Below are 139984 nucleotides of genomic sequence, written 5' to 3'. Positions count from 1 at the left end.
GAAAAATCATCAAACCGGGCCATCATATTGCGCATGATGTGTAACAGCTAGGCTCTCGGGACCTTTATGGTGTCTCGTCCTCGTTGACCAGGGCTTGAGTATTGGCTCGATGTTGCAATGAAGGCGTTCAAAAGACGGTTTTTTCACATGGTGCAGTAGAGTGGGGAATTACCACATTTGTTCAACCTATTTACGGATCTGTTGACAAGGGGACGATGTAGGGCGTATTTGTAAATGCTTCACATCCGGTGAACAAAAGAACCGTACGATTCCTTATGGCGAATGTGTTCCTTATGAAGCGCACGTATTTTTCCCGAAAGTGGCACGCCTTCTACGCCCAGTTTCCATCGCCATCCGGTGATGACGGGTCGTGCGTTTTGGAAAGTTTAAACAAAACAGATCAACCCTCGCTATTAACGTAACGTCGTGGCAAATACGCACACGAGCAGCGAAAACAGCGGTTGGTGAAGTAAGTACAAAAAAAAAACAAACAAAAAACTAACGCACGCTGAGCACGACGATGAAGGTATGTCCTGTTGCGAGGGAAACCGCCGTCCGAAGGATACCGAGAAGGGAAGCAAGTGTGGGTGGGACACGCCAAACAAACGTAAAATTTGTAGTACCGCGAGCGACAACACATGACGCCCGACGCGGTGGGCGTCCGGCACCAATACAAGCCCCCGAGAGAAGCTTCCAACTCTCAACTCAAACCGTCGTCACCAGTACGCAAGCAATCCGGCGCCAATTTCGATCCGGCCCCGGTACGGGTTTTTGTTGCCATCGGGATCAGTCGGTTAGTGGGAAAACTGAAAGCTTTTCCGCGAGACGCGTGCTCTCGCGGCCGTTTCTCTCTCTCGCTCTCTCTTGCGTGCGCGTGCTTTTCCTATGCAAGCGCTACGCCAGGCGCTCCCGTGCGAAGGATAGCTGATTGTGCAGTTCACGCACCAACACATTCGCGCAACACCATTTCGCGGTGGGAGTAGCGTGACGCGAAGAAGGATGCACGATTTCACGGCTCCTGTTTATCACACCTTCACGCGTGTGCGAGAGGGGTTGGCGACTGATGGAATTCGAGCAGCGTTTCCATTTTCCCGCTACAAAAGGGGTTCGACCTTTGGGCCGGTCGACGAGAGAAAGTGAGAGCGAGATGGATAGCAATGGAGACGCATGGTCGATGGTATCGGTGGACGGCCTGATCTAAGGAGGCCGTTTTTAGGCCCGTTTAGCGAGCGAAAAATGGGAGAGAAACCAAACGAACGTTTGCGTTTGATAGACGTTTGTGGGGTGAATGTTAAACTACGCCAGCTTCCACGCAAACCAAGCGCCATTTGTGGGTGTGCATGCATATGGTGTGTGTGTTTTTTTACAAGTGTGCGAATGTGGGTGTGTATTTTTGTGATAAAACGAAAATGAAAGAAAGAGAGGGCACAACAAATGGGGCTCGCATTCGCGGTCGTTTGCGAGAGTGAGCTGGAAATTTCCCGACCACCAAGGAAAGCGTACTCACGACGGAACAAAGCGACAGCGGCCAGAAAGCGCCTTCGCTGGCAGGAAAGTTTGCTGTTCCCAGTCCCAGCCCACGGTCGGTCAGCTGCGGTGGGCGGTTTGGGTGTAGTTTTGCGGTGAAAATTGCACTGAGTAGCGCGCCGTTTAGCAGCAACCAGCACCGAACAGGACGACGACGACGACGACGATAACGTCACAGCGTTGGTGTGCGTTTTGCAGCAATTTAGGGGCTTTCTCAGTTCAGTTCCGGCTGGCAGTTCCTCGCCACGCCGGTGTGTTCAGGAGCTTTTTCCCAGCGTCGCACTCTCGCATTCTAAGGCGCACACCTGGGACGGTACGGACTCGACCCGAACCCGTGTCCTGTTGCTTCTCCGTCGTTGGTGTGAGGTACCGCGCGTTGGTATGCGTGTCCCCGTGGTTGGCCCCGTGAGAACAGTTACGCGAGGAGTTTCGGGCGACGGCGGAACGATCTGGAATAGGTTGCGGACCGTGGCGGCTGGCCCACGGGGTTCCGATGGCAAGTTGCGAGCTGTGAGCCAGTAGTGTAGGCGCTGTCGTACGATGATAGCAACGCAGTGCAGTGTGTAGTGTACCTTTCTCCAGCGGGCCCGTCTCCAGTCTCTCTGTTGAGAGGACCTCCTGAACTTTTTGGTTTTATTATTTCCCTGGCCGCGCGGTTCGATTCACGTTCGCCATTCGCCGTGGCGTAGACTGCACCCCCGGGGATGCTTTTTCGCGGTGAGAAACGTCAAGCTTCCTGCGAGGGACTATTTTTGCAGCTTGTTAGTAGTGCCAGCGGTCAGCGGACGACGATGAGCTTCCTTGGTTAGCGTAGCGCAGGCGAAAGAAAAACGGGACCGAGTTTTCCGCGTAACCGAAACAATCTAACGCAATCCAACGAATGCTCCACACAAGCGGCCACGTACCGCGTTCCAGTAGGTGAAAATCGCAATCCAGTAGGTGACGCGAAGCAATCGTTTTCCACAGTTTTCCCGCAGTACATGGCCCATCGCTCCATTTTGCCCTTCACAAGCGGGTTTGCCGAACATTTGCCGCTGTAGCCGTTGGTTAGTGAGGTGTGCCAGATCGCGTGTAGTGTAGCTGTAAACCGAAATTGCTTTAAGAAAAAAGAAACGAAACTAACCGCATGTTCTTAGGCTGTGAAAGTGGACAACTGAACCCGCATCGAAGCGTCAGATATACGACTGTGGTACGGCGGTCCTCTGTATGATCGGTTCTCGGTAGGAATCGCTGGCCACACAACCACCCGGAGTAGCAACATATTTGACAGGGGAGCAAACTGTTCTCGTTATTGCTTGAAAAGAAAATCGGGCGCACGCTACCGTTCCAGGGAGGCAGGATATTCGTCTAGCGTGATGGGCAGCATGGAGCGAACGAAATTGGACTTCGTGCAGGCAATGGCGTGAATTTGTCAGAACTAGAGCCCTGTGAAGTTCCATCGAGGGTGTTCCTTTGACAACATTGGAACAGATCGGCACAGATCGCCTGCTAGCGAGCAAAGACTCGCAAAATCAAATCCTTGGAAGGCGTAGGAAACTCGCAACGCACGGATCGTGAACGCCGCAAAATCAAGCGCATCCTCTAGCGCCAATTATGAAGAACTCCGGTCGGTCGGTGCCATTGTCGGCGGAAAGCTGCAGATGTGGTGCGTCTTAGTGTGAGTGTACGAGAAAGAGTTGCGAGAGGCAGAGCCGATAAGGAAGAAATAGAGCGCGCTCGGGTTTCGATGGTGTGCGTTTTGCGAAGGCTGTGCGTGGCTACTAGGATGACGCGAAGAAAGCACCAGCAGTACTAAGAAACGAAGAGCCGAGAGCCCAAAACTAGGTCAAAACAGAGAGTAGAGCAAGCGTATGCGTACGTACGGCGAGCCAGGACATCGCACGGAGCGCGCGAATCCTTAGGACGTGTTTGCGTACCGTCCGAAGGAATCCTCGAGTCCGCCGGCAACGCGAACGGTTGGCAAATTTTACATTTACATTTCGTGTGCCGTACGTACCAGCATTTCATTTTCACCGATGGCAGAAGACAACCCGTGATCGCAGCAGGCGACAGGCACGGCCAAAATCGTTCGGCGTGTGTATATACCCTGCGGTTGGAGTGCGCAAAGCGTCGGCGTGTGTTATGGCTGCGTTTCGTCGGCTGCCGATGGGCTGCTTAAAGGATTGAGCGTGGCGGGGGCCCGAGCAAACAAAATTAACACGAACACACCCAACCGGCACCACAGACAACCCCGGAGCGGATCCAGGAACCGGAAACTGCCGGTATGGCTGCCGCCGTTCAGGGAAGCCCGCGCACGGGCGACGAGTCGTCGGAGAGCGAAAATGAAACCGAACCGGCCAAAATATTCCACCGGAAATTGTCTACCAAGAAGGACGTCAAATCGGCGGTACGTATGGGACACGGATGGGGTGCCGAGGCTAGGCAAGGGGAATAAATTCACGCCGATGACGCTCCGTGCCCGCTTCCGACAGCAACTCCGGCTGCTGTTGCTGGCATCCGAGCGATAAGAGAGTGAAATGTGCCACCGGCAGTGCAAGTTTAGCGGGAGATGATTAAATTTCCGTCATTTCCGGTGCAAGAATGCACCGCTCGTCGGTTCGTTAGGTTGCCTGCAAAAGAGGCCATAACGGGTTCTTTGTCGGTTGCATTGCGTTGCCACTTTAGCTGCACACTACCGTGTGGCCGCTTTGCAGATTGTGTTCCATAATTGGCTTGTTTTAAAATACCCATAGTCTTAAAATACGCCAGCATCACGTCGGAGTGCATCACAGTAACAGCTACGTAACCTATGATGCAAAAGCTGGTTGATTGCATTTGTTCTACTGGATTAGCATCTGGCAACTTTGTCCTTTCGTCCTTATACTCAACAATTTTTTTGTAAATATATTTTCCTGTTACTTGACTGGATGTTCGATTGTTTCAGCATTTCTTTTGGACGTTTTGGAATGTGTAATGAGCATTACATAAAGCATTTATTAATGTTTTATAAGGCTTGGAGGGCTGTTTACTTGAAACTGTTTGAGGCCACATACGGAGTGTTGAATTTGCATCTGAAAAGACTTGGCACGACCGAGGAATTGTGCAAGCAGTACGCCTCAAAAGCGGTGTAGCCATTCTTGTCACGTGTATCGAGTTGCACCGTTCGGTGCTGGAATGTGCGGTGGCAGTGTAGAACCTGGAAAATGCCATCCATTTCCCAGCTGGCGGGCGTACACTGTAACACAAGCACCCCGACCGTTTTCACCGTGTTACATTTATGCGAGGTCCCCCGGGAAGGGCTGTTGAATGCTTCGAGAATGACACCGTAATTACACTCCGTCATCCGATGGTCAAGGGATTGCGTTGTTTGAATGAACGTGACGCTGTTCGTCCTGTGGCCCTTGGGCATTTGCTCCTGCGAGCGAAGGGTTATGCAAGCGACAAACTTACGAACCTGGCCAAAACGAACTGCGCTGGAATACCTCTGCGGCAGGTATGGGCTTCATTCCTGGCTGAACAAATAATTAAACTGCAACCAGCCAGCGGCCGAAAGTCTGACAACGCTTTTGTAAAAGTTTCATGTTTTTTTAACGGACCGTCCGGTGGTAAACGAGACATTCCTCGCTTCCGGAAAAGCGTCGGCCGGAGCATTTTCCTGCCCGTGCACCAAACAAACAAGGCGTGTTATCGGACGCTAACGCGGTTGGGCAGGTTTTTTTTTGTGTGTGTATACGTATATTGCTCCAGCGCTACCATCGTGTTTGCGCTGAAAGATGGCCGGTGCCGCAAACAGCGAGTTCCGCTGTAACCGCCGTAGGATGCCTTCGCTTGCGATTGACCTGATTTCGTGCAGTTATGCGACGCCAGGCAACGCTGACCCCATTTACTGTGCTTCGTCGTTCGGTATTCGCCGGGCAGATTGGTCGCAGAGCAAAATCCTGTCGGATGGCTGGGCGGTCTGGTCTTTCTCTCTCCCATCCCGGTGCTTCGGCCGGAAGTGACGGTGATGATGACGTGCACAAGAAATGGTCCGCTGGTGCTGACAGCAGCGCTGCCTGGAGTGAAGGTGACTGACAGAGGGACCTTTCTCAAATTCAGCCACCGGACCGCCGTGGTTTTGCGGGAACCGCCGACCGGAGTGGAACATTCCGTTTAGTCATCGATTTCGATAACGCCGGTCACAATGGAGGGCGGATGCTGCCGTGAAACAAACCGCCGCTCGCTCGTCCTTTGTGATCGGTTTCAGCCTGCCAGCCCACCCAGTAAGAATAACGTTGCGGTTTTGTGTCGATTTTTGCCGACTCCGATGGGAGGATGCTTTAATGGATCTGCCCGAGAACAATCGACGTGGGGTGGCTTAAAAGGTATTTCAAGCGTCGGGCTATTTTCCGGCCAGGTTGTAGCGCGCAGGATATTCACAAATGGGCTCCATGTATTTGATGGTGAATCTTGATTTCGTGCCATCATGCTAGCTTCCGTTCGCGATTGGAATGGTTGATTCTGGCATGGGTAACATTTGCTCCGTGATAGGAGCTGTCACGAGCAGGAGAAATGTTCTCTCGAGAAGGCGTCTGCAGAGAACGTCCCCGCTGGAATGATGGGGTTTCGTTTTATGCTTTTGAAAAATGAATCGAAAGCTCCATTACTCCTTGGTTGGGTAGCGAGCGTGTGATGCGACCGAGTGACAGAACCAGATTTTTATCGTTGTTTTGTATGTTTTACAAAACTTACATCAATGCTTATTTATTCTCCAACAAGCTAGACCTGTACGCCAGTTACCGTACGTAAAAAGCACCTTTTTTAGTATAATACGATTCACTCGTGCATGTAGCGGAAAGAAATATATATTTCAGTAATATTTTAAATATAAAACTGTCGTGGGCATTTTTACATAGCCTTTTTATAAAACTATTTAACAACTACGAACAATTTGATCAAACAATAGCTAAATAACGTTTTGATTTACTGTTCCATAGACATTTAGTTTCGATAAAATGAGTTGCTCTTCACGCTACTGCACGAAGTATTTACACATTAGAAACAGGAAAACAATTCAGGATTTTAAAACATTAATGAATTTCAATACTTTTGTTGGGTCTTACGGTACAATTTGGTCTGTATCACACCAATAAGTGGTTTATATATTAATTTTATTTTCATCCAGCTAAAATCTCTAAATCTCGTTTTATCCATATTATCTTTAATGCCAAAATAATTGAATGACAGAAAAAAGTGTAAGATACTTTTTGTCATTAAGTAATATAAAAACTAGACATTAATTAAATAATACTAGATAAGACTGCATTACCTAAAAGTAGTATAATAAACCACAGCATAAAGATTCATGTGACGACTGATATTTTCGAACTTATCAATTCAAACAAATGTTTCGTTTAAAGGGGATAGACGTTGTTTTGTAAATCGATTCTAATCAGCTGTATTAAAAACAATTGCCTATTTTCAATGTAATTTAATAGCTGATGTTTGATCTTTACCTCGAACATCAACAATCAAATATGAAAGGAATAAAACAGACTACATGAATATGTAAATTAAAGTTAAGATAAGAAATGTGGATTGACTTTAAGCTACACACAAATTTTTGATGATCGCAAAAATTCGCCCATCATTAATGTTGGTTTGATGTGTCGCCAAATTTTCACTCTATCAAGCGCGCTAATGTGTACTGTTCTTGTATATTTCCCATCTCGCGTCACAGGTCGCCGTCAAGGAAGGTTATTTAATGAAGCAAACATGGTCGTTCCAGCGCTGGCGAAGAAGGTACTTTCGGTTGAAAGGACACCGGCTCTACTACGCCAAGGATAGCAAGGTACGTTTTGAATGCGAACGTCGTGCGGTTTGACGGGTTTTTCTTTTCGGTATTTCTTTTTTTTTGTCGTTGCTACTTTTGGGAGGTCAATCCCTGGGGCTGCGGTTCGACCCTGACCAATTTTCCGGCACCTTGATACCGACCTTGTCGAGGGCACCGAAGGTACGCTGTCCTGTCCGAATCTAATCAATCGAAGTGACGACGGTCGAGCTCGAGTTGCTGCACGGAGTTTCGTTGATTGACGGTGGCCAACATGTTGCATGTTGCCACTTTTCTCGTGTCGTTTGGTTTCGGATTCGGCGTTGTCCACCATTACCATGAGCCCTGTTTCACGCTCGGCGACCTTTGGATGACGGTGAGGTGGTAAAATTAATCTAAACCGCGCCAGCCACGCTACCAAGCTGCCAGGTGAAACAGAAACGGGAACTGCCGCTTCAAACCGCCTAAGATACGAGGTTATCGATAAAGGCTGGACCGGACATTAATAACAGCCCCATCGTCGTCGGTGCGGCAACAGTGCCCTGGAATGCGAGTGTGGAGCGTGTAGTGGTTTCTGTCGGCAATAAAATGAAATGTAATGCGAAACGACCCCGTGGTGAGGAGGAATGAGCTGGCAAAATGGCTCGATTGAAACAAGGTACACTTTGTACTCCAAGGACCCGTAAATCGGTTCCGTCTCTCCCGTTGACCGTTTTCTCTGTGCCGTTCGTCCTTCGATCGAGCGCAAGTTGCAGTTGAACACCAACCGAGCCACTGGAAATATGGGCGAAATGGCAAAATGGTCCCCACTCCTGCACGTCGTTGAAGCACGCCCGCTTCGTTGTACGAGTCTCGTTCGAATTGTGAAAATATAGCATGCAATGAATTATGCCCGGTATGGACGGGTATGAGCGCGAGGTCAGCGAGCCGTGCGGCACCTAAAGCACTTGATGAAGTCGTACCGGTGTGCCGAGATCCGTGCCATTTCAGGTCCAGAAATGGGCACGGGCCGGTTCCCGTCGTATCGTGCGAGCTTTCGCGCAGAAAGGAGCGAATATTTCGCGACAAGGAAAATCGTTCCATCCTTCCATGGGTGGTGATGTGAAAGCATTTTCTTATGCACTTTTCTCCCGCTGAGCGATCGGAAAAGTCCATTACCTCGGCAGGGGTGGGCCTGATTGCTTGAGAAGGGCGCCCTCGGACCATTCCATCCGACGGGTCGATTTATCGCAGCACACTTGGCGGGAACCATTTTGTGTCCAGAAAAGGAAAATTAGGTTTCCACCGTACAACCACGCGGGTTGTCTGGTTGACCGGACACGCCGGACCGGGTTGTGCCGTAAGGACTGCAAGGACTGTGAATGACGAACGAGTCGTGTTGTTATGAGGAGCCACTGCTATAAATAATAATTGTTTCGGAAATGCTAATGTTTCTTGTGGCTTCGGTATCGGTTAAATCGTCCGTTACGCCAATTACGGTGTGGCCTGTGCCGGTGCAATGGGGAAAGCCGAAACACGCATTTGCATGAAACATAAACCGCAACGTCTTCTGGTGCTTTCGCTTCGGAGAATGATTGCTTTGGGGGGGTTTTCGATAGCATTCTCTCACCTGGAATGGAAATGCCCTATTCATGAGCATGAATATGCTAGCACAAAAATGATTTATCGGTTGGAATAGCGCATAATTGGAATATGTTACGGCTTATTTGAGAAATGAAGAAAGTGTGTAATGAGCAATGAGATGCGGAATTAGGAAGTCATTGTAATGATAACGGAAGAGCTCGAAACGAAGAATCAATCTAACGATAATACAGTGGGCTGCTTCGTACTACTTCATGCTTCATCAAGCACAGATAAAAATTCCCATTCCCAAATTGTGCCAAATGAATAAAGCATTTTGTGCGCGAATAAATCCTTTCAATTGTTGCTAGAAAATTTATTCCTCCACCAAGCAAGTACTGCACCTAAGTTTGGAAAATTTATTCACATGATTTCGCAATTAATTCGATCATACTCAATAATCAAAACGAGGAAAAAATAATTACACTCAGCAAGCCGGAACTGTGCCTAACGAATGAGATGCTTGATGATGCGATCCATATGCAGTATGATGCAGCTCAACGCGATATTCATAACCACAACGGATTATGTAATTATTTCCAGCAAAGCAAGTGCATTCGAAGAACCATCGCTCCAGCAGCAGCAAATTAAATTACCGATCAATACCGGACCAGTTATGCGTCGAGTGAACGAAATCAGTGTCGGTTAGATGGTTGTTATTTTTTTCTTCTTTCGCCATCATCACGGTACGACGGTTGATGCAAGTGCAGCAAGTGCAGCAAGTGCGTCATATACCGTGCTGCAGTGCTCGGTTCACACGCCAACTGCGGTTATCCAGCGCCACGGTTTCGGGATAGTGTAGTTCGGCCGATGCCTTAAAATAGATCACAGGAGCGAAACGGTGGCAAAACACTAATGAGCAATCGTAATAGACGCACTGCCGTCTTTAAATGCCGTTCATACGCGTTCGTGTGCATACCAATGCCTGTGTGGTGGGTGCACCGAACGGATTTTCCACCGAACCGAGCACCGAACCAGTGTGCATAGTTAAAGCAGACGACATGGGCATGGTTTTAGAGGCATTTTGAGCATTGAAGGCGACACCACCGATGTGGTGCATTTTAGTTTGCCTGCAGTCTCACGGAGAAAGGCACATTTTCGCGAATGGAATGATTATTCAGCTGCCCTGGTTTCACCGCACACGAGAGCACGATTCCGTGGCGGTGTTAATTAACGAGCTAAATGCTTGTGACGTGCGACGATTGGAAACGAGGCGCTATTAACCGCGAGCAAAAGGAAAAATAATTTCCATAACTAATTATTTTAACTGGGCCTGGGCCACGTGTGATCGCACGCTGCACACTGCAAATAGGTCCCGTTGGGACTGGGTGGCCGATTGCTGGAATCGCACGACGCAGTGGGCAGTAATAATTATCAATGTAGTTTCAAAAATAGATGTGCTCGGGAAATTGTGCTGGAATTGTGTGTTGGTGTTTTTTTTCCTTCTTCCACTCTCACCCCAAAGGTCAGCCACAGAACGTCGGCGATGACGCGTTAATTGTGTTTGGGTAACTGAGCACAGCCCGATATGTGAGGCGTGTCATAATTGCGACGGTTTATGCGGATATATTCACCTCGCGTTGGGTGCGAAAAATAAACACACCACGAGCATGGCTTTTCTTTTCTGCCACAGCGCGTGTGTGTGTATCCCACACGTGCGATTAATGCCGTTTCGGTATGGCGTAGGGGTTTTTTTTTCGGTCGTCGGTAATACGATCGGTTTCAGACCGATGAAGATAAACATTTCTTTCGTTGACCGATGGTCAGCACATAAGCGTGCAGGTGTTCCACTTCCGCTTGCCTGTGTTGGCGACGGTAAGCGCTTCTTCGTGGCTGACCTAGTGACACAACAATTCGCACACGAGCAAAGCCCATTCGTCACAACGGCTTCATGGAATCTGATGACCCCCGAAATGGGGCTTTTCATCTAACAGTTTTTTTCCTGCTCCAACTCTTGGAGTAACTTGGCACCGTTAACGTGACACGGTCGTCGAGAAAAGCAGCGGTGGTTCTGGTTGAATTTCGGCGCGCAATGGTCGATGTCGAAACCGACGCGATAAATGGCCGGCGGTTGCACCGTGAAACGAGTGAACGACCAGGCGTCTCCATGGGCGGGTAAAGCGATCGGCTTGAAAGTCGCTCTCGCCAGTGGAGCGTGCTGTTTGGGACGTTTTTGTCGCATCCGTTCGCTTTTCCTGTGCGACGAGTAGCAGCAGCGAAGAGCAGTGGAAAAACTACTCCACGAGTAGCGTAAGATGGTCTCGACCGCCGGGCACGTGAGTAAACGCACCACGAACCGCGCAGAGACGATGGAAACGCAGGCCCCCCAAGGGTGAGTGAGAAAATCGACAGCAAGAGCTCGACAGCCTGCATCATTCCGGACGAACGGGCACGACCGGGATGGGTGAGTGTTGTTTTTGGCAAACGCGAGCCGCTGAGGCACTGGAAAATGGATGGTCGGGACGCCGGGAACGCAAGCGAAGCGAGAAAGTCTCGTGACCGCGTGGAACGAACCGTACAAGTGGCGATGGTTTGTGTGGTCGTGGTGGTGGTGGTGATGAAAAACGAAGAAGGAACAACCGAGAGTCATCGTAATCATGTGTTGCGCATCGTAATAAAAAAAGAACCGATGAGCGGAGATGAGTCGAGCGAGGAGGAGCAAGGAAAGCGCGGTATCGATTAGGTTAGTGGGGTGGTTTTGCTTCTTCTTTTTTTCATCACTCCCACTCCCACCCCCACTCGGGTGGGCTCCGTTCCCGACCTTTCTTGTGGTTTTTCCCGGCACCGGGTTCGACGCGTGGAACGAAAACAATGTTTAAGGGAAAGTGAGCCCTTCTGGGGAGGCGTGCGCGTGAGCGAGTGAGAGAGCGAAAGAGCGAGAAAGAGTAAGTTTCGACGGTTGGTTCTCGTGTTAGCCAGGATCGGGAAACGGGCGCTTCGCATGAGTAGCATCGTTTTTCCCTTCGTTGGACCGGGAAAGCGTGGAAAGCTGGCCCATTTCCATCGCTCGCCGGTGTCGAAAACGGTGCAAAGTGCCAAAAATGAAGGTGCGCTTCGTTGGTTATGAAAGGATGAAGGGGCTGATGCAAAAGAAAAAAAAATATGTGCTCCACAACGGATGATTGCATTCGCTCGAGTAAACGGGCGGGGCCGCGATTGAATCCGTGATCGAGCCATTCCTTCGAAGCACGCGTTGTTGGTTTCAATGCTTTCGAAAGCTTCCCCGCGCACGCACTTTTGAGTTATGCCGCGCGGTTTCACAAACCGCGTCCGGTACGTTTCACCCGTGGTTCGGTTTCGTTCGCAGATGCGAGGATTTATTGCGCTGTTCAAATATGGATGCTCCAAAACCGACCGGGCCGAAAAGGTAGCCGCGTGGAATGACCCAATAAATTATTCAAATTTACGTACACACGCGAGAGGCGTTCTACCTTTGCGATAGTGCTGGTGGCCTACCGAGCGCTTGGTCCGGGCCGCAGGAATCATTTTCCCGGCGAAAGACGAAGGTCATGATCTGGGTAAGGATGCGGTACGAGGATGCGATATTGTTCTCGGTGTTTTCTGCCCTTTTGCAATTCCACGTAACGTGGCAGGCTTCACGGTGGTTGAAGAACACATGGCTGGTGGATCTCCCCTAAGATGGTGTGTGTGTGTGTGTGTGTGCGCGTTGATAAATAAGGTAAATTTTACGTACAGCGCAGCACTCGTAAGCCCGTTTAAGCCGGTGGTTTGGAACCGAAACAGTCCCAGTCCCGGGGCCTGCCTCGTTCGGGGTCGCTTGAGTGGAAAACTTTTTGACATGAAAAACGAAAAGAACGTGCCGGCTAGCGTGAGCCTACCGCAGTCCACCCGAAGCTTAGCAGTTTCGGCGCCCGTTTGAGTTGGACTCTCGCGTGGCAAGCGTGAGCCTGCTCGGGTGAACCCCCAGCGATCCCCAGCACAGGTGTGTAAAGACATACCAGCCTTTTTGGGCGCGAACTCGATGTTCGGCGCTGCATGTGGCTAATAACCCCCCGAGATGCTCGAGCGCGCCATTGGAGAAGCTTCCGGAAAACTCATCTCCGGCGAGTGCTTTTTCCACGCTCCGAGAGATGAGAGAGACCGGTTTCGGTAGGGAAATTCACAGAAAAAAACGAGACCGAGCGAGACAGCTGCCCCTTGGTGCGACAAGCACAACCAGTGTCTTTGCAGGTGACGTTCGGGAAAAAGGAGCTCGTATCCGCTTTGCTTTCCTTTTTTTTAAGCATGCCCAACAGCATGCCGTAGGTATGCTCTCGAGCTCTAGCTAACTGTTTGCATTCTCTCCATCAGTACATCTCTCACTCTCCGGTTGGGTCAGGTCCGAATGAAGAGCGCACAACCCCCGAGGTTGCAGCTCGTTCGCTCGATACCTCGGCCGGATGCGGTTGGTGCCGCAGTGTACCGGAAAGAATCAAAACTAGAACGCCCGCCCCGGCGGAGAGTCAGTCAGTGTTGGATCTAGGTTCTAGCAAGCACGACCAGCTACTGCTAGTGTGAACGGAACCGTCACCACGCCATCGTCGTGACGACACACCGTGCAATCTCGCGGGGGCGGCTTTGGCGGCCACAAGTGCTCGGAAAAGAATCGGACAAAATTTGGCGCCACAGCCACCCAGCAGCAGGACAATCGAGACCCTACGGGTTGTTTTAAGGATGTAATGCGAGTGCACCCTCGCATCATCGATCATCGTCACTCGACCAACTCGGAGGGTGGTTTGTTGCACGTTCGAGTGCCGCAGTTTGTTACACTCCGTAGAGTCCGTGCTCCGTAGTTTGTTACACGCCGGGCACAAGTGAATCCTTGCGGTGGTGCGATGTATGAATGCTAACGAGACGCAAACGAACGCTCAACGTTGTGCGAGACGTCGAAAAGTGACGTAAAAGCATCGCGCGAACACGTGTCTGGTGGAGTAGTTATTGTAACTATTGTAAGTTGTTACAGTTATTGTGCAACTGTAGTGACCCTTGCAAAAGCAATAGCAGGAACTTTGGCGTAGCTGTAGTGGCAGTTTTTTTCTATTTCCACCACATCAACTGAGTATGCCTTCCTCCGAAAAAAGCCTCCGGGAGCGCCGCGCGATCCCAACCGAGACAAATCGTAGCTCTTAAGCCGTAGTCTGTATTTCTTACAACGTGATCCAACCTGCGCTGTTTTCGAAACCAACCACTCGTAGTGCCCTTCTGAAGCGTAAAATAAGCAATAAGCAACAAGATAACGATAGCTCCCCAAAATCAGTGTTTCTATCGCAAGTAGAGTTTAAACAGTTACACCACGCGCAAGTAGCGTTCTATATAGCAGTATATTTTGCACTGACTAGCTGTAGTAGCCCGGTGTAGTTGTTAAAGCAGTTTTGAGGACTGGCTTTAGTGTTAAGTGTGGGAACCAAATTCCGTTGAAACAAGTGTTGAGTAGTTGCCAAATTAAGACATAACCTTAAGGAAGAACGCTGACATTGCGGCACTTAATGCCACCCGCTGGTATGCGCTATTCTTGAACTTAAGTACAAGAAATCGTGTTGTGTAGTGTTGTTTGTGTCGGTTTGTGTGCTGAAAACGACATACTCCACTGAACTAGCGTCCTTTCAAACCCATCGAAACACCCACACACACACTCGAGGTGAGTTGCTGCTGAAACAGTAAATCTTGCTCTTCAATTACATTTACCTGCACCCGAGCCGACAAAAAGGATACCAAGTAACTCAGCTTCATGATAAAGATCGACTTAATCAATTACTTGCTGGATGTTGTGATGCGGAACGGTTCATCTGAACGGCTCTTGAGAAATTAGCTTGAAGGTGGTCGTTAGCCGTCGTTAGCATCACCAAAACGGTAAAGCGTTTGGAAACAGTGATAGCTTTTGCGCTGAAAGATCGGTTTCGAATTTCCCCTTCGCAAGTGTGTACCTTTCCTTTTCCGTCTGAAGCGATTGCTTCAGCTTCGGTGCTTTATCAAGGGCATGTTTTTTTTTGTGCGCGACTTTCGCCTAGCAGTCACTGAAGGGTGATGGATTGTGGAACGTTTTTCGATTTCCGACTAATGTCGCGATCGGCTCGAGCTCCGTCGTTGTACGCGCCATTCCGGGCTCGTGACGGAGGCATCCTTCGCCCGGTTCGATTGCGTTGAAGTGGAAATCATTAGGGCGCGACATGCACAGGGTACATTTAAATTATTGGATATTACTGCAGATTTCCATAAGCGTTTTTACTCCTGCCGCACGCGAGTACAGCAGCCGTACGTCTTAAGTGAATGGCTACTGAACCGTGTGAAAGATAATAACAGAAGCGACGGTGAAACCGACGCCGAACACAAAACAACAAAACAAAACTAATGCCAACATCTTATTGACCCTTTTCATCGAGCATTTCGAATGGGAAGGATGGCCAGCAGGGGGTACCAATTCGATCCCTCATCAAACGGATAACACTTGTACGAGAGACATCGAGGGGTCCGGTGCGTCGGTTGACCCAAGAGAATAAAAAAGGTGAAAGGCTTGAGATGGTTTAACGTTGCAAATCGATTGAATATTGGAAACGCAAGCCGACACGAACGTGACGCTCTCGCAGTCGCACCGCTTTTCCACTGAAACGTAAAACCACACGGCCAGTGACGAACTTTATATGCTTTCGGTTGTAATCGAATCTAGACGGTTCCGGTAAAATCGAGCCGCATACATTATTAATCGTCCAAACCGCGCCGCGTGCGCGTCAATTTGCCTTTGCGTTATCATTAGCGTACATGTACAATGCCGGAAATTAGGTCTAGCATTTAAAAAAAAACCAATCACCTTCAGAATTCATGCTGCAACGCCTGGGCCATAAACAAAACCGGCTGCATACCCTCTGGCGGTCGAAATGATGTTCGACGTGTAATTGTGCGATCAATATTTGAAGCCAAACATGGGCTCTAATCGCGCGCCTGCCAACTGCTGAGCCAGCACGCCAGGATGGGTTCCACCACTCTCTCTCTCTAGGTTTGATGAAGGCCACGAAAAAGTGATGATCGAGTGCCGACAAAAAAGGGGGCTTTCGTTCGAGAGTGTTCATGAATTTATGAACGTGTTTGTTCCGGGGAGGGCATCCAGCATTCCAGCCCAGCACCAGGGCCGGGCCGGTTCAACTCATCTCCATAGTGCCGTTTTGGCTACGCCGATGCTTGGCAACGTGAGAAACGTAAGAAAATGCACGCAAGCATAAACAAAACATCCATGTGTATACATGTGGAATGAATATTGATCGGTTTCGCGCTCTCGGGATGAACGATCGGCGGCACTCTTTTTTTTTTTAGCTAACTGAGTCCGATTTCTGAGTTGCGTGCTGCATCGGGATGAGCCGAGTGGGATTGCCTTTTTTCACGTTCTCCGGTGTCCAGTGTTGGAAAGGTGTGCATGAAACCGCAGCAAGACATGAAGAGAAATCATCCGCTGCTGGGTGTTGGGTGGGATGCATAAATTGGGCTAAAAACTCTCAAGCAACTGCTGGAGCGAGCGTCTCGGGCGCTCGGGTCGCCGACACGTGTGATCAAACGCTCAGTGAAAAACAGATCCACCGTTGCTATTATCGTTTTGTCGGGACACATTCAGCACAATGGCGGCTAATAGCGTTGCGCATAGGAGTAATGGAAATTGATGGCGAAACCTTCCCCAGGCGCGCATCTTCCGCTAGTGCGCGATCCGTCAGGCCTTGCAGTGCCGGCCGCCGGTTTTCTCCTCGGTCGCCGTTTATGGTGGCCATTGTCTGCCGTGCAACTAAATTGCGGTTATTGTTCGGGCACGATATTACCCACCAGGCGTACCCCAATAAAGCGGAAAAAGAAAATTAGAGAAAGCGATGGTGGAGATACATAATAAAAGAAAAAAAACAAAAAAAAGTGCAGCTATCTTCATTAGCTTGTTGTTTTTGGTCCGGTGGATATATTATACATGTGCCATAAAAACGTTCGCTATCAATTTCATCCTGCAGGGCATGACGCAGCTCTCGGGTGACATCCTGGAGTAAATACGTCACACATTGCCAACAATGTGCTGCTTCGAAGCGCAACATCTGCTCTCGAGCGGCCGCAGGTGGCCAAATAAATGACCCAAATAGCGACCAGCTGACCTCAATTGTGTGTCGCCTTCGGTGGCTCGGAAAAAGGGCACGAAAATGTTCGCCCGCATCATATCATCCACCCACTCGGTCGCATCCTTCAATGGATGGCTGATGGGGGGGCCATTGGGCGCCTGCTTCACGAGAGGATGATCTAATTGTTTGACGACGCGGGACAACGCCGGGATCCTTGGGGTCCTCCAATGCGTCACCGGGTGCGCTTTCAATCAATCAATTTTTCATGCTTTTATGGGGGCGAGTGCTGCGAAGCGCCATTGTGTGCTACGAAGATACGAAACTGTACCCAGGGCCGGGCAGCTATCAGTGGTCCTCTTCTCATAGCGTGTGAAGGTGCAGTAAGGCCAGTCCAGTGTGTCATCGCTCGGGAAGTATGCTTATCTGCACTAACTTTAATTGAAAAGTTTGTCGAGCGATAAACCAGCGCGATATAACTTCAGCCAAGTCGGCAGGAAGATGGGCGAACAATATCTTGGATCTCTTCTCGAGCTGAAGATCGATGGTCGCTTTCGTGCAATCGATTGTGTCGGTTTATTTTCCGTTGGAAGCAATTATTGTATCCCCTTATGGCTGGTGATGGATTACCACCCGAGCGGAAGCTTCTTCCTTTCGGTCACATCCATTCCGGCGGCGAAGTTCGCTCGGACACACACTGCGCTATTGTTGCTGGCGTCCTTTCGCAGTAAAGAGCGCCGGGGAAGTTAAAGGATGTTATTAATAAGTAATTCCTCCCAAAGTGCCTATAAATAATATCTTCGTCCAGCGCGGAACGAGGATAAATTAATACGGAGGGTTATATTTTCTAATGGATTGTTTCTCACGATGGAACGAGAGTCGGCAGTCGGCAATGTCTTGCCTTTTTCGCGTATGGGTCTGTGATTGATTTTCGTCGAAAATGCTTAACTATCAAGCGAGAGTAATATCGAAATTGAATTGGTATGGAAGGTATGAACCGGCCAAGCAGGCAATTCTGCTCAATCATTTTAATACGTTGCTTTGTGCGGTTTGAACAAAAAAAAGTTACTATCAGATTTATTAGCAGCTTTCAAGGAATTGTCCAGAAGTCGTTCTTCATGCAGAACGGAATGAAATGATGCTGATCAATTTCCTGAAATCGCTAATAAATGGATCGTATTCCCAATTAAGGCGATGGTGGCGCTGGATTTGAGTTAGCTCGTTTCCTTCGACAATTTGCGCAAACTAATTGGCCTGTTTTTTTCTTTTGTTTGAGAGGATGGTTTTTATGTTGTCTGCTTTTTTTTTAAACGAGCCCATGATCTATTTCTGAATGCGAATGACAAAATCCATTTCCGAAAAAAAACTAGCCAATTTGATACGAGCAGCGTTATAAAAAAAGTGATTGATGTCACACAATTCTGCCGATTCCTGTCTGGAGCGTTATTGAAAAACAAAACAAAACATATTCGGCAATTTTCCCGTTCGATCCTACCTGACATGCGTCACTATTTTCTCGAGTGGCAGAACCATAGAAAGGATGAAAACCGACGGTTTAGGAATCCCGGTTACGAGCTGCACAGCGCTTTGATCCGGTGTAATTGACTTTGCACGAAATTTCTAGCCGAAAGCATTAAACTTCAAACACCCGACGGAGCGTGTGCCTTTTCCCTTTTTCCTCGTGGGAGGCGAGAGCTTGCGTACGAAAAGCGCGCACGTTACGAGCAGGGAAACGACTGCCAACGGCTGATTCGTGGTACTGGTTGAACACTGATGTTGAAGTTGTGCCCGAGTAGCCATCGGAAAACTGAACGAGGGATCGAAATTTGAGGTATGCAACCACTTTTTACCAATATCGCTTGTCGAGGGATTTCCTATTTACTATTCAGTTCATATATGTCCTATGTACCTGTGAAATTGCGTTTAAAACACAGCAGTTCACCATCAACTGGCCTCTTTTTGCATTGGCTGCTCGTCGAAAGAGTGGAACTACTTTAGTATGTGCACCTGTGGAAAAACTTCAAACACATACACAATTTAAGCGATAGTTATACCGCCTGCAACGAAAAATTACCATCAAGGTTTAATAAAGCGAATGTATGTGTGTATAAATATAATTGTAAAACTTACGCATGGAACGAAAGTTTTTAATTTGATGTGTCCTTCGTACCTGTCAGCAATAGGTTAGCCGTAGATGCGAACACGAAAGTTTCATTGGTGTGAGAAGCACTTTTGCTTGACATCAATTAAAAGGCACAAGCTTTCGCAACCACCCATTGCTGTACGGGATGCGACAGTTTCGTTAGTTTTGGACATGTTTTCTGCCACAAGTTCACGATGTCAAGAGTCTCATTTCTGCTCCAGTGTTTTGTACCATTTCGATATCGTCCCAATTACGTCAAATTAATTGTTGATCCTGCTACTGTGACGTTTCAGGCATTCGAAAGTTCAATGGGGTAACTTTTGTGTAATAAATTACAATCATACCATCGCACACGGTACACTTGCTGATTACACTTGCGGTAAGCTTTTGGGAAAAACAGTATGACTATTCGTTCGGCTATGGACGTCACAGGTTGCGTCATCGTGATTCCTGGCGCCACGACATATGTACTTACAAGCTTATCCCAGTGGCATTGGCTCATCAGAGGCTGTAGTTTGGTATGTTTTTTTTTCGTAATGCCGTAATTGGGATGTGGTAGCATGATAAGGCGTGGTGATGAGCCACGTCAAGGGTGTTTCTAACACCCGGTTACGAAGTGTGTTCCCAAGGTTGCTCGTGGTACAGTGCGGCAGGTGATTAGACCTCCATACGAGAACCCTTCGCGGGTGTGACTGGTGCGTGCGAAATAAACGAGGTAGAAATTTGTTTCCCAAGCCGATAGCAACACATCATACTGATTTATGGTTATGGAGCAAAAGTTATCATTCGACCCGGCACGCAATGCGCCCGCGTGTGAGCTTAAATGATATGCAAGAGATCAATAAACACGGTGTTTTACTTATCACTGTGTGTGATTGAAGTAGAATGTGAGCAGCATTTCTTCTAGCTCGCCAGCTAGATAGCAAAATAGCTAAAGATTTGAGCATTCGTCCCTTCAGACATGCTAGCTGCGGAAACAACGTTCCTTGTTCCGATTGAACGATTAGCTCACTCTCGGCCAACAGCGTTTCGCAAATCCCGACAAAACGATACCACACGGGCTTATTTCCATAAACAAGTGCTACCATTATCGTTATTAGTTCTTGTGCCTATCTACTCGTTGGTAGTCATGGCCCGCGTGCTCGTCTGCGACGCCAAATGGGGCGAACATGATAGCGGCGAAACTATCGATCGGAAATTAGATTGTTTGTCGGATTGAAATCCCTCATTGCGAGATTGCTCGGGTTTGACGGTGCAATCGGGAGGCAGGATAACCGAGTGATAAAGTTTGATACTTCTTGTGAAAGTGCCACCCCAACGGCTGCGGGAAATGACTTTCCAACGTGTCAGCCACAGCAGCACCCGTAGAGCGAGTTGTTCGCTCGTGCTCGATGCAACGAGAACGAACGCGCTTGCCATCGTTACAAAAGATGCAAAATTCAATTTCTTCCGATCGGGACAGGCAACCAGCCAAAGGATAGCGCGTCCGGTAGGTTGTAGCATGACCTATCAAGCAGATTATGCGCCTCAAATTGAATGCAATTTGCGAGGAAGCGTGCAGCTTGCTGCGAGGAAAGTTTAAAGAGGTTACATGACTTATCGGCACTAGCTTGGGGGGTTGGGTGAATTAAGGCATTAGCTTTAGTCGGTGGCAGACGTAGCTTTTCCCGGAAACCGGTGGTCATAGTTTCGTCAGTCTCTAAGCAACAATGAAGTTTGTATGCCCTCATTCTGCCGAGCTGTTGGGTGGAAAACTTACAAGTTTTACTCTAACAAAGGGATTTCTGAAACAATAACTACTAATTGTATTTCCTTCCACGCAACTAGTCATTTGTTGTGAGCTGGTGAATTCTGCCGAACCTCGCGAAATGTTGCACGTGTGCAGACTTAAAAATGTTTGTATTTTGTGAGAATAAAATTGCTCATTCCCGCAACCGATACACATGGCATAACGTTGGATGCTGCACAAAACATGGAGCAGAGCATGCCCAGTTTCATCGCAAGCGAATTTTGATGTTGCCGAACGTGACCATCCCACAATCCTGCCCACCAGCAGGATCGAGCGGGATATGAACAACTGAAATATGTATACACCTCGCAGCGACAATAGCTCGGTCTCTGTAGGCTCCCAGCTCATGTTGCGAGCGAGTGAGCCTGAAGCATGGAAAATCGATCAATTTCGTCTCCAAACTCTCGCTCCACCACGATCGGTACCTGCCCAAGGGATGAATGAGCAACAAAAAAATTGTTTGTTAACAGGAAATTACATTTACACCGAAAGGAAGGCCGGGAGAGGCCGGTGATTGGAACAAGGAACAAAGGCAAGAAAACTGTCCCCAGCTAACGTCGACCACACAACAAGCGAGGGTTAGAAGCTACGAGACGTCGTGAAACAAAACTCCTGGAACATCGTAGCAGAACAACCATCCCCTACACATGGATGGCTCTCGCATTTTCACCTCACGTAAATCCATTATCCTCATTTAAAAATCACATCCGGCGGTAGAGTGTGACAAATGGCCTGAACGATGCTGGAAGCAGTGAGCACGTTTAGTGCAGCGTTAGTTTCAGTTTTCAGAGAAGCGACACCCGGACTGTAAAATCGATAGCACAAACGCACAAACAAAGATGAAGCTGTTATGCTTCGTGTAAGCTCGTTTCATAAGATCTTTTCAAACGCTCGCTTTACGACGCTTAGTAACCCATTACATTATACAGCCGCCTAAGCGAGAACGCAAAACAAAAAAAAAAGTTCATCCACAGCTCAGACGGCACCGAACACAATACCAGGGAATTTACGAAGTTTGCATTAATTATTCATGTTTTACCCTCGAGGCGGGGCACGGGGTTTCACAGCGCTGTTATGAACGTGAACGTGAGCGTTTCAGTTTCTGGGTCGACCTTACATAAGATTGTGCTCAAGATGCCGGGAAGTAGCCTGTGGAAGCTTTCCCTGTCGAGGCCGACGATCACCTGCCGCAAGGTCAGAGCAGCCGTTTGTAAAACTTTCCACCCACGCACACACACACACACACACATACTAGTTCAACTATGCCAACGACTGTCATGCTGGAGGTTGAAAACAACCTCAGCACCTTTAGCGCAGCCCGTCCCGAGCTCCGACGGGAAGGAAAATTAGTTTTTTAATATAAAATCATATTTTCGGTTGCGAACAGGTTACAGGTTCATTTCACGACTACTTTTTACGTGCCTCCTACTTGGGCGGAGAAAACGACACCCGAAAGAATATTTTCTTTGATGCTTCGAGCGGGGCAAAGCCCGTTTCGCTCGGTCGACCCTTTCAGTGGTGGGTGGGGATAAAAAAGGTGATAAAAAAGAAAGCGAATGAAAGAAAACCTCAACCGGCCCGCGGGCTCATCACGATGGTGCGCCTTACGGTACATTAGGTTTGTACGCAAAAAAAAACCCGACATTCGAGGGTACCTTTGCGATTACGATTAGCAAACGGTTTGCAGATAAATGGTACGCTTCTTGATATTGTTAATATGTTAAACTTGAACGCTCGAGATGTGTGCCTCTACCGTAACGTATAAGCTCACGTTGGAAAGCTTTAGTTTACCGCTTTATGTGAGTGTGTGTGCATGGGTAGGTCGACCGACTGTGTGTGTAGATTGCTTCTAATGCCGGTTCTTGGCGCAAGCAAGCTGATTACGAGGATCCGGTGGTTTGGTATCCCTTTTTTCCGAGCCCAAGGATCTTTTACCTCGGGGCTCGGCGTTGTGCTGATGAGACAGCCATTAGAGGATGGAAGATGCGTGCCGGCGGCTTTTCGGGAGCCTATTGGGTGATAATTCTAATGTGTTGAAAGTAATTTTCGTTTCCGAGTAAGTTATTCGCAATGGCGCCGTATCTCGATGGGATCTCCATTATGGTGCCAACCGAAAAACCTTTCACCTTTCCAAGGATCAAACGTGGTATGGTCGATTCTTATCCGACCGTGCCCCGGCGGCTGTAGCTGGAGGTCTTCCAGAAAATCTTCGCGTTGTTGCAAATTCGTGAGAACGTTTGTTCATTAGAACGCGTTGCGTTTCGGGGAGGCGGAGGAAGCTTTTAAAATTATTAATTCAATTTTGCTCAAGCTAATGCAACGGTTTTTCGGTGTAACCCAAGGCGTTCACATTGCCAAGGATCTTAAGGGGAAGTAGCACAAAGACACAGCAAGAGAGAGAGAGAGAGAGAGAAAGAGAGATATGAAGGGACTCAATAGCAGGAGACAGGCAACAGCACTACCATTGATTAGTAAGACGACGATATGAATGAGCTTTGATTTCAATCGGGATTATAAAGAAAACTGTCTTGAAAGGCTTTTTATGTTCAATTTGGGAACATGGCGGAGATATAATTCTGCTCCACTGAGACCTTTGCCGGAGGTTAATCATCTTTTTATGCTGTCTTGTGCTTTATCTAAGAGGATTAAAGGATACGGGAAGCAGAGTGATTAGACATATTTTTTGAAGACGAAGAAGATTGATAGGATACATTCGCCGTTGCTTGTTTACTAACAGATTGATAACAGTGCAGTAGTGAAAATATTGTTTACAGGTTAAGAGAAAAAAAACAGTTCGCTCAAGCACATCGCAGCTGCAAAGAGGGAAAACATATTTTACCATATTTTGTACCCCAAGCATTCCCACCAGCTGTGTCCTGTGCTTACGTTTTTATGGCGAGCATTTTGGCGCACAATAATTCAGCGAACCGGTAGTCCCCAAACGTTCTCCCCGATCGCTCGTACCTTGCCGTCGCTGAAGGACGCATAAAATAAACAATCAAGTGTTTGCTTTAAATTAGCTTCTATCGATGGAAAAGTTGGTTCGATTCTGCTCGGCAAATCCCTAACGAAGGTGGAGGCGTGACAAAACGCGCGCAAAAAGTGAACCTCGACCACTCTGCCGATTTGGTCCGAGAACGCCCGGCCCGGCGTCCTGGTCGGTGTGGTTTGCATTATGATTCGACAATTTAGCAGGATCCGTGCTCTTGATAAACGATCCAGACGATGAGGGATCGCTCGGTGGGAAAGTATGCGAACGGTAGTTTTTTTTACGCTCTCCTAAAACGCCTTAAAGCAGACCGCGCTTCACGTGCTTTCGTGCTCTTTAATGCGTATTTTAGTCGCGGTCCGTTTTCTGGTCAATTTCACCTGCCGCAACAACGTTTTATTTCAACGGGCTGCGTTTTTTTTTGTGGCCTGCCCGCCGTATGAGCTACAGAATTCTGACGAGCACAATGTGCGGGGTGTGATTTGTTTTTAAAACGTCGTTACACCTTTACAAACTTTTCAGCACAAATCGTTCGGACTCATTTACCGGAGGACGTTCAACTTCCACACGATCGTTTGGTTTGCGACTTCCGAATTCGTCCCCAGGGACGGCCAGTTCCGATTGATTACCCCTGGGGAGACGTTTTCGTTCAACGTATCAACGCACAAAAAAAAAGAACCAAAACAACCGGTGGTGATGAAAAGTGGCTGACTTGAATTGGCAAATATCGGGGAGGAAATTTTCTCCTTTCGTAGAAACACACCTCCCGCCGGGGGCCGAGACGTTGTTGTGGGTTCCAAGAAAGAAGAAAAAAACACTAAGGCATCAGAAGGAAAGCTTGTGCGGCTGCAGAAGCCGATGGAAAAAGAATCCTTTCCACATCGCCGGGCAGATGCGGGTTGTACGGATGCGGATTGTACGTTTGTAAACATTGTGATGCATAGTTGGGTTGGCATTCGTTTTTGGATTTGTAAAGGCATTTTTCAACGCGTATTAGCTTCATCGAAGCTTAAACGAACCATTCTGCAAAGGACCCTTGCATGCAACAAGTGCTTTCAGGATAGAGCGAGACAGAATTTCCATTCTCACTCATGAAAGCGTGGAAGACCGAGTAGGAAGCATGCAGATTACAATTGCTAGCTCAACGTTAGCTTTGAGTAAATTCACGAATTTTAATCTCCCGCATTCAGCAGAGGTATGACCGTGCTCAGAACGCGGTAATAAATATTTAATAACGCACGAATAGAATACCGGGCAAATGCTTCGAGGTGAGGATTTGTTTGATGATATGAATTACATTTTCGCTTTTGCCGCATACCTGCGCGTACGAGCAGCCGCATCGCTCCGGCCCTAGCTGTGCCAGTAAATGCGCCGTCTTTTACGGCAATATGCGTAAACCATCGAGTGGAATCACTCCCTCGAGCGAACTTTTATTTTCTCCGCCATTAGCAACCCAGTAGCAGGAACGCTTTAGAGTGGTGATTTTGTTACACTTTAGCCGGATTACCTTAATGCACCCGGACTGGAACGGTTTCGAGAAAAGCGTACAACAACGCGCGTGACGTCAAAGGAAGGTGGATTTGCGCTCTGCCAGATCCTTCTCCGTGACGGTGGTACGCATCCTTCCCACGATAAAGGCGCGTGCATGAGATATAGCTCCCGCTGGAGGAATCCTGGCACCGATGCCGTTTTAATTACACTGCCTTGAATCGCTGGGAATGCTACACCGCAGGAATGCCGAAAGTATGCGTTGTGCTGAAGCCGTCGGGCATTCGAGCCCTGCAGCGTGTGCCTATTTTCATAAAATGCTTTCACACAAGGCTTCAGAAAACTGTTGGACATCCTACGGCTCATACCGCACAGAGTGCGACATTCACTTCCACAGGCACAGGCATATATATATGGATAGGCACACATTTACTGCGCGTTTAAAACGTATCCTGTTCGAATGTTTAAACTTTTCTGCACTCAACCGAGACAACGTACGAGATATGATGCTCTCGGTGGGCATTCAGTATATCGGGTCGGTCCTATCGGTGTGATTTGAATGTAAAAATAGATGCCTGGTGTCCCTAAACAGAGACGACTTCGGTTGGATGACAGCTGAGAACTCGAGCGCCTGACAGCTGGGCCTGGGGTGTACAGAAAACTAGGTCGAATGTCCTTCACCTGACTTGGGGCAAGAATTCCCTGGCCACGTAGGCGCATTAGGCATCGTCTCTTTTCGAAGCTCCGGCTCAGCGGGAACTTTGTGTGAAAGTTTTGTGCCTTTGTTTCGCAGGCGGATATCGGGCATGTAACTGGTTTTACGTTCTATCAACGTTGGTGAATAATTGAGTACGCGCGGTAGTTGCGATTACGCCCGGTGTTGTCCCGCGTGACTGAGCACTTTCCAGTGACTGGTGAGCTGCATGAGCTTTGGGGCCGCCATTCCCATCCTAAAGTACAACAGAAAGCGCAACTGACGGAAAGGCTGTTCGAAAGGTCAGCCGAAAAGCAAACGCCGATGCGCTAATTTTAGCATCCGGTGTTCAGTTCCGGCCGCGTGGTGTGTACAATTTCTCGTCCTCGCGAAATTAGTGAGATGGTCCCGCGGCTGGAGTTGGGTTTCCCGGGTGGTGTTTTACTTTCTATTTTAAAATTTGTCATGAATTCGTCTGCTTGATAGGAGCCACGGGAAGAGTTCTACCCAGCAGCGAGAACGTTTACTCGATACACCACCACGTCAGTTCGACTGTTTTGGCCTTTCTTATGGTCATGGATTACAAAACCACGGAGTAATTGTTCCACGGTAATGAATGCGCTGGTCCTCCGACGAAAGGCGACCCGTTTCATGCTGAAATGCGATATCGGGAGTCGAAAATTGAATTACATCCGGCGATGGAGCACGGGTTCGCTTCAAGTCCCGCGAGACGTACCCGAGCTGGCCGAATAAGTCTTCACTTATGTTTTGTGATTTCATGCGGCCTGTACTCGTACTCGAGAAGACGAGTGTAGCCACCGGATAGATGGAGCCCTTTTTTGTGCCACCTTTTCACTGCCATGCCGCCAGCCAAAATTCTTAGAAGCACAAGCATCCAATCGGAGACATACACGCGTTGTGTTTTCTCTACAACTCGTCCCAAAACTGTCAGCAGCAGCAAAGAACGGCAGGTGGCAGCTCAATCCCGTCAGCCTGCCACGAAAGGCGTCGCAAATACCTTTTTTGCCTTGGGCCGGAGGATGATGTTGCACGAATGTGAACGAACTGTGGCCCCACGGAGCCGGGAACCAATCGTGCAAACGGCAAGCGGCAAGTGCGTCGTGATTGCGGTGCGATTTATTACTTTATTTATATCAATTGGTAATGAACCACGGACCGAGGGAACACGGTATTGCTTTCACGGCAATGGCAATGACGATCCCTGCTGGTAGGCTGGCTTTTTGTTGTTGTTGTTTTGCCACAACCGGAACGTTCCAAGGACGACCACCTGGGGGGGGACATGGAAATGGCACGATCAGCAGGATCGGGCAAAATTTTGTAAATTCCAAATAAAATTACCGGCGCGCGCTCTCGTTCGTCGGTCGGGGCGAGGATTTAAACTGCGCTGCGAATAATTTAATTACTTAGCCGTGTCGATTTGTGCTCGATGTTTAATTCAACGATTTGCGTCGCCTCGTGTTCACGCGCGCTCCGCCGGCTTGCTAGGGTGGAACTTTTCCAAGCGTGCTTTTTTGCGTGGTTTTGCGAGATGAAAACCAGCCTCACGGCGTTCCGGGCAGGTAAACCCGTGTCGCGTTCAATCCAGTGTAATCGGGGTGGCTTAGGAGCTGGCAATCGGTACCGGAGAGAGGATGTCAAAGTTTGTCATTATTTGAATAGCTAGCTCGCAGGACCTCGGGTGGTACAGTCTCTCTGCAATTGCGATGGGATTACGCTTTGCCAGTGAGTTGAGTTATTTCTGCACATACTTTCATTCAACGCGCTATGTGCGCGTTTCGTTTCTTTATTTTGCCACGATGCTGGATGCTGGAAGGATATAAGCCGCCCGGGGACAGTCGAATGCAAGCCATCCTGTAAAAGCAAGCTACAAAGGAAAACACACTTCGAAATAGACCCACGCGGCGCAAATAAGAGCCTTTGTCTCCATGGTGTTCCGTTTGCGCAAGGGACATGAATATGTCGACGAGACGACAGCCAAAAAAATAAAATAAAATATAAGCTTAACAGGTATTCATGTCTGGCAGGCATGCTTTCGTGAAAAGAAGTGATTCTTTTCTGCGTTGCTGGAAATCAGGTCGATTTTGCTGAAAACAGATCTTTGATACCTTTTTGCCGCCTGGTGGAGATTGTTGAAGCTGTATCAGGTGCGGAGTTCTCGATGCGATCCTGACAGCAATGAAGCCTGTGGACAAGATGTTTAAACACTACGCGGATGCAACCCCAAGAACAGTAGCAATGGGTGGTGTTGTGAAATAAGCAAACTCTTTAACATGCTCGTGAAGGTACGTACTTCGAAAGGTCCACAAACAGAGATAGGACCTTCTTATTGTTTTTGCTCGATGTCAACCCTTATTGCCGACATCAGCTGCTAATCGTATGCTCATGATTACGGCACAAAAAGGGTTTTGCGTACTAGCAAAGAATATCCCACGCGTGACTCTTTCTGCCGTTGACAAGCCGTCCATCGGACAGGACGGTCGTTGTTGGGGTGCCAGCTGTCCGAGCGAATTAATAACCCATAATAAAGCCATTCGGTGCGTGTGTGATGAGGTTTTTCGCGGAATGGTGACTTGGCATTTGCGTTCAAGGGTCCATAAAACGTCCGATCACATGGGACACGATTTGTTTGACACACGCGCCATCGCACGGTTGAAGTGATCATTAATATTACGATTTTGCAAGTTCTTGCCATTGGGATCGAGCCTACCGTGCTAATTTTCGTCCTGTTTTCGACCCAACACATCGACGGGTGGTTTCCTACACAAAGCCAATTTGGGCTACTCTTCGGCTTCTGATAATCCAAGCGAAATGTTTGTTTGTCGTTTGGGGCAAGAAAAAAAAAGGAACGAAGAGAGCCAAACAAGCGGCGGCTAATAAACGTGCTAATGCGCCGTTTTGGTCGTCGCAAAAATCGCTTAAAAACAGACTATTTACCCAAAGGGCCACCCGTCTTTGAGGCTTAGCGAATGCAAACCGCACCATGAGGGGGTACCGAAGGCCTTCGCAAGGAAGGGCCTTCCAACATACGGATAATCGAAATTGTACTTCCCTTCCAAAAGCAATGCCGTTTCAACTGGAAGCAGCATCTTCCACCCGACTAATGCTCGTTGATCTTTATTTACTGGCGGCCACGGGTATCACGGGAGTGACCCGCGCCCGGTAATGGGTCGACAGAGTAAATAAGCGACCGCGCGAGATTATGCATTCAAAGGGCAAACGGATAAGCATAGCTAATTAAAACTTATCGTGCGCTTCTCTCCCAGCGTTCGTCCTGTTTTCGTGACTTATTTATCACGGCGGCTTGCTCGAGTGCCGCAGGCTCGAGTAGCGCCCATCCTCGATGGTCCTTCGGTTTCCATCGACAGAGAAAGAGAGAGAGAGAGTGAATGAAAGAACGAGACAGTAACGTTTAGACCAGCGTCAGTAAAACCGCACTTTGGCCCGGGTGTTTTTGGCGCCGCAGGCCCTTGACATGGGGCTTAGGATTTAGAAGATCCGAAACCACGGCCGAACCCGGGACGGAATCGATCATTTGGGGCCGTCTTTTGCCTTTCCTTTCCCATCCATGTGGGGGTGGGCGGCATCGTAAGCGAGGCCCGCCCAGTGAACTTTATTCTTTACGAGCGCTCAGCAAATCTAATTAACAAACCGTAAATCGCCATTTTATGTGCTCTTTTCGCCGGCTGGGCGTTTTATTTATCGCAATTTACGACCGTTACTATCAAACACTTTCGAGCCGGCCATTTCCCCAAACTCGGAGCCGCGTGGTTTGGTGAATCAATGTTTGAAACGCAACCGTCGTTCGATTGTCTGGGAAACCGGCACCGGTACCTTTTACCGTATCCATTCTGCGACTAATTGACGACGCAAGCCGTCCTCTCGTGGCCTGCTTTGGTTTTGTGATGACTTTTCTTTAATCGTTTCATTCTTCTTCTTTTTCTGCTTCTTCTTTGGGTCATTTTTTCAGAGCGATCTGTTCGATGAAATCGACCTCTCCAACCTGTGCTTCGCCGAGTGCAGTACGAAGAATGCTAACCATAGCTTTCAGGTAAGCAAACCAAAACCTTTACCACCGTGGTGTTACAAACAAAATCCTTCTGTTGTCGTCCCCTATCGTAACATGTACTGTCCCTGCAGGAGATTGCGTCAGGTTTAAAATGCGACACGAATAGAAAAAACATCTTATCGTGGTCCGTCTTAAACATTACCTTTTTTTTGTTCTGCCACGAGTTGTGACCCCATCGCTGCGTTTGATGGTGTACTGTTTAACTACCTTTTGATTTTCATCGTCCTTTATTTCGATGCCTTTTCACGGTATAATCCCACGGGAATCACATTAAAAATACCATTAACCAGTTCATTACCTTACCGTGTTAAGGTCCACTGTTAATGGTGTAGATTCCCGCGAGTTTTTTTTTCTTTCTGTCGACGATAAACAAATTCATGATCGAGGCATAACAGCTAAAGCGAAGGGAGGAAAAAAAACGATACCTTCCTTTCAATTTCTGAATGTAAAATGTAGATCCCAAGTATCTTTGGCACACAATCCGTTCCACGCGCGAAGTGTCCTTGCCGGCGGAGAAGAGTTCCACGAACCAGTGGGGGTGAAGAAAAAAAAATCACCCAGTGACGTCCCATCCGGTGCGAGCTAAATTCCATCACGTAGCGCAACGAAGCACATCAAAAGGGCACCATTAAAAAGCACTGCACTTGTACACACCGATCTTGACTTTGTCTCTCGTCTAGCATCTTGGCTGGAGAGTTCATTACGTCTGCTTCAAATGCTCTTCTCGAGCGCGACGCCAACCGCCCTACTCCTGATGTTGGTGCTGATGAAAATAAAATAATAATAAAAAAACGATTCCCCGCTGGGCGCGTAATGGGTGGGGATTTGCGTCGGAAGCTACTAGGCGGCTGGATGTGTATGGATGGAACAAAACAAACGCTGCAAAATTCGAACATTGGAACACCGTGTCCATCTCCCGAAACACAGCCGTTGCTCTTGACTCGCACCCATACGTGCCCGGGTCGCGATGGCGCAATCTCGCACAGACTGTGAGGCCATTAACGGGGAGGTTAGCGAAAAAACTTTTCAGCACACACGACCACGCCATTATGACACTTTAGGGTCAGATTGGACATTGATTTCGGTGGTTCTATTGTCACACGGGCAAGATTTACTTCCGCCTCCGTAGGGAAACCTCCCGGGAGAGGCACCACACCATCGGGCCCGGGAAATCCTTTTCCAGCTCGGTAGGTTTTGTACGTTATGTTTGCATGGTGTTAACTACGGTTTTATCGCACTCTTAATGCGCCCGAGAGGAGATTTGATTGCGTTAGCGTCGTCGTGGATTACTGGCGGGATCGGTTGGGTGGGTTGAAAAAGAGTCCCCCGGAAAAACCCGCAACACACGTTTATGAGCCTCCGTTGGTGACTCAATTTATGCTCGTTATTGACCGTGTCATTTTCATCAACGTTCTACGGTGCGCCAGGGAAATGAACTACTTATTTTCGGTGGCGTACGTACACTTATTCAGAAAAAAATATTCAGTCCTCCACGGCGGGAGGGAGATTAGTTGTTTTAAGATAGTAATATAGATTAGAATTGTTTAATTAAAATTATTATTCAATAAAAGTTCATTCGATTTTTGTTGTAAATCCTTCAATGTTATCCATTTTATTTTCAGTATTTTTATACAGCCAATAAGTTTATGATTATTTTAAGTAAACGAACTAAATAAATAAATCAAAGTAAGTGAAAATGAACGTAAATTCGCAGGCATATCGTGTCAAAAGTCGGTTGAAACCCATTTCTCTAGACCCTTAAAAGTATTGCCTTCGAGCTCAACCTTCCCATTAGCCAGCAGAAAAGTTTTCCATTCGAATTTCGATGAGCATTTCAAACATTTCTAACTCAAATGAAATGCTTTTGATTCGATTGTACTTGTTGCACTGTTTTTTTTCCTATCATACCGCTCTTATGTGCTATAGGAGTAACTTTTGTCAGGGTTTGCATTAGTTGTTCAAGCTTGTTTAATTTGATACGCGTGCTCAACAAACTGAAACACCTGATAGCAGAGCAGTTGGCTGCGTATTGCATGAGCATCACTGGCGCGTTTCGTGTTACGGCAGTCAATTAGTACAGCAATAATTGGAAATGGAGCTTTGAACGTCTCCAAATGGAGTGTAATCTCTTAGATATCGTATCTGCGAACCGTCACCACAATCAGAAGAAAATAATTAAAGCAAATCAGAATGGAATGTGCTCTGACGCGAGCATGAAACAAATGCCACGGAAACACAAGGCTCTGAAAAAACGATCACGCTCTTGACACGCCACTTTGATGGACTAGCATGATGGAACCACACGTCGGGCACTGTGCGTTAGGAACCGTCAAGGACCTTTTTTCCCACCTTTTTTTTTGTTTTCTTCCGCTTCGCCATTGCGAGGATTCGCAATCTAGCCAGCGAATTTGCGCTTCGCGTGTTAAAGTCGAACGCAAATGTAAAAGCTCGCGGGAAAAGCGCAAACACAAGGCAACGGCGTCAGCATTCATTTGCGGGCACCGCGAATAGACAGTGGCAACAAACATGGCAAACATGCTATCGTGATGCCGCATCCCTCCCCGTGTCTGCTCGGGGCCAACCGTGAATCCTTGCCGAGATTAGGGACACTCAAGCGAAAAGCGACATCCCTCACCTCAGTGGTCTATATTGCGCTACGGTGCGCGGTTGTTTGTAATTTAGCGGCATTTGTGTGTCTTCTCTCTCTGCGCTTTTTTAGCTATTGTTGCTCCTTCCTTTTGCAGTAACCATGGCTGTTGAGACCTGTGTTTGTTCGAATGCCGCACCAAGCGATGGCTAGGCTGGTGTAGGCCGGTCCAGGCAGGTGCGAGCGGGTAGAAACTGAGCTTAATGAAGGCCACACCTGGACCGAAGCCGAGGGGATGCGAAAAACGAAAAACCAAATTTAAATTTGCGATACTACGCATCGGTGCGCTTCCTCGCACGTCTCCGCCGGGTTGGGGTGATTTTGTTTTTTCTCCATATCATGCTGGATGAGTTCCCTGGGCTGGCTCCACGACCGAGAGTTTTCTACCGTGCGAGGAAGCAAGCACGACGAGCCATCATCCCGCCTGTTGGGGCTGTTTGCTTAACAAAGCTTTCACTTGTGTTGTGAAGTGCGTTTCCCACGATTGGGAGAGAGAGAGAAAAGAGGACGGCAAAAAAGGAACAGAAAACATGAGCGAGGAAAAGCAAATGGATAGCACGACGAGCGGTTCGTTTAAGCGGCAAAAACCCCGCACTACGCTGTCACCGCGTGAAAGTTGGCAGATTCGTGTTCCGTGAAGCAGCCATTTACCTCAAGGTTGAAATGCGAACCTCCACGAGACAGGGTCAGGGTTGTGCGCCGTCATTACAAACCGCGATGAACCCACTCCAACCGCTATGATGCCATTTGTTCGCGCGGTTCTAACACGAGATAAAATAGCGTTCTTGCTTTTGATTCGGTTAGAGCGAATGGTGGATCCCCTTTTTTTTGTCTCTCAACACCCTTTGTCTCGGTACGCGCAATCTGCCCCCAGGCCTGAACGTGGCTTCCCTTTCACTAATTGGACCGCTGCTAAATCTCAGGTGTTCGGACGGGACAGGATCGCGCGAAATTGTAGCTTCGCACTCTCGGACGTCCTTTTGCAGGATATGCTGGGGGCCTGCTGGGAAATGCGCGCACACAAATTCGTTCTAATGACTGGCGATCCATTCATCTAATTGCCAGCTTCACGGATCTTCCAGCGTTAAGCGATGACGCACGATGGTAGCCGGAAGACGTAGACGTGGTCCCGGTTGGAGATTTTCACTAATTTCCCATTGCAGCGAGGAACCGGACGTGTGCCTCGCACGTGTCCGGTGACCCGCCATTTCAGCCGAACAGCGAATAATACGCATGCGGGTGCGTTCTCTTCCGTTTCAGCTAATCACACCGACCCGATCGCTAGTGCTGTGTGCCGAATCACGTCGCGAAATGGAGGACTGGCTGCAGGCCCTGAAGGCTGCTTCGGCGCGGGAATTCTTTGAACCGGGACCACCGGATCAGCACGACTTCCTGTCCGGGCATCATCACTGGTAGGGCACTCGGAGTTAATCCACCGGAAGGTCGGAAGACTGACTCGTCACGTTCGTTTCACCCACAGGTACGCGACATCACACGCCCGACCAACGTACTGCAACGTGTGCCGCGAAGCTCTGTCCGGTGTCACGTCCCACGGGTTATCCTGCGAGGTGTGCAAATGTAAGGTACACAAGCGATGCGCCGCCAAGGCGATTTCGAACTGCAAATGGACCACACTGGCCAGCGTCGGCAAGGACATCATCGAAGACATCGACGGGGTAAGCCACCGGGCGTCTCCATTGCGGGCTACAAGCCACCAGGCGTCTCCATTCGCTAACTCATCTTTTTGTTTGTATATTTTTTTTGCGCATCCTTTTACAGACCATCGTAATGCCGCACCAGTGGATGGAAGGCAACCTGCCGGTGTCCTCCAAGTGTCTGGTGTGCGATAAGACGTGTGGTTCGGTTTTGCGGCTTCAGGATTGGCGTTGTCTCTGGTGCCGTTCGACTGTGCATACGGCCTGCCGGCCACAGGCTCCCAACTCGTGTCCTCTGGGTCCGGCCCGTGTCTCCATGGTTCCACCGACCTCGCTGCATTCGATCGGCCTCGACGAGGCCTGGGATGTGTGCAAGCCGCACGGCAGCTTCTCACCGCTGCTCGTGTTCGTCAACTCGAAGTCCGGCGACAACCAGGGCGTTAAGTTTCTGCGCCGCTTCAAGCAACTCCTGAACCCGGCCCAAGTGTTTGATCTCATCTCGAGCGGGCCTGGCCTCGGGCTGCGTCTGTTTCGCCATTTTGATCCCTTCCGCATACTGATCTGCTCGGGCGATGGCTCGGTCGGTTGGGTTCTCAGCGAGATAGACCACCTCAACATGCAGGTAAGGCGCACACATGTGCTTTTTACTCCTTTTGCTAGTGACCAGTGGCTTCAGGCGATGCTTTCATCTGAGTGGAGCTGCACAAACGGAGAATTAGGCACGCCGAGTGGGTTTGTGTTTTTTTGTTGTTATTTCTTTGCGGGGAAAAACTACAAGTGAAACAAGAGCAGAAAAGTAAAAAGGTTCATCTCATTACGCGCCGTCCTGAAAATGGTACGCTAATCAGGTCTGGTCCCAGAGCCGTTCCATCTCTGTTGCTTTTTCTTCTGGTTTTTGCTCGTTCTTGATGGGGCAAAATTAATGACTCCCAGCTGACCGGAAGATCAGAAGAGCCGGAAAATTCTTTGACACTTCACGAATGCGACGAAGTTCTTTTGGCATCCATTGCGTTATGATTGCGTACGGCCGGTGAACAGGGTCTCGTATGAAACGCTTCGGAAGGAAGTCGAGAAGTGCGCCTTTAGGCCGTTGGATTCCAGAAGAAGCACTCGCAACAGCACGGCGACAAGATTCACAGTTTAATGCCCAGGGTACGAATTATGCCACAGGCTAAGGAATGTGGGAAAGCAATCGAATTTCCGACGGTGCGTTCGCTGGAACAAATGATTCCGCCGTTTGATCGTGACATGTTCCACACACGTGTGCTCTCGGACGCTTCTGGCGAGCTTGTTTCCAAAGGATGTATGATTCTTTTTTTTTTGCGTTCTCCAAAATTCTACACGATAAATATTTGACCAGTTTCGACAACGGCAAACCAGGCGCTTCATCCGCTCGTTACGTACACCATTGTTCCGGAAAAGCTTGCTCCGGGCTGGCTCTTGTCGGCGTTTTCAGTTCGAAATTTATCTACACAGCGGATGTTTGCCTACGGACGCGGGGAGGATCTTGAAAGGAGCCTAAAAAAACTCGAACGACAACAAAAATAACACCAAAGAAGCCGCCGCCCTCGAAGCCCGGGAGAATGGTACGCTTTGCAAAAGATAGGCGTACAACGGGTTCGGTGGCTTAGAATTTTGCACGATTCGATGAGAAAAACCCGGTACGGACGACCCGCAGGAGTTTTGCGAAATGTCCTGTTACTGGGAAGAGCAGCTAAATGCTCGAAAACGGTTCCACAAGGCTCCAGCAACTCGAAGCGCCCGGTAGGGTTTCTGAACGACCTGGGAGGAGGGTGGGATTAATATCTAATGAGCGTGAAGAACCAGACCAGAACCAGGACGACGAGATCCGTCCCACGTGATAGGCCGGCTAGCGATACCGGTCCCGAAAAACGGTGCTTGAAATGATGGGAATGCTTTCGGGGCAACAGTTTCCACCACGGGCGGTCTCGAGACTGAAAAAGCGAGCGCTTCCGGTGCTCGATGATGATTAAGGATACGGATTCGTGCGATATGGGGGTGGGTTTCGGAGCGAGCTGGTTTTCCCTGGGAGGCTTCTTGCGATAAGCTCACCACGGGCCGAAAGGAGGGCTACCCTTTTTGGAAGCGTTTGCACCCGCACATGAAAGAATACGGTGGTGTGGAAATGTGGTCTTTTTAAATGGAAATTAATCGCGTCCTACCTTCAATAACGGGAATAGGTGGAATGAAAATGAATGGGAGCATTTCACCATTCATGGGAACCTTCGCAGGCGCTGGCAACGCACCAAACAGGCCAGTCATCGTTTGACCTTTACCTGGACAAACCGAACTGCTAATTGAAAGCGCTGTCGATACCGAAATGTCGCTCCAAAAAGGCACCCCGAAAATTGGCGAATCCCGTCAACAGTGCCGTGGCACGGGAGTGGAGTGTCCTTTGGCGCCTTCTGGTTCGTTTTCTGGGCGCTGGGTGATAATTAAATTTATTGCCCATTTGCTCACCACCCCGTCCCCAAAAACGGCGACAAAAAGCTTCAGTTTGGCGTCACGTGGCCATCGCAAGCCGCTCGTTGACATTTACCATCGGCGGCTTGTTTCGCCAAATGTCAACACATTACAACGGCCGGGAAAACGGGAAGCCACTGCCGCTGGTGTCCGGAAGCACTCACGGGGACCGATTTACATTTAGCAGAAATTCGACAATCGACATTTGGCAAGCGGTTCCTGCGCGTTGCCGGCGCAACCATTAGAGAGCAACCCGGTGCCACCCTTTTTCTTTCGGGTGGCCAAATATTGACGCCTAGCCTTCGCGGGAAATGAGTTTCGAAAAGAAAAGTTATTTTTGCCCCACCCAGCGTCACCCGGTAAACGTGAATCCGGTGGTGGGATCGCGACTTCCCTGTGCCTTTTTTTTTGTTCTTCTTCCGCTCACCATGCGTGCGTGTTGTTTTGCCTGTCAAATGACAAAAGTTTAATGCACCTTTTCCGAAGATGCTGTTTTGCTTCCGAAAATTGATCATAAAAGTTACCCGCGGCCCTGCTTTGTCTCGCGTATGTTTGCGTGTGTGTCTGGAAAGGGGAGGGGGTTAGGGGGAGGAAAGCGTGGAAAGCTCGCGTCCTTGTGTAACTTTCATGTAATCAGTTTCGACTGAGGAAAGCTGTGTGTGTGTGTGTGTGTCGCGAAAGAGAGAAAGAGCTTTTCTTTTCAATGTTTTTTTTTGCTCCAATTTCGTTTGCTTGCAAAGCAGACGACAGACATTTTATCGACGCTGATGTTGGGTTTTCGGAAAGCAAAAAAAAACAACCAGCACCCTCACCCGAACCCCCCACACTACATGTTTGATGCCCTCCGTGCCCCCGAGAGGCCAGCAAGGATGTCACTCGAATTAAACTTCGCCCCGATGCTGCCAATTCGCTCGGGCAACTCCTCACGCCGTGTTTGAGTTTGTGTTGAGCCATTCGTTCACCTTCGCCGTCGTTGTTGCCCTTTTGCTGTTTGTTGCAGAAACAATGCCAGATAGCGGTGCTTCCGCTCGGGACAGGGAACGACCTGGCGCGGGTCCTTGGCTGGGGTAGCTCCTGTGACGATGACGCCCACCTTCCGCAGCTGCTGGAGCGCTACGAGAAGGCCAGCACCAAAATGCTCGACAGGTAAGTGTGTCTCGTGTATGTGTGTGTGTTGTTTTGAGTATTTGAGTACCGATCCTACGGCGGAGGTCCTTCGACACATCCGGTGTACCGATGTAAATAAAATCGCCCCAGCCAACCGTGGGGTGGTGTTTTGTTCGGGTTCATTAGAATGATGACGTCGACCCGGTGCGTGTGTGGCAGCTGCCTGGTAAACACGATCGTTTGCATCCGTTTGTTGGAATTTTAATTAATTGCGTGCCGCCCGAGTCCGTGCCGTTGAAATGGAGACGGGGCGGAAGTTTATCGCTTAATTTTCCCAACCGACAAGCAGGCTCTTTTACTCGCCCGTGAAAAGCCAAACGACATCGATCGACATCGATGTACCGAGAGGCGGAAGGTTTTCACTGTTTTCCTCTCGCTCTCTCTCTCTCTCTCTCTCTCTCTCTCTCTCTCTCGCTCTTTCCCGCACAGGTGGAGCGTGATGGTGTTCGAGCGGGACATTGGCATCGCGGCGTCGGCCCGCACCCCCAAGATGTCCATCTCGCACTATCCGGATCCGCTGCTGTCACAGTACGAGGACAGCGCGCTCTGGCATCTGCAGTCAATTGTCTACAACGAAGACACCCAGATGATGATACAGTCGACGAGAATCCTGTGCGAAACGGTCAATGACTTTATTGCTAGAGTAAGAGAAACCAGCTCCGACGAAGAGCAATTAAGCGTCAAATGTGATATTTTAAGGTAGGTCGTTTGGGTTTACTTCCCCCCAAAAACTAAGCTGAAGAATTGTTTTTTTGCCCCCTTTCCAGACAAAAGTTAGGAATGTTATTAGATACCCTGAAGGAGGAGGAAGCTGGTCTTCACGGTGACGACGAGCTATTTAGAACCCTGAAAGAAATTGCTCAAAAAAGTGCCTCAGAAAGACCAATAGATACGTGAGTATCACTCGCCCTACCATTGGGTCGTGCCAACCCGCTTCAATCCCTTCGCGTTTCGGTTCGCAGAAAAACGATAGAGAAAAACGAAAAGGACAAGCTGAACTCCAAGGAGCGCATCAGTAGAATAGACCGCCGTTCGGAGAAGGAAGCACTTTTATGCCGGGCCAACAGCCTCAAGCGAGCAATACACGAGGTCGTGGAGCTGAACGAGAAAGTCACACCGTACGCGCCCCAGAAGCGTCTGTCCGTGCCGATGAACACGCTGCGAGGTTGGTAACGGTGACCCTGCCGAAGAGGCATCATTTACAGGATCTTTCCCTTCGTGTGTCTCGCTTACAGCCACCGTTTCATCCACGGACACCTCGGCCAACACCTCACCGGCGACTGGTGGCATGATATCGCCCTCGGTGTCAACCTCCCGGTTGACTTGCATCTCACCGTTGCCGGATCTACGGCGTGACTCGATGGATGAGCACTTCTTCAGCACGCTTAACCTGCCCGTACCGAAGCAATTCGCCGATGGTGGCAGCCGTCGAAGCTCGGGCGTTCCAGAGACCTATCGCATCTCGAGCATCGAAGAGCTGGAGGAGAACAGCATCCACACGGACCCGAAGGTGGGCCCAGTGGGGCTCATTCTGGAGCCACCGCTCGAGGGTGAATCCGAGATGACGACCGACAATCAGGCGCGTGATGCGGACGACACGTTGAACCAGAAGTCCACCACGACCACGACGTCTGACTCGCAATCGACGACGGCACCGTACGACTTCTCGTTCGAGTCCGACACCAAGACGGTGAAGTTCGATCTCGATCCGAACAGCGCCTTCGAGCGGTTGGGTTTTAAGCCGTTCAAGAAGACGATCGAACAACACCAGCAGTTGGTTGGGGCTCATCACCGGCCCGATAGTGGCTATCTGCAGTTTCAACCGATCGAGGTGTACGAGCGCAATTACTACCGAACTCACGGGCAGCGATTGGGGGTGGTTAAGGGTGGGGGGTTGGGTGGCGAGGTGGCCACCTCGTCGAAGGTGGCCAACTCCTGCAACATGCTGCAGGTGCCGACGATCTGCATCCCGAGCCTCGAGAAACCGCCGGAAAATATGTACTTCAGCGAGAATATTACTCTCATCGATACGGACATGCCGGTAGGTGTGGGGGCGGGGGACCAGAGGGGTTTCTTCCATTGATACTAAAAAATGCACAATCATTCTCCAGGAACGGTCGTCCTCGGATGAAGTACCCGGCGATGGTAGTGATATCCTTTCAGCAATAAGCAACGAAGAGTGCAGCGTCACGTCGGAGATCCTGGACAGACAATCGGACAACAACTCGCAGGTGCACGTGGGCGACATCATACAGGTAGGTTCAACGATCCAAGGTTCATCCAACAACGTGAGGTTCATTCCCGATCGTTTGCCCATTCCCTTGCAGGATCTAGACAACGATCGGTTCAGCCATATTGATTCACCGGAAACGAGCGACACAACGGAAGCGCTGCATGGTGAGAGCCTGATGGATGACATCAGCTCGGTGTTGGGGCAGGATCTGCTCGGTGCACTGCAGGACAATACGATCACGGAGGACACGACCACGCTCTGCACGCTTGACCACACCAAGCGCAGAAGCTTCAAGGGTAAGCACCAGCAACAGCAGCACCAGCGCAAGGAGAGCGTCGAGCTGGACCAGTGTGGTTTTGAGAACCGCGTCTTCGACATCGACAACCGGTGTGACGATCAGAAGGTGAAGGAACCGCGCTTCTGCAGCCTGGCCAAGTTCGTCGAGGGTAATGACATCGCGCGAAAGAGCTTTAAGCGGCCGCATCGCAGAAGCATCCCGAGGACGATCGGCACAGGGTACGTCAGCAGGCTGTCGGTGGGTGAGAATGAGTACGAAAACATCAAGACGTTCGCGCGGAACCTGCTGCCGGTGCACGGATCACCGTCGGACGTGTCGGTGTCGGAAACGGAAACGGTGCGCTCGTCCGGGTTCGAGTACCGGAAGCTCGTGTCGACCGTGAACGCCGAGGACGAAGAGGACAGTCTGCCGGACGATGATCTTGGCGAGCGATCGTCCAGCGAGAATGCTGGTGGGCAGCACAGTGCGGGCGATGAGGAAAAGGACGAAGAAGAGGAGGATGAAGAGGAAGAGAAGGAAGAGGAAGAAGAGGAAGAAGAAGAAGAGGAGGAGGAGGAGGATGAAGACGGTGATGGTGACGAGGAGGATGAGGATGAGAACGAAGCCGAACCGGTGGATGACGCTGCACTCGTCAGCAAGGACTCGGGCGATGAGCTGGAGAAGGACGATCGTAGTGAGAAAAGCTTCCGAATGCCGTGCATTCCGACGATCAATGTGGTCGTGGAACCGCCATCACCGGCGATCAGCGATGAGTTGCGATCGCTGCGTGTGCCAGAGTATCGGCGACATTCCGAGCACACACCGAACCTGTTGGCACCGCGCGAAGTCGACATTAACCGGCGACACTCGAACAACAACCCGAACCTGCTTGGGTTCGATTCGGAGCACATCCGGTTCCTGAACTGCTCACCGGCCGCCTCCAGGCGGATCAGCAGCGGTAGCCTGCTGTTCAAGCCCGAAGGCTTGGGCAGCTCGAAGAGCAACATCTTCAGCTCGAACCTGCGGTTGTTCAACATGGACAAGGACGGTGACGCGCGTGAGGACAGGAAGAAGGACGAGAAGGAGGAGCGCGTCAAGAAGCTGCCCATCATCAACCCGCTGGTGCGGTTGCCTTCCTGGCCAAGTAAGTGTCCACACTTCTGGAAGCGGTGGATGTGTATCTGCGTATTGATTAACCGCCATCTTGGACTCTCTTTCTCTTTCTCTCACTCTCAACACAGATGTCAGCACTGGCACAGGATTCATCTCAAAGTGTCTGCTGGCAAACGCGGACACACTGTGTGCCGCCGTTAGTCCACTGATGGACCCGGACGAGACACTGCTGGAGGGTTACTTCGAGAAGGCGGTGATGAACAACTACTTCGGTATCGGTATCGATGCGAAGATCTCGCTCGACTTCCACAACAAGCGCGAGGAACATCCGGAGAAGTGTAGGTCGCGAGCGAAGAACTACATGTGGTACGGTGTGCTTGGTTCGAAGCAGTGGCTCCAGAAGACGTACAAAAACCTCGAGCAGAAGGTGCAGCTCGAGTGCGATGGCCAGCGCATCCCGTTGCCATCGTTGCAGGGCATCGTGGTGTTGAACATCCCCAGCTTCATGGGTGGTACTAACTTCTGGGGGAATAAGAAGGAGGACGACTGCTTCCTGGCGCAAAGCTTCGATGATCGCATCCTCGAGGTGGTGGCCGTGTTTGGTTCCGTGCAGATGGCGGCTTCGCGGCTCATCAACCTGCAGCACCATCGCATCGCGCAGTGCCAGAGCGTACAGATTAACATCCTTGGTAGGGTTGGCTTTCCACATCCGGCATTCGGAACCTCTACTCGGGCTCAAGATCCCTGTTCTAATGGCTCCCGTCTTTCGTTCTCCCATTGCAGGTGAGGAGTGCGTCCCCATACAGGTGGATGGGGAGGCTTGGTTACAGCCACCGGGCATGATACGCATCATACACAAGAACCGCGTCCAGATGCTGTGCCGTAACCGAGGTCTCGAGGTGTCACTGAAGAGCTGGCAGGAAAAGCAACGCCAACACAGCATCAGTATCGCGCGGGAGCAACCCTCAAACGCGTCCGAACATCATGTAGCACCCTCGGAGGACATGTTCTCGGAGCGCGAAACGTACCTGCTGCTGAACTTCATCGAGTGCGTCAGCACGCTGGTGAAGTGGGTGAAGTTCCTCATCATATCGCACCCATCGCTACAACCAAACCTGTACGTTGTCGCCTCGAAGACTGCGGACGCGCTCGAATCGATCCACCCCGGGGGTAAAATCATCGAAGGACCACATCTTCGCCGTCAGCTGACACAACTGGTGCGCTGTTCCCGCCAGCTGTACGAGGACACGTGCGAGTTGTTGCGTGAACGTGGCCACAGCCTCATCCTCCGGGAAGACCTGGAGACGAAGCTGAGCGTCTCGCTGGCGAACATGGAGATGGAGCTGGGCAAGTGTTCGCTTCAGCAAACCTCGGAGACGGGCGAAACGAAGGTCTTCCTGAACGTGCTGGCACCGAACGAGGAGATCGACCACCGCAAGAAGCAGAAACCGTTCTGGTTGCGGTTCCGACCGGGTCACAGTTCGCACCACGGTACCGCGGCGACTGGGGCCGTCTCGAAGGGTGCCACTGCAACGCGCGAGACGGTCAGCAACTGGGGTGTTGGTGAGGTCGTCACATGGCTGGAAGCCATGCAGCTGGCCGAGTACGTGGACAGCTTCATCAAGAATGACATCCGCGGGAAGGAACTGCTGACGTTGGCGCGTCGCGATCTCAAGGATCTGGGCGTGACGAAGGTCGGACACGTGAAGCGCATCCTGCAGGCGATCAAGGACCTCGGAACGGGCTAAATGCGGCGTCTCCGGTGTGAAGACAACATTTCCAACCGCAACGTTGACGACACTTGACCGCTAAGAAGGCCGCCACAATTTTTGAGCGTACTTTTTTATTTTTGAACTGGATCTCTCACTCTGAGCCAAGGCGTACGAGTACGGCAAACTTCGATAAAAAGTAACTGAAAGACTTTGTTATCTGTCGTACATAGTAGCAAAGGATGTGTGCGCGTGTATGTGTGTGTGTGTCGTGAACTACCCAATAGGGTTTGTAGCAAGCAGGAGCAAGCTAGAGACGGCGAGGCTCTGAACTATTTTAGCGTGCGAATCAGCACGCGTGTCCTTCTGTGGTGCTCCCAGATCCCTAACCCATGATCTTCGCAGCAATGATCTTCGAAACCATCGCAATAAGAGACAGTGCGCAGATCTGAGCATGTACTGTAAAATGGGAGGGAAAAGGCGCGAACGGAACTTCGAATACTTCGACTAGCGAACGTAAACAAACAGCCTATCGTATATCATATTCAATCGTTAAGATCTCGTAAGCGTAACATTATACAACGTATAGGGTAGCCCGTAAGCGAACGTGCTGTTGATTGTGTGTTTTAGTTTCGTCCCTTTGATCGTTGCTTGAACGAGTCGTTGCAGTACGTCTGTCAACCGGTGCTCATACATTCTATAACGCTGGAGCGCACAACAGAGAGAGAGAGAGAGAGAGAAAGGACCTTCGACCCTGCCTGGCCACCTAGAGAAAAGCCAGGCTGGTCTCGAGCTGGCTGGGTCTTACCGGAAACCGTAAGCAAACATATTGTGGTACTAAGGACTATCTTTACCTTTTTGTGTTCCTGTTTAGTACTGTTGAATGTTCACCGTGTATTTGTATTCGATGTGTGAGTGTTAGTTACGTAAGTTTTGCGTGTTAAGTGAAGCTGAAGGACAAAGCAAACACGCAACGTCAACGTTACAATGCTATCGCGAGTCCCTACGTACTGAACAGAATCAGAATGAATCGAGTAACAAAACTAAGGTAAACGCTGGAAAGAGTGAATGTTATCTCATCGAATATATACATATATATATATACTAAAAAAACCAACCGATCAAAGCAAGCTACTTATACACTTTACATAATGAAATATACATACCGTAAAAATATACTGCATCTTATACAAATATTAGTATATACTTATACAAATCGATGCAGACAGAAACAAGAAACAAAAAGAGGAAAAAAGAACCTCGAACGACGAGCCCAAGCATTTAAAATCCCAGTAATCTCGAAGCAACTAACTAACCACCAAGCGTTTGGCGTTTGGGTCAAAACCATATTTGAGTAAATCATATTATTAACCGTGCCTGGCACAGAAAAGCAAAGGAAAAAATATCCAATTAAACGGCACCGCAATGGGGCGGAGTTCTGATACATACATTCTAATACACAATTGATCATTTTTCCCTAGTTTACTCGACGTGCAACACTTGTAGAATAGAGATTTGAGACATATTTTGGTGGCGATTTCGCGGTGGCAAAACAAAAATGAAAATCAGAGACAATTCACCCACGCCCACGGAAAAGAAAAGAAAAAAATAAATAAAAAAGGGAGGAAAACCCGAGAGTGGAACGTCCTTCCTTGGGTGGTGGGCTTGCGACCGAGCGAGGATCGTACATTGTGTACCCTAAATAGGTTAGTAGCGTGTGTAACGGCAAGGTAAAGATCAAAATTATGATTACCAAATAAGATAAAATCCGGCACCAAGGTGTCCAGGTATGAAATCTCAATTGAAACAAAAATACGCTTTCCGCAATCGGGATGTTTTCCATTCGAAAAGACAATCGTTGTATGTGTAGTCGACAAATAAAACACTTAAATCCTAGAAGATGCGAATAAGACGAAACGCAGCCACACACATACACACATACATACACCACCTGTAAACTTTATGAGCAAATTAAAACCAAAATCATACGTTGCTACCAGTAGAGTGTTTAAGCGATCATTCGATAGAGCTAGTATAAACGTTATCATACGGTAAGGTGAGAAATAGCAGTTAAGGCAAAGCAAAGAAGTCTTAGGAACGTAAAGTAATGTAAGGAAAGAGGCACACCAGCCGCTCTTGTTAGGTTGGATTTCCATTCGAATTGAACCGCCCGTGAGGCTAAAAACGATCGCAAATGAGCGAATTCTAATTAACGCCTTGTTTTTTCTACACTTTTATCGCCGATCTCGAATGATCGAGACGTACAAGAAGACTTCCATTCGCGGAACCTATACTACTCTTTACGGGCAGCCGTGCTGAAGTGGCTGCATTCCAATTCGGGAGGAAATTCGTGCCGATGCAAGCCTACTCTCGTGGGGGCACGTGGTGTGGGACAAAATGCATTGTACTGAGGTCTGAAGAAGCAAAAGCAACATGCATGCCTGTTAAAGTGGAAAATCTCAATTATGGAAGCAAAACAATCCTTAAACGTAGAAACATACATCAAAAGACCATAAATCATCCAAAAATTAAAAAAAAATACTTTCAAACAAAACACACGCACACACATGAAAAACAAACGATCTTAACAAATGAATAATATATGATAAGCAAATATTTAAAGTAACAAATAAAAAAGCTCCGAAGCAAAACCATACAGATAATCGCAATTTAGTAGCAATGAAACAAGTATGTGTTGATCATGAACTGTTTCGGATAGGTGTTAGCATTTCCGGTCATAGTTTTAGGACCAGTAGCAGGAGCAGCACCAGATACACAGGTCCGTTTCATCGCGCGTTAGTAGTTGCAATAAAAAAAGAATCAAATCAAAGAGATTCCTACCGCCATTATCGTCGTTTCAGGAGGAGGTGTTTTGGAGTTTGATGCAAAAAAGAAAGTAGATGAAACGCAACGGTAGCACGATCATTTGGCCTAGGTGATCTTGCAAGAGAGTGCAGAAAAACAGCAAGAACAATCATGTTAAAGATAACGTTTTATGAATCAAAATTCCCCTTTCAGTGCCCTTGCTGCGCTGTGCATTAGTCGATTCTGTTGCTTTTCCAGGAGAATGAGATGGGTGCATAAAAAAACTACGAGTTCACATATGTTTAGATGTTTGCTAGTGTGGCCACGGCCGTGTACGTCTCTGTGTTTACTTCGGTAGCCGCAAGTGGCGAACGTCCTGTACCGATTAAGTTAAGTTAAACGAGGCCAAAAGTCTACCATGAGTTTAGCGAGGCAAAGTTTTTAAGGGTGACACGAAACGAACTGAACCAGTCAATCAAGAGCTCGTGCATCTTAGCAACGACCGTGCATTGTGTGAAAAGATGAACTTACGAGCAATATGAATTAGTTTCCCTTAGTGTGATCCTTCAATAAGCGATAATCCTTTTATGAGTCGCATATTTGTTTGTCCTTTCACAATTGCAGGATCCGTTTAACAAACATCATGATAACCGCAATCACTGTAGTTGGATAGGCAACTTCACCCACCTATCCACCCACCCCCATACACACTACTGTTTGCATGTTGCTTGAAATTATCCCATCGGATAGGCTGAAGATCGTATGGCGATGATTCCGCGACCGACGGATTATTAGCCGATGAAAGCGGCGTATCGACTTACATTTATTCAACAAAATCCAATACTCTAACTTCGCCCTGGAGGCATTAATTGTATCAATATAGCTGTAATGTGAACCGATTGTAAAAAAAACGAGAACTCTTCCATGTGTGTTAGGTGTACAGTCCCTTGTTTCACGCGGCTCTGCTCCTGCTGAAAGAGGACCGCCGCTGCTGCTGGTTGAAGCGTTTTTGATTGATTAAGCTCGTTCCTGTTAGCGTCGTTAGTTGATGTCTTGTGTTTAGCTGCCACTTATAAGATGCAATATATTGAATGTTAGACGGCAAGGTTAAGGGAATAATAGAAGAAGCAACCGCAACCGCTAAACGGAAAGCACAACTAGCAAACAAAATAGATACATTCCGTGAAGCAATCGATCACGATCAGCGCTAGAATGCGGCAAGCTTCGGGGCCACTCCTCTATTTACACGGGTTATCCGCCACATAAGCACGGACGATGGTTTCCATATGCAAGTCCTATTCTCGCTCGAGAACCGAACGGCAACCAGACAAGCCCGCAAGAATCAGGAATGGAATATACACACGTGTGCTACAGCTCCGACCAACACAAGAACCAAACAACCAAAAATACAAACGAACAAAAACAAAAATGTCTAAAATACCTCGTACGGCTAGGGTACGCAGGATAACGCAGTGTTAAACAAACAAACAAACAAACAAATGTAGAGTGCAACCTTTACGCGCCCAACTGATATCATGCGAAGCTAGAAATCTAGCCACGAACGATAATCTCCTTCCACCGCTTTCCCCGTCTTATGATTCGTCTGATTGTAAAACACAAAAATAAAACGCAGTCGAGTACTACGGGTAACATAAACCGGCAGGGAACGGTCCATCTGGCATGGTAACCTCGCGATTATCCCGCAGGGTCTTGACGTGCCGGAACGTGCATTTTGACGGGCGAAGAACTTCCGGGGGTTTGATTATGCCACGTGCTGGCTTCTAGTGTGACGGGGAAAAAGAACAGCTTATTGTCGAAGAACATCGAAGCATAGCTTAAGCCGAATGTTCGTGATTGACGGACTTTTGGTCCGGGTTTGTTTCACATAGCCGGTTCATTTTGCAAGGAAATGCAAGATATAATGCAGTTCGCAAAACAAAGAAGAAAAAAACGAACATATTGCCACAGTGCGCATGCGGCGGCTAGTTATTGAAAATAGACACAAATGGTTGGTTCCATTGGCGTTTCAGTTCTATCGCATATCAAAGCAAGTATAAGCCCTTATGGATCTTTGATTGTAGAATTCATGGTAACATAAGATAATAGCAGATAGTACATTGTGCGTCATACAGAACACAGAAGAAAAAAAAGGAAATAGCCGCATAGTGGGTGCGCTATCCCAATAATTCTCGACACTGTCCCATCGCATCGGCAACTTGCTTACACGTGGGTGGGTTATTCATTATAACGTTATCCGTCACATTTTTTAAACTACTTCATCTATCCTCAAGCCAACATCCTGATTGGTTGGCTGGACTATGCGTCCGGCAGGGAATCACGTTTCACGAATTTCATCTGTGATATTTTGCATGGTTTAAACTTCTGACTTCTAAAACGGATGCGCAACAAACTGGCAAAGCATTTCTACATTTCGTATAGATTCGTTAAAACATGTACTGTAATCTAAGGTATACAATTTAACGCTTTTATGTTTGGAGTGTCTTGTGAGTGCCGACTACGAATGCGAAATAACCAAATAATCCGCGCTGGAATAGGTTTTATTTTTCTCGGGCGCCCTTAACTCGATAAGATAAGCATAAGCTGAACAAAACTCTACCAAAAATTAAAAAATACACAGCACAAATACCATTACAGTTTTGCATGACAACATTTTATTGTAACAGATACGAGATGTCAATAAATTTATTTCCTCCGGTGATCGAACACAATCCTTACAATATATTCCGGTTAATTACTACCCAGGAAACAGGAAACTCAACGTAAATGGTACACTCTTCTTTTACCCCATCCGAAACAAAGCGATAAATCTAGAGAGATAAAGCCCTCGTTCGAATCCACTGGAAGACTTGGTGCGGCAGCGGCAAATCACTCGCATACCGGGGCTCATGGTGCCAGTCGTTCGTACACCCAGCCCTCTTCGCCCTGATGAAGCAGCACTCCATCGACGGTCTCGTCCGGTTTGGTGTCCTTGCGGAACCGAATGCGATCGTGCAGACGATTTGTTTGCCCTTGCCAAAACTCGATCGCCTTCGGTCGAACGAGATAGCCTCCCCAGTTGGGCAGCGGGACTTCGCGGTCCGGTGCCAGTTCCGCGATGATGCCCTTCTCTTTCTTATCCAAAAACTCCCGGCTGGGGATTGGTTTGCTTTGCGGGCTTGCCAGAGCGCCGATTTGGCTTGCCCGCGGACGCTGATGGAAATAGGTTTCCGAAGCATCTCGGGAAATGCGCTCCGCGACACCTTCGATTCGGACGGAGCGCCGCAGCGGGAGCCAATAGAATGCAAGCGCTACGTTAGGATTCTCAGCCAGCTCGTCCGCCTTGCGGCTTTCGTAGTTGGTGAAGAATGTAAATCCTTCCGCAGTGACGTCTTTCAGAAGAACGAACCGAGCGGACGGTACAGCATCCCTGCATTGGAGTACGTAACCGTTATCATGAACGAGTGACGGGGGATTTAAGATAATGACGATCGGTGCAATTGTTTGCTTACTTTGTTGCTGTTGCCAAGCACATCGCGTTGGGCTCAATGATTTCAGGAGTCTCGCACGCATCCTGCATCCAGCTGCGAAATAGGCTTATTGGTTCCTTTCGCTCGATGCTGGATTCAAGGAAGATCTCCTTCTCTGATTTGTACTTAATTCTCAGTGCTACAACATGGAACAATGGGAAACATTCTTACCCACAGGTTCTAGTCTTATCTTAACGGATTTACTCACACGCAAGATCGACGAAAGACATTCTCCTCAAGAACAATAATCTCATAGATGAAAAACAAACACAAACGATAATCTTACGGAACTGTGCCTGGCAAGTCTGTTTCTCTTATTAAATTATTACTTATTCTATCGTAAAATATGACTGAATTACAGCAAATCACTGATCTGCATAACAAATTTCTTTATGCAATCTAACGCAATATGTTTCAAAAAACAGATATCTCGCACGACAACATTACCGCCTAGAACAATCGCAATGATAAGCTATTTTGACAACACAAACGTCAAATGCTAAGAAAAAAATTTAAATTTTCACGGGTGTCAAATTCAAAAAGTAATTATCATATGAAAGCATTCCGAGGCTTTAAAGTGTTAATACTAAAATGCAGTTGAAAAAAATCAAAACTTAAGTCGAAGATTATATCGTAACAACATCATGATTTATTCCTGAACATAAACTGACAGCCAAATCATGTAGACCATAGTAACATTGGACACGAGTGCCAGCAATTCCAGCAGAATTATTTGCTTTTTCTGTCAATAGTTTTATTTTTCTATCCCACCTCAAGATATAGTATTGCTTTTCTTAAACAGCAGCTGAAGCAGTATACAGCAATTAAACAAAATGAACAAAATGTTTATAAACACCTTTGGATAAACTTTCACTATTAGATTGAGTTATTGTGCTGATTTGATTTCAACGACAAAAAGTATTGAATGATGTATGTTGTAATGCATTTATTGCACATGCATTGCACGCGAAAATTAAACAGAAAATAAATTAATCACTCGGAGAACCCCATGGAGCCCTGTTATAAAAAAAGTAGCACAGTTGAAAATTTGAAACGAATACATTGAATATACGTAAAAACCTCGTTTTGTGCGGTTTGTCAGAAAGTTTTGGAAATTAAAATTGAATCTTCGTTAAAATAATTTACAAAATATTCATGATTTATATACGAAATGCGACTTAATTGATGAAACATACGCAACCGAATCTGTTATACGTTGAACAGCTGTTGAAAATATAATCAGGGTTGTAAAACCTTTGGCAAGCGATGATGCGATGAATTATTATGTTTTTTCCGGTGGAATGTTTAAAAATACTTTTTAAGTGTAAGAATTAATAATGGTATTAAAGAGATCATAGATCAATGCTCAGTTAAGACTTGTTTTGGAAAATTCTTTGACCAAAACTATGCTACTTATAGTTGTCGGATTTTTTTTCAAACTCTGAACTACCTTGCCATCCATCATGGAAAAACGTTGAATTTAGCTATTTTAAAAAGTAAAAAAAAAATTAAACTGGCATCACATTAAGGGCATACTCGAAAATTCTTTATGATACGAAAACCTGCACTTGTGGATGCTCATGATCATAGTGGAGTTCCGCCTTACAGCTATAGTTTGCAAATTTTCAAGCCAAGACTTTCTGCCAAATGCTTCGGATGGAGCCTAACGAAGAGCCCACGATGCTTTTAACTTGCTTCTGATCCTTCGCTTCGCCTGATTCTGCAGTGCTTTGTACTACCGTTTTGCAGATGCTCCCATAGAAACATCTTTTCTGCCTTTTTTAATCAGCTCCTGTTGTCGTCCGCTTCTTTTTGATGTTTAAACTTTCGCGAGCGAGCCGCCGGTGGAATGAAAATAAATGATTTTTTCCCGCAACCCCTTGCTGTGGTCGGGCCGGCGTTGTCATTGGAAGAAAATCAAATTCATCGGCGGGTATGATTTTCAACTCCACCGGGGCCTTTTAATTATTGCACCTCGTAATCCCCACCCGCACGCATGCCCACGCGTTCGTTGCTCATGGAACGAAGGGCACAGCGCACATGCCCCATCATACCATACCACTTCCATTGCTGTTTTCTCATTTAGATTATTCCACCCGAACGCACCGCCACCCACCACCCCGGGTAAAAACCGGATCGTAGGTCCATTCCGAGAAACGCCCACCACCATGACCGGGGACACCCCCCGGTCCAACCACGAGTGTGTTCAAACGTTGAATCAGTTTGGATCGAGACTCGTCTACGGCAAGAGAACCGACGGAGCGACCTGTTGAACGTCGTGGCTATTCTTGCCTCATCGCAACGGTGTACGCATCAAAAGAGCCTTCCGTTGCCCATCTCCAGCCATGTCGAAGAAACTGACCAAGTTTCAAATCATCCTCGACCGGGGCGCCTTACTGTACCTGCCCGGCCAGGTCCTGTCCGGGCGTGTGCTGCTGGAAACGCAAGCGGACACGGCCGTGCTCGGGTTGCATTTTCACGTTCTGGGCGAATGCACGGTGCACGTGCCGCGAGGCCACCGCCGCGACCGGTCACACGATAAGGAGAACTACATCGACTTCCGCATGAAGCTGCTGGATGACTTCGACAACAAGCCGATCCTGCTGTCGCCCGGCATACACTGCTTCCCGTTCAAGCTCGGCCTGCCGGTCTCACTCCCGTCCACCTTTCTCGGTCGGCACGGTTGGGTGCAGTACTACTGCAAGACGAGCCTGCAGGAGACGTCCGGCATCACGCACAAAAACCAGCAGGTGTTCATCGTACTGAATCCCATCGATCTCAACCTGGAGGTGCCGATCATGAGTGTAAGCGGTGGCGAGGGCGATCTCTGGCAGCCAACCCGTTAATTTCAAACCACGCTCAAAGATTTTGTTTCTTTTTGCAGAGCCCACTCGAGGCAAACGTCGACCATCGCGTTGGCGTCGGTTACATCGGTGGCACGGTCCGTTGCAACGTGGGACTCGACAAGCGTGCTTATGTGCCGGGCGAGAGCGTTCTGCTCACCGGTGAGGTACACAACCGCACGAACGTGACCGTGAAGCTGCTCAAATATGCGCTCATCGAGGTAAGCTTCAACCCACGCACGAAAGCTTACCATACCCCTTGTGGCGGTTGTGTGAGAGAGTGAGAGCGAAGAAGGCGAACGAGTGATGTCGGTGACGATCTGAATATGGGCAAATTGCTAGCCGATCTTGACCACATGCAGCAGCTTCCACGGTGCCTCACCAAAATGATCGCAAAAACCCGGAAGTCGTGTGAGTGAGTGAGAGGAGAAGAGCTTTTGTACGAACCAAAGCAAACCCCATCCCGGGAGGTGAGGGATGCACGATGGCCAACAATGCATGACGTTTGCTGCAATTGGCGTCACAAAAGTTTGCCGTTTCTCAGAATTGGTGTTCTCCGAACAAAGTGCGGCACTATGCCGTTGCTGGAAAATTGGTGTAACTAAGTGAAACTTGTGCATCCTCGTCGGTTGTGCATGTATGCGCTCCGGCATATATCGCATGAGCACCATTCGCATCACAAGCAGCTAAACGCGAAATCACGGCTAATGCAGCCATTCCAGCCCCGAATGGTGGAGTATACGTATTAATGTATTTTCTCTTTCTCTCTCTCTCTCTCTCTCTCTCTTTCGGTTCTTTCTCGTCTCTCAATTTACACCTTCTTCCGTCGGGGACGGGGTTGGGACGTCCCGAGAAGACGGTGAAATACTTCGTCCACGGTAAGCTCGTGCATCAGGAGCGCCGCGAGCTTGATGCAATCGTGCGAGACAAAATCAAGTCCGGCGGGCGTGACGTACTGCAGAACGGCCATCTTACGGTGCCACCGTTACCACCCACCAACCTGCTCGGGTGTCATCTGATCAAAGTGCAGTACAGTGTTTGCGTAAGTATCCGTGGGGGGGTGAGAGTTTTGCTGCACATGCACAAAAATGCAACACAATTGGTTGCAATTGTGCATCGTCGAAGGGTTGGTTTTTTGTTGTTGTTGCGCGAAGCAAATGCCACGTAATGCTAACGTGGTAGTGTAATTACGCATACAAACCGGTTAGCCTATTTTTCGAGAGTCACCGTTTCGGCAGATGCCTCGAACATCATGCTCGTTTTCGGTGCAGTGTAATTGGACATGATTCAGAACGCACCAACCGTACGGGGTTTTAATCACGGCCCGGTGATTGGAATTTCCTCGCCGTTTGGAGCATGAAAAAAAACGGGTACAACCAAACTTGAGCGCTCTGCTCGGTCTTATTGGAGCGTTCAGTGTGAAATTTTAGCCTTCAGCGGAGTGTTTTTAGCGCCTACAACAGGTTCCATGCACCACCGTCCTCTAACGTTGGAATTGCACTAGGGGCACCATTAATTTGCACGATAATGTTTGTACCTCTGCGCGGCGAAATACCAGGGCGAATACGATACGAGTTCCATTAGCGCAAGCGTCTCACCCAAATCCATTCCATCATCAATAATCACAGGTGCTGATTGAACCGAACCTGATGGAGCGCCAGGAGGCCATCCGGATCCCGATCACGCTGGGGACCTACCCGTTCAGGCGCGATGACGAGAACCTGCAAGAGTGGGTGGATAACTACGTGCAGTACCCCACGGCGCTGCCCGTTTCGCGCGGAACACCGTTTGAAGTGCTGCACTAGGCGAGGATCCGGATACGTATAAGGGATACGTTAGCACCCGTGATGAACGTACGAACGGCACACATTGCCGCTTGTTGCTCACAGCCTTGCCCCGTGGGGGGCTGGGCTTGTGCAACGTTTTCCCGGCACGTAGAAAGAGTAGAGTGCCGTAATATAAACACGCAACACCGTAATGTTAACACCGTACCCACAAGTCGCTCGATTGTTGCGTTGTGCAGCAATGTGCATAATAAACCGATAGAAACTGTGTTTTTTTTTCTTTTTAACTCCGAGATTACGTGTTTTCTTTCGTGGCCATTGGATGCGTGCCTAAAGTAAGCATCCGCTTTCATTCATGCTAGTGCAGTTTGCGTAGCTAATATAGAGATAACAACGCGCGTATGATGCAACACGACATAATCAATCATTTAATCAATCACCGGTTGACAGGCGGTTTCCTTTTGTGACGGGTAGCGTGTAACAGGTTGAAGACTACACCACTTTCTACAGCAAGTGCGATGCAAGTGCGACTTCTGCTGCCAATCGAATGATACGCAACACCAGGAGGTAAATTATGCAAAGCAAAACCCATCCTAGCGTAGAAGGAAATGCGTCCTAGGGCGGTGTTGTAGCCGAGGTCCTTGCTGACTTCATTGATCGTAAAGCAGCAGCTTTTGTGTTCACGCCCGCATAGCATAGTGCTGGCATGCGGTAAAGTTCACCCTGACCAATTTAAGCTAATGCTTTAAAGGTTCGGCACAACAAACAATAAAACAAAAACGAAACGTAAAGCAAAAAAAAAAAAAAACGCGACACAAAACAAGCAACAAAAGGACGCGAAAATCCACCAAACGGTCCGTGGCTCGGTGGCAGCAACCTGTCAGGGACAGAGGCTTCACCGCCTGCTCGGATCGTTTTTCTTCACGTGGTTTCACCACCCCCCCCCCCCCCCTTCACCAACCCCCCCTGCTTGGCCAGCCACCTCCAGGTCACTGGGCCGTCCGAAGCGCAATCGGATTTCGCTCGTTTAAAGAAGTTGAAGCGGGCGGAAAACAAAAACGCAACATTTCCTTCTTTCATTTTAGCGGTTGGCTGGCCAGAGCGCTTCTTCCCCACTTTGCGGACACGGAAGAGTATTGCACTTTTACGCTAATTAAACTCTCCATGAAGCCCTTTCTCGCATCGTGGGTCTCTGCGTCTCTGGGACGGGATGGCGTTGGATGTGGGTAGGCGAAGACCAATCGGCCATCGCTGTCGCCCGAATGTACCACCGAACGAACGCGATCGTGTTTCGCGTGAAGCACCACGCGCCTCCATCGGGTACGGACCGGGTTCATCCGTTCGGGTCGCACTAGCTCTCCCGAAACGAGCGCTCGTCCTTCGGGCGGAAGGACTCAACGGTAGGACGAGCACCAGCGCACCATCGAGTGGCCAGTCGTGCACGAGGCGCTGGCCATGCCTTTGTGGAGCTCGCGCGTGTCACTTCCGTAAGGTTGCATTCGTTTATTCTTGGCTTTTTTTTTGCATTCAATATTCTTTGCTACCACATCTTACTGCCCCGTTTGTGAACACGGTGCCTGTTTACCCGGCGTACCAACGTACCAACGGCGCTCGTGCAGTGGTGTGTATGTGTGCGACAAGGAAGGCCTGTCCATCCCGGGATAAGCGTGTGATCGTCCTGAAATCGTGTCCGTATTGTTCCACATTGGCACCGGAAGTGTGTCCTGCGTACGATGGTGGGTGCGTATTGAAAATTGGCGCCAAAAGTGATGTGACCGTGTGATCGAGTCACCATCGTTAGGTGTTACCATGCATGAGGCGTAGTGCAGCCGTGTGCGCGCGCGTGTGTGTGTGTGGGTGTGTGCAGGACACGGGTAGGGCCTCTACGGGTTGAGATGAAAAGTGGCCCGAGCGGCACACAGTGAACCACCACGAATTTGCAGCACGCGTCCTGTCCCGGGTCGAGCCTGACAGAAGCGACCCCATTGCAAGGATACCACCCAATCCAGGCGTTAGTGCATCGCACCACTGTGATCGGCCACACACAAAGAATCCCGACGTCCCGACGTCGCGGCACAAAAGCAGCAAGCGTGGGAAGTTGGGAATCCACCGGGGGTTCACGAACACAGAGACGCGCGTGCGTTCGCTTCGCGGGCAGGATACGATCCCCTAGTTGCATCGTTGCATGGGTGTGCTGCATCGAATGGTTGCATTCGGACAAAAAAAAAGGAAACCCTTCTCTTAATGGAGGCCCCACGACTGACGAGAGGCTGCTTACCGTGGAACGTGGCTTAAGCAGTGTATGATTGAATTTTTAAGGTGCAAAAAATAAAATGAAAAGCGTCCCCGTGCTGCCATTGAGAGCACAGTACCACAGTACACGGACACGGTGCCGAGGACTGGTCTGACCCGGTGCTTAAGCTCCGTAGCTTCGCGTGTTGTTGTGAAGGCTCTCCTGCACCGAGGAAGCAGTGCTCGAGGCGAAAGTCTACCGTAGGAACTTCAACTGCTCAACTCCTCGATGAGCGGTAATACATTGCTTAGCCCATGCGGGCAACGGAAAGCGAACAAGTGGTGCTTACTTTCAGCATCCCTGCCGTGACCGAGACAGCGACCCTGCTACCTGATGCTGGCAAGGCGCATGGCGTCACCTTAAACATAAAAAAAAATTTCCGGTACGTTCATCCGCACAATGTTGGCACGCCACTTCAGCGAGCGAGAAGCGGCGGCGGAGTGATGGTTCGGGGTGCTGGGAAGTGGAAAACCCTCCCTCCTCCCTCGTCCTTCCACCTCCTTCCCCCTGCAAAACCTGCACGTGAACCGTTCCGACCGTCCGCTAATGGGTGCGTAAATAGCACCACTTACCCACGCGCTTCAGGATCGGAGATCGTAGGCGGATTTTGGTCCCAAATTTTGCTGACACCAGGCCCTAGCCGCGTGCTGACAATCGGGTCCGCACGGTCGGTTTGGGGCCGAGAAAACAAACTGCGGCTCGCCCGGAACTCCCCCAGCAGCTGAGCTGGGTGACCTTTTTGTTTCAACCTTTGGCGAATAATGATGCATTTCAGTCAGGACGAACGAGCGCCTTTTTGGGACGGTGCCACCGTCTCGCTGTTGACTAATGCGACGGTTTACCACCTTGATAAACCCCTGCGACCATCCGAGACCATCCCAAAGGGCCATAAACGGCGAGCCAATAATCTGTTGGCGACCCTTTTTCCGGTCCCTGCCGGTGGTGGTGCCATATTTCATGCGAGCCATTTCCCATCACGAGGGAGATGATGGGTAACGAAGCGGGCGCGAGTGGTGAATGAAACATCGAATTAATCGCTAATAGCTCTCGGGGCCCCACCCGGGGGTGGTGGGCGTAGGCCGCTGTCGTTGTGGCATTGATCATTTGGCGTTGGCATTAGGCGCGCTAGCTGGATTTACATGGGCTCGGCGCGACCGTGCGGCAATTAGCGGGCGACTGGAAATCGATGTGAGAGACGACCCACGACCACGGTTGCCTGCGAGGAAATGCATCTATTGCTTTTGTTTTGTTGTTTCCTCGCTTTTGGCTAGCCGCGCTCTGTCCACGGATGGTTCCACGAAATCGCAACACGATACACGCGCCGAGCGTGACGCGCGTACACGGATCATCGATTTCCCATCACGGTTTTTCCGGGCGCCTAGTGTTGTCCTGGGGGTTGGATGTCGGTCGCGCCAGAAATAGCCCAGCGACCAGCTGCCGCGTTGGTAGGATGGTACGGCCTCGTTCGAAAAGACGTGTGATGGTGATGTGGGAAGATTTTTAAAATTAGATCACATCGATGGAAGAAACGATGATGGCCAGAAAGTTGTTGCGGCTAGTTAGCTAGCCGAGCGAACCCTCCGGGCCCAAGGAGCATGCATCTTGCACGGTTGCACAAACAATTACATCAACCTAACTAGTTTCTCGAAATCTCTTCCGCTTGCTGATGTGCAGGGAAGCATGCTGACACCACAACGGTAAGCCCGAGCACGTTTGCCACCAGCAGAGCAAACCGAATGTGGGACCCACAACTAATTTAATAGCATTTAAATGTGTGGAGAATTTCGAAAAATTTAATTTGACCCGTTATCTTGTTACCGGGTGCTCGCTTGCGGCCGGCTTTTTGTGCGCTCACCTGCAGAAGCGCTTGTAATTGGGTTTTGAAATTTGATACCCAACAACGGTTTATATTTTACTCCACGTATCCTACATTCGGTTTCTGCATGCATGGCCTACTGTGGTCCTTATTCCACAACACCCAAAACAGGAATGCAGCGGCAATGAACGATAATATATATATATGCAATATTTAATGGATGGATGCAATGTCAATGTGTGTGTGTTTTTAAACATTTCCCTGTCCTTGAAAAGGCAATTCTGCGGCATCCAGTGGTGGTGGGGCGCAACAGTTTTCGAAACACTAGTTTTTGTATCAGCTTCAGTATCACCACCACTAGTATCAGCTTCACATCTCGATTAGCCGGAACCCCCTTAATAACTAATCAATAGTTATTTTCATGTGTGGTACACATGTCTCGCACTTTCGATGGCGTTTTGCCTAGCAGACCAAAATTGTACCAAGTCTAAATGATCGTATTTCAATTGTTCGATTGTTTTAGATTGAATTTTATTGCACAGCTGCAGCAATATCTGCGTGTATCTCTCTTTCATTGCTACATTTTTTTATCTGTTGGCAAAAGCTTTGACACGTTTCGAGATTGCACTGTACAATGTATTTGAATCTTGTAAAAATAGATTTTTCCCAATTTCTCAATTATCTATACCTGTTATTATTCCTATCCACCCTATCCTAACACCACTATGATCCTTATTCATTCTCATCACATGAATCCCTTTTACTGTCCCAAATTTACTTTACCCAAAGATTACGTACAAACGTTATATATCCAACATTCGACATATATTTAATTATTTGACGATAACGTTTTGTAATTACTCAGATATATAAATGTATTTACTCAAATAGATTAAGCATTAAAATGTATGATAGTTGAACTATTGCATTGATGCAAGTGATTGTGCGTTGTTAGGAAAAGTCACATCTCACACACAGTCACAGGACACATCTTATTACGAGCATAATCGCGATTCCAACCACACCGTGCATGAAATTATAATTAAAGCCTGGTTTGCTGAAAGAATGTGCACGCTGCAGGTAACAAAGCGCAAGGGACAAGTCGTAGAAAAACTCAAATTACTCATCCCCCCGAGGTACGAAACATTGATTTCTGCGGCATAACATAGCAACGACTACCACAAGCATTACGCTGCTTGTATATTAAGAAGTCAACGCACCCACTTTTACATCACTATCTGAAGAGCGTAAGCATCAACGTGACCATTTATCTACTTGTCATTTATCTATTTATCAAGATGGCAAAGGTTTGCGCGGCTTACAAAACAAATGATGATTGTGATGCTGATCGCAAACTACTCCCTCTTCATAATACATCAGCATGTTTCGGATTGGTACTACTTAAAATGTGCAGAGCCGAGGAAATCGAACAAAGCTATTCAATTTTTCATGCGTCATGGAAGTCTATACGTTTCTAACCATTTATCAATTTTGTTTCTTTCTCAAAAACACCGCTCTACAAAATATTCAGAGAGCTTCGCAAACTATGCTGAACAGTGATAGTGTTATTTAATTACTTCCATGTCCCGCTATTTTGTGTTTCTCTTAGTTATCTTCTTACTTGCAATCTGAAAAACAAAATGTTTCAGCTTTAAGGGTCCCACGATAAGGAAGGAAATTAAGCCTTTATGCGTTCGATTACTTCTCGAACAGAGTAACAACGTATCTACAAAAATGCGATATCTGTTCTACTATCATCGACAGCAACATAGCAGAACTTTTCGTTGAACAAATCATCTGACCGGAAACCATTTGATAAAATATAGGGAGATTGAAATTAAAAATTAAAGAGTTGGTCGAAAATCGGTCAAAACATACGGTGAAATAGTGGGTGTTTTTGGAAATATTAAGGACATTCGAAACATACTTCGCTGTTATTCACCAAACTTGGGCACATGGGCTGCTTATTATTCGTATTTTGCATAAAAGCTTTTGATTTTGTTACCACGGCACAGATACAAGCCCCTTGCTCAGATAAATTAACAAAATTCGTATAAAAGCAGAAACGATGATCATGTTGGCAGAATTTTCACGTATTTAAATGCTTTTAAAATTGTTGGAAAAGAAGATAAAGTTGTAGCTTCCATGATGGAACGAAGCTCGAAGAACGAAGATTGGGAGCTCCTAAGCAACTTCCTTATAAAAAATAGAAAATAATGCAAAGATAAAATTGATAGCCGTTTCCAACTGCAGTACAAGGAGGATTCCATCTTTCATATTTTTTTTACATTTTACTTTGAGTACGCAGAGTTTCAAAAGCTTTCAAGGATAGCAACAGACTGGATCTGAATCGAAACAAAATATAGGTAGCACATTCGGGAGAGCAATAAAATAACGGAGTTTGTACAGTATGCGAGGCAGAAAAAAGAATTGTAGTAAAATAAGTGATATTTGTGTGTGTTGGGTAAGCGGAATGATAAAAAATAGGGCTTAGAATAAATAAATAATGAAATGCCGAGAGACGTAATGGAAATTAGACAAAAGGTTAGATGAGTCACAAACAGTAAAGGTTAGATGAGTGACAGAAGGACTGCAAAACACATATTTGGAAGAAAATTTTATGAAATGCCGGCTAATGCGGAATATTGATAGGAATAATAGCAAATATAACAGTGGAAGAAGATATAGCTACTAGGTTATGCGTTTTAGTTGGCTCAACATCTGGATCACAAAATAAATAGAAAGATGATGAAAAGAGCATGAAAGACTGAAAGTGCACAAATATTGGGTGGGAGTCGGCAAAGGAAGATTAGATTGGATAACAAAAACTAATGTCATAGTAATCAGATAGTAGATGCCACATGGTAGTCAGGAAATAGAGGCGAAGCTGGAAAGGAGCATAGATGTTGTGTAAATCGTTTAGCCTGTTTCTAGCACGAAAAAGATGAGTCTGATAAAAATAGGCAAATTGAATAGTGGTTTAGTGTTGTGATGGTTAACAGAAAGATCATATAGTGGTAGCTATCAAAATCGTAAGTGATCAAAAAGATTATCCGTGTTTCCAAACATATCACTTGGGTAAAACGTTTTTAAACGTTTATACGTTACGTTTTAGTAAAACGTTAAAAAGAATTTATTTGTTTGACATCGAGTTAAGCAGTTAGTAGTTGAAAAAATTTGAATAGGTGAAGGAAAGAATTTGAAAAATGAGATGCTACGGTATTTTCTTTGTAATATAAATATTGCGATACATACTAACTTTCATTACTATACCAAACAAATGCAAGAAAAAAGGGCGAAAAAGTATAAATTTTCATTGTGCTGTAAAAAAAACAACATAGACCAAGATGGGTTTGGTTATTTAATTGCTTTTATTAAAACCGTGATTGTTCTTCATGTAGACCGACCCATAAAACAGCGTACACCTATGCCTGGTAGCTGTTATCTTGACTGTGTAGTTTCGCCAGAGGAGTACCGTTTAATACACAAATCTAAAAATTGTCAAACCATGTCCTATTATCAAGCGAAACTGTGCAAGGATCTGTTGATCAATTTTATAACGATACGATATTTTTCGGGCTCGATTCGGTGTATGGAAATGTGAAATTTTATATCATGTGTTCTAGCTCTTATCAAAGCGCTTGCGATATGTTTGCATACTAATTTTAATAAGACAACTCGAGAGATATATTGCATGAAACGAGTTGGTCGTAAATAAATGATAAACGATTCAATTCATGCGATAAATGGCCTTAAAGTCTGAAACGTGCATGTTGCAAGATATGGAGCATTGAAAAGTTTATAATTTGATTTTAACCATCAATTCAAATTGGTGACATCAAATTATCTCTGTAACTTCCATCTTGTTTGAGACTTTGCAAACAAGGTTAGTTGTATTTGTTCATCGGCATTTTTAAGCTGCACTTGGCTTTGGTACGATTTCATAAATATCTTACGTCATACAAGAAAAAGTTTTATCATTTAGCTTAAACAAGGTTCCATATATCGTGTTCGAATATACAAGTGTACGGTCATACGCCGCTATACGACATACAATATTTAATTAAATAGGAATAGGTCGAGGTAACATATATAGAATACGTTATACTATTTATTTTAACATAATCTATTGAGCAAATAGCTCGAATTAGTCAATTGGTTATAAATGATAACCTGTAATTTTCTGAACCTGTGAAGCTCCTATGTGCTCGAAATTCTATTCGGCGAGGTGAAAATTTGAGGTCATTGAAATTTTTAACTTAGAAAAAATCGTCATAGCAAATCATCGAAAAAAAATAAAGAAGAAAACTAAAAAACATGCAATTTGGAATTCTATGGCCTAACAAACATAGATTTATGTTATTTTGAAGAAAGTAGCACATATACGAGAACAAGTTTAACAATCATTCTCTCCGTATGTATGTTATACTACACATTTCAAATATTCGCTTCAAAATATAAATTATACTAAGAATTATAATAGATTTTAGATTATTTATAAAAGCAAAAGAGTGTCATGACAAAGATCTTATTGGAAGAGAATAACAATAAAAATGTAAAATAATGGAAACTGACAAAATTATTCTGAGGTAGTACTGGTGATTTATCAAGGCAAAAAGGTTTAAAGAGAAAAAGAGAAAAATAACTAAAAAATGTTTATATTTGCAGACTTTGATTACGTTTCAGAACAAGGAATAGAACTATTAAACGTTATGATAAAATACAGAATTTTCTACGCGTTTTTCTAAGAATCCTACCAAGTTTGATTCATCCAAGCATATGACCATCCGCAGTACCTGTTTCAAGCACGCGCCTCGATTCAGCTACACCTGGAGATCACCACAGTAGACAGATTCTCAGATTGATCACATTTTTATCTATAGCAGGCATTTAGACCGGATGTTATAGAAACAAATTGCAGGAAAAAAAGTTACAGTTTGAATAGTCGAACGAACAACTTATCCAGCAAATTATAAGTTCGTTGAGTCGGGGAAAACTCGTACGTTTTATAGAATGTTAAATGTGGCACGGAGCGGTTTCACTTCCAAGATTGCAATGTGTCGCAATGCAGATGGGAACATCTTGACGAACGAGCAAGAGATGATCGACGGCTGAAAATGCCACTTTGATAAATACCCCAACGGATCATCAGTGCTATCCAACAGCTGCAATGCAGTAAGTCAGCTGGCAGTGCTGGACTAATGGAGGGACTGTACAAGACGGACAAGCTCGGAAGAAGAAGAAGAGTTTTGCTACCTTGATACGATCGTAACCACAAGATCGTACAAACGCAAATCCTAAAACGCATTGTAAAGGGAAATACGTTTAGGACCAACATGGACTCCACAAGCTCCTATCTTTGGCGGTATTTGTGAGCAGGGCGTGTGGAAAAGGAGATTGAGCCATCAGCTAGCTGAGCTGTTTGGTGGAGCAGATATCCTGACGGTGGCAAAGGCCGGAAATATATGATGGCTGAGGCACGTGATGAGGAAGAAAGTGCTTGTCAGCGATCTGTTCGGCACGAGCTGCACGAGAAACGGATTGGTGACCAGGCCATGCTATCACGACGTGCTCAACTGTGAGCGGACCAAAAAGAAGAATAATCGACAGGAAGTTGTGGTTGACTGGATGGAGGTTGAGACAAGATGTGGTATAGTTAGTAGATTTTACGTTTTGCATGGCGAGAATGAACGGGCTGATCGAACAATGATAAGCGTATGTGGAGGAATGCTGGGTAGGAAACGGCGAGAGATGAAGTGATTTGATACAGCCGTATGAAATTGGATAAATCAGCTACTTCTTCAACATTGCCTTTATTCTGAGGTGGGATTGGAAAAGAAAGAATAAAAAGGATGATCTCTAGTTATTAGGAAAGTTATACAATGTTTGTGCAACACCATTTTCCGTTCAAGGTTAAAGGTTAACGCTGAAGGTTAAGCATTATATCAAGTATTTCGATGTTTTGTATTTTGTTGAAGTAAACACTAAATTTTAAAAATAACTTTGGCGCCTGCTAAAGATATGAAGCACGTGATGTTATTATTTTGCTTTGGTTTTTTTACTTGGTTACATCATAAAAATTCCTTTCAATTGATTACGGACAAAACGTTATACTTTGGCGTTTGAGTGGATTACAACACTGTTTTATCCACGAGTTTTGTGTCGGAAAGTATTTGATTTACAAAGAAGATTTGATTTTACAAACGAGACTGACTGATATTGAATGTGCTGTCTCGATCAGTAGCGATAAAAATAGAGAGTAGTTTAAAATGATTTATATCGGATTTATATATGTCGCCATCGCCAATAAACAAATAGAAAAGGACAGGACAAAATCTCTCACATGATTTGTGCCAATAATTTCCGGGTATTGTTATACAAGAATGGTGCAATACACGCGAAAATAAGATATATACGAACGGTGGTGCATTTTAAAAATAGATTTTTTTGGCTTTCCAAACGGTAACAGGTGTCAGAGTGGCTAGCGTGCATTTTAAAAATACACCCATCACACCACGTCGCTGTCAACAGCGTGGATAACAATTTTCTTTCTCTATTTTTCCAGCGGATGCCATCGACGGATGGGCAAACGCTGGTCAACTCTTCCACTCCAGGTTGCAACGTAAAGTGGGAGATATCAGGCCGGTTATCGACGCCACACAACAACGAGTCGTCAAATAGTACACGCTACGGCTGCATGCTTCATCACGCGCACTACCGAAGGAAATGGGTCACCCCTACTACGATGATCCGACCGAGATGTGGCTCTGGTCGGCTGCAAAGCCTATTCAATTTGTCCGGGTGTCGCCTGGTCCATTTCCAGAGCGGTTTAGCACAATAACACTTACTGGCCCGGCCGTTGGAGTGGGCCGCATGGCTGTAACGGGACGCGCCTCCGGTCACACCGGCTATGTTGGATACATGAAACGGTTTAACTTCACAGCAAATCTCGACGCGATCGACGATAGTACGGCTGACATCGGCATCACCGACGATGAGGACGATAATGGCCGACTAGCGTTGCACAACTATTGGGCGCTGCTTGCAATTATACTAGTGTTTGGCACGGCCGCCGGCAACATACTCGTCTGCTTGGCCATCGTCTGGGAGCGGCGGTTGCAGAACGTCACCAACTACTTTCTGATGTCCCTAGCGATTACGGATCTGATGGTCGCCCTATCTGTGATGCCGCTCGGCATTCTGACGCTGGTGAAAGGTAAGCCCGATCAAATACCACCAATTGATGATGTTGAATTACGGATCAAAGCGAACCTTTCTCGGTCTTCGCCACGAACCATCAGCAAACCATCAGACGTTTGCTCCCGAGTGCCACCATTCCGTTGTATCATGTTCTACCGGTCTAGAAACAGGTTCAGCTCCTGTTGCAATGTGTCGTGCGGATCTTCATTATACACATGATAAACATGATATGGGATACACTTGGGCAATACTTCTTGCAAACATTCGCTGGAGCGTATAATGCTGCAATTACATACTGAATGTTTTCCCATCGATTTCCTGCCGCAAGAAGCTAGCAGCACAAATCACGAGAGAAGTTATCGGTTTTGTACATAAAAAAATATTTTAGTTTTCCTCCTCCTCCTGTGCTCCTTTTGAACATAATTTTTCCACAAAATGCTCCTTTTGAACATAATTTTTCCACAATATAGATTTACGAAGAAATTGATTGCATTTAGTTAAAAAATCCCAAGTTTATTTATTACCTAAACTCTACTCACAATGATATGTTAAAGTAACGCAACGTTAGATAATCGTGACCATGCATGTAAACTGGACTGGAACACTAATGGAACGGTTCTACTATCATATTCAAACAATCACGACATATTTCTTATGAAGTATTGTAAATAGTTTTCTAAAACTTCAAGTGGTCTCCTATGTTATACAGTTCAAAGTTCCATTATATATTACAGATACACATTCCATTCCAGGTGTGGCTTTGGAATGGGCGATGGCTTCAAGGCTTGGTTGGGTTTCTCTTAGTTTCTCGTGATGAAATTTGCAAACAATGTTAGAGCCAGTTTGAACTGTACCTATCCCCACCCTTCTTCTTACCAATTCGTTACAAATAACAGCAACTCTTCGTCTAAAATTACGGTGACCGTTGCATTCTGCCAATGCGGATATGCGTTCCAATTTAGTCATAGGAACGACCACATGACTTATATGAAACAAACCCGCATGTTAACCACTTAGACTTTCATTACGTTTTAACGTCGACACGGTATTCCAGCTTCAAACGGAGACTATGCATTGGAGATGAGTCCAGATCTATGGAAACCACTCGGCAGAGTTACGTGTTCAGCAACAAACGAATCTCGAACGATCAATTTAAACAAATTATTAAATAACATCTATCATTAAGAAGATAGTTAGAAGTAAAAACTATGATTTATCATGTCTTGCAATACGAGAATGTTTTTGAGGTATTCAAGACCTTAAATGCAAATACCTATTAATCTGGTTTAGTTGAAGTAAAGCAGTAAAAAGTAGCATGGAATTAAAGTAATAAATAACAAACGTATTTAACACAATCAACCCAAATCAAATATATATATATATATATATATATATATATATATATATATATATATATATATATATATATATACATATATCTATATATAAAGCGTAGCCACGATTACTTTTTATAGCGTACGCTCCTATTGACGTACGCTTTATATATAGATATATGTATATATATATATATATATATATATATATATATATATATATATATATATATATATATATATATATATATATATATATATATATATATATATACATATATCTATATATAAAGCGTACGTCAATAGGAGCGTACGCTATAAAAAGTAATCGTGGCTTGGAATACACACAAGTTTCACAACAAGCTAGCCCGAAGTCCAATGCTTGGAATAGCTCATAACATCATTTTGTTCATTCAGTGACGAACGCAGCAACGCGTTCAATACGTAAGCCGGTAAATAAAAGTCCAATAAAAATGTTTTGATGAGCGACCGAAATGGTTTGATTGGATCGTTTGGGATATTAACGGAATTAAAATGATGCACTTGAATGGAACGATACCAAAAAAAGGGTCCATATTGGATTCCAGACGATACGGCAATGGAAATAGAAGGTTTTCTCTTATCTGTACGCATTCATCAGTTGTTGATGGTGCTGGATAGGAATTCTCGATACTGCCGCAATCTGGCCCATGTGGAATAACTAACTCTATTAGGCTAATGAAAAACATTCCCGAAAACAAACGCTCCTATAATAAACGTTTTTTTACCAGGAAAAGCAAGTTGCCCATGAGCATTTGTTTTCGTTTTAAGACCGTGAAGTTTGTCCGGAAAGCGTATTGTAGCGAAAAAGGCAATAAAAAACGGTTACGCGATGAATTGTTAAAAACTTTCTGAAATACGCATTCGAATAATTTGATGCAAGGAACATTATCTTATCCTCATCATGTAATAGTACACGGAATAAAGAACCGTAGCTAGAGCATTTCTTTCGTTTTCTAACTAGCACGTATACGGTTTGCAACACTAGAACCGTATGTGGCTACATTCGCAAACAAGATCGGATCATCGACCGATCAACAAACCTATCCAGGCTACAACTTTGTTGCAGGCAGATCTTTTAGTTACCAATAAACGACAACAGGTCCCCGTAGTATCCCTTCGCCGAAGTTAAACAATTGTCAGTGTGCTGTTTAAAATCCGCCCACACTTTGTACGGCAACGCAACAAGAATGCGAAGGCTGCGATGATCTCGCTAGGCCGCGCTTGTTGTTCATGCACACAAATCCGCCATGTACGAGGGAAAGCATTACGAATAATATTATGTAAATTCGCATCATGAAATATTTATACACCGGTTCCACACGGTCGCCCCGCAGCCGCCTGATGTCGTTAAACCCAGCGAAACGAGGTCCTTTTCTTTGTCCACATGCGGCAGAAGCACCAGCGCCCCGAGTCAATAGGCGAAGGCACTGTTAAATATGCGCTCTCTGCCCGCGGGGGTGTCCTGACGTCCGCGGAACCGACAAACAGTGGTGACAAACAGTCACCCGGTATCGGGCGCACCCACTCCCTGGCTCGGTGTGGGATTGTCAGGATGCGCCAAATAAGCCGCAGAAAGCGAGGCAAAACAACCGTAACGCACATTGGCCAGGAGGTGCTAGCAAAAACAATTCTCCGACAAGCCTCGGCTAAGGATCCCGTCAAACGCTGACTGACGGCAGCAGGCAAATCTCGTCCTCTCGCTGCTGCCTGTGTGTGGCGTTGTTTATCCGTCGCAGCTGCTAACGATTGCGCTGGATGATCCCTTCGATGAAGGTGTCCGGGGCACGACGAGATTTCTGCCCTTCTGTATGCTGTTGTACTCTTCGGCCTATTGCTTCGGCCGCCACCTGCCAGGCCCAGGACAGCCCATCAGGCGGAAAGAAAAACGGATGAAAAATGGGCTTTGCTTTGCACGTTTTCCGTCGGCCCGGTTTCGTACGTCTTTGGTGCTGAGGAACCGCACCGCAACCGGAAGCCCGTGGCCGGAAGCTAACCGATAAAAAAAAACACACGCACACTATCTCACACTCGCGCACAAACGGTTTCGCGCCTGAGGCTACCAACACTTTCACTCGGCACCAGCCATTCCTCGACGGAAAATGGATGGTCTCGGGTAAGCTTTCGGTGCGGCTTATCCTGGCGATAGTTTATTCGGTGGGCGTTGAAACTGTTGGTATCATTTACACACGGCTATTGTTTTCGGTTCGCCCCGAGCTAATTAATGATGTTACTCCACGTGTTTATGCACGAGCCGTCTGGGATACTCGCGTACAGAGAAGCGAACTATAGACAGCCTGTTGGGCAGGGCGGCTTTGGCTGGAGCATTGATTTTTTTTCTGGTGAACGTTTTTCGTTTCGAGAAATAACTTCATTAACGGCACGCTACACCCGCTGGTAGCAAGCTGGATGTGTTCGATCTTTTGATCAAAAACAAAAAAAAGCGACACAAATTTAAAGAGCTCCCTTCGTAGCACATGGCGTTAAAGATTCGTTCCATGATGAAAGCATCTTGCGAAAGTGGGTCATACTCTTTTACAATGCAATTTGTGCTCATGATTGCGTTTCAAAGTTATACCCTAGAATGGCGGTAAATCGAAACAGCAGAAAACGATCGGAAATTGAAATGAAATCAAGAGCTTTGCTCTTTTCAGAAATATAATTAGAATCAATCGAACATTTGCCTACGATTGTGACAGGTTTGATTGACATACAAACTAAGACAGGTTTCTCCTCATCAGAAAACGGATTGGTGAATGATGAGTGCAAGCTTTTAATCATCGTCATTTTCCGCTACTCACCCAGCGCTATCTCAGAAGCTTTGAATACGATTCAACCAAAGTGTTCAACGGTTTATCAGAAGTTTTAAAATCTTTTGACGTGGATTTCATTTGCTGTGTACTTCATTTAAACTACATCATCGACCAAGATAAGGACACCAACAAAAATCAATATAAAACAAACACCAAGCACTCTTCCGTCTAGGATCAAGCATCTCCGTAATAATTTTTAAACTGAATATATGAGTTTTACCCCCATTATGGCGTGGCATCGACTTTCTAGGTCTTCCATGGGTTATTTTCGAAATCAAATATATGCCTTATATGGAATCCATCTGCCAGATGGAATTTGATTTTGTTTTTGAAGCAAGAGTAAGTGAGATGTATTTTTGCTACAACAATATACACCGTATGACGTGCTGTACAAGGCAACATAGCGTGAAATAAATAATTGCACTTTGAGTGCTGCTTCACAATAAGGAATGAAATAGGCAATACGCCTCAAATTTGAGCGAGTTCAACAAAAGACCTTTAACAGTGTCAGGTGATTGACGTGTACTTGCTGATATGTTTGGTTTGCTAGCGGGGTGCTTTTAAGAAACTGTGCCGTATCAACATTTTGCGTTTGGTAGTTCCCAAAAGAGCTTTGCTAAAAAAAAAACTTCGATTGATTTCAGAAAATTAGCTTCGATTGACAATTGCAAGCTAACACAGCTGCTTTGCTTAGTAACTTTGCTCTAGCATTCACAACTAATTAGTCATTCCAGTAAGCAAGTTTCACCGTTCCTGATTCTATTTTCACCGAAATGGACACGATAACATTTCACAGATTGCTACCCTCATAATTCTACCCATCTGGTTTTCCACTCCAATATCGATTTCTTTCAACGGCATCCCTCAGTTCGGTTGAAAAATTCCAACATCTTCTTTGATCGTCCATCGTTTGATTCCACTTTAACACAATTAATAAACTTGACTAGCGCCGGCAAGCATAGTTTCAGTGTTCGACCTTGCTAGTGTGTGTAAACAATTCTTGCCACTTTGATCTTAAGGAGCAGGCAAGAATACGACTCTGTGACTTGATAACATCTACTTGTTTACTCCCTGTTTTGTGCGTTTATATGATGCGTCCCTGTGCTTAATACTTTCCTTTGCAGGTCACTTCCCACTAGATTCCAAATACTGCCTGGTGTGGATCTGCCTGGACGTCCTGTTTTGCACCGCCAGCATTATGCACCTTTGCACCATCTCCGTCGATCGGTATCTTTCGCTGCGTTATCCCATGAAGTTCGGTCGAAACAAAACGCGGCGGCGTGTTGTACTGAAAATCAGCTTTGTTTGGATATTATCGATAGCGATGAGTCTACCTCTAAGTCTGATGTACTCGAAGGTAAGGAGGACCGTAGCATTCACCTTTCCAGGAGCACCTGACGGAGCACCTATTTGGAAATCTTTCCCCTACAGAACCACGCCTCGGTGTTGGTGAACGGAACGTGCCAAATACCGGACCCGGTGTACAAGCTAGTTGGGTCGATCGTGTGTTTCTACATTCCACTTTGCGTGATGCTGATAACCTACACGCTGACTGTGCGGCTGTTAGCGCAGCAGAGCGAAAACCTTGGAGGAGTTGGGAATGGTGGCGGATGGTCTAGCGGATGGCTTGGGCAGGCACCGGGCTTCGATCGGCGAAACACCTGGAAGCGCATCATTAAGCTGAGTTTGCCTTCAGCCCAGAGTCAGCATGCGCATTCGGCGGCGTCCACCGATACGGAGCTTTCCACGTTGGATAACCATGACCTTTGGTTGTTAGAGTCAAGGTAAGGCACGAGGGCGAACACTCCATGAGCGTTTCGGACGCTCAGACGCAGCTCTTTTTAATGACCTTTCTAGTAGATGAATTTGCAGCCAGTTTCAAACACAAGATATCTTGATTAACATTCAATTTGGTGTCTGAAAGAATGGGTATCACCGACATTTTTAAATTAATTATAGTACTGTACATTGCTGTGGCAGTTTGATAGTAACAGGAGTTACGCTGCAAGCGTTATGCTGCAATGTATTGTAGAAAATCCTGTTAATTTATCATGGCATTCATTCACTTGCAGCATTCCAGAGCCGAGCTCGATTACAATGACAGCTATGCAGAGGTTTGGAGAAGAGATGCTTAAACTATCTCAAGGGCTGGAATCTGTGGCTCAACATGGCGAAAAATGTGTACCAACTAGCGAAACCACACAATCACCGAAAGTGAAACACGAAAAAGAACTGATTCGGTAAGTACAAATTTATTGCTCTGTTTGCCTTTCAATAGAATTGAGTACGGTAAGTTCCGCTTTTGCCATTCATTCCACCATACATGTACTGGTAAGAGCGAGCCACAACGCCAGAACAAGTACGAAATTTTTATTCAAAATATACTATGTAGATCAAGTTAGATAATTTTAACATATTAACGACATATACCATATATATACATGCATTTATATATATATATATATATATATATATATATATATATATATATATATATATATATATATAAACAAATATATATATATATATATATATATATATATATATATATATATATATATATATATATATATATATATATACATATATATATATATATATATATATATATATATATATATATATATATATATATATATATATAAACGAATGAAAAAAGTGCACATGCGTTGTATACTATGAACATGGTGTTTTTGAAGCAGACACAAACGCAATTTTTGCAAATGGTCTACGCAAAACCCCTACATATCCTTGACCGACGTGTGAGAAACTTCGCTGATCTATTACGTTGTTATACATACTAATAATCGCATTGCTTATCGTCATTGTTGCTTTTGTTTTACAAAAGATTTCACGAGCTAGGAATTCACATTATCTTAAGTAATGCTGTGTTTTAAGTTATGCCACCACAATGAACAGTTACCGTACAATGCGGTAGCGGCACCCAACTTCATAGATGATTTGTATTTGCTCTTAGCCGACGAAAAACACGTGCAATTACGGGCTATTAAGCTGAAATGCTTCATAGCGTGTGAAAACGAAATCATTCAGCCCTATCAATAGCGCTGATGATGCATGAGTTACGATGTAGGACTTTTTCGCCGTTCAACATTTGGTGCAAATGGAGGGTTATTGTTTCAAATCTATTTCCCATTAGCCGGCTGATATGATCCCGCATCCATGTACGACGCTGATGTGTTTTATAGCGCAAGCTAAATAGAAGAATGCGATTGGACGTAGTTGATTGAAACAAGTCCCCAGCAAGGTAAAAAAAGGAAACCAGGGTTTAAGTTGTTCTAACGCCATGTGTCGTAAAGGTCTCGAGCTAGGTTCAGACAGACTAAGGATTAGGTACACAATCATTGTAACGGCATGACTGACATTGATCGCTCGGTTTCACATCAGGATATCGGTATTTGGCGAAGAACGGAAACAATGTCTAGCGACGAAACGAGGCACCGTCGTATCGATTTTGCTTCTTTATTGTTTTTTTTTTCGTTGCTGTTTATATCCAGCCTCTCTTTTCCGAGTTCTCTTCGACCAATGGTGATCTCGATACGACAAGAGTTTCGTGTTGGGTGTCTTCCTTCGACTAGCTCGCATGCTTATCGCCCACCGGCCGGTGACTGATGACATAGGATTAATGTTTTGAGCTGAGGAATTTTCAGTCATCTTTTACGTATATCATCGCTCCTGACTGTGTGCCCTCATGGTGATGTCGGGGTTTCGCTGCGTGCAATGACGTGCGAGTGAATTGACCAGTCGAATGGAAAGGACATAAATATAAGTCAACCCCTCGTCCTCGCGGGGTGCCATGTTCCACTGGCACCCCGATATGGTATTTATGTCAAATTATGTCACATATATCGACCGCGGGTGGTTTGGCATGCTTGCGGGATCTTTTTGTTCCACGAACAAGGTGCTTGATGTAACCACACAGAAGGGGGTTGTGAGGGCTGATTCGATTCTATTCAGGAACATCAAGAGATAATGTCTGCTTGAATTGATGCTCGAGTGTGACAAAACACCACCAACCAATATTACCCTTATCAACGCTTTTCCATGAAAAGATACTATTTCTGATCCAATAGCTCAATTATACGATGGGCTGAAGCTGTCGATGCGACAGGTCTAGGCTTGTCATTTGAGGATGTTAGCTATAATTAAGATTTTTCAACAACGCTGTGCAAGTTATAATACAACAAAAAACCTTTAACTTTGAACATTGTGCAATAATTTCCCAAGAAAAGTTCACGAGTGTATTTGTTTTTTGGCCGAAGAAAACAAACTGTTTTCAGACAGATTACAATCTAAACAGCATGTTTTTCTATGTTCAAACCTCTGCCAAGAGTTTCAAACCATGGGCTGTTCCTACGTCCCGCTGTGTTGTGCTTCCGACTGCACATCAATATGCTGAGTTTAGATGTATCGCATTACTTGCGGTGGCTCGAGAAACAGGATATACAGACATTTGATATGCGAAGGAGTTTCATTCATCTTCCACGTATCCACCCACAAAACCGTTCGCTGTATCGAGCCCGGTGCTGTATCGGCTACACTCACCGTACAGCCGTTCCAGCGGGATGATAAATTCACTCCATCATCCTTGAAGTGATAAATTTGCCTTTCCGCATTTGAGCGGGCGGCTTACCGATTCGTCATCGTCCAGTGATAATCATGGTGTCGACAGCTCGAGTTTGCTTGCTCGAAATGCTCTATGGCGGTTACGCGTTGCTATTGAAGTTGCTTCGCTTCGTTATGCCGCAAATACGTCTTCGAACTCTGCGAATGCACCGAGTTTGGGGACGTGTTTTCAACGAGACGAAGCTTCAGCTCCCATTCTCACCGGATTTGGAGAATTCTCATAAGTTTAGATTTTTTCTTTTTATGTTTGAGTGAGTATGAGAACACTATACGAACGGTTTTACGAAAGCTCCGTAACCATGGTCCATGTTGCATCAACCACAACCCACATGCTGCTTTTTGACAGAGTTATCCGTTATGCGTTGATCGCAAAACGTGTTATGAATGACAGCCTGGTTGATACGCCATGACGCACCAGTAGTTCCGATTTGATGAGTCGCCATTTTTGTTTGTTCTTTTGCTATGCTTTTGTACTCTACAGAAAGAAAGCTGTTTCGAAAAGCACGCTCGGGGGCGTTGCTACGACAGCGGTAATGCGGTCACCGGTACCGGTGAAGAAGCGACGCAGTTCCACCTCGACGTGGATCAACCGACGAAACTCCGGAACGCCACCACCCGTACGGTTGGTTCGGAAGCGATTCAAGAGCCTGCCCCATGCAATTCCACCACCAGACGCAGACGACATCGAGGTAGACGAGCAGTTCATGCAGCACGTACTTTCGGAGCTGCGCGATAGGGACGAAAAACCGGCCATCGAACAGATGCCGTCCAGACATCCTTCGGCGCCTAATGGTGCTAGCGATCACGAGGACGCTTGCCGCCGGATCGACGAGATCTGCGCCAAAGGCGGGCTGGAGGTTGCTGCTCATTCACCGGGCCAGAGCTTGGCAGGACAACCGCTCAAATTGCCGCCACCGTGCAAGTGTCCGTTTTTCGGCGAAGGAGCCTCCAGCAAGCAGCAGTATTTGCGACCCGCCGAGATTAAGATTGTGAAGACGAGTCCCGATTTCAGCGCGATGGCACCCGCCGGAGATAGTCTCGTGTACAGCACGATCTCCATAACGTCCAGCTCGAACGTGACCTCGCAACCGACGCGGTCCATCTCGAGCAGTCTGTCGACGCTGCCGGCGTCGGCGTTGGCATCACCAAGCCGGAAGTGCAGCGCCCCAAAGGGCATCTCGGTTGTGACCTGGGACCAACGTCGCCACCAGCGACGGGGTTCGAGCTTCGGCGGTGCACGCACCTCCCTGCTGTTGACTCCAACCAAAGCGAGCCCTTCGAGTGTGTCCCTGCGCCGATCGATCAATCTGCGCCATTCGACCCTCGAAGGAGGCTCCTGCGCGGCGACCGGCAGTGGCGAGACCGTGTTCCGAGGTGTGCCAAAAAAGAACAGCTCCTCTCCGTGCCTGATGCAACACCAGACGGGTGGGACGGCGGCCATGCTGGCGGTGGCCGCGGCTTCCACGACGGCTCCCGCGGCCGTCAGCTCGACACTAACCGTGCGTTCGCACCACTCGCGCAACTCCAGCATGATTTCGCGCAACTCATCGCGCCACGGACGCATCATTCGACTCGAGCAAAAGGCCACCAAAGTGCTCGGTGTGGTGTTTTTCACCTTCGTTATCCTGTGGGCGCCATTTTTCGTGCTCAATCTGCTGCCGAGCGTGTGTGCGCACTGCGAGGACAACATCGATCAGTGGGTGTTCGAGTTTGTCACCTGGCTCGGCTACGCCAGCAGCCTGGTCAATCCGATTTTCTACACCATCTTCAACAAAGCCTTCCGGGACGCGTTCCGGAAGGTGTTGCTCTGCCGTTACGGACTCGGTGCACGCCATTGGCAACCGAACAGCTAATACGCAGCCTCCATCGGTCGGCTGGACCGCAGCGAGCCTCTCTAGACACACACGGCAGGTGAAGGTGGAGACCCCGGATATTCCATGCCCTCAAATTCCTTCCATCAACACTTGCAACACTCAATCAAGCATGCAGATGTGCTTCACAATCCTGTACACACACACACACGGTTTCGCAAGGATAACAGCAGGAGAACACTTTTTGTAGGTGCTAGTTTTGATACTTATAGCACGACGAGATTGGTGTATAGTTACTGGTGTTTGTAGTGTTACATAGCAATAAATGTTTTATATCCTCTTCGCAGCCAACGGTTTGTGACAGTGTTTATGAGTTTTATCTTGCCAAACAGTTGCGAAAGGAACGCCTTTGGTTGGCCAACCAAAGCATGATGATGCAGGTGTTTATTAACAATAATGATCCAATGTTACCCACGACGCACCAGCAGCTAGCGACGTAGCTTTGACCTAGCATTCCCAGTAGAGCAATTTCAAGAAACGGCCTCTTTAGCGTCAATGAGCAGCATCATTGACTGTGTGGCAGTCCTCGTCGGTTGGATGGTATTATTATTTTCATATCTGGATAAATCTTTTCAGCCTCATCCTCCTCAACGCTCCGTGTTTAAAGCCATGCTCAAGTTCGTTGTCATTGCACAAAAATGCTTGCGAACTTTAAGAAAACACTACTTTTTGTGACATGCACGCTCTCACGCTCATGACACGACAAAAGATACTCCAGTATTTGCAAACAATCTTTAGAAAGTATTCACAAATATTTGAGCACTCACATGCCGCACCCTCAAGATTGAATATTTTAGTTACAGTATAAGATATATCACAAAAAATATTAAGAATAAATCCCATTTTTAGAGCCTTCTCTAGCCGATATCTCCCTGATAATGTGTAAAACACAAACCACAACCTTTTATGGATCTATTACACTTTATGGACATAAATTTCACTTGATTAAATTACACACATACAACATTTACACGGCATTTACGCTGTATTGTAGGTACAACGCGCAATAGCTTCGAATTTCAATGGAATTCGAACAATCTACCCAAGATTATTTTTTATTTCGCTTCGTTAGGGTTATGATTCTTTATTTTCCAGAAATTGTATGCAAAGCAACAAAGTGGAAACTCGGCTGGTAGGTAACAGAATGATATATAGTTTTTTTTATTTGCTGTGGTGTTCTCTGCCGCAACAGATTACAATACATTGCACAGTTCTTTTTTGTTTGGTAATCGTTTGTGGGGTTTTGCTCTATCCTTTTTACCATCGGATCAATCACACAGTCCTGGTTGATAAAAACGCTGATCAAAGCATAACCATCTGACGAAAATGGTGTCTCATATACATATATAAATAAATCGACTACATGTATAACCATATATCTATATATCAGAGATCAGTGATTAGTGGTTCACATAACGTTTTTACACTTTGGTAATAGTAAAGCTACATCAAACATTTAATAAAATCAATAAGGTACCTGGAGACATAAATTTCAATTATTATATTAAGAATAATGACAAACGCCGTACAAAGCCATAACAATAGTGAACAATTTACGGATGGTGTCGTTGTAAAAAAACAATATCTTCAGTTACTTTTTGATCACCAAATAGTACTAAAATCTTAAGTTTTGCTGTCAGTATGGTAATTGATATACACAACACATTTAAACGGATGTGGCATCTAAACTGCGACGGACTTCGATATGGATTTTTTAAGGATATTGCCTGTAATAGATTTCCGGTTACGCACTGTGCATCTAAGCAACCAGAGTGGAGAGAGTGAGAGCATATTTTCCTCGCTACGCTTTTTGAAGGAAGGGACATCATAACCTATGGTAACGATAGCACAAATACAGCACCCTATCGAGGAAAATGCCTCAAACGGAAGACTATTTGGTTTGATGTGCTATTTACCTCCCGTAACAAAATTTATATTTTCCTCGCTCGTTTCGTTTCGGTGGGTACAGGTTTTACAGGAATATCGATTTCCACTTGTTATGCTCCGTTCTTGGATGGTCGTTTCAACACGTCACCGTTTTTTTTTTGTGATCATAGTTTGATGATGTTTATTTTGATAACACTTCAGCGATAGCGATAGAAGGGACAAATTTATCGCTACACTTTGAGAGTAAAAAAACAACACTCAAAGCATTTGCGATTCATTCGACCATCCTAACTCAAAATCTACTACGAATATGATACTTGTGAGGATGTACCGGTCCTTTACATACATACCGGATGGCTTTGGCAGAAGGATAGTTATCCCCTTTTACAGTGCAAATACAATTACCGTTGCATGGTGCAAATCCAATCAAATTACGAAGGAGCGACGACGGTATGGAGTGTCTGTCGGGGAATGTCGGGAAACGCAACAGAACCACAAAACGTTGCCTGTTACCAGCAGAGACAAGAAACAAACGCCCCTGCATAGAGTTTTCCAACAGGTAAAAAAAGCAATAATGAAAACACACCCGACAAACCTTGCAGTGCCTCATAACAACTTTAAGGTAGGTATTAGATGAAGTTGTATTATCATCAACACGGAAAGGTGATAACGTCGATTCACTTAGGTGTCACAGCAAATTTAGTTAAGCGATTTAATCTTCTCCCATCATATGCGCCTCAGGACGGAATTAGATCAACAACACCGGGCGCAGTAATCATTTCCATCAGCAGAAACCATAAATCGTGCCGGTGAACATTTTCTACTACACTGTACACATTTACCGTACCAGTACAGCGGATGGTTGATGTTGAGTGCAAATTTAATAACAGAACACAGATAGTTACCGATGCCATCATAAGGAATGCTTTTAGTTGACTGCTCCTAGCAACACAATCTTTTTCAATAACATTAGATGATTAATAAACGTTTTAGGTGACTATTCAGAGAAATATTGACCTTATCAGAGAACACAACTTGTATTAAAATACAAGTGCAAATAGACAAAAATAATGGATGTAGCACAAGCACTATCTCAAGCACCATATTCAAGTTATAAGTTAAAAAGTTATATAAGCCAAGCTATTTTTGCTGATACTCAATACGGCCGACATCATTAATACACAATCAGCTTTGGGGATCGATTATTCGGGATTTAATTGCCGCTTTTGTCGGGTCGTGGAACGGTGGTAACAAGATCTGAAGTACATGAAGCTCGGTTCCAACAAGTCTTTAATGGGACCGTGTTGGATACGGAGTAGTTTTCCACCCAAGCGTGGTTTGGTTACAAAAGTAGTGCATTTAAAGCATTTCAATATTTGAAAACATCGTTGCCTAGCAGCTTTTACCGAAACGCGCCCACGTTTTTTTTTAATGGGCAAAACGCGATCGTGGGCAAATGTTTGCACATTGTTCGAGCTCTACCAAGGACTAACTTTGTGAGAAGGTAATAGCAAAAGGTCCGTAACCAAAGTCGTGCTCAGTTTCTGCTTCATTGGTACACCAAGCGCCAACGGTGCGTTGAGGATAGCTTAAACATAAGTTTTGCGCCATACCGCTGTTTGACTTTGCACATTAAAGCTTTTGCTGAAGCGAGGTCAGCCGTTTCCATGACAGATATACTAAAGACAGAGAAGTATTCTATATATTGGTAAACAAAAACTTGTTGTAAAACAGTACTTTAAGAGTGATGTTAATTCGTCGACAGTTTATTTACGAACCTTAAATTTGGAGAGATTTTGTCCATCCAATGAGGAAAGAACAAAGTTATACAAAGAAAGCAGAATGACGGAGAAATGTTCAGAAAAGGCTATGTAAAACGATACTTACAGCTGAACATTTCCAAGAAAAAAAGTCTGCGAACTATTGAGAAAACCAGCGTTTGAGCTGTTGTGTTTTGTTGGCGGGGATTATTGTGGTTTGTCATTTTTCACCCATTTCAGTGCATCTTTCCTGCTGTCCCACGTCATGCTGGATAGTAAATCGAGCGTATCCCAGAACGAATGGCGATATTGTTGAACCGACAAACAGCAAGTAAGCCTCCAACACAAACATGGCTGCCTATTTTGTTCCGTACTGCTTTGTGTATACAATTCCGAATGAACAGAAACGTGACAAGCGGCAGAGTAATTATTTTCTCATCCAATATTCAAATCCGTTCCGATTGAACGGTTTTTTTGATGGCCCAGCACAAATTTGCCAACGATTGTCCCAATTCTGTTCTATATTGGATAACAGACATTTCTCCCTGGCGGTTGGACTAGGTTTTGCTTCCGTCAAGGATTTTTGATGGGTTCCGGTTTTTAACCAGAAATACCCGATTGGTTTACATCGTATTATTATGTTGTTTTAGAGCTTATTTACGTGATTGATGTAGGAATCTCAAATTCTAAACATAAAAACAGCAATATGAAAATGTAATTCTTATTCTAGTGGTTATAATACACCGTCAACCCATAATGTTGAAAACGATGCTTGAGAAGCAATAAAAGAATAAACCAGAATCCAATATGATGTTTTTCACGATTTTGATTTTCAATTGCAATTATATTATTATCATCAAAGCTTACCTTACAGTGCGGGAAACGTTATTCATGCCGCTTCTAAATCAGATGAACGAAAAAACAACAACAAACATTTCAATTCGGTTCCTTATTATTTGAGATGGATATAATTACCTTAACGCAACATTTAGCCATTGTCTTTTTTTGCTCCTGCATGGCACTGTTTTTAGGGTGACCTTTAGCATTATGAATTTCTGCTTATCCTTATGTCGCTTTGAACTTTAAACCACACGAATTAACCATGGAAAGTACGCTTCAATTTTCGAGTCTGTTGGTTTTCCACTTCTATGCCGCTCCCTTGGCGTTAGACTTAACCTCTTTCGACCATCTTCTTCTTCTAGCGCGAATGTGAAATATGGTTATCCGCTTTTCTACTTACAGCACTTAGCGTTGGTTCTCCAACGACAAAAACAAACGATAGTTAAACCGACATGGTTTAATTGAACACAGGTAGACTAGAGTAAATATTTTACTCTGGATGAGTAAGGATCAGTTCCATTCGTACTTAATGTTTGAAGCAGATTGTTTTTGATTTTTATTTAACTTTACCCCTTTAAAACAACTGATCATTTATACTCGCCGTACAGTACAATATTACACGCGATTTGTTTCACAGTTCCTATTATTCTAACCTAAACTAAATAGTTCATGGTGAACCACATTGTTACAGATTGTAGCTAAAAGTGAAACAAAAGCTGATTTGTGAGTCAAAATGTCAAAATACTAGAACTGTCAAATACATTGGAACAAACTTATTTAGTAGTAAATAATCATAATAATTGTCAGCTACGCTATCTGTTGTGTACTCTAAATGATAAGCAGTTAGACAATTTCGCTGTAATTTAGCCACACCATTGTGCGGTTCAATTATTTTTATCTATACGTTAAGGATTGGCATTTAACGGTCGTGCTCACGTGCGAGACGAGTGGTACTTTGATATTTTATCCCTACGAGACTTGAAGTGTTTATAAGCATAATAAGCTCACATCTGCTACGTACAGTGATTTTTACTTCTGAGGTACATAGAGGATCGTCATTTGGGATGTCGTACGGTAAACGTTTACCTATGAAAATGTTTACCTCTAATTTCGGCGTGTAGATTGGAGCTATATACCTAAGCTAGCTAACGAACTGGTGTGGTACATTAAGTATGGCGGAAAAGTAGCCCATACTGTTGATCAGTTGGATTTCACCAATAGAGCGCATCTGTTGAAGTTCTCACAATGTGTGAAACGATAACCCAAGTAAGTGACGAAATGTGGTGCGAGTGGATACTAAATGGTATACAATCCATTCTGGCTAAAAAACAGAGTCCTTCATTCCAACGCATATGTCAGGTGATACGCAAAAGGCATGTGTTTAACGAAGAAACTATTGCCGCACGGCTCATGGAAGCAGAAAGCAGTGGTCTTATAGAGATTTTGGTACGACGAGGAGAAACGATCTACCGTGTGGTGAAGAAGGCGGCTAGGCAGATTGGCATAAAATATTCAGCTCGACAATATCAACGGTCCCCTTTCTCAAACGTGTTGTGCATCGAGTGTTTGAAAACTAGCCACAGCGGTCCTAACCATCGTAAACCGGAACCAATGAGCTCTTGCGAGCGTTGCGGAATATCGCTTCATGACAGTTGTTCGAACAAATCCACGGGTAACGAGACAGCGGTTCCGCTATCACAGCTAGTATCTGTTGGCAATCGATGGTTCTGCGAAGAATGTAAACCTTGCGACGGCTGCACATCCTTAAACGAAAGCATCAGCCGTGCCCAGTTATGCGTCGTCGAATGTGCCGGATGCTCGCGAAAATTCCACTTCCAGTGTATGGACCCGCCGGTCAAAATCACGGATAAAAAGCTGTGTGAGCCCTGGCGTTGTGCGCATTGCCTACAGCACCATCAGTACCGTCCACCTACTAAATGCCAAACGCCAGAGGCAAACATCGAAAAAAGTTTGAAACAGGAAATTGCAGCACATAGTTCCAAGGTCTTCAACTCACATCCGATCGAAGCCGATCTGATCGATGGCAGGGTGGAGGCCATAAGGATTAAACTCGGCGACAGGGTAACGGACGATGATCTGGCCATTTTTCGACACGTGCTTATAAAACGGTGTGCACTGGAGCAGGAGGACCTTCCCCGAACACCGTCAGCAATTCGGTTCGGCCAGTACGAAATCGAGTCGTGGTATTCTAGCCCGTTTCCGCAAGAGTACGCCAAGCTGAAAATGTTATACATGTGCGAATTTTGCTTGAAATACCTGCAGACGCATGACGAACTGATGCGTCACCAGCATAAGTGCACCCTGCGGCACCCACCAGGTTGCGAGATCTATCGTGACGGGGATGTTGCCGTGTTCGAGGTAGACGGCAACGATCAGAAACACTACTGCCAAAGTTTGTGCTTGCTCGCGAAGCTGTTCCTGGACCACAAGACGCTATACTTCGATGTTGAGCCGTTCCTGTTCTACATTCTAACCAGGCGCGACCATCTCGGCCACCACATGGTGGGTTACTTTTCGAAAGAAAAGCTCAACCACCTGCGCTACAATGTGTCGTGTATTCTTACGCTGCCGCAGTACCAACGCCAAGGTTACGGTCGATTTTTGATCGATTTCAGCTATCTGTTGAGCCGAGTTGAACTAAAGCCGGGAACCCCCGAGAGACCACTGTCGGATCTGGGCCGTCTGTCGTATCAACAGTACTGGTGTTCCGTGTTGCTGTCATACCTGCATCTCAACCGATACGGAGTGCTAACGCTAGAGGGCATCTCGCACGAAACGGGCCTAATCGTAACCGACATAGTGGCCGCATTCCGGTCGCTCGGTTTCATTCGATATCGAGTCAAGCGGACAGGATGTGTTCGTTCCAATCATCCCTTCATATGCATCGATTGGCGGCTTGTAGATTGCCACTACAAGCGAACGCTGCAGCCGAGGAAAGGAATTGAGCTCCGTGACACTTGTCTTCGATGGATACCGAGGACACGCACGGATGCCATCTTGAAGCAGATGGAGCTCACGTTCGATCGCGATAGTTCCGCACGGGTCATCTCAGCATATCCAGGGATGGTGCTACCGAAGTTGCGAGACGTTGTCCTTGGCAACGTGATGGCGACGAAATGTTTAGTCAAAGCTCTGAACAATTCGGATAAAGAGGAACCGGAAACGCATAGGTCGGCAGGAAAAAGCACCGAAGGGAGGAAGGATCACATCGAGCGGCTGTTTGCCGACACCGAATATAGCCTGAATAATGATTCGCTTCTGCAGCAAGGTGTTACTGTGACGACTTCCGGTAGAAGAAGAATACCTTCCCGCAAGTACAGTAACGCCGTGTTTGATTTGTCGCTTTCGTTGACAACTGGCACCCCGAAATCGAAGAGATCGTCGAAATCAACAACACGTTCCGATGCGGATGGTACTAGCTCATCGGAAGGCTCACCGGCCGCTATCTGCAAATTGTCACCAGACGCGCTGGTTTCGAAAAGGGAAAGGATTGCAGCAAACGCTAGGTGCGGACCATTTGCCGAATGTGCCTCCGAGGAGGATATTTCGCTAGACAGCGTGGAAGCGTTCATGGGCACGCCTAAAAGCGAGATTCAAAAGTTATCCCCCGACAAGAGCAGACATGGATTTACACCCGTTGCTCCATTCCGGCAGCAGGACACGGTCAACGACGGTACGACTGGCGACGGGTGGCCAGGATACGATGATCAAGGCTTTTCTTGCACTCCGAAGACAACGCGCCAAAGGTTACAGGGGACGGTTGCCTCTGCAAGTAACGTCAGAGGAATGGGACGGGTAAAACGGGCCCGGATCGGGCGGGAGATTTCGTCGCCCGAAATGAAACGCCTGCGGTTGGATTTTGCGGTTGAGCCTAAAACTATCGCTCGATGTGATACAGAAAAGGCTCATGTTAGCACCCCAGTCGACCAGCGAGCACGGGTAAGCGTTTCAGGACGATGTACTTTTCTAAACAGATGCAGGACGAGCTTAGGCAATGGGAACAGCGATACGATGAATGTAACGCATTTTAATGGCGGGGCGTTACCACGAACCATATAATGTTGCGTATATTTAACGAAATATATTCTATCGTTTCGCTTAAACCATGCCCTCCAGCAAGGCGTTAGTTCGTTTGTAATAACATCAGTAAAATGGCAGGTAAACGGTGCGCTGGCTCATTGTTCAAACTACCCGTAGCGACGAGCTCATTATGCGCAGCTAATTTACGGCTTCGAACGAACAGCGAAAACGGGTTGGCTTAAATGTACGGAGTGAATTTATGCCGCCACAGTTCGCTTGCCTGGCAAATCCGTTGCCCAACCGTGCAGAAGGTGTAGGTGCTGTGCTTGGTCGCCGTTTCCGGATACGATTTTTCATTCGCACGAACACGTACACGCTATTTTTTCGCGTACAAGAACTCGAACGCATCTTGAGCTGTGTGGTTGCGATTGCCACGACGCGATTGGTGCAGTTGGCAACGAAAGACATCTTGGCGACCTGCAACCTGGCGTCCCTGCATTTTCCCGTCGCCTGCAGACGTAGCAGCCGGCACGTTGGCGCCCGGTATCACGCGTAGACAAATGGACGGACGTGTTTTTCACGGTGCGCTCGCTCGCTCTTTGCTCTGGTTTGTCAGCGTGCCAGCACCAGCACCAGCAGCAGCGAGTGGCGTTGTGGACTGCAGCCATGAAAAATGATAAACCTTCCGAAGCGGGGTTTAAAATTTACGGCCACATCCGAAGGTCGACGAGCGGTAGCATAGAGCCTTCAACGTTTGCTTACGATGCGTTTCCTCCATGCCACACTTAAGAGCCACCCAGGACGTACCCCAGGTCGTACCCAGTTTCAACGCTCTCCAACGCTGGGTGGTTGCCATCAGCGGTAAAGTTGTTGAAGAATTATTAATTCCTGAACGCGCCACGGACGCGTGAGACTGATTGCATTTGCTATTTGTTATTCGGTGATGGGGCGCTTGTAAGGCGATAGCGAATACTCGCCTCCCACCCTGTACACGCCGCGTTTTCCCCCGGCTCGCCTGTGCTGAGTGGTTTCCAATCTTCCAAAGCGCCGGAACAAAAATGACCGCCTAATTGCATTAAGATGCCATCCCGCCATACTTTTTTTTTCTCTCCTTCTGCCGCTTACTCACGGCGCAGCTCGTGGTGAGGGAAATTGGATCGGAACAAGCCGAAGATAAGGACGCGCTCGGACGAGGTCGACGGGGTGTAATGGGCCAAACATTCATAACCGATCGAGGAGCACTGCGAAACGATATTCACCTCACCCGGTCGGTGCCGGGGAACGGTGGGAAACGAAACAGGCCGACAACGGCGACGGTAAAAAGCGGATATCGATTTTCCCGGTTTGCATTTTTGTCTTTTTCTTCGTCTCCGGATCGTTTGGTTCCGGCTCGTGGCGCGTAATTTCGGCGACCCCCTTTTTTCGCAGCTGCGAAGGCATTGACAGAGCCCGTGCAGCCTCGCCGAAAAAGGGCTTCCGATGTGCGGGAAAAGCAGCATTCAATTAATCATGCAGTGACGGGAGGGTTTTCCCTACCGCGGTGAAGCAATCAAAGCAAAGGTCCTGGTGACGTGGCGAAGTGTTGCGCTGCTCAGGTGTAATTAGTGCGCGGTGTTGGCGAATTGCCGCCGGTAGAAACACACCAACGTCGGTTAACGTTAACATTTAACGACAATGGAATGACCTGGTACATTTCGGGGCAGGCGGCAATAGAGCATGCGGCTTGGTTTGAAACTGCACAGAGCTGCCAGACATTTGGCTTTCTGCTATCGTTATGGTGGGATGCAAAAAAAAAAAGAGTATGAAAGGTGATTTTTTTATTTGTCATTTCATTTGATGCTCGCCCGCTTCAAGTCATCGTTTCGCTGAGGATTTGCTCCGATGTTTTGTGAGGAAATCACTTCTGCCATTATAGCTGCTCTACGCTGCAATGTTTGTAGTTGCGAGCTGAAAGGACAGGACAATTCAGGAAGATCCAGTGCGATGGTGTTGAAAGAACCATATTTGAATACTTACCTGGTGTGAAGCACACATCTCGGTGTAATTGAGTGAAGCGTTGAATTAAACGATCCTTTGCTGCACTCCAAACTAACACACACCCACCCACACTTGACGGAACCGAAATTACACGCCAAACAAACGAAGGGTTCACGCCATGAATCAACAGCCTGTGAAACATTTAAGTGGTCCCTCCCCGAAACTTTGCCTTCCCCGAGGAGCCATCGGCAGGCGTGGTGTCCCGGCGGCCAAGAACCGGGTGGGTTTTCCCGTGGCCGCGTGCGGGGTACGCAGGAAATGACTTAAAATTTTCCATGAAACCCTACGACCACCGACCACCCGAAGTGATAACGCTCCGGCCCATTCGCCTTCGGCCGGCAGTGAAGCGCACCGTTTTTTGGAACTCATGAAATCACCATTTCCCACCGGCGGCGTTTACGCTTTTGCGACTAATTGCATAACGATGTCAAGGGCAAAGGGCCCAGGGCCGGGGTCGGTGGAAAGGAGGAAAACCGGCTGAAGGTTTTCCCGCGCGCGCTGTCGGGGCTCCGCTTCGCCCTTTGCTAATTGTTTTGGAAAAGTCAGAACAAAGGTAATCAAAAACGGTTTAATTGATTTATCATTCGCTTGGAGCGGACTTGCTTTTGTGTGTGTGTGTGCGTGTTCTTACACACCGGTAGACGCCGCGTGGGCCTTTTCCAAAAGGCGAAAGAAAAATGATGACGAACTTTCGGGGGTGGCCAGCGATACGCTTTCCTCGCATTTTGGCTCCGATTAGGAACACCTTTTTGGTGCGGCGAACGTCGGTGTTGAGCGAATGAGCTATGTTATATCATGGTACCATTATGTTGGCCCTTGAGCACGGCATTAGAGTGCGCGTAAATTTTGTGTTGTGTTGCAGGCGTGGGATGTAATCTATGGAATTAGCGAATTGGAATTGTGCCATTGGAAGAATCCATCATGCAGAGGGAGAAAAGACTTATCAGCTTGTTTGAACCATGCAGCATATCTTGCTGTGAAGTAACTTACGAACAACAAAATAAGTTTAAAAAAACAGCTGTTTAAACCTGAACAAATATTTTTACCAACGGTGTGCCGTAACTCGGCAGCACAATACATTAAAGGACAATAATTCGAGGACAGAAACATGTTTTGATGGGCAATTGATTCTAGATGTTGCTGACCATAGAGCTAAACAGTAAATACCTAGCTGGCATATTTCAGAAAAATGGTAAAGAATTCTCGTACTACATTACCAGAGCCACGTGAAGGAAAAATTGCAAGATGAACAGCAACCAAACACAGTACGTCAGTTCGCTCGATCTCCGACGACGCTGGAGCGAAACGATTTCAGCAGCGCACCGTGGACCATACTTGAAACAACTCAAACACGGAAAAGTGAGGCGCCCGAGTGTGCTCTCTTACCCTGAAGATAGCAGAAATTTCCAGCTGATGAAACTCTACACTAACTGCTTCCGTGGGTGTTGTTTTTACATCTGCGCACTACCGTGCAACAAGCCGGTGGAATGCTGCGCTTCCAGCGTGTTCTCAGAAAGTCGCAGCGAAAGCATGCAATCGAGCGCCTACGGACCGTGCCATCCAGCGTAGTGTGTGTGTGTGTGTGTGTGCTTTTATTTGTTTGGATGTAGGATGATGCGGCACATTCCTGATACGGACGAGGAACGAGGGTTTTCCATCTTTATTATATTCTGCTAATTCCACACCGGCTGCTGGATGCTGGATTGGTCGTGCCAATTTTGCACCCATTTCGTGCCGCGTTAGAAGCACGCTCTTGAGTGCGCCTGGATATTGCTTAACTGGAGGGGGAAAAAAAAGGAGGAAGAAGAAAAAACGCTGAGATTGGCAATGCACAGGCACAGAAACATGATCACCCGACCGGAGACGCAGCTAACTTGAGTGATGCTACTCATTATAGCGAAAGTTTAGCTAGTAGGCGCAGCTTTTGGAACTGAACGTGTGTTTTCCTTCGCGTTCACAATGCGAATCAAGGGTTGCTGAAGAGGTGTTTTTTTTTATTTTCATTCGTCGAAGTTAAAAGTTATCCCGCGGTGCATGAATCGGTTGAAGCTGAAAACAGCAGAACAACGAATGAGAAGTTTGCGGGTTTATTTTACTTCAATGTGGTTTGCCAAACATTGTTTGTAGAGGTGTTCGCATCGCAACCGGATGCAGCGAAGAGAAACTGCCAACGAAAGCTTCACTCCAGGATCATCCCTGACAAAACGTGAAACGCTTGCAGAACTGTCCCGTACACCGAGCCTTAAGAACCACTCGAACCGGTTCGAACAATGGACAACGTAGGCCAGGCCCCACCCATCTAATGTTGATTGGTCGAATCAAAGGGCATTACATTATGCTGCTTGATGTGTTTTATTATGTGCGTTGAAATTTGATTTTCACTCACTGATAATGAGACACGAACACCTAAACGCACACGCACACGCTCGCAGAGGCCCATTTCCGGCGTGAACCGGGCAGCATCGGGTCGCTCGCCACCCGGTGCTCGAGCTTCCCCGTGCAGTTTGATTCAATTAAGTTGGGAAAAGATATTGTGATGGACGACTGCGCTCTCCACGCCATTATTTACTATCTCGATCGACGCAGCGAGCCAAACCGAGCCGGAAAGGAGCCAGCCCGCGTGTTTGGTGTGGTGTGCGGGGAGTCGAAAGCTTCGCCTCGAATGAAAGCGAACGAATAAAACCCGCTGCCCGCTGTCAAGGGGGGGAAGAAAAAAGAAAACCTGCGGAAAGGAAAACTCGCCAGTTTCCTTTTCGGGCGCTGCGCGCTTGTGTTGTTTTGTTGCGCCCGCCCTAGTTTCCTGGGCGTTTTGGGTTTTCTTCCCGTCGTTTGCTTCACTTTATCGTAGGTCCCATTTTCAGGACCGCCATCGCACGTTCGGTTGCTGGCAGGCAAAGGTTCACGTTCCCGCGTCCGGCCATGAATCAGCAGGTTCGGTTCTGCTTCCACCCGGGACGGCTGGTTGGCTGGCTGGACGAAGGAAAAATTCTGATGGATCACCGGTAATAATGGGTTTTAAAAACATCCATAATTGGTGGATGAAATTGAAACTGGTGGCGTGTGGAACAGCTGCGGTGCTGATTTATGCTGAAGCAAAACTTTCACTACTGCTTGGCAGGTTCGGTCAGCTTGAGGGATGCAGTTTCGCTGCGCGATGGTCGCGATTTCGAGAAGCATACGGCGTCGTCCTAAGCCGTTACATAAGGCCTAAAGATACCTTTTCGGTTTAAAGCTGAACGACGCTTCAATATATTGTCTGTTTGTGACCCACCGTTGGACGATTGGACCGGGTGGTACAATTCGTACAAAAACATGCCGTGGGAGATGCTTCGGCAATTCCATTTCCACAATAGGATTTTCCCTCGGTTAGTAGAGTTAGGAGAGTTTACTGACACTAATAGTGTTTTTAAAAATGCTGCATTCATGCATCGGTCGAACTGCCCTCACATTAATTATGCAAATCGTGTGTCGGGTTTTTTGTTTCTAATATGATTCTCTGCGTCTGATCAGCTGAAAGATGCCTGCAGATGAAATGAACAATGCAACAAAACGCCTTGCATTGCTCCATTTGAAGCATGAACAATTCCGTTCCCCTTTGTCATTTTATTGCCTACCCTTCGGACCATGTGACCCACTCGGGATTGTCGTACGGTTCCACTTTCCCAGAATCGATTTCCATGATTGCAAAGCCTCGCTCCATGATGGGGCTCCTTTATTCGCTAAATTCCTCGAAATTGAAATACACATTCGTGCATCGAACGTGCACGTGTTTTCGCTGCTCCACGATGTTCGCTGTGCAGCAGAACATCACGTAACAAATCGTTCTACCGATGGTTTCGACGAACGCATCATCGAGCTTGAGCTCACTCTTCCCTTGTTACCGTCGAGCTGAGAAGGTCCTTCGATCGAGCGTTAATTGATGGTACGCGCGTTACGCTCCCCAATACCGATCACCGCCTAGCTGAGCGATAACTGGTGCTCGGGGTCCGCTCGCTTCCACCAGGAACAACCCAGCTCGGCAACCATAAATGATAGTAATTGTTTCGAATATTCATGCGGTTTCCGAGCTGCATGCGTGCCTTTGAGCGCCCGGCAGCGAATGGCCCTCGGTAGACGAATCCCACCGTGCGGAAGCAGATGATTGGTTGAATTATAAATGGGCCGCGAATTGGCCCGCGACCGTGGGTTGGTGGGTTTTTTTGTGTGTGTATGTGTGCTGTTGCGCCGATGCTGATGCTTCACGATGGTACGGCTCGCGGATCGATGACGCTCTGCGTGCGTGAACGATGACCACGGTGCGTTGTCCTCAAACAGACGTTGTTCTGCGTAACCGTGGTCCTCCCGTGGACAGACACCCGGGCGCTCCAAAACAAGCGCAGTCCGATCGCTTTCCGTTCGTTTGAGTTAAGTGCACACACACACACACACAAGGAGTTGCCCTCGAGGCCGTTCAAGGACCTTCCACCCCCGTTTCGAGGCGTTACGATATTCAATATCGTTCCCGCTGCGTGCTGCCGGACCAGCCCAACGGGTGGGACGTTACCCGGCACTTGAAATGGAAAATTGATGACTGATCTGCCGCAGCCCTCGGCGAGGGTCGGACCGGGCTCGCGCCATAAAGGGAAATCCATTTAGGGAGGCAAACTTTTCCCTTTGGCCCGTGCGTGGTTCGCATCCCGAGCAGTGGCCCCCGGTGGCCGGCCTGGGGCGGGGTAGGGGAGGGGGCAAAGGGCGCTCCGGTGGGGATAGGTCCGGCTGGTCGGAAGGTGCGCGCAAAAGGGAAATGCAAAAGCAGGCAATAACAGGGGGAGCTGGAAATTGAGAAAAAGTTTGCTCGGATGCGCGCCCCTTTCCGTGTGATAACGTGACGGATGCTGTCCTGCGGATACTCGGTCGGTCGGACGTCGGTATTGGTGAGGGTGGTGAGTCAAAAAAAAAAAGTTTTCGATTTCAGGACTCGGGGTCCTGTGGCGGGCAGGGCGAGCGCCCTCGTCCGAATCGGGAAAGTGACACCGGCCTCGGACCTCGACGGCAGTGAAAGTGTTCGCCCATGACGAGGTCCTTGAGGTGCGGGCGTCGAGCGGTCCTTAATGGCGGTTCCCGTGACTCGTGCGTGCGGTGTCGTCTGACGACTAGCAGGCCATGGTGTCGTGCTGCAATCGAAGCAGGCTATGTTTGGGAAAGATGGCGCGCGCGCGTGTGTGTGTGTGTGCAAAAATGGCGCAGATGGATTGGCTGGCGGTCGCGCAAATCGGACCAGTTTTCGACCGGTGGCCCTTCGCAGCGATCCAACAGGTCTTTGGGAGGTGTTAGTGGGGTGGAAAGGGGGTGGGGGGGGGGAATGGAAACAATCCCCCAAATGCGCATCCGTTCGGGCTCACGTACGACACGAGAGGGTCGAATCTAGCTTAATTAATATTCTTATCAGGGACCGGTCGAGTATGTTTTTCGAAAGGGATACCTTCCGACCGGTCGGTGTACGTGAAATTTCCGCTACCTGAGAGGCACTCAAACCAAAGGTAAGCGATGGTACCGCACATCATACGGCACCGCGTGGATGAACGAATCGTTAGCGATGGTGGCAGCGAAGTGGGGCTTCATCGCGACTAAATCGAGCGATTGAAAGTCACCAGGAACCATGCTCGTTGAATTTCTGGCACCTACTGATGAACGATAAATGGAGCTAAGTGCACGTTTTTGTTTGTTTGTTTCTCAGCGCAAAATGTTGGTGCTAGTTATCCCGACGGATATCCCACCGAGGCAGCCTCAAAAACAAGCTACAGCACCGAATGATCCGTCCCATTATGCAGCTCGTTCGCATTGTGCGTTTCAAAAACGGCGTTTCGATTGCATGGCGAATAGTGCTGCAGTACAAGAAAAAAAATGGTTTAATTCAAATGAATTCATTCTGTTTGAAGCTAGGCGCCATTTCGAATGCTCGTACAAACCCTTTGGAACCTGGGTTTGGTTGCTTTTCGTTTGAGTTACGAAAAATGAATCTACCATCCAGTGGTTGACGTAGGGGAAACGGTTCTCCAGCGATTCCCGCCACAGGTGGCTAGTGTGGATGAAAAGAGGCAAAGTATGCACAACAGTAATGAAAACGCTGGCAGAGATGAAGAAAAAAATTAAGCAACGCAGCGCCAAGAGTGCTACATGCGCACTCATTTTAATTATCGTTCAAAGGCTCGTAAAAGAGAAGTTCGCTCATGGAGCAGCCTGTTGGCTTGAGTGTGGTATTATGGTATATCTTTTCATATGCTCTTGTAGTTTGTGCTGACTATTTTTTATCATTTTTAGAGTAAAATCATATAACTACTCAACACCATAGAAATTGAATGTACATTTTTGTAACTATTGGCATGGTCAGTCATAAGTTGTTTAGAATTGTGGCGAACTGGTTTTCAATCAACTTATGACTATTTTTTTTACCCTAGTTTCGTGACAGATAAATAAATTTTACTATTTGTTTAAATAAATAAAATATTACAATATTAATTTATCAAACGTATCTTCTTCTTCTAGTAGGTCGAAAAGAATATTGCCTCGTAAAATGTATGAATACGAAGTTCGCTACACTGCGTTTAAATGAAAAATCTCTCTTTTTTGAACTTTTCATCCATAAAGTTATCTCGCCGTTTCTCTACTTTCAACAATTAGTATGTTAGCTCTGTACCACAACGAGGCTGACATCGACTGGAAAACGGGTAGTTAAAACGAGACGATTTTATGGGCACTGGAAGGCTAGAATTAGGATTTTATAGGCTGATCAAACGTATCAATAGCTTTGTATACTATGTTAAAATGCTAGTATGTCTACTAGACCAAAATGCTACTGCACTTAAAAAATACTGTAGATAACTCAATACGAATGTCCTTCGTTTCAACCTGCGATGCACTTTGGGTTCGAATCCTTTGGCGTGAGTTATTCGGTACGTTTGGCCATGAAGTGCCCTCTAGCGGGTTTATGGCGAAACTGGTATGAAATATTTCACTATGATATCTCGTTTCAAAAGGTTCGAGTTCCAACGTTTGGCTCGTTTGTTTCATATTGATTATCAAAGTATAATTTGGCTAAAATGAATTAGTTTATATCATCAAAGATCGTATTTGCGCACTTATACAAGTATTTCCCTTTCGGATGTGCCGATTACTCATTAGAATACAGTTATCTAAAAGGAAGCACGCTTAGTATGGTGTTAAGTTTTATGTTCAATTTTGATATGATTTGAGTGAATGGATCTTGAAATCGTTTCGTATCACCCGAAATGGTTTTTCTTTACTTTGTCAGTACATGAAGCAAAGCCTAGGTAAAAATGTTTATTCAATATTTAATAAAAAAAAAACGAAAACCGCTGATTTTTTGCCACACTTCTCTTCAGCTACAGTCGAATTCCGTCGAATAGTGCTGTAAGTATCCAAGTAATTGTGCATGTTGATTCACCGCCGTTTGGGTTGGAAAGCTTTATTTTTGAATGTCCTTATTTTGATTTACCGTTTGTGTTCAATAATCTGACAAAAAAGGCATTGATAAGACACCAATTACGCTGTCGTACAGGATTCAGACGTCAACTGATATAGAACAGTATTGATTCAGGCAGTGGTTGCGTACTTACCATGATGTGCTGATGATGAATTCAGCCACACCAATTCCGATGCAATGGAAAATGCAGGGAAAAGGGGACACACAGCAGAAAAAGAACTCCCGTTCGCTGACCAAAGGTTAGATTTTTGCTTCAACATATCGTAAATAGCTTTCAGGTAACTATTTGCAATAAGAGAATGTTGAACGATGTGGATCAATCTCGTATTGCTAAAATACAGAATTCAGCCATTTTTTGAACGAAACAGTGTATTCCGTCTCATTCCTGAGAATCGACGGGGCAGTGCATTCGGATGCTTCGATTTTTCACAGCATGATTTCTATCGTCTTTTTTTCTTATGCAATATATATATATTCATATATACATATATAGATATAAAATCACATTTAAGGTTGTGCACAGTTCCAACAACGCTAACCGCTCGAAATTGTCTTACAAAATACTGTCATTTTCTGTTCTGGCTTACTCTAAATCTCCGCCACCGGAGGGTGCATCGGAACAGCTACGGACTACAACATACATCATTACAATAACGTGGCAGCGCGGCACCGCTGCCATCGGTAGGATTAACGAACAGTTCCCCATTGCGCGCTGGGAAGCAGGCGATCGTGCGCGTGCTTTTTGTACGAGATTACGCTACGCTAGGAGGAACCGCATGAGTAGAGACTCGGCCGGCAGCGTGAGATCGAAAAACGGAACGCTTACAGCATCACCTAACCATGGTGGCTTCAGCAGTCGTCGTCCGTGATTTCGTAGCTACCCCGGAAGTCGTTCAATGGCGTCGCCTGCGTCGTCGACGGCGTCAGCAGTGACGATCCTTGCAGCGAGATGGCCAACGGTAGAGCCGACGGTGTGCAGAGGCTGATCGCACCACGGCTATCCGTCACCGAGCGGTACCTTGGAGGTCGTCCCGAGCTGTGGAAATGAATCGAAGCATTAGAACCCGTGCAAAGGGTGAGCTTTTTTCTGGTGCGTACCGTTCGCAACGGCAGCGCAACAACCGGATGAACGCCGCTCGGAACGTTTTGTTGAAGATCGTGTAGATGATGGGGTTGATCGTGGACGACACGTAACCCAGCCAGAGGCAGATGCTGACGATCCGTTCCGGCACTTTTGCCTCGGGACACGCGGCAAAGATGATGTTCAGCACGAAGAAGGGCGCCCAGCAGAAGACGAACGTGAAAAACACCAGCCCCAGGACCTGCCAATGGAGTAAAGAGAGAGTTAGAGAGAGAGAGACAGAGAGAGAGAGAGAGAGAGAGAGAGAGAGAAATATTAACGAGGGATTCTTCGGAAAGGAGGGCTTGCTTTCCACACGAGACACTGTCACACGCACAGGCCGGACGGTTTTCTTTTAAATTACAACCGAGCGCACGTAGCTAGCGTGGATCCACTCTCCAGCGTTTACCATCCGATGGGTCCTTTTGAAGGTAAAAAGGAGCCTGCTCAAAGCATGTCACCGTTAACTGTGCATGTGCCACCAGGGAGGGTGGGTGGGAGTGATGAAACTTTTTAAATTACTTTCTAATTTCCCGCCCCAGGGCCATCAGCACAGGCCGCTCCGGGAGCTCGCGGCCAAACGCGAGGCGAAAAGTTTTCCCTTTTGCCGACAGCGCCAGAGCCTGTTGCTTCCGTGGACATAAAACCGAACACCGACCTACGTGAAACTATGCCACTGGCCGTGTACGCAAAAGCCAGGATGTGGGAGTACAATTGGAACGGGGTTTCTTTTTTTTTTATCTTCATCTTTCGGTGCGTGTGTCCGTGGTCGCTCGAGCTGCAGCTTGTAGAATGCAAAATATTGTGCGCAATGCAGCAAACCGTTCCCGGCAGCTGGTGGGAATAGTTTGTTCCCGGCACGGTCAGAAAGTAGCGGCAGCTTCTTCTCGTTCGAAACTGCGACAACACCAGTTTTGGCTGTTCGTTTTAAGCAAAAGCTGAGCGTGGCTTCATGCGCCGTGAAATTCCCGTTGAAGCGCGCTAATTTGGTGAGTCTTCGGTCGGTTCGGTGGGTTCGTAATCAGGAAGCTAACCTCAGGGGGCAACGATGGGCTTCGGGCTACCAGCGTCATTGGTCGCAAAACTTTCCGGTCAGCCTTTGGTGCGGCTAATCCGTGCTGAAAGCGTAAACCAGACGCCACCAAACGTTACTGCTGCATCTGCAACATGTCCCCCGAAGGATGCTCCTTGCGATTGGTACGGTTTTCGGTGGCAATTTTCGGCATACCCGAAGCCATCCGCATGCTAAAGCGCCACCGGAGGCTAGCCTTTCGGCTCTCTCGTTTTATTCGTCTTTTTTAAGATCCCGATTACGGGTCACATCTGGCCGGATGGGGCCAAACAGCACGTCGGAACATCCTGCAAGCAAAAACGAACCTACCTTTGTGGCCTTCTGCTCGGTGGCGACCGCATTCGCCGACAGATTGGTGCGCTTCTTGCTGCCGAGAAACTTCAGGTTGAAGTTGATCGCCGGCGTCGGCACGCTGTTCAGGTGGATCCGGAAGGAGCAGAACTTTTGCCGGCGCGTTTCCCGCTCGATGCTGTCCGGTGTCTGCGTGCCCTGGTCGCAGACGGTGCGTGATCGTTTGCCGCCGCCCAGCGTCCGACTGCCACCGTTCGTGTAACCGAGGTGCGGGTGCGATATGCTGCCCTTGATTGAGCTCATTCTGCCCAACCGGAACCGGTCGCCATTTGGAGAAGTGCGAAAAGGAAAGCGAAACGTTAATTGAGTGAGCGAAAATGAAGTTTTGTCGAATTATGAACAAGGGCGCGACCGTGACTTCTTTGGGAGGTCCGTTAGTTCTCGAAATCCGCACCGGATGCTGGCCTACCGAGGTGCTTTTAAGCGCCACAACCCTGGGAATGGGCGCCATCTGGAAGCGAGACATTTGGCCATGCTTTTGGGGTTTGGCTGGTGAAAAGCGCAAACCCAAACACCACCGAGGGCCAGTAGTACGCTCCGGACGATGCAGCGTTCAATCAAGCAGATGAGCTGATACGCTCGGAAACGAAAGCATGTTGGAGGCGCAAGGATGCACCATAAAACCGGCGACCGGCTGGCGGCTCTCGAAGGGCTCGAAGGCTAGATTCACCGTGAGCCGACTGGCGCCACGTGACGCCGTGCCATGTGCGCACTTTCCCGCAAAACGGGCACGCCGTGATGGAGGCGCCCGGTGGTTCCAGAACGTCGTGGATCAGCTGAACGATGAACGTCGTAGCTTTATTTTACATTCGAGTGCGTTTGCGTCCTTTCATTCAACCGCCCGAAATGGTCGCGAAATGGATTCCCGTCTGCGTCCCGTGGGTTGTGTTGCCGCAAATATTCCATCCCGGGCACGGAGTTTTTAGAGGGGTTTTCTATTTCCCCAAAGCGTACGATGAAACACGTCTCCACCGTGTTCCGTGGGTGGCGTTGGCCGGGTTGTTTCCATCGATCAACGAATGCAAGCCATTGTGGGTGAACTTTCTCGGACGATTTTTTACCATCACACCATCGCCGGAATCTTCTCGCGCACATCTGCAATCGTTCTACATAATGGATGTCGGATGGATGTGCACGAATGCAACCAAAATTGAGGTTTTCGTCCTTTTTGTCTACGTGGAGTGCTAATTTGAAACCCGGATTCACGGATACACACGCACAGCAACCATGGTATGGTAGAGCGTGGGTGTAAATTAAATACCCCCCGTACCCGGTTCCCGGAAAATGCCCCAACAGCCATCGTAGGGAGAGGGCTTGTGGTAAATATTCGCGCGAACCGAAACAAATAAACACCCGGGCTGCTTTTTTATTGTTTTGCGATCCGGAGCAATGGTAATAAAAACACAAAAAAGAAACACCCACACACCCAGAACCCACAAAAGAACATCAATTAGCGACAATCGGTACAGTCCTTCCTGGGGGACGCAATTTCCCGGAAGCAATTATAAATGAAATTATAAATCAACACCGAACTGATTGATCCCTCCCGTGTAAGGGATGGGCCACCTCGGTCGAAAGGTCCTCAGCCCGTGCAGGTGTTCGAAAGGGTGTGATGACACGGAAAATGGCACACGTTAATGGAGGCGCCCAGTAGTTGTCGTGCGTACGTACCTGTCCATTTTGCCGGCACCTGGCGTGTTGCCATGCCAACGCCAGGGCAAAGAAGGATGCGTCCCAGTCACCGACGGCAGCGAAGATGGTGGCGATGAGTCGTGTTGCGCGAACGCCGACTGCTTGCTGCTACCGGTGTTCCCGGTGACGGTGAACTTCTTCATCTCGACCGCTTTGTTCGACGTCGAGGAACCGTCACTTTGCGAGTTGTTCGAGTGCTTCGAGGACGCCAACCGGCCACCGAGTCTGTGAAGAAGCGAACCGAGTCATGTGGAGAGCATGGAAGGTATGTGAGCGAATCGCGGGGCGAATTTTGGCTGGTAGGATTTGGGCCACGTACCTTCGGAACAGCTCACCCTCCGGGTGTTGCTCGAGAAAGCGAGCCTTTTTGCGCAACAGCTGCACGGTGAGCGCGTACGTGACGACCATCATCACCATCGGGATGTAGAAGGCGACCAGCGAGCCAAACACAAAGAACGCCCGGTTGTTGATCACACACTCGTTCGGACCGGGCATGATGTTGTTCTGGTTGATCATGCCTGTCATGGAAGGAAGAGTGAAAGAGAGAGAGAGAAAGTCACTGCAAGCCCGCGTACTCGATCATCTTAATCAGCCACACCGACTCACCTAGCACGGTGATGGAGCTCGAAACGAGCATCGCTAGGAGCCACACGAGCGCGATCTTGATGCTGGTCAGCCGCTTGGTCGAGTGATGACGCGTTCCAAGCGGATTCCGGATGCCCAGGTACCGTCCGAGGCTGATGAAGCACATGTGCAGGATGCTAGCCGAGCAAGCCAACACATCACACGTGACGTAGATGTTGCACCACGTGACACCGAACGGCCAGTATCCTGCGCACGATGCACGATGAAAAGCATTAGCGATCAGTGAAATACCGCGGTATACCTGCGAAAGCCCAACCCACGCTGCATCTATTTGGTGTCTTCCTTTTTTTTTTATTTTGCCACTTTTTTTTTGAATGGAACGATACCGTGGGCTCCGAAAGCGCACTTGAATTGCACCATGTATCGATCGAGTGGCTTCGAATGAACGCTATTGAATCGGGAAATGTCCGCGACTCGCGCTTTGAAAAGCGGTGCCATAGAAAGCTGGTGAATGGATCGTTGCATTTTACACGTGAAGCAACATTTCAATCGCGAAAATGTGCGCCGTTCCTTCGAATAACGCATCAAACCGTCATGTCAAGATATCTGCATACGGCTGTCATTGGAACGAGTAATCGAACATGCTTCGAACAGCGAATCGAATGAAAAACTTCACCATGTGTGCCTGTTATTCGGCAACCTGTTGGCTGTTGGGTTGTGCAAACGTCTTCAGCGCGCGAACAATTTTCAAAGGCTCACTTGGGCTGCAACACTCGTTGATGTGCAGCATAAATGGCAGCAGCTGGTTATCTCAATGGGTAATAGCAGTTCCCAGAACCGACAGATTGGTAGCAAACCGGAGCCATCCATTGCGCCCGCGGTGTATGGTTTGTCGTGGATGTGATTGAAATGGTTGTAATTATTTCGATTGAATGGTGCGTTTTCAAATGGGGACGCGAATCGCTTTGGCAAATTGCTTTCCAGGCGCGCTAGGGTTCGCTTTGTTTGATGCTGTTTCATTTGTACCAGCATGGCGCATCCTTCCTTCTCATCCTTTACTGCCACCGTAACACGACGTTCACTGTGAAACCCCTTTTTTCCCGCCACCATAGCCAAGCTCGAGTTGTACAGCCTTGCTATGCACGTAAATGTACGCTTTCGATAAAGTCCCTAGTTGATGGTTGTGATATGTGTACATTTTTGCCCTTTTTTGACAATACGATACTACTTTCTCGTCTAATTTACCTCTCTCTCTCTTTCTTTCTATCTTTTGAGCTTTGAAACCCATCGTACTCCATAAACAAGCGGAAGAGCTTGAAAGGATAAGAGCTGTTGGTGTTTTAACAGTACCGCACGCTCGATATCATCAAGCATTGTTGAAACGTTCACAAACCATTCATTTCCCGACACACTCCCTTATCAACCCCGTGCTAGGTACCTTCCCAAGCGGTTTAACGTGTTGATTCCCGGCACATGGGCCAGCATTAACGGCACGCAATAAATCACGCATCGCAAACTGTCGAAGCTGTCGGGGAAATGCATTGGAAAAACGATGAAAACCCCTCGCAAACAGCAAACGTCGACACAGCAGGTCGCTGAGGTAGCGTTTCCGGTGTAATTTATGGGCGAGATCAAAAACAATGCTCCCTCGGCCGTAATGTGAAATATGATGTTTTTGGAATACAATTTACGGTGACGACGAGTGGTAGCTTTGGGGGAAAGAAAACAAAAAAGAAAAAACAAAAAACACAAAATGCCACACCGACCGTCGTTATCACGCAGTCAGCTGTTCGCGTGGGGTCGTCGGTGAAGCGACTAAAACTCCACACCAGAAACCGGAAGCGTGCCAGAAACATAACGCTCCGTTCGTCGTCGGTGCACACTCGAACTCCTCGGTCGGGTTTTTGGCAGCCGTACTTTTATATTACAGATTACCGCCATTTGTACGCACTGACCCGCCATCGCCGGTAATGAATCTCACGATCACGTGTGTGCGATGCGAGATTCCGGGCCCGGGTTTTCCACAGGTACGCGCGCACACACACACCGCTCGGCCACGGTTGCCAGTTGATTAATGGAGCTCATAATCCGCCCCGATGGCATTGCTTTGCTCCTGCTCTCCCAAAAAAATGAAAAGGCCCCCCGAAAACTCGCCATCTCATGCACGCTCATTTCCGCGACTCGGTCTCGGTGTCTGGCGCAAGATATTTGTGTGTTTGCGCGAGCGCTCCAAAGTTCCGTTCCCGTGCGCATGGTAAAAGGGTAAATTGTAGCCAGTAAATTGTACCACCGGTTTCGTGGTGTGACTTGTGCCGCTATTACTTTGCGAGTTTGTCCGCGACCGTACGCGTCCTGGAAGCACATATTTGCTCGGGCTTATTTCGAGCTCCGCACGGTTGAGGGTCGCTTAGGGCATTAAAAAAAAAAAAACAGAGCAAAACACGGCGAGGTGTTTGCCACTTGAGGTGGTGCCAGAGCAGAGCGCAGATGATTTGCCCGCACGGCCCGTCAGGCGCATTCATCACTCGGTTACAACCGGTGCCAGATTTGTTTCGACACGCCGCGCATCGTGAGAAGGAGAAGAAGGAGATGGCTTACTCCCCGACTGGAGTGAAATGAATTCTTTCAAAGAACTCCACTCCCCCCCCCCACCTTCCCCCTACCCTCCTTCCCCTCTGCCCGTGCGCATGGTTGCAACAGTGTGTCGGAACCGAGAGCGGCTAGTGGATGCCACGGTTGCCACAAAACGTGATATAAATAATGGCGCATAGAAGCTGGCCGCCATAAATCTTTCACTCGCAGCCGGAACGGAACCAGCAACCGCCATTACCACCCACGTGCCTACGCGGGGATGCTGTAAAGGGCAAGCTCCCACACCGCACAACCACCATCAAACGGAAGCTTTCGTGTTTCCTTGCTGCCGATGCGGCACCAGGCGCCTCCATCGGCACCAGGCGCCTCCATCGGAACCGGGGCATTTCGGTTCGTTCCTGGCGGGCGTAAGATTGGCGTTCGTTTCCTGCTCGCCAAGCCCACGGATTTACAATTCAATTCGTCGGTGTGCTTTCCTACCCGTTCGTTAAAGAGTTTCCGCACTCGACGCTGCGCTACGGGGCATCCTTTTTTCTTCTCCTTTTGTTTTTTTTTTTTCTCTCTCGCCAGGTCCGCTTGAACACGTACACCACACGCGCATTCGCGCGTTGTGGAGCCTCCGGTTTGCAACCGAATCCGGTTCAGTTATTGTATCAACATTTTCCATGCGTTCCTGGATCCTGTCTGATGTGGCTTTTTTCGGTGGTAGGGGTAGTTTTGGTTTGTTTTTTGCTCCACCCCAAATCTCTCCGGACTGCCAAGCCCGGTCTCGTCGCCACAGCTAGGCGGGTTTTTTGGGCCAAAATGTAACCGGTTTGGTGCCACGGCACACACACAAAAAATCGCTGAAACCCTGGAATGGGGAGAAAGAAATGGAATTTCGCTCCATGCAGCGGAATGCGCCCGACCGGGTGGTAGGAGCAAAACAAAAACGGAAGCGTGGGAAATTCGGCTAGTTTTTTGAAGAAAGCCGTTCGGGCTTTTGTACACACTTTTCTTTTTTTTTTTTTGCTGTTGTTCGCACAAGTTCCTCGTTCCTCGACCGTCAGCCACGCCAACCGGCGTCACAGTTTGCACACTGTCGCTCCAGAATCGGGGGCCATCGTACTGACCGCCGCCTGACTCGGGTGAACTTAGACGATATACGATTGATCGATATTCGCCCATGAAGGCGGGCCGGTGAATGCGGTGATGGGTTTTTCAACCGAGCGAAGCGAAGCGCTCTCTCGTTCCATGGGGGGGGGGGGGGGTGGCTGGAAAATGGGCCCGCTGGGGGCAACAAAAACGCAATGATTTAGTGGCGAGTCCAATTCCGACGCGAATTACGCACCACGCGCACATCAAAAGCACGCCACCATTAATGATGATTTGTATCTGTCGGGTGGATTGTACGCGTGGCGTGGTTTGGGCCGTTTTGATACATTTATTTATTTGTTGGTTCCCTTTCTGTGGTTCCACGCGTTTTCGTATTATTCGCAGGCTCGTCACCAACAACGGGCTGCCATTTGTGGGGTGAGTCTGTGAGATTGTACGCTCGTTGGTGGTGTTTAAATTATTGATTAAACTTTCGCTGTGTGCTTAAAAACCCGCTGTGTGGGATGCTTTTGTGACCGCGATGGAAAAACGTGTAGCGTCGAGAACGCATCTAGCCGTTCATAGGGCGACCCGTTTTTGGATGCCCGAGAGGTTTGCTGGTTTGGTCAGCAGATCTACGGTGATGAATTTTCTCCCGCCAAAAACGCACCATTTCCCATTGTGGCATTGGGGGTGTTTGGGGTGAATTCATACTGCATTAGGGGCCACGAACCACGTGGCTATTAGGTGGTGCTTGTTTTGGATGCAGAGTGTACGCAAAACATTAAGGGAACACTGCGTTTGAAAGGGTCGTTTTCGAGTGCTTAAAAATTTATGTTTCACCTATTCCTTTCACGCGTTCATTCAATGATAAATGGGGTAGATTTGTTTTTCACCAAGTAGACTCGACGGGCATTTAGCAGGACAAAGTGCAACAACCAAAACCGAGATTGCAACAGACTCGTGGTAGTTTCTTAAATAGCAGAGCTGAACTAAGAAAAAAAATATATTATCGATCTGTAAGTAATTTAGCCTGCGCAATACAAGACTTCAAAGTTTAAATGTTGTCAAAATAAAGCACCAAACACCAACAAAGAAAACTAAAATTTTGAAACTACTGGAGTTTGAGTAATGATGGACCGATTTGGAAAAAAATGATAGCATTTTACAAAAAAACAATAGTTAAAAATTCACCCATTTTAATGCAACGATAAGTTACAAATCCGCGAAATCTGTTGAAACGGATATTTTTGTCACATTATCAGCGAAAAATCATTCAAATATTGCATTTGACATAGTGAAAAATAAAGGAGGTCTTAAAGTTCCATCTTTCACAAACATTTCTGTGGCTATTCTGCTCCAAGTTTATGGAAGATTTGAGTGCGACCACCTGCGACGACGAAAATGTTTCCAACTTGAAACAATCCGATGAAATGTCAATAACTGGGCGACTCCATTTGTGGTTCACCGAGAGATGCAGTGTTGCTGTCCAGACAGTTACTGATGGAAATGACGTTACTAATTGTTTCGCATTTTTTTCCATTCTTACACTTTAGTTACCCGACGTTCAGCAGTTTGCAAACAAAACTGATCATGCGAGCTAACATCAACGATATCACTTCGGTGTGATAAAACCTATCTGACTGCTTACTAAACCTGCCCGTCCATCATGATTTTAAATAACAGATGCACTAGGCGTCAAAGATTCATCAAGGCGTTCATAAAAATCGATCCCCCAAAACACACCCAATGCTTTTTTTTTCTGCCCACCCTACTTACCCAGAAACCCGGGAATGGCTCCAAGCGGCATCACAAACAAGCTCACGAGCAGATCGGCGATAGCCAGCGACAGCAGGAAGTAGTTGGTGACATTCTGTAGCTTCCGATCGAGCGCCACCGCCAGGCAGACGAGAATGTTGCCCAACCCACCGGCAAAGATGAACAGGATCACAAACAGGAAGCTCCACTCGTACCGGATCTCAAGCTCACCAGGGGCACTCGTCTGCAGTTCATCCGCGAGCTGCGTCTGATTCCATCCAGTAGCCAGAGCAGAGGCCATCGAGTGATCGACACCGTTCAACCACGAGTGACTACCGAGTGCATTCTGCAGCTCGACGCTCACCCAGCACTGGATCGGCTCGAGCAGTGACGCACCAACCAGCTCGAACGCGTCATTCTCGAAGAACGAACCCTGGATCGTGGTCGCGCTATCACACACGAGCCGTTGCGACTCCACCGTAGTCACCGGTCGCACTGAAGGTGTTGGTTGGCGAGTAACCGGCCGTTGCAGTAACCGATCGGTGTCACTGGCCAACAGCGGTATCTCGGAGGTGTTCCAACAACCACCAGTCACCTGCAGCAGTAACCGTGGCAACTGCACGATCAACTCCGACACCGGTTGAAGGACTTGCCGTGCGACCAGCGTAACGTTGTGAGTAGCGATCACCTCGCAGGACTTCTGCCAGCTTGCCAGCGAGACAGCCGGTTCCGGGGCACACTCGTACCACGCATCCTTCCACGGTACGGGCACGACATCCTGTTGATCCGCGGAACCGGCCACAAGCGCATGGAGACCACACTTGAACGTCTGGTAGCACTCGGTCGCAGCCCGATACAGACTAGCCGAGGTTGTGGCATTTGTCGGGCGTAAATCCACCGTCGGTGCGTCGCTGGATTCGAGCTGGTCCGTGCTCGATCGACCAGTGCCATCATCGAATCGACAGAGCACCTCGGGACCCCAGAGAAGCGAGCTGGAACTGTTGCTGTAGCTGGCACAGGACACGATGAACCGCCACGACGGCCAATGGTCGCACCACCAGCTGGCCGTTTCCACCGCGTCCATGGTGTCGCGGTCCGGACTAAACCCAGCGAGTACGCTGTTGGGGGCTGCCAAACACTGCTGCAACACGATGCCGCTGGAACCGACGAACCATCCTGCCGATGGTTGGGTGACCGGCGCTTAAACCGGCAACCAGGTGTTCATCTGTGAAACGAAACGAACCGTCAATGTGACTGCTGTATCTGAGAGAGCCAGGGGTTACGTGCATGTGGCGTTATCAAAATTCAAGCCTCAGCTTGATGAACGAGCCCTAAGTACACAGCGCTTGATTGGTTGCGAGGTTGTTACTGCGTATGCAAATGATTCATTTAGCCGGTTTGCTTGTCGTCCTGCAGGGAGACGTTTGCACGCGTGGCCGAAATAAATGTTCCGGATGTTGCATGCTCGAGTATTTAATTACCGACAAAACCGAACTCACCCAGCGCACGGCACAAAAAGGCGTAAAACACGCTTTGCTCGTAGAATGACACGATTTTTGGCAACGTACGTAATCGTAGGCATCGTAGCCTACCAAGACCAAGCAAGGACACCCGCGGTGACAAGGAAAGCGTGTGCAAATACACTCGCATTACACACGTGCAACCCATGGTTTTGAACGTGAGTTTCAGTGCATCGTAACGGGCGCATACTTTGACTGCTGCACACACAAGTTTGTGGGTTGTGAATGCGATAGAGAACGGCTGAAAGCTGAATGCAGCCACAGTACGTTTGCTCGTTGGATTGGGCTTTTTACAGCCAAATGAACCTGGCAAACAACGAATGCTGCTCCAGTGAAGGCTCGCCCGATGTAATTCATTGGATAAATAGTTAGTGCCTACTTTGATGACAAGATGGAATTTTTTGCTTCTTTTTCTTCTGCCACGTGAGGGAAAGAGATACAGCTGCATGGCGATCAGAAGCATCCGAAGTGCATCTATGTGCGAGATTCAACAAAGTGTTGTGGTGAGTCCGGCTCCACATGAAGTCCAATAAACGACATGAAACGAACGGTAAACTAAAAGTGGGAGTTTTATTGCACACTTTTGGTCTTAAGTAAGCCCTTTTACTGTCTGAATTGTTTAGTGTCGTACAAGCAAACTGTCGTTTTAAACGAAAGCAATACGATGGCGACCATATTCCTATCGAATGTGTCGATGATAAATAGTAAATTGTATCACCTCCAGGAATTGTAAAGCTCCAACTAAAACCCATTATTGCGAATTGTTTATCTTTCCACACGATCGAAAGCGATCGCGCAAGTTTAACTTGCATAAATGTAGCGTAACCAAAAGTGCTAAACCAATCGGATATATCTTTCTTTTTAAAGCTGAAACCGGAACTGACAACGAAGCCTCCTCCCATTCCGGAAGCTCATCCAATCAGCCAAGCTCAACCCCGTTCATCCATCCGGTCCATCCGCACTCCGGCGGCTCGATAAACTCCAACGCAATTGTGGTGCGGTTTCCGGGCGATTTTCGGTGCAACGGCGGAAAGTTGCAAAATGCACCACCAAATCCGGGCGTGCAGGCAATTGAGCATTATCACCGTGCTTAGTGTGTTCGAGCCGCCGAACACACCGAACACCATACCACGAAACCGTTGCCAATGGAAACTGTGAGGCGTGATCAGACCAGAATGAAAACGGCCCTGGGTGGGTGAATCGTGTACACGTCACGCTTTCAAAAATAAACACCTCGACGAGTACAAAGCGGTAACATAACCGCAGATTGTCCCAGTCGCAAGGCAAGGGCCTGTAATGCACTGGGGGATCAGATCCCCCCTCCCCACGCCCCCTGCCTCCCTCCCCCGCCGGGGTCCTATCGGCAATTACACCCGTGGCTTTCGGTTTTGAAACTGAAACCCAGCCCGGTGCGGGTGATCGGTTGGATTGCGTAATGTAGCGTTTAGATTTCGTGCTGCGGTTTTTTGGCCACTGATGCGACCGACCGAAGTGCACCACCACCGGGACAAATCTGTTGCAGGTCGCACCGCAGACGCGTGGTTTTGCACGCGAGGCAAAGGGGTTGCAACGATGCAATGTGGCTTGTTTAGTAGGTGCATCGCAAATGCATCCGACACCCGAGAAGACCGAGTCGCCTGCGTGCCGTTCTGCTGATAAGCAGCTTGACAACCAACGAACCAGTGGGTTTCATTTGCTTGTGGGTTCTTTTGTTACGCACATCGGTAGCCAAAAAACCAAACGTGTGCATTTATGCCACGATGCATGCACGGTGTCCTCGAAGGCTAGCCATATTTTTCCACCCCTATTAGGCATCGTGTAAAGCAGCACGCGGCACATGTGACAACGTCATTTGGAATTACAAGTACACTTTTCGCTTCAACGTGCATCTTGCAGTTGCGGGTTTCTCGGTGCGATTAGATGCCAATCACGCGAGCTGACGTCTGAACGTCTGATACCCGGTCAGCGACAATCAAAGCGGTGAAAATTGCGTTACGTTAACTTGGTTGTATACAAGCCAGCTTGAAAAATTTCGTCCAGTTTTAGCACTGCAACCGCATACTGGAAAGTGGCTGTTAAAGAGGGCTCGCAAAAAGACACATATCATTCATTGCTGATTGTCAATTCGTTATCGAGTCAAGAGACTATAGTGGAAACTGTACGCAAGTCGAGCAATTTCCTCGAACCCTGAAGTGTCCGAAGGGTATGGGTTTCCTGCACATATAAACTCCCCGCATGGGAAGTGCTTACTGAACAAAAGCTAGAAGATGCAGGTGCTGTTTGGCTGAAGGATTGCAGCGCACTTCCCAAAACCAGCGACCAAACACGCCCCGTGAGTGAGTCAGGAACGACTTCGTGGCTGGTTTGAATGTACCACCTCGGTGAAGATGATCAATATTGCATTCCTTTAACGTGTGTTCTGGGGTGTTCTTCGAACATCGCTGCCTCGTTGCATGCTTTGGCACAATATTTCAGATCAAAGGTTTAAGAAACGCATCACTCAGACCGAAACATCGTGGTTTGGTGGATTGGCGAATGCGAGCGCTTCGAGAAGGTGCATATATATCTATATAGGCGAACTATCGCTTACATCACTGACTAAGGATTCGTAAAGGCTTGGCGATTGGAGCAAATTGGCATCGAACGGAACTGGGCTGTTGTCTACATTTGAAATGTGCCCTTTTTGATCTCATTTTTGTTGTAACACATTTTTTTTCTCTACTCTACCGAACAAAGCATATCAAAAATAATCGAACAGTAGCAGGAATGGAATGGTATAATTGTTTAATAATGACATCGCGATCAGCGCACCCGATAATAGTCCAAACCCGATGTGACCAAAGCACTTTTGCTCGTTTTACGACAGAAAAATGCATCCTCTTTTCACTCAATTTGAAGAAGACGATCAGCGACGTTCGTAACACCATCAGCGCGTCTTCGCATCCAGGCTAGCCTCCAACCGCCATTTGCATAAGATTTGCCCTAGCTCAACGTCGTTCGCTAACGATATGCCAAAAGCCCACGGTCGACGATCAAAATGTGTTTGTTTTGTTCTCCAAAACTGCTTCACCACCTTCCAAAAGCCTGCCTCACTGCGACACAGCACGATTGCGTAATTATACCGAACTGGATGTGTGACTTGCTTCCGAACCGACCCCGGGACGAAAAGACGCACCTGGAGTGGGTGTCTCAGGCTGTCGATACGATCAACGATGGCACGTCGAAACAAACGACACGGGAGGAAACATAATTTCTGCTCGTGCTGCAGCATTTAGGCGCAACACCCTGACGCAAGCCTATAAATAGGACTCACATCAAGCGTGGGGAACTGGTTTGGAAATTCAAAACGTTTGCTAAAGCGCGTACCGACCGTTGCGTGGAGGAGAGAGAGAAAAAAGTTGGGCATGACGAGAGGAAAATTGCCTTGTTTTTCGTGTTCGAAGGGAAGATGAAACCTCTTCCGACCGAAAGTGGCAAAACAGCCGAAGAGTTCGATGTGATAACGGTAGCTGCATGTCTGCCAAAGCGATGGATCTGATTTGAGAACTACCAGCTAATGCTGGTGTTTCTGTACGGAACGAACGAGTCGAAGATTTAGCGCCGTTCCAGGGAACGTTTAAAGTGAAAGTTCGAGGTTAAAAAAAATTTAATTGAATTCCATCCGGTTATTGGTTTGCCCTAACCAAGCCAAACGCTTTGCAGGATGATTCTAGCGATCCTGCATGGTAAAATTAACATTCCTTCGATGGAAAAGGGGTTGTGAGCGATAACCACTTGCTCTGTCTGCTTTGAGAGCTGCACCCGCAAGAATGTCAATAACGCCTGAAGAGCCGTTGAACAATCATCTTGTAATTTATGCACTCGATTTTGCGGTAGTTTGTGATGCTTTATGCTTTTCAAACGCACGCCCCCCTTCTGCATAAAGCTGTAACGTTAAATGGCAAATGGATTTATTTCCACAAAAGTTTGCATCAATCGTTAGTTTTGCTATTTTCAATTTGTGCTGTCGACAGTGACAGTTTTACGGTCACTAGAGATAGCTCGAGCTGAAGCGCATGAATTGGAATGGATTTATCTCCATCGAAAGTTCTTTCAACGTGTATCGCTCTCCTGAGAAGCGCAAAAACGAAAAATAAAGCTCCCGTCCGGGTGATTCGTTCTCAAATCCCTCCCGCTATAGGTATAATAGTTTTCGGAGAAGAAATGATGGTGAAAAAACAAAGCGAAAGAAACAATAAAGCCCGAAAGTATGTAGCACGCCATGTGCTATCAATTGCATCGAGTTCGGGTTGGGAAATTCATCCTAAACGCTCGTCACAAACTTCAGGTTGTGCGCTACGTGTGCTCCACGGTTCTCGGGATTTAGGCACCAGACATTCTCTCTTTTTCTATCGGTGAACCGTTGAAGTTATCCATTATCCACCGGTGGCTCGTTTTGTTCCGATTATCGATCGATGCCGCGTCAATAACGCATCGGTCGACCATGCCACATCCCCACGGTGTTGCGCAATCGTTATTGAATTCAAACAAGCCAGCTTGTGCCATGGGTTTAGACCCTTGAGACGCACCGTTCTTAGGTAAGAGCTTGATGCGAATTTTGCGAGACACATCGTTGAGTTACTTGTACCGTACGACGAGTGTACAGCAACACTTTTGTTTCTAATATGGGCACCAGTTGGTCAAACAGGAGCATAAAATGGCCTACGTGCCATTATTTTGGTGAAAGGGAATGCCATGATTTTGTTTTAATTTTTTGCTTATGCACATCGCTTTCATATTGTTAGTGCAGCGCGTGGTAAATGTTCATTGGAATGCTCAGTTGAAAGATTTTCGTCTGTCGAAGCTCGCGTCGAAGACCTCGTGAAACCTGAAGCTCGCTCAAGTGCTCGGAAATCGTGAACGGCTCCTACGTGAACGCAAATTGAACCCCACGGTGTACGCTTCGGCTGTGTGCCGGCGTTGTGTTCCGGTCAAGAAGCTAAAACCCTCCAAACCGACAGCATCGGGTCCAGCGGAACCCTTGTCTGTTGATTAAAATCTCATCGAGTTTCGCTCCGCTCGGGGCCGTGACGTGCCGTAAAATGCCGCTCGCAATTTGCAGCAGCCCCTTTTTCGCCGCTGAAATCCGACGTAATCCAATGAACCATCGGACGGTTCGGTAAAATGGTAGCCAAAGTGTAGCGGATTCTTAACGCCCACCTACCACGCTGGCACGTCGGCAAAGAGGGGAGGGAAACAATAATAAAATACCACGGCCAGCAGGATGACGGCCGTTTCGTTAAAAACCTGCCAATTTCTGTTAGCCGACAGCGGTCGATCAGGAAACCGGCCGGCCGGGTTGGAACAGGACAACGTCTTATTACTTCCTGAAGAATGTTTTTCGAAAGGGCGCTTGGTTTTCGTGCCCTTTTTGCTGCGAGTTGGTGCGGCGAACGGTGAAAGGGTCACCGATCCGAGGTGTTTCTGGCACACTGAAACAACACTGTACCAGAACACTAGCTGGCCATTTCCCGCGACGCCGGCCAGCCTCGGCTGAGCTACATCCTTTGGTATATTAGCCCGTGAATGGCCGTTCCTCAAAAGGTACGGTTCGAAGGACGATAACATCCGCCGGGACGGGATTCGAGCCGCCGTGATTCGAGCTTATATGGGTATTAACGAGGCAGGATACGCGTGAAAGCATGGACGGATTGCGAATGGCAGCGGACCGGAGCAAGCGTTCGGCCAAGCCAGGCAGGAAAAATCATTGTCGGCTATTATCGGCACCAATAATCAGAGTTAATTGCGTAGAAAATAGGGTTTCGCTTCGGCCGAAAGTGGATGCGGGAGAGAAGCAAAAAAAAAAATAATAAAAGGGATACCATCGGAACTCGCCGAAAGCCACTCGATGTGGCGCTGTTTTCGAGCGAAATTTCCTTCATCGTCAGGATTTTGCTTATTTATTTTTGTCGTATACATGTATTTATGTGTACAAATTGTATCGCAAAACGTGCTCCAGCAGAAGAAGCAATTTCTTAAACGAAAGCATTCTTGCGAAAGAAGGCAGAGGCAATTTGGTACCTTACCGCGGATAAGATCCCACTGATTTGATATCATCTTTTTTATTACGATACGGTTTATGATACAAATGAGAGTGTAGTAATTCACTGATGTGTTATTTGTAGTTTGTAATAACATTATACTATGATTGTTGAGTGCCAATTCAGTTCGCGAATAGTAGCGGTGAACTTTCGTTTTTATGATCGCATTTCGATGTACTATATCGTGGTTTTAAATTTTGTTTTAATTTTTTTCTTGCTCGTAAACACGCTTTTCTATTTAATTAAAAGCGGAACTGCAACTGGAACGATGCAGCTCATTTGCTTTGATTTATCATTTTATACAAATAGTATTTAAAAGAGCCCGTCTAGTCATGCAACGTAAAGGTCTAAATTGGCTCTTTTCTTTATTTGTTACAATTTTTATAGAATTATGAAAACTATAACAAATGCTAGAAAAAACTGTTATTGTGCTACAAAAATGTTATTGTGTTTCTCTCGTAACTGCCTTACTTTACCAGGTAACAGTTTTGTAAATTCGAGATTTTAATTTTAGTTTAATGCATTCGAAGCTTTTTAAAATCTTGTGATGAATCATTGAAATACGAATATTAAAAATATACTTCGCATAAAACATACCTTCTAGAGACTAAGTTCTATTGATATTTCCCAATAACGAATCACGGCTTTGGATGTTTTTTTGAATATCGAATATGTTATATCGACTAAATGCGTCAACTAATTGAAACATGCGAATCCAACGGCACTAGAATATGTTTCTTGCAGAATTAATATTAATGCTTCGCAAGTTTGTACGTTGTCGAAACGTGTTATGTTTCCTTTCTTGAAGTAAAACTTAAACACTAACATTCCACGGGGTCACGATTTGATGCTCAAAACTTTTCCCCTTTTTCCCTGGCGCCTTTATGCGTTCAGTTATTTTGCAGTGTTTTTTATATGAAGATTTTTAAGATCTTTCGACGAAGCGACGAATACCATAATGAGTATATTTAGTTTTCTTAAAGAGTCACTCAAATCGGAATGATCTTGCCGAGGCAATACAATCTGCCAGAAAAGGCCAACCAAACGTCGAGTTTGAAGTGGGTTTACGCCTGAGCCTGCGAGTTAATTCCCATCATCTAAAACGGTTCATCGTTTTGGTTATCAATTTACCAAGCGGAAAAAGCACCCCCTGCAGTATCGAAACAACCCCCCAGAAAGTTGGCTTTTGGCCGGGGGAAAAGCGCACAGTTACACAGTTTGGAAAATGCATATCATACCGTTCGTACCCGGCACGTGAAGTTGCCCAGCTGTGCACTAATCAATACTCCGTGCGACAGCTGGCCCTAGACGCTGATCGCAGATGAACACGGCTCACGTTAGGCAACGGCTCGCTCGCAAACAAACTGAATCCACAATCAGTCAGCTGCAGTCGAGATCTGCTACTTCCCACTAACGGCTCGAAGCGCGCCTAACAACGACGCCAACGGTGCTTGAAACAAATTTTCGGATTAAATTGCGCTTGCACTTGCAAACCTTGGCAACAGGGCCACGAACGCACCGGCTATCGATCACTAGTGGCTCAGCTTAATACAGCACTGGTGCACTGCCACTTCGACGTCACTGAACGCTTCTTGCTGCGTTAATTAACCGTTTTCAACACATCACGCACGGTTCACTAGTTTACGAGTGGATCAAACTTGGGCGCTTGTGAAAGCGCCAATTTCAACTCGATATGGTTGCAATCAGGACTCCGAGAAACCGACGAATGTGGCCTTCTCGCCTCGAGCGAATCGTGCCGGTTTTCTTAACCCATGCACTACACTGCACACATACGACTGGGTCGGAATGCGATGGCTTATATTTTTCTGTGCTACTGCCAAATGCACTTCACGTGGGCCCACGCAACACACACATGCACCGATCACACCACACGTTTTGCTTGGCGGCACACAAAACAGCTTCCAACTTGCACGTCTTCACGAAGGGCCCAAGCACAAACAAGCGCACGAGATTCACACACGCGACTGACAAGCCGGAAATGCGCCAGAATAGCCGGAATGGCACCGAAAGCCAATGCCGGTCGGTTCGACGAGTTGCCGGTTTGCCGGCGTTTTTGGGCTCGAGGCTCGTTGAGATGCCTTTTGAGAAATGTTGCAAAATTGCCAGGTCGAAGTTCGGCGCGAACTTTCTCAAGTTTGGCCAACGAGCTGGAGGGGTTGTGTGTTTCCGGGCGAATCGTTGCAAACACAATCACGCCGGACAAGAGGCGCAACGAGTGCTTGCTTGCATTAACGAGCGTCTGTTGCAGCGATGGGTTGCGACGATGATGATGATGATGATGATGCGCCTCCACCGGTGCGGATTTAGTTCCACCAAACTTTCTTTATCTAACTCACTCTCACACACACACACGTGCTTGCTTTGGTTGTACTCCTTTTGCAAGATGCCTTGAAGGCGAACTTTAACCTACGGACGTCGCGCACGTTTACCGTCGAACGGGGGTGGTTTGTTCGCGTTCGCGAGCTGAAACTAGAGTTGTTCGCGCCACGTCCGACCCGTTCGGTGGTACCGGTCAAAATGAGCAGCTTGCGAGCTGAGCGCTCGGAGCCACTATGCGTCTGGGTGGGCCAGATGGTGGTCATAATGCGTGGTTGGTTGGATGCTGCAGTTATGTTGGTTTTTTACGACAAAAATTCAAGCTGAATACATTCCAGGAGCATTTTATTGGTATGCGGGAATTTGTTTGAGGTTATCATACGCTCCTTGGTAGGACACATTGTTTTTAATCATGATTGTGTCTCGTTTATTTTTTGAGTAAATTAGTGCCCTGAATCAGTGAAAGCTGTATTTCTTCTTCCTTAAATTATATGAAAATCAAAAACTATACTAAAAACATTGAAAATCCCTAAGAATTTCAAAGCAGTAACTGCCTATAGACACTATTGGCTTACGATCATATGATTAGGATCACTTGTTATTGAAATTATGTCTTTCAATTCATTTACTATGTATCATTTGGTTCGGCTAACCCACACTAGGACAATATTATATGAGTTGGAATGCGGTTGATAGATTATAACTACGGTGTTATGATGCATGTAGCTATATAAAACAATTGCTATTACTGCTTCCATATAAATGTCATAAATTTGATTGGTTTATCAAACGTAAGACTAGCGAAAAACTATATTTTTAATGCTCATTAGTAGATTTGTAGCTTCTACATATCCGTTTTGTAACGCACAATTTTATAAGTATTTCTTTAATTGAACGTTAGTGCGCAGCAGACTGTTGGAGCATATATCTGTCCTTATGATAAGTGGAAGACGCTCAAAATTTATTTAACTAATTATTAGATAAACTTAAATTACTAAAATTGAATAGGCTTATGACCGGTCGTGTCCCAGTATGCAGCCTCAGCGCTCACGTCCATTCGGGCGGCACTCACCACTATTTGTAAGTCGGTACGGACAACGTGGACACGTGGACATGGCCGAGAGTCCATTGGCCGGTAATTTGCACGTCAAGTGCTGGTTTTTTTTCTTAAATTTGAAACAAGGTGCCATCTGCGCGTTGTACTGGTTGATGAGGGATGAGAACTTGCCGCAAAGGAATATGCAATGAGACCGTACGAATGTTAATGTTTTGTTCTGAAGAGAACAAAACAAAAAAAAAAGAACGTTCGCATTTGGATACAAATAGTTATTCCGTGACAATGGACCGATGAAGGGACGATGAGAAACCCAAGTGTTAAATGGGTATTAGACCTGAAAACAAAGTGTGCCATGCAGTGGCACAAAATCGTCTATTTAAATGAGAAGTCACTCGTACCGCATCGATTGTAGTAGCCATTGCATTTGAATTAACTTTACGCGCCGGTTTGCTTGGGCGCCTCCATGAAGGCGTTCGATTCGCACAGCCAACCGGACACCCAACGGCAGTAATCGGCTTAACGACGTGACCATGCTGAATGTCCACGTTGGCGTGCCGAAAAAGGGTAGCGTAGGCTCTCGAAATTCCGCCCAACCACGCCACCACGGTTGACATAAAAACTAGCTGCTGGTCTGTTGATTATTCACGGATTTCGATCTTTCCGAACTTCCGCAGGTTCCGCAGGTTCCGCGACGCAACGAGCAACACTCAAAGTATGAGTATGCATATCGCCTCGGTTGCGGTTGCACGGTGGTTCCATCCACCAAGGGCACACTTTACGCACCAGAAGTGGGGTTTCAAGTGGCCCGTGGCAGTGAAGGCTCGCATGGTGGTTTTTTTTTGCACTACTCCGTGTGCTCCTAATAAGTGCCCGTGCCGGGGTTTCTATTCGTAAAAACACTAGGCAAAGGGTGACCCAAAACAGAGCGACAGCATAAAAAAAAAAGAAGCAACCAAAAAGTAATAGACGCACACAAAAAAAAAGCCACCCCACAGCATGATCTCGAGTAAGCCCGAAGTCATCAGCCCTGTGCGAAAAGAGCGCGCTCCAGCGGAGCCACACGGATGCCCGAGATGAAGAAGCGAAAGAGAGTAAATAAAAGCAGGCTGGCTAAAGAGCTTGGGGTGAGCAAAAAAGAAAAAAATAGCCTGACTCCAGAACCAAACGATCACGAAAATACGGTGTGGCCAAACCCACACACACACACGGGTGCGTATTTACCCACAAAAAAAGGCATCAACGCGCGCGAGGCAATCAACCGCACCGATCAAGTGGCCGAAGTGCTTCTTCGCCCATTAATGACTTCTAATGACTTCTTCTGGCGTGGCGCATCGTAACGACGCCACCGGTTGGGAAGCGCAAAACCCGGGTACACACACGCACACGTGCTGGATGTCAACAGCATGGCAAACACACTAGACCCGATTGCTGGAATCCCGGATTCGAGCGTCCAGGTCCAGCGCGTGACGAAGCCACACCAAGGAGCGTCCGGATTTCCACAATTACCCAATTACGCCCGTCAAAGGGAAAGCACAAATAGTCGTCCCTCGTTGAAGGGCCAGCCTCAAGAGAGCAGCCAATCTCAACGGAAAGGAAATAGCTGCGCGATGGAAAACCTGCGACCTGCACGGGGACAAATCAACAGATTGGGGCCTGGATAATAGAATTCAGGTCAGCTGTACCTGCCCTACTTCATCATCGGTCCAGCTACGGTGGGCTAATCCATCGATTTAGCTTCCAGCGCCAACCAAAAAAAGACAAAAAAAGGGCCACAACGTATGGCCAGCGAATTTTTCAGCGAATTGGGCAAAGCGTGAAAAGCGCACGGCACCGGAGCCACAACGTTGGGTAAATCCACCGGCAGCAGCTGTTCCGGCCGGTACGATGGGCAATAAAAGTTTAAACTGCGATTTATGGCCACACCCGGAACGATGCGCTTGGTCCGAGATTTCCACCTAGCGTGCAGTTCTACCATTAGCGCTTGGAGCGAGCTGCCGGAATTGGGCCTGGTTGGCCTGGCGTGGAGTGCCTAAATCAGGATCAATTTTAGGCGTCCTTTTTGCGACCTTTCCATCTGACCCGGCGGAGCCGAAAACATAACACGCGCTCGCCGTTCTTCGGATCGCCGGATCGAGTGATTTGTGGCTTTTCTTGTAATGGTTCGACCGCTCTGAAGGCCACCATCACGAAGATGATGATGATGGTGGCGATGATGATGCCGCTACCGATCCATGTCGCTGTGGTGAGCCGATGCCGATGCCGTTACGAGCTGACAAAGATAAATGCTGCCAGGGGGCATGCTTTGTAAAGCGGATAACTTGCGGATGTAGATATAAATATATGTATCCTTTTTTGTTCTCTTTCTTCCGATTCCCATTGCAAGTAGCTCCATTGGCAGATATCGCGTGCCAGCGGAAACCAAAAGAGCTTTCCCATTTTGTCGATCGCGGCTTCAAGCCGATCGATTTGGGCGGAGTGGGACCCACATAATATCAGCGTATGGGGAAGAATTATGGCAGCACTATGGCGTGCGAGTGTTCCACCGGGGGTTTTTGAAAGCGTTTCACCGAAATGATGGGCACACAGACACGCTATTTGTCCTCTTGCAAGGGCCGCCCTTTCGGTGGGGAGTTTTTTCCGACGCTCCCGGCTTTCCAAGCAATCGAAGGCTGTGTGGTTGTATTTCGCAGCAGCATACGTGATTATTCCGGATCCGGGCACCCGGGGAGGCGACGGTGTGATAGAGAAAAGCACGCAATGTGAAAAAAAAGGTCCAACGTTCGACGTTCGCAAAGGCAGCCAAGGAAGCGATCCGGAAGGGTTGCAGTGATTAATTACTCTTGCATCCAAATGCACCCGCACCAGCTGCATACTGGCGAATGCACTCTGGACCATTTATTACAAAGTATTTTCCGCTGGCGGGGCACGTGGGTGGTGCCGCCCTGGAACGCGGAAAAACGATTTTATTCATTCAACCCGGCATCCGCGGGAATTCCAGGCGCCAGTTCCGTAGGGCTTCGGGGCCCCGTACTTTCGGCTCAATGGATTTCATTCAGCCCTCGCCATCACGGCCCTGTTCGCGTGTGTCCACGTGAAGGCGAAAATCTCCTCCCCCAGCATTCATTAGTGCAATAAATGCCATTTAGCGCCAAGAGCAGGACGATGCGGTTCGGTGCCCTAATTTCTCGTTAATAACAGAGCGTGGTGGGGAATGGTTTTTTTTTCTGTGTGTGCTTCTTACTGCTTCCCTCGCGCCATGACTCTAACGAGCGCAGATTGTAATGCTCACCCCACGCGAGCCCATGTTCCGCCCAATTGGGGCTTGTCCACCCGCCGCGTTCGGAATCGATGATGGTTCGTTAAATTTTGCAAAAAACAAAAGCCATCGCGCGCGGGGACAACCGCAAAGCCGGAATGGCCGAAACCGATCGGAAGCGCAAACGAGCGAATCATTTGAACCAGTGCCGTGGTGATGGCTTTTCTCCATCAAACACAGAGAGAGAGAGAGAGAGAGAGAGAGAGAGAGAGAGAGAGAGAAAGCAAATAAGTTATGATATCCTCATTACGGTGGAGGCGCCCATCTCTGGTGGCTGCCAGAGATCGATGGTTTTTTTTTCTACTCCTTTTTTTTTGGCAAACCCAAGCGAGTCGTTTTGTTTTATAATCTCGACCCAGACGGGCTCGGCGGACGGAAATTCAATTAAAAACCGAGCTGCCAACGAAATGGACCTCCCCGTGGTTGTGGATCGTTTACACAAATCCACAAATTGCTTAGCCAGTGCCAGCAAGCGCGCGCTCGCTCGCCAACGGCGGCCATTGTTGTTGGCATTTGATTTATGGATGCCTTCTCTTAACCACCCCCTGAGAGGGCGCAAATCTCTCGGACGTGCCGTTCATGCTTGGAGCGAATGATGGGTGAAAGTTTTTCGCGTGAGAACGCGCGCGCGCCCGCGCCAGATAATGGAAGTTGGCCGAAAAGTTTCGCAACACCCTTCTGCGGGGCGATTCGTGGAAGTTTCAGGGCAACAGGAAGCAACAGCGCGTTTGCATGTCGATCCCATCAACGATTCCGACCGCAAACGCGTACAGGAATGTGATAACGTACTCATCGCTCGCGTGCTCATCGGTGTTGATGCGCACGGTGGAAATGATGAAGAAAAGAAAGAATAAAAAGAGGTCCGATATCAAAGGGAATCCACGCTGCGCCGTTCGATTGGGGTTTTGGGCAGCGAAATGATTGGATTTGCTGATCGTAATCAGCACCCGAAAAGGGGCATCCTCGTAATCTGCACATCAAAAGCTCGCTTTGCGAAGCGGATCGCGGGACAAGTGCCACAAGTGTACAAAATTGGAGTGCCACCATGAGTAGCAAACGTAGCAAAGCACGCTGCTTCTTTCGTAATCCCTACTCTCCACGGTGCAAAATTAACTGACAACAGCTCGCTCGGGGATCGCTACACGCGCAAATCATCGATCGCTAAGGCCCATTGAGGTGGGAAAAAAATGACGCACGCAAGGGCGCGATTTTCCCGGATTGAGCGAGTGGCTAATTTTTCACACCTTGCATCCTGAAGGAGCTACCGCCGGCAGTTTGGTTAGCTAACGAAGCCATCCAAGCGCGTGTGCCAACCTGGCAGACTAACTTCGCTGTGTTGTGTTTTGTACCGGGAAGGGTAAAGAAAGAATCCAAGCGCCCTGGGGCGCTTCAGCGGCGTGCTGTCTAGGATCAGCCAGCACCAGGGTACCCGGGTTTCAGTGGCACTCGTTATGGTATGCGTTATTTTTATTGAATTTTCCCCACCCCGACGGCGAATGGGGCGTTTCAACGCCCAAACCCAGCGTCACGGGACAAAAGGTAGCTTAACTGTTTCTTGCATTTTTTTTTCTTCATCTCTGTGAATCTGATTGCCTTTGCACGGTTTTCTGAGGCTGACGCTGGTGGCTCAGCAACATCCAGCATCCGGCGTAACGAGCCGTCTTCGTGGTTTGCACGCGTTTTCTACGAAGCGTGACCGCGTGAAGGTGAAGGTGAAGAGCACTTGGCACCACCACGGCCAAAAGGGAAACGCCTCACCGAAACACAACTGCTGAACTAATCAATCCGCCCCGGTTGTGCGGAGCCAAGCCGGCACGGTGGTAGGGTGTTTCGTTGGGAGGCTGAAAATCTCCTACGACCACAAACGAACGCACGGAAAAGCAAGCACAACGGCACAGCGGCAATAAAGCAAAAAAAAAACCCACCGACAGTGGAGTGGGAAGCGGTAGCGGATGGGGGTGCTGGTGGGAGCAACAATAAGAAGAAGAAAAAGAAGCATACACGCGCTTCTAAAGTTCATATCGATGAGTGCGATCGAGAGTAAGGTGGTGTTTTTGTTTGTTTGCTTCTTTAGGGTGAGCACCAAAACATCAGCAGGCCGCGCGAAAAACGAAAGCCCTCCGCTAGTAGGCGACGTCTGCTGTCAAAGCAGCGTGAGTGTGTGTGTGTTTGTTGGGATGGAAGGCAGCGTTTTTTGGGCAACTCATCGAAGCGTCATTGGCGTCGAATTGTGCGATTCGTTTTGGGCTCCATTTGCCGCCCATCTGGTGTGCTTCTGGTTCCTTGTCCATGCGCTTCCGTGCGTTCACTCTTGTACGATGGAGGCCGGTGTATTCAGGAATGTTTGTCACCATGTGTCACTTTGCGCCGGAGTGCGTGCTGACAAACTGTCACTTTTGGTCCAGGTTCATTAGGACGCGCTGCGAAGTCGCGTTCGACTGGCTGTGGGATTTCCTTCTGATATATTTTTTTTCGCTGGCAAAAGCAGGGCAGACTATCGCCGGTACTTGGGTCAATCCGGGGTAGTTTCTTGGCCTTTTGCGAACAATCCTTCTGGCGTGATGTTGTCCTCTTGCTAGCATACGACAACAACAGCAACAACAACCAAAAAAACCAACCACTAATGGTTCGTCTCCGGGCGCAAGATGAATATAAAATGCAGCAAAAACGTGAACTCCTGTGCCAAGGGCACGATGAAATAGCGTGATTCCGGGCTCCGTGCGTCCCTTATTCCAACCGTGGATCGGATTAACAGCATTTCCATTCCGTCTAACAAGCACTCCTTTTTTGCTTTTTGTTTTTTGTTTTTTTTGGGCGTTTACCTCCACGCGCCCGAAGCAAATGACACGGTGCTAAATTCGACGGTATCAACTGCTGTTGCCCAAAAACGAGCTAATCATTGCTCGCTCATCAATCGAGCGTCCACAACAATTACCGCACGCGTGCGCCCGCCCGTACACTGCAAATGGTAATTTACGATTGGCAATTGTGCCCCATTACATCCGATTCGATTGACGAGCTGACGGGCCTGTGAACGGTGTTTTTGAGCAATCACAACTCCACCGGCCGGAGCAAGAGTTCAAAGTCACGCTCACGGTTAACCCTTCGGTGATCGGATCACTCGTTGAGGGGTTGAGGGCTTAGATTCGATCACTGCTCGTCTAGCCGCTTCTACGCTATCGTTTAAAGTGGCGCATTTTCCGGTGAAGCGCTCTTTAATCCCCTCTTCAGGTGGCCATTTCTCTAGGCCACCCACGCAGTAGTGGCTGCAAATGCGCCACTATGATCAAAGCGAGCGCACGCTTATAAATAGCAATGCCGTGTGGTGTTGAATCGATTCCGGGTCGCTTTGAAACCGCCCAACCACATCCTTCCATCGCAGGAGCTGCAACTTTAATTACATTTCATAGTGCACCAGCCACCGGGTGGCCGGAAGCTTACGAAACCTTTCGAGCGGTTCCAGCAATCTCGGGGACTTGTGTTGGCTCGAAGCTCGCAGCTTGTAGCGCACCGGAAGGGAAAGTATGGTGCATTCGATTTCCTGTTCGGTTTCGTGCCGCACCGTAACTGCCGGTTGAATTCACACCATATTTCACTGCACTAAAGGATGGCTTTTTTGGGCAGGGCTTACAAGTAGCGGATAGCTCGTAGTATGCAACCGACCAACCGGTTGTGACATTTTACAGGAAGCGTACGTACACCGGGGTAGGGTTGCCTTTTAATGCACCTCAAATGCGTTGCTACCTGATGTGTAGTGGTGGTTTTGGTTTTGCCCCTGAACCGTCATCCGAACGACCCCGGAATGCTGTCATCCCCTATTTTGGGGGGTGTTGGAACCGCCATCGCAACGGCTTCCGCTTTTTCCGGCAGCCACACGGACGAAGGTGTCGTGTTAAGTGATTGCCGTCATCTTTTGTGGAAAGTGCGCCTGAAAAGGCCAGGACCGGTGCGTTTCAAAAAGCGTACCCCCAAAGCTAACGGACCGAGCCTGTCATAACCACGGACAAGAACCTAACGAGAGATCGATCCACCGGCAATGTGTTGAGGCGTGTTCTCGTTCATCGCACCACAACAAGATGGATTTGGTATGGTTTCGGTTCCACCCCGGGCCGATGATTGATGAAGGAAAAACCCTCCGGGAAACGCATACCAGTAGGGGTGGGGGAGATAATAAGCTTTCCGGTGCTATCCGTCCGATGGTTCCGTTGAATGGCATCGAAGTGATGCCCTTCACCGAACCAGCGTGTTTATTTGTTTTTATTAATCCGTCCCATCGGGACGCAGCCCTGGCTATGGGGGTCGGTGCGTTCCGGAACCCGATCGGGGGTTCAATGCCGATCCCGGCCTGCCTCGAGAGCGCCCCCACTCGATGTCCAGAAGATGCGAACGTGCGCTGAAGCTGGAGTCAACAGTCTGCTTGACACGTAAGCCTATAAATCATATGCATCAGTTTTCACTCAGCTGATGGATGCGAGCTAGAGCCAACACTCAGCCAACCGGAAGTGCCCACAAACTCGGAAAAGTGGTGTGTGGGGGGGGGCGGTGTGGGTAGATGATGGTCAAACACTCCATCCTGTGCGAAGGACCTGTTCAAGGCACCAGGTCGTGTGGGATAGTTGAGCACAATCTCGTACCGAGTGGAAAAACCCCCTTGGAAGGGACGAACGAGTTCACCAAGCGGCAGGGAGATAGTTCAATCCATTAAAGCGACCACTTTCATGAGCGAACACACACACACACACACACACGCACACACACACACCCACACACACAGGAATGGGGAGAAAGCTCGGCAATGTAGGCAATGGGTTCGAGGCTCGATAAGATTAGAATGGCTTGGGTGATCGTTAAATAACCGTTCAGCTTGCCATCTAAAGAACTTCCTGGGAAGGTCCGGCTAGGCGTACGGATAAAGCCGAGAATGGATGCCAATTAGATGCTATCGGGCGCCATTTCGATTCCACCTGTGCCCAGGGTTCTACAGGTTCTGTAGGGCGTTCGCTAACTCGCCTTAAAACGTTCGCCCTGTCTCTGTCAAACAAAAATTACCACGAAAGGAAAAATAATTACCTTTGAACGGCGTTTGAAGCAAGGACATCGGCACGTCACGGGCAGATCTTGAGCCCGAAGAGCGCAGTTAATTGTGCGAGCTTTTCCCACACAACAGCGCACCCTTTTAACGTCGCCACCATCGTGGGAGGAAAATCTGGCCGTTGACAAGCGCGTTCGGTGTGTTTGACGACTACGCCCGGGCCGTTGTGGTATGCTTTTCCCACCGAGCAAACGTGCGCGAAGAAAGCTAAGTTTCTTCGGAAACAGTTAGTAAATTCGCAAACTTACAAACAATCGTCGGAACCAGAGGAGGTTTTTTTTTCTCTTCCAATTTCAAACTCGCACATCCTCCGCTTCGGTTCGGTAAAATGATGCGAGTTTTTGTTTTGTTTCTTTTGCTTTGCGTCGAGTGGAAATTGGGTGGAATTTCAGTTGTTTTTGTTTTTTGTTGCATTTGTTTGCTGTTCGAGCCCTTAATTTGCTGGCACGTTGTGGGTGTGGGTTATTGTTGCTGTTGCCCAATTCGAGCGTTTTTCTCTCTCTCTCTCTTTCTCTCTCTTTCTCCTTCGAATGTCCTCGCGCGAATCGAGTTTTCACGCAAAATGGCAACCACAAGGAACACCACCAGTTTTCCATTCCGTTGGAGATGGGGTGGTTTGGAAACCACCCGAGTGAAAACCACCAACCACCACCGTCATCATCATCATCATCATCATCATCATCCACATCTACATCATCGCTATGCACGGCGTGATGGCCGTTCTCGCCTTTCAACCGACACCGGATCCGGGCTCGCGGCCATTGAAACAACCCGCACAAGCGCCGCAGCTTTCTAATAGATGGAAAATGAAGATATAACTCAATTCTGGCCTCATCCGCAAACGGATATCAACGCTTCGAGGCCGGGTCCGAGCGATTCCATCAAAGGGGCGCGAGGCGAAACGAGTGAGGCAGAAAACCAAATATTTCTGTACCCCGGAAAAACCCGCCGCCGGAAGCCGGTGTGGCGTAAAAACCGGGCTACAAAATGGGTGACCGTTTCTGTGGTCTCGCAATAATCGATGTGTGTGTGTGTGTGGGTGTGTGGGTGTGCTACATTCGAAAGTGTCGCTGTTTCTTTTGGCCACTTGTTTACCTTGCCGTTTATTCGTTTTCTTCGTTTCCTAACTTCATTTGGCGTCCAGGCGCTCCTTGGCGATTCCGGCCAGTTTCCACGCCATGCCTGTATGCGTGTGTGTGTTTTTATCGTTTTCCCGGGCTGTGTCGTGCCTTGGGCCCTCGTGTGGAATTCTCGCGGTGACCTTAATCCGGAACCGGTTGGGGAGAAAGCAACAAAAAAAAAAGAAACCCAGCAAACGCCTCGAAAGGCGCCCGCCACCGGAACCGGACGCGCTCGGGGTGCGAACGCAGGCGGAAGCGAAATGGTCTGCCCGGCAAATAGACATATTATGCCGTGCCAGAATACGGACGCTTTAATTTGATAGCCTTTACCCACCCACCCTCCCCCACCCGGGGGTTGGTATAAATAGACTCGACCGGGACCGGCCTTTTTGCCAGGGTCAGGCGTCGTTTATCCGCACGGAACGAAACGGATTTTTAATAACTCCCACCCGCCGGTCAGCTCGATGGCGCTGCAGAACGCAGAAACGGACATAATTTGTGACAACACGGGGACAACCGGCTGATTCAATCAGATAAATCGATTTCAATCGCATCTCGCGCGAGCAATTGTAGCCTACGGCCTGGTTGTGTGAGACCCATCGCCGGCACCGCCCTTTAGTTTATTGGATGATCCGACATCCGATGGACGGATAAAACAACCCCCTCACGGTCCCCCCCAAGGGCGTCACGGTGCGCATCCATTACGTAGCACGTAAATGGCAGCGGAGAGTTTTTGCGCTAACGCAGCCCGCCGGTAACGGTGTGGAAATCCCGAAATCAAACCACCGGGTGCCATTATCGAGTTACGGACTCCTCGAGCCAGTCCATTAGCGAGCGGAGTGTTGAAATGCCGCCAGCCGTCGGTGGTTCCGAACGAATCTCCCTCTAGCCAAGGGTTCAACTACCCGCTAGGATGCGACCGTGACCGTGACCGTTGGTGTGATGCGAAGAGGATTTTTTTTTGTGGCCACAACTCGCGTAAATGACAGACGGGCCCTTTTTTTGTTTGTTTGTTTGTTTGGTTAAATTCGACTTGCTTCGACTTGCGAAATGAAATGCATCGCACAGTTGCGTCGCACGATTGGAATGGTTAACCTAGCTTGACATCCGGTGGTGACCTTCGCTCCCAAATGACGAATGTGGAATCCGCTTCCGGAACAGCGAAACATTGCATCCAACCTTTTTTGCATTACTGCGGGTTGTTCACGCGCGCACGTGGGTGTCGGTTTTCCCAACACACCCTAAGGCGCGTCCGCGAGCCCATCGAAGGGAATCGTCACACATCGCTCGTAATGGCCGTAATTGGCGTAGGTTTGCTCTTCCGAAGCGACCCCCCAGGTGGTGCAGAGCCACGACTCAGTGACGAATGTACCATCACCGCTACAGGCCGCTGAAGGATGGTCGTATTTTCGCTTCATCAAACTGGACGCAACCGTGGACGATGATAAACCGAAAGTGCACACACGGTGGCGTCGTAACGTTTGATAGCTTCCACGAGCCCGTGTGTCCGTGGTCGAAAGCGGGAGGTCATAAATAATTATAACCATTCAGCAGTTGTTTGGGTAGGGGTGACCACATAAACCCGACCGTTTGCTGGTCTTACGATCAATATGCAGAATTACGGTTCTGCTGAGTCGCATGCAGATACGCTTTCCTGGACGCTTTGGTGTCGGTTCGGTTACGTGTAGTGTTGTATGATTTTCATTGCTCAGGATTTTCTGGATGCTCAGCAGAAAAGCATCCCGCAAGCAAATGGCACGCACCAGAATTCGAACTCGTCTGAGGCTCACGGTTTTCCCGGCCAATTGAGCTTCTTCGTAGTTATACAATTACCGGAATTATCACACCCATAAGCCGGCCGTTTTGGGCGTTGCATTTGGTTTCCACGGTTTCCAGCACATCGGTTTTGCGGCCCTGCGAAGTGGTTCGCTTGACAAATAATCCCATTAATCATGCGATTGAATGGAAAAAGGGGTTAAGCGTGCTTTCACGCAAGGCTCTCCAAGGCTTCAAAGAGGAAAAAAAACATACGCAAGAGGTAATGGAAGATCCTGCCGGATTACGGATTCGCATTCGGATCAACGGCCACACCAGAGACGGCCGGGGGACGGCCGTTCGGTTTCTGGGAAGTGGCGACGGATTTGGTGGATTCGGAAATGGGCCGCTGGACACACTGCTGAGCATAATTTTGCTTTGTGGAAAGCGCTGCGGCAACGGCGGGGTACCAACGCTTTACTTCACGATCGAATTCATGGGCAAAACTGCGTGGCCGACGCAAAGTCGCATAACAATCGCTAAGCCGATTACCGGAATGATGTTCGATGTTGCCGAATGCTGCCGAAATCGATATTGGATAATGTTTGTCCAGCCCAGCATCCTTTGTGGCTGTGTTTGGGCTGGTTGAAGTTAGGAAAGCGTTAACCGACGGCGAGCAAGAGAGAGAGAGAAAGAGAGAGCGAATAAGAGATAAATCAGAAAAAGTTCATCTAATTTGATGGTTCGGAATTCGACAAAAGCACACTAAGGAGGAGTTCAAGCATGCCCATGCGTTTTCAAGTGGTTTTATGCGAGTGGCGAAATTTCTGCCAATTCAGACGTTTGTATTGCCTCATGCGGTCGCAAATGTGATTATTTAGCGAGTCGTCTTTACAGAACGGTGCAGCACGTTGTCCCGCCGACATTACATTCCCTAAAACGTGGATGCAATCCAAGCATAGAGTTGCCGAAAGTTATTTCGATTTATGTTTCTTTTTTTTTGTGATCACGCTGACATGCCTGCTAAGTTTATGTCGCCATGCGCTGTTTGGTTTTTAATAGGTATATTTTCATCGCTTGGTGAGAGTCGGGAAACAAAACTATGTAAGGAAAAACACACCGTAGTTAAACCATTCGAATGTGCGATTTTTGGTCAACTTTTCCCCACCATGTCAAGCGCTCACAGTGCGAGTGACGAACGTCGGTGGGAAACGGAACTCATCGCAACGGATCTCACCCGAACGATCGGCGGTCGCTCATTTTCTTTGCACGAGCTCGCGTGCAACCAAACTGAGGGTGTTATTTCACTGCATAAAATTAGAATTTACAAGTTAGACAATTCAGAAAAAAATGATAGCAGCGTTAAACTAAAAAAGCACGAATGATTAAAGTGTGTTAAAATAGCATTAATAATTCCCTTTTTTTTGTTTTACTTCAAACAAGACCGTAGCTTTCAAACTAACAAAAAATAATTTTATCTATACTATTATCCGTGGGGGTGAATTTATTTCGAAGTACAATGCGAGGAAAACGCAAACACGTAAAAGGCATGAATGTATAAAAAATCTGTGGTTTACTGCTTCCTTTTTCATGGGCGTTTGGCGTTGCATGTAGCAATGCTTGTGGCTAAAATCGGAGCAGATCCACATACACGGATTCTGGTTCAACAGCTAACACGAGCGCACATGGGTCCCCTTTTCAAAGCACGCTGGTACACAACCAGCCAGCATCATACCGTCACCGTGACCGTTTGTCACAAAATCGAAAATGGAGCAGATGATAAATTCATGAAACTCATTATAAACCCATTTTTACCATCACTACAGCTGAGCTGCTACAGCGCAAACACCCACGCTCAACTGTGCCATTACACCGGAACCACACCGATGCAGATGCACCGGTGTGGACTAGCCTGCCGGTGCATAAACTGCCCTCGCAGCCTTGGCTTGGCTTCGGTGCAACCGATCGACATCGAGTGTAGCACTATCCTCGAACCGGCTGTCGTTTCCATTTACTTCAACGGTCCCCAGCGGTGGTCAAGGCCGCCATCATACGCTAACCTCATCTCGGGCACGAAAGCTTAGCGAGTGAGCTAGAGAGAATGCCAACAGCTCGCCGCCTGGAACGCATTGAATTCGTCGCTTAATTAAAACGCTCCGTGCCAGTGCAAATCAAGCCCGGGTCCTTTCAAGGACATTGATTTGATTTTTTTGCCCACCCCGAACGGAGCTTGTGGGCTCGGTGTTTGGAATTTTCCTTTCCCGAGCTTTCTTCCTTTTGCCCTGGTCCATCTTGTCCGTTCGAAACGGGCAGACTGGCATTTCGTGGGCCGGGTGTTTGCGGAAAATTTTCCCCCATGTAACAAGTTTCCATTCGCCCCGTCGCGGCCTATTTGTGGCGACACGCGTTTGACACCCTTCGCGTAGGGCTGGCCCGAGCCCGGCCCGGTGAAAGTTGGAATAATAACCAACGCACCCGTCCCACCGGAAGCCACCTTGGTTGGGGGAACGACGTGAAACCGACACACACACACACACACACACCTTGTCAATAAGGCATCTGCTAAGCTTTCGTGGCGTTCGTGGCTTCCGGCGGTTTCGCGCACCATTCGAGAGGCTGATGAATAATTTATCATCTTCCGTACCCGGTGGGGGTTTGTGTGCCCTTTATCTCGCAGGCTCGACGCTTCTTTCCATCTCTCTCTCTCTCTCTTGCTCGCTCTCCTGCTTTCTCTCTGCTCTACATGTGGCTGAAGGGCAAATGCAAGCTATCGACGCTGCCAGATCGACGCGCGACGGTGAGTTTTAAGCGCCACATTGCGGAATGTTCTCGCGATGCAACGCGCTCAAAACAATGATTTTTATGGCCGAGAATGTAATCAAACGCACTCGCTTAAAATCACTTGCTTTCACTGGCGGCCGCCGGCTCCGAATGATATTACGCCCGTAAAACGTGCTGTCGTATCGTTTTGCGGCGCAATATAGCCGGTAGATATTCCTTGTCTTTTCCGTCCACCCGCAAACCCGGTGCCGGGAGGCGTACGCGGATGTCCCGCCGGTTGGTTGGATTTTATTTGCTTGCGTCGTAAAAGCATTACCTTTACCTCAAATTACGCCGTTGTTGCGCGAAGTGCGATGGATGTGCAGATAGAGCGAGAGAGAGAGAGAGAGAGAGAGAGAGAGGGAGAGAGAGAGATAGAAAGCGATGAGATATGCCCCAACGAGAGCAGCATTATTGTTAAGCGAATTTTATTTCCCTATACGAAGCAAACCGGCCACAAGTTGACGGTGCACCTCAGTACAGGTCGTTACATTTTTCCAGCAAAAGGTTTAGCTAGCCCCTTTTTAGCCCACGCTGCAGCGGTTGTTGCAGTCGACTAGCAGTTTTTTCTTTTCCCGCTCGAATCGTCGGCCACCGCATGCGGTTGACTCGGGAATCTGCAGCACTTTATCGCGCAGTTTCGCCGGGAAAGCTTTAAAAACTCCCCGGAAACTGCTACGAGCGCACATGGTTGGTGCGGTTGCACCACGTTGCATCAATGCATTCTTTTGCTTTCTTCTTTCCTCTAAATTCCGCAGCTATATCGAATGGCAGTTGATGAAATCAAATTATCAGCGTCTTGCTTTGAGTGAGCTTCAGCGCGTTGCTGTTGAAAAATTTCGTCACGCAAATGGTGCAGTTTGTGATTACTCGTTTCTCGCTTCACCATGAGGGCTTGAGCAACAGACGGCTCTCTTATTATGCACCGCAACGATGCAACCCACCGGTAAGCCCGTTAATGACGACGTGAGCATGAAACGAATAAAAACGGCACGTTTCCACGCAAGCAACGAGCGCACCAGGCGAGAAAGGACGAAATGTCGTGCTTAGACGGGAACTACGAGAGTGTTGCATTTACTCACAACTCGCAATTCGGGGCAGCCGGGATGCTGGGTGAGTTAAAATGTGACAGTTTATTGCTTGAACAGCGCAAAACGCTACTTACTGCAATACGGCAGCAACGCGCGCGCTTGCAATGGGCTACTTTCCCAACCGGGATTCATGCCGGCAGCAACACTCGAAGCAACACTGCATGCTTGGCATTTGGCAAAAAGAAGCTGCAAACGAAACACACCAGAATAAAAACGATACCGCCGCTGCACAATTGTTTTCCATTGGCGCGGTCAAACGCCGCTCGAACCAACGAAACCGTGCGCCAATGGAGCGCAACGGAAGCGGTCGTTTCTTCAAAGATGAATCGCCTCACCGAGTGCGAAGGCGGCGGCCAAGCGTTTTTCTTTGACCAAAACCGAACAAGTAAACAAACAAGCAAGCAAACAAACATACCACACCGTCTCCCGGGATTGTTTCAAACGGGCGCTCGCAATGCAGCTGTTCTCTGATCGACCCGCGCAAATGGCGGACCCGGACGTGCTGTGGGAGAGGATTGAGGGACATTTCTTGTCACATTTTTTTTTGTTGCTCCTTCGTCCGGCAGTTCCTGGGTCGGCTAAAAGCAACCCGCTAGCGAACGAGGAAGAGGGAAGGAAAAAAAGGGTGCAAGAGTCACGAGAACTAATGGCGGGCGCCCACGCGGGACATTCATCGTCCGGATCTGGGAAAACTACCCCATTGAGTGGGGGGGGTGGGTGGGAAAAGTTTTTCGGGTGGGCTTTTCTTTCGAGTTTTCTCGTGTGCTTTCAAATGCGCTTTCGAAATGGCAAGAATTTTCCCTGGGTCGGGCTTTCTTCGGGCTGGGTGTTTGTTTATTCGCTCCTTTCTGCGGAACACGTGCGTTGTTTGGTTGGGGCGGTGTAACGGGGCTGTTTGATTTGAGCCAGCCGTCCGGCCGAATGCCGGAGGCGTGTTTCAAAACGCGCACCAAAAAACCCCCGTCCGGAGAGAGGGGCGACATTGTTAAGTGAGTTTGTGCCAGCGCTCGTTCCGGTGGCAGTTTGAGATTGAATGTCGAGCTCGCGAGCGCACGCACGTGATGTAACAGCTGGCTGTTTTGAAGTGGAAAACATGAAGCAGCATATTAGATATTATCTGCACGCGTGAGCTACCGCGTGGTGAAATTGAAGCTGTAGGCGCAATGTTTACAGCGTGCTGAAGTTTTTTTTCCCGTATGCAGGACTGACTTTCTAGCTACGTGAAAAGTTCAAGTCACAGAAAGCCGTAGCTTATCAAGGTAGGCCTTGACCGTACTCCGGATGTTGAGTGATTTAAGAAGAAGAAGATGACGTTTTTCCTCCAACAAAACTAAACCAGCGTTTGTCAATCGAAAAATGGTGCCGTCAAAAAAACTACTCCATCATTTAGTTCGGAAAAGAAAGTATCAAAGCAAACCCTGCGCTGGAAAAGTCTTCTAAAGTTTTCGAAAAAGGTTTCATGCAATGCTAAATTTTGCTGGTCGCTGAAGTGCGAGCTTTTGTTGTGAGCTTTCGTACAGAAAGCTCAGGATCATGCTATAATTCGGAAGCTTCAATATCCTTTCTGTTACACGGGGTGGTTCTTAGTCGTGCCAGTCACGCGTCATTAAAGGAAAGTATTCGTGTAAATAAAGAACCGACTATTAAAGTACTTTAAAATAGAGCATTCTGGTCGCATTTACAACGTATACTGATAAGCAAAAATTATTTGGTTATCAGTATACGTTTAAAGTACCCTTCGCCAGTTTTGTTCGAGTCTCATTCAGGCAATCTTTTGCGCTTTGATTTTAATTCCTCCGAGAGAAGCTGAAAAAAATCGAAAAATGCTTAAGTTGTTAAAAACACTCATGAATTATTTGATACATCGGCTAAAAGGTAGAAACCCCTAAATAGAAAACAACCAGTAACAATTTTTTAAATAATTTGTCAACATCGCGAGCCTATCAACGGATTAAAGAGTAAAAGAACACAATCAAATGTTATTCAGGCTGGGAAAATATAAAGAACAAATTCAACTGTCATATGTTTCTAGCGAGTTTGTTTCTCATCTTCATGTGAAAGTAGACATACCCATCAAAGGAAATGTTGTTAAAGAGGATTTCAATATCATTAGTGAATCAATAGTGTTGAAAACTGAACCATTATATACTTTCATGCTGGACATCATTTGCATTCATTAAACTGTGTCACACGAGAAGAATATATTTAACGCATAGCCTACTACGAGCTTTTATGGGTTTTTCTTTAATATTTTCCATGATATAGGACATTTGATCCTTTTTGATCTGGTCATCTGCTATGGAGAGGCCAAGAAGCCAGGATGAAAGGAAAGCGACACTAAAGGTAAACGACATTTCAGGACACCGTCACCACCCAGCAATGTCGTGGCACACACTGTCCCGCGCCACGGGAGACGCACACTTCCTTATCGCGGTGCGATCAAAACAGCCCGATAAGATGAGCCCGAGCAGATAGAGCCCCCCCCCCCCCCTCCACATCCTGCGTGCTTATACGGCTCCGGTGTCCGGTTCTGGGAAAAAGGACGGATTTGCCGAGCCTTTTTTTCCGACTGCGAGTGCGACGAGAGCAACGGTACAGGTGTCGTGGGCCAGTAGCCCCAAACAGAGAGCCGCGGTGGCTGTGCTGGAGCCGCTAAGGAACGGCCGAACTGCCCGAGAGCGCCCGAGAGCATCCTGCGAGAGCAGGCCCGAACACACCGAATGTCCTTGCACACCGATGTTCATGGTGGCTGTGCCGAACGATCGCACGTCGCCTGTCCGAGATTTCGAGATTCACGCACAGCAGCAGCAGTTTCGGTGAGCAGCTCGTGCGATACGGACAAGTCGGGTTTTTCGTGCTGTGCGAGTCCTGCTGGGGTTGCTGTGGGGCTCCACCGTCACCTCGTCCCGTGTGCGGTGCCTAGGGCATCGAGCCTCGTCCCGTTCGAGCCTGCCTTCGAAGTGAAGTGGAGGTTTTTTGATTGAATTAGCCCTTCAGCCAACCAGCCGTGCCAACAGTTGGTTTAAAGGAAGCGCGTCCGCAGGTCAGCCGTCCGGAGGTCCCAAGAGCAAGTGTGTGTGTGTTCGTGTTCGTGTGTGCGTGTGCGTGTGTGTTTGTGGTGGCCTCTTTCGGGCAAAAATGGTGCGCGCGTGTGTGCCGCTGATGCGATCCCGATTCTGTGCAACCGCTGGTCCTGTGCTCCCGTGATCCTAGTGCACGCGTGTGTGTGTGTGTGTGCCCATCTCCCCACCCCCACCTCGGGTGGAGTGGATTAACTCGAAGTAAAGCCCACGTGGAGGCGCCATCGTTAAGGAATCCTAAACCGAGAAGCTGCGAAGGACCTGCAGGTATGGTCCCAGTAATCCCAGCCCGAACCGTGCAGCTCGAATTATTTACCAGTGCGTTTCGTTGTTGCGGGCGTTTAATGTTGGACCAATGTCCGAAGGGTGGGTGGGTGCCATGTTTACCCTTTTGCAACCCCTTCTCCTACCCGTGTTCGATCCGCGTCGAAGCGCGTGTATGTTTATGTTACGTTCCGTTTATTATGTTCACTTAGCCTAACGAACGGCGTACGAGCTCGAAGGGTCAATGCGAGTGGGTGGTGGTGGTGGTTGGGTCCAGCCCCCCAGCCCCCCCCCGCACCATCTTGGCTCCCTGCTGGCCACCGTCTCGATGGGCAGCACCGAATAAACATTGTCCATTTCCGGCACTGGAGAAACGCCAACCGTTTCCGTTGCTCCGTCCACCGGGGACGCCTTAAGTGGTTGTACGCTTGTAGAAAAATGGTTCACTCTTTCTCGCTCTCTCTCTCTCTCGCTCTCTCGCTCTCGTACGCCCAACGTAAGGCCAGCATCCTTCTCAAAAGACGAAAACTGGGGGCGTCTGTTTTATCTGTCTGCTGAAAGGAGCGCTGGTTCGGATCGCTCTCGGCCCGTTTCGCTCGTCTCGTCGGGAAAAAGGCAATGGCCAAAGGCTAAAGGAAAAACGGCGGGGTAGGAAAAAAAGAAAGAAAACTACAACGAACAGCTTCACCTATTAGTGGGCGAGCGGGTTCGAGCCCTTCGAGAGAGAGACTGCTGGAAGCATGTTTGTGCCGTGCTGCTACTTGATGAGGAGGAAAAAAACACTCAAAGTGACACAATTTCCCCGGCACAATCCACCGCCCGTTCGATCAGCATGGAACGAAGGGAGGGGGACCGCCTGTGATAAGCGGGTGTTTGGAAAACTTTGTGCTTGTGCTCTCGAGGACCACCCCCCGCATGCGAAGGAACGTCGACCGTTGGGAAGGTCTACGGCAAAAAGGGCGAACCTCCTGGCTTCGGTTTTCCCGCTGATCAGCCCCCGTGTTTGATGAAATGGAAAACATGCAAGACGACGAGATGGTGGCGAACCTCGCTATCCTTGCGCCCATCGAACAGCTGGCAGCCATTCAACCGCCCCCGGCACCAAGCCCGGAAACGGATCACAAACGCATCATCCTTGTGCCAGCTGGCGGCTTGATGAACCGCACGAGGGAAGCCGGAAGATCCGGGAAGCCGAGCCCCATATTGGGGCGGGTTTTCTCGCATCGGGCTTCCGGCGTGCGATGGACCGGAAGCGTACGAACCGTGTAATGTTCGCTGGGATTCGGTTTCCGGGCGTCCTTCCATGGCCATGGTAGGGCAGCGAGGGACAAATCGGATCACCTCGGGAAAGCACTCATCCGTGCGGAGTGAGAAAAGCGGCAGATGAGCCAAGTGGGAACCAGCTGTTTCCCGGAAGCGCCCAGCAGCACCAGCAGCTCGGATGGTTTTGGGTGCGATCGGGCGCTCAATAATTGTGCATAATGAAGCGAAAATTCTCGCAACAACGGTCCATCGGCAGCGCTGCGTGACAGCGTTCGATTTAGCGTCTTGTATTTTCCAAACTGCCAGCGTCTCGAAGGACTGAATGATTCCCGTGCTGTTCCTTGGCCAAATCAACACAAAATGGAAGCGCCCACATGGGATGAAATTTGAGCCAATCATGAATCATGAAGGAATAACAAATTCCGGGTATTTAGACCAAAACTCTCGGCCAAAGATACAAAAAAAAATGCACAACGAATGAGTGGGACGCTACTTGCCCGGTTGCTAAGCAACCGGTGCAGGCTAGCGATGGTGACATTGATTCGCCCGGAGTCCATTACCCGGTCGGTCAGCTCAAAGAACGAGCAAAGCGAATAAACGAAATTCTTTTTTGGGCTAAAAATATGCCAAAACCCGTAACGTTTCGCTGCACGCTTCGTTGATGATTTAGACGCGTTCGTTTCGATGGAAGTTCGATTCGGCATTTCGTCTCCTATTTCGGCTTGTTTGTGTGTGAAAATAGCTCACATTTCCGGTGCGTTCGATCCGGAGCATCACAAAGCCCAGCTCAGAAACGGCTCCAAATTCATGCCACTCGCAATCGCAGCCCTTCATCGGCGCTGTAATTATGAGATTATTTTCCCACGTAATTAAACGACACCGCTTGGCTTGTACTCATCTTCCCAACGGTCTCGAACGGTCCGACCATTCGCTCGATTCGATTCGAACCGCTCGCAGCAAAGGTCAACCGAAAACGCGCGCAAACAACCTTTTTACGAGCGGCTGATATTTCGAGCGAAAAGAAAGTCAGCAGGCGAGTTTTACCGCGGGCTACACATTTGCTGGCGCCCTTTTGTGCCGGTTCCCTCAACTCACTCAACTCACTTCTTTCTATTTTCATCCCGCGCGTTTTGTTGCCACCGCCACCTACGCCGCTCTCGCCTGCCGCTTTGCCAAACGAAATCGAAAACGAAAATGGTATTTATTTTTGAATTGATTCGCGCTGTTTAAACAAACCCCCATCGCTCAAACCGAGCTGACGAACCCGGGCTGATTCGCACACCACGTCGGTGGGTGTGTATTGGTGGGCCACACGACAGCATAATAAAGGCGAAATCACGCCACACCGCACGGCAAGGGCCCGGGCGTGCTGCCTGGCCGTTTGTGACGAGAAATAATTAAATGCAGCCGGGGTTTTCTTTTGCGCGTCGATCCCTTCACGCCCATCATCGTCCTGCCGGCGGCCGAAGGATGGCGCTTTTGTGGACCTCGCCACTTGTCTCGGTTGCGTTTTGGGAGTTTTCCGACCTCGAGTTCAGCCCTCGTTCCCGGGGACGCGGGACACATTTTATTCGCTGTCAAACTCGCGCCACGGCCCGGTGCCAAAGCGAAATTGAGATTTCGGGGCCCATCCAACCGTTCCGCGGCTTCCGTTGTCGCATTCTGTTTTTTTTTTGCCGCAGGCACGATGTCATCATCGCCTTGCCCTGCCGTCGGCATGACCTACGCCCGACCATCCAACGTGGTGGTAAGATGATCGATGGCACAGGTCCGACGAAATGGTGAAGCAATTTATCTAGTCGACAACTAGTGTGCGGCTGCGTTTTTCCCAACCAGCCAGCCAGCCAGTCTTCGCCTTCGATTTCGGTGTGCGCGTTTTTCGGTTCGCCGTGTGCGCGTTAACGGCGTTTTCCTCGCAGCCGCAATGATTTATGGGGCCTTTCATCGATGATTTCACCTCGGGGTGCGGGGTGAACCATGCGGGGACCGGTCGAGGAGGGACCGTTCCGTGCCACATGTGTGTGTGTGTGTGTGTGTGAGCCGCCCACACTGGAAGCGGGTCGAGATGACTTAACTAGGCGGTAATTAACTGGCAAATGATGATATTCATTAGTGGGTGATGTGGACGCCAGCACGCCTTCTCAAGTCTGCCGGTGATAGTCGGTTGGTGACACGCACGGGTTGGCATTTTGACCGGAGAGGTGCAACTGATATCCTCCCACACCGGAACCGATGGTCATAATCGATGGAGCCGCCTGGTGCCTCACACAACAGAGGTTTTTGTTTTTGTTGTTTGGGATTTCGCTGAGTTTTCCGGCTTATTCTAATGGGTTTTGAACGGGTGACAGCTGACAGGAGAGGATTTTTGGGATGCTGTGAGTTGAACCGATTAAATGATTATTCGTCGCAATGTTTGAATGTTCTACCCACCACACAACGTTAGGGCGGCACGTTTCGGTGTTTTTCATGCAAATGTACATGATACATAAACATTTTAGCTAGTTTTTTCCGCTTACAATCATACCCGGTGTTTTTTCGTAGCTTCAATATTATTTATAAGTAAGACGTTGCGGAATTTCAATGATTTAGTATTAGGTAATAAAATGCACTATTACTACTTTAAATAATTACTAAAATTACTTTAAAATTTATTTTTGTGTGTCTGAAGCATTCAAAAAAAATATTGTACCTCTCGATCAAGTAAAGTATTTTTCATTTTTTCAAAGTAATAGGATAAATCGATCGTACGTCTAACATAATGTTTTTACTCAAAAAAATAGCATTTCAGAAGTCTCGTTTGATGGGTACTCATTTTAAACAACTACGCCATTCCTTGTGTTCTCTGTAGTGCAAATAGGATTGATAATGAAAAGTGCTTCGTACGTATTATGTAAATGTTGGGATTCATTTCTATCCCAACATCCACTGACCAATGTGAATGCTAGCGTGGAATTGCTCACAATGGAGAATTTTAAATCCACAACATATCCTTCGTTCAATTTCGACACAGTTACCACCCAAACCACCCTTACCACGCCGAATTAGTACGGCTTTAGCAAAACTACCGGATCGGGTACAGTTAATGCCACCGCAATAGACACTCCACATGACCACTTTCGTTCGACCTCGGCAAATGAACGGGTGGGTCACCGGAATGTATGGCACCAAACGCTGGTTCCAAATCCCACCCCAACCGTAGCCGAAGGTGTTCAATGCGAGAGGAAATTGGTTTTGCGGCGATCCAAAAACCCACTTCAAACGGTATCAAGGGAAACCGAGGCGTTGCTGTATGGTTCCAGCAGACTCCTGCCCACAACCGATTGGAAGGTCGACCCGGTTCCGGTGTTCCGGTTTCCGCCACTCGGCGTGAAATAACCATCAAAGCCACTCGCCGACGGTGTTGCTTCACCGGCTCAGCCGGCTGAAAGGTTCGCGATCTCAATCGGAACGATCGGTTGAAACAACGCTAACGCTAAGCCGTTGCATTGAAAGGAATGCAATTTTCCAACAACCCGGACCCGAACGTTGCCAGACCGCGTGCGCCATTACCGTTTCGGCGTTCATCGTCGGTCGGTCGTCAGGCCGCTTTGCACTTGCTCACATCTTGCGCCTCGAGTTTATTTAGATAGCGCGCCAAGTTTGATAGAAGCTGGCAAGCTGCACTCCTTCCCCGGTGTCGGGCGCTCTGTTTATCGAATGTTTATCGGTGCGAGTTTTTTTTCCGGCCCCACCTGAGGCAACGGCAGCAAAACATTGTGTGATTTTCCCACCTTTCCACACGCATCGGAAAATCACACACCCGTGCGGGATGACATAAAGTAGAGCTTATTGGACGCGTTTACTGTCGCTGGTTGATAGATCGGTGATTTGTGTTTGTGTAACAAATTAAAGCGGCACATTAAACTGTCTCACATTTCAGCGCCACACCGGCCATCGGTCGGGAGATCGGCCATCTTGCCCGCTTCTGCTGTCCCGGTTCCGGCCCGTATTTACTTTAATCTATATCCACCCATCCACGAACGGGATAATAAAAATGACCAGCAGGGGTCGCGCTCTTTTGCCCCCTTTTCTTGTTGCGCTGTTTTTTTTTTCGCACCTGTTGCACCGGCCACACGGTTGGTGTGAGGTGGAAAAACACGCGCACCGTAAGGGTGCACCGTCCCGGAGCGAGGGCATTATAAATTTTGAAGCTGTCAAAACAAAGGCAAATAATGTACTACACCGGGCCGGGCGCACGCGAGCGATCGTCCTGGAGATCTCGGGTCCAGAGGTGTGTTGTTTACATCATTCACCCACCCGACCTGGGTGGGGTTTGCCTTTTCGCGGGTCATGTGGACCTTTCATGTGTGTGTGCGTGTGTGTGTGTGTGTGCGTGGGGGAGTTGAGTTCGGGTTTTTCTTGTTTTGCAGCTCCAAACTCGAAAATCACCGAGCTGCCGA

General features: G+C 47.8%; 6 protein-coding genes across 6 annotated transcripts; 4 read left to right on the top strand and 2 right to left on the bottom strand.

Moving 5' to 3' along the window:
• Positions 1–34146: 34146 nt before the first annotated feature.
• LOC128722001 (diacylglycerol kinase eta) lies at positions 34147–43527 on the top strand. Its single transcript, XM_053815811.1, has 13 exons — positions 34147–34262; positions 34331–34526; positions 34630–35127; positions 37990–38135; positions 38586–38855; positions 38924–39049; positions 39119–39321; positions 39392–40197; positions 40268–40411; positions 40484–41290; positions 41348–41810; positions 41908–42468; positions 42563–43527. The coding sequence occupies exons 1-13, from the start codon at positions 34162–34164 to the stop codon at positions 43525–43527; spliced, it is 5286 nt and encodes a 1761-aa protein (XP_053671786.1). The 5' UTR covers positions 34147–34161.
• Positions 43528–48958: 5431 nt separating this feature from the next.
• LOC128721589 (pyridoxine/pyridoxamine 5'-phosphate oxidase-like) lies at positions 48959–50175 on the bottom strand. The gene is made up of 3 exons (XM_053815357.1): positions 50029–50175; positions 49803–49959; positions 48959–49720 (listed from the first exon to the last, which is right to left on the bottom strand). Exons 1-3 carry the CDS (start codon positions 50072–50074, stop codon positions 49198–49200), a joined length of 726 nt encoding a protein of 241 aa, XP_053671332.1. The 5' UTR covers positions 50075–50175; the 3' UTR covers positions 48959–49197.
• A 1990-nt stretch (positions 50176–52165) lies between these two features.
• Positions 52166–54709, top strand: LOC128731824 (arrestin domain-containing protein 3-like). The gene is made up of 4 exons (XM_053824967.1): positions 52166–52624; positions 52705–52884; positions 53520–53705; positions 54292–54709. The coding sequence occupies exons 1-4, from the start codon at positions 52166–52168 to the stop codon at positions 54466–54468; spliced, it is 1002 nt and encodes a 333-aa protein (XP_053680942.1). The 3' UTR covers positions 54469–54709.
• A 10573-nt stretch (positions 54710–65282) lies between these two features.
• Positions 65283–76738, top strand: LOC128730661 (uncharacterized). Its single transcript, XM_053823736.1, has 5 exons — positions 65283–65772; positions 71067–71299; positions 71374–71726; positions 72015–72182; positions 75068–76738. The coding sequence occupies exons 1-5, from the start codon at positions 65283–65285 to the stop codon at positions 76437–76439; spliced, it is 2616 nt and encodes an 871-aa protein (XP_053679711.1). The 3' UTR covers positions 76440–76738.
• Positions 76739–82189: 5451 nt separating this feature from the next.
• LOC128721751 (histone acetyltransferase KAT6B-like) lies at positions 82190–89305 on the top strand. The gene is made up of 2 exons (XM_053815539.1): positions 82190–84638; positions 89244–89305. Exons 1-2 carry the CDS (start codon positions 82190–82192, stop codon positions 89303–89305), a joined length of 2511 nt encoding a protein of 836 aa, XP_053671514.1.
• Positions 89306–94985: 5680 nt separating this feature from the next.
• LOC128721972 (D(2)-like dopamine receptor) lies at positions 94986–105833 on the bottom strand. The gene is made up of 7 exons (XM_053815783.1): positions 104771–105833; positions 99347–99571; positions 99060–99258; positions 98720–98965; positions 97007–97292; positions 95604–95827; positions 94986–95541 (listed from the first exon to the last, which is right to left on the bottom strand). The coding sequence occupies exons 1-7, from the start codon at positions 105831–105833 to the stop codon at positions 95355–95357; spliced, it is 2430 nt and encodes an 809-aa protein (XP_053671758.1). The 3' UTR covers positions 94986–95354.
• Positions 105834–139984: the final 34151 nt, after the last annotated feature.

Source organism: Anopheles nili, chromosome 2 (genome assembly GCF_943737925.1).
Source record: "Anopheles nili chromosome 2, idAnoNiliSN_F5_01, whole genome shotgun sequence".
Taxonomy (NCBI): domain Eukaryota; kingdom Metazoa; phylum Arthropoda; class Insecta; order Diptera; family Culicidae; genus Anopheles; species Anopheles nili.
This window is presented reverse-complemented; position numbering and strand designations above follow the sequence as displayed.

What these genes read in the sequence shown, in the direction of transcription:
- LOC128722001 (XM_053815811.1), top strand. Translation starts at nt 34,162, where the DNA reads ATGGAGGACTGGCTGCAGGCCCTGAAGGCTGCTTCGGCGCGGGAATTC. An exon ending in AGCACCAAAATGCTCGACAG is followed by an intron (nt 38,136 to 38,585) that starts GTAAGTGTGTCT and finishes TTTCCCGCACAG; the next exon opens with GTGGAGCGTGATGGTGTTCG. An exon ending in AGGATGAGGATGAGAACGAA is followed by an intron (nt 41,291 to 41,347) that starts GCCGAACCGGTG and finishes GATGAGCTGGAG; the next exon opens with AAGGACGATCGTAGTGAGAA.
- LOC128721589 (XM_053815357.1), bottom strand. Translation starts at nt 50,074, where the DNA reads ATGAGATTATTGTTCTTGAGGAGAATGTCTTTCGTCGATCTTGCGT. An exon ending in GTCTTTCGTCGATCTTGCGT is followed by an intron (nt 49,960 to 50,028) that starts GTGAGTAAATCC and finishes TCCATGTTGTAG; the next exon opens with CACTGAGAATTAAGTACAAA. An exon ending in TGCTTGGCAACAGCAACAAA is followed by an intron (nt 49,721 to 49,802) that starts GTAAGCAAACAA and finishes ACTCCAATGCAG; the next exon opens with GGATGCTGTACCGTCCGCTC.
- LOC128731824 (XM_053824967.1), top strand. Translation starts at nt 52,166, where the DNA reads ATGTCGAAGAAACTGACCAAGTTTCAAATCATCCTCGACCGGGGCGCC. An exon ending in TCAAATATGCGCTCATCGAG is followed by an intron (nt 52,885 to 53,519) that starts GTAAGCTTCAAC and finishes CGTCCCGAGAAG; the next exon opens with ACGGTGAAATACTTCGTCCA. An exon ending in AAGTGCAGTACAGTGTTTGC is followed by an intron (nt 53,706 to 54,291) that starts GTAAGTATCCGT and finishes CAATAATCACAG; the next exon opens with GTGCTGATTGAACCGAACCT.
- LOC128730661 (XM_053823736.1), top strand. Translation starts at nt 65,283, where the DNA reads ATGGGTCACCCCTACTACGATGATCCGACCGAGATGTGGCTCTGGTCG. An exon ending in TAAGTCTGATGTACTCGAAG is followed by an intron (nt 71,300 to 71,373) that starts GTAAGGAGGACC and finishes TTTCCCCTACAG; the next exon opens with AACCACGCCTCGGTGTTGGT. An exon ending in CTTTGGTTGTTAGAGTCAAG is followed by an intron (nt 71,727 to 72,014) that starts GTAAGGCACGAG and finishes ATTCACTTGCAG; the next exon opens with CATTCCAGAGCCGAGCTCGA.
- LOC128721751 (XM_053815539.1), top strand. Translation starts at nt 82,190, where the DNA reads ATGTGTGAAACGATAACCCAAGTAAGTGACGAAATGTGGTGCGAGTGG. An exon ending in GCAGGACACGGTCAACGACG is followed by an intron (nt 84,639 to 89,243) that starts GTACGACTGGCG and finishes AAACGCTTGCAG; the next exon opens with AACTGTCCCGTACACCGAGC.
- LOC128721972 (XM_053815783.1), bottom strand. Translation starts at nt 105,833, where the DNA reads ATGGACGCGGTGGAAACGGCCAGCTGGTGGTGCGACCATTGGCCGTCG. An exon ending in AGCCATTCCCGGGTTTCTGG is followed by an intron (nt 99,572 to 104,770) that starts GTAAGTAGGGTG and finishes CATCGTGCGCAG; the next exon opens with GATACTGGCCGTTCGGTGTC. An exon ending in GAGCTCCATCACCGTGCTAG is followed by an intron (nt 99,259 to 99,346) that starts GTGAGTCGGTGT and finishes CTTCCATGACAG; the next exon opens with GCATGATCAACCAGAACAAC.